The 124,867-nt window shown below is 39.6% G+C and overlaps 1 protein-coding gene across 2 annotated transcripts; it reads left to right on the top strand.

The window, feature by feature from the left end:
- The first annotated feature begins 9,878 nt into the window (after positions 1–9,878).
- On the top strand, positions 9,879–59,089 carry LRIG3 (leucine rich repeats and immunoglobulin like domains 3). Of its 2 annotated transcripts, XM_049625873.1 has the most exons (19): positions 9,879–10,382; positions 15,970–16,041; positions 16,252–16,326; positions 39,843–39,974; positions 40,762–40,905; positions 41,927–42,070; positions 42,372–42,515; positions 42,909–43,052; positions 43,978–44,058; positions 44,958–45,029; positions 47,425–47,496; positions 47,995–48,158; positions 50,467–50,787; positions 52,326–52,607; positions 53,581–54,033; positions 54,796–54,954; positions 56,775–56,918; positions 57,012–57,287; positions 58,510–59,089. In XM_049625873.1, the coding sequence occupies exons 1-19, from the start codon at positions 10,138–10,140 to the stop codon at positions 58,752–58,754; spliced, it is 3,369 nt and encodes a 1,122-aa protein (XP_049481830.1). In that variant the 5' UTR covers positions 9,879–10,137; the 3' UTR covers positions 58,755–59,089. The 2 variants fall into 2 exon arrangements, with proteins under 2 accessions (XP_049481830.1, XP_049481831.1); XM_049625874.1 differs by lacking the exon at positions 57,012–57,287.
- The last annotated feature ends 65,778 nt before the right edge of the window (positions 59,090–124,867 follow it).

Here is a 124,867-nt window from a genome sequence, read left to right as displayed (position 1 = left end):
CACACACACACACACACACACACACACACACACACACACACACACACCTGACAAGTGTTGTTACAGAAATATACTCAGGAACTTCCTGATCTCTAGATTTTCCGTAACTTTTATTTAAGTCCTTCTTCTTTAGCCTTTAGCATAAATAGATCACTGAATAGTGTGGCCTGTTGAGATACATGATATTTCAGTGTTAGCTGATTGTACAAATTGGTCTGTACAGCAGCATATTATGTATCATTACATAGCATACAAAGATCTATTGCCTGGCACCATAGAATGTATCCTTGTCCATGTAAAACGTATGGGAAAGTATGCCTCTTTTTTGCCAAATTTCCATAGTGGTCCTAGGCAACCATGATTATTCAAGATAGAATCATGGTATCCTTTTCCATACTCCGTAAGTTTCAATTACGTATTTGACAGAACAGGGTAGAAAGAGAGAGGAGTTTCATGAATTCATGGTAAGGGTTTCATCACCCATGTAATGAAACTATAAAAAGGCTACATGGTAATAGGAGAATTGGTCCCCCACAATTCCAGAGTAGCAACTTGCAGATTCCCAAACTTTGGAGGGTGTGTTAAAATGTAGATCCTCAGAACCCATCGATAGAATTTCTGATTCAGTTAAGTTGAGAAAAGGGCCAAATAGTCTTTTTGTTTATTGAGCCTTCCTTCCCTGGGTCTGATGCTAAAGTTATAATGATCATCCTTGGAGAAACACTACCATCTATCAGTACTTTTGTTTTATCCTGTGCCTTCTAATAGTACACAGAGGAATCATATTCAGTATAAAGTTTTAGAACAAAGGATGACAAAAATACAAGATATTTTAAAGATTCTCTGACCTAAACCCTTTATTTTTTTTTTACATATCAGTTTTAAGAAACAGATTGCTCTTAATTTCAGATCTAGTCACACATAAAACACATCTTAAAGAACTGTAGTTACCAAATATGGATTGCCTTAGGATAATTTAGTTATTTTTAATGGAAGCAAGCATGCTACATTTGAGTGATTTTATAAAAGCTGATTTAAAATTTTTTTTGCCTATGGCAAAAATTTTAGAAAGAGCTTTTGTGACTGCAATCAGTATGTTCAAATTATGCATAATTTTGTTTCTAACATTCTCGTATTGGATCACAAGAAGTCAAGTATAATTACTAACAAGATGGAGAATTCTACCCTCACCTTGAGACATTTAGCATGTACTCTCATTAAAACTATAGGAAAAGATCCAAAGTTACAAGGAAAAAAATATAGTACATTTTATTGTTCCCTTTACAAGCATATCAATTTCAATGAATAATCACAAACTTCAGGAAAATGCTCATCAACTTCTAATGCTATGAATCCTTTTGGGACAGATCCATCAGCATTTACTGTAATTAATTATTCATGCTTTCATTAACTTCCTATGGTATACTCTCATTAGCTGAAATAAAGATTATACCCAAATTCCTGTTTTTAAGATAGGTCTTGGCTTTTCCAAATTTTACCACTGCATTAAATGATTTAATGTTCTCGGAAAAACTGTTGAAATAAGTTTTATTTTCCTAACATATTTAAGAAATACCTGGAAAAAATCAATATACTTTTATATGAATTAGTTTTGTGTACAAACTCATAAAATAGTAGATGAGAGCTCTTAATATTAGATGATAATAAAAATTAAAAAATGAATTCACAATTTTTAACCCAGGGGAACTTGTGTCGCTAGCACTTTTGCTTACAATATTAGAAAAATATAGATTTTTAATCAAAACTCCAGTAAGTTCATTTTCACGTTGTCTACTCTATTACTCATAATAGAAACTATTCATCATGGTGATAGATGGCTTAATAAGTGTAAATGAAGATAGTAAGAATTACTATCTCATAACTTGAGTTGTATCTCTGAATGTGAGAAAGACTGTGAGAACTTGAGCACAGTCCCCTATAGCCTCTGAGATGTTTCTGGGACAACGGACTTAAAGGGCAGCCTTTAAAACAAAACTGCTTGGGAAACTAGAATTCAAAATCAGCCAATTTGGGGGACACATTAAGAACAATTCTCCTGTATAAGAGGTAGAAAAGCATAAAAATGAGCATTAGCTAATAAACCAAAAGCTAAAAGAAAATTCTGCTACCACATGAAAACCATCTCAACAGCTGAAATATAATCTCTAGTATTAATATTTCCTTTCTCTGGGCTTCTTGGACAAATGTATCCCATTCATGGTTCCCCTAATTAGGTGCAGTCCTAGACAAAATTGTAAAGAAAGCCAAACCTGTCTCCCCTTCCACATTTTTTCTTTCTTCTGATTACCAACCACCTAGGTTCTCCTGCAAGTCATAAGTACTTTCCTACAACACTGACTCTAAAATGCCAATGACACCTGATGCAACACTCCTGGAGGTGAGGGGATAGTGACATTGCAGAGGAGAACTTTAGGGGGACAGTCCTGCCTCAGCACATATGGTTAATCTGTAATGGTTACATTTGAAGGAGTACTCTGAAACTAGGGTAGGGATATTAACCTTTATGATCAGAATATGAGGTGACTTATTCATACATCTGCATAAGACAATTTTCCCCCTAAACTTGGATCAATGAAGAAAGCAAGGAAGAAGGAGGGAAGGAAAGGAGAAACAATGACTGCAGTCAAGCATCCTCAAGAATTACCAGGCAAATGCTAGGCATGCTTCCCGTCTTGATCCCAATCTACCAATTGGAAACCCCTTCTCTGGAGCATTTCGGAAACTTGCTTCTTCTGACTCTAGTGGAAAGCAGTGTAGCATAGTGGTTAGGAGAGTACACTGTGGAGTTAAGATTAACTGGGTTGGAATCCCAATTCCGACATAGGCAAATTCCTTAGCATCTCCATACCTCGGTTTCCTTATCTGCCACATGGGGATGACATCATACATGGTGGTGGTAAGTAATAAATGAGTTAATACACAGTAAATGTTTAGAAAATTGTAAGAATGGCAAAAGCTTGACAAAGGTTGAATAGCCTCACTTGTGGAGTCCCAGGAGTCTCCTACTTCTATTTTGCCATACTCACCTACGCAAAGCAACCAAAAAACAGACATTTTTGATCCTCATGAGGGTGTTAGATAGAGGAAAGGTACTGCTTGTGAGAAAGAGTTAGAAAGAATTGTAATTATTTAATGTGCAAAGAGGAAAACTAAGGAATATTTCTGGGAATAGCTTCTATTTTGCCCAGAAGAAACAGAAAAGCTCAAATGACAGCAAGAGACCAGGAGGAATTTATTTGTGTGGGCTTTAAAGATGAAGGCTCTGACTGAAAAAGGTGTTCAAGTCTGAAATAATTGCCATGGGAGTGGAGGAGGCTGCCTGCCGCAGACATGGTTGTGCCCGGGGCAAGCCAATAAGCAAGGTGCCCTTGAAAGCGTCTTCAAGCTCCATGTCAATGTTTCTGAGGGAATCTTTCTTTATGTATGTATAAACAACAGAAATGTGTAAAGCTTTGGGCTAAAAACTTAAGATTTTAGCAGGAAAGTACTTGTTCTGTCTTTACTATGACAGGAGCATGATGCCGTGTTGAAACCGACCCCATACAACCAAAATTCTTCTTCATTCTCTATTTGAAATACTTATGAGTGATGATACAGTAAACACTGTAGCTTGATAGGGATCCTTAAAGAATAGAAACAGAGTTTTTTGTTTGTTTGTTTGTTTGTTTGTTTTTTAACGTTTTTATTTTTGAGACAGAGAGACAAAGCATGAACGGAGGAGGGTCAGAGAGAGGGAGACACAGAATCTGAAACAGGCTCCAGGCTCTGAGCTGTCAGCACAGAGCCCAACGCGGGGCTCGAACTCACGGACCGCGAGATCATGACCTGAGCCGAAGTCAGCCACTTAACCAACTGAGCCACCCAGGCGCCCCGAAACAGAGTTTTTAATAATGTAGGGGACTTGATTTTTGAGAATGTTCATGGCACACTCACCTTAATAATTTGATAGACTTGAGTAAACAACGAATGTGTAAGAGGATGAAACCATAAATAAAAGCAATAATAACTCATTTATGAGTGCTCTCATGTTTTGGAAATGCATATTAATTCTTAGAATAGTGTATACGCCAACTGTTCACGCAAGAAGTAGAAGAAAAATATTCTATAGAAAAGTTTCCAGGAGGTATATATGAATCTTTTTAGTAAATATGCCTAATGATTCTCTTTGACCTCACAAGATAAATCATAACAAATTGAGTCATGCAGTAACTTTTTGATATGCCATAATAAAAGACCTATTAAAAATATCAGGATATGTATAGTATGCTGTCATACACATAGATTAAGGATCTTCTATTAAGGTTATAAAATGTTTTTGTCGTTGTTCTCCATCTTAAAGTTAAATATTACTTTTCTCAGGACAAATAGTTGCCGGTTTCCTTAATTCCAACAGTCCATTGTCAAAAACCCCAGCAGGGGAATGTTTCTATAGTGAATTCACTTTATTTCCCTGAAATATCATTAGAAAATAGCAACCTGGGGGGCGCCTGGGTGGCTCAGTCGGTTAAGCGTCCGACTTCAGCTCAGGTCACGATCTTGCGGTCCGTGAGTTCGAGCCCCGCATCGGGCTCTGGGCTGATGGCTCAGAGCCTGGAGCCTGCTTCCGATTCTGTGTCTCCCTCTCTCTCTGCCCCTCCCCCGTTCATGCTCTGTCTCTCTCTGTCGCAAAAATGAATAAACGTTAAAAAAAAAAAATTAAAAAAAAGAAAATAGCAACCTGGGAGTTAAGTCACAGGAACTAGAATCTATAAATGACTTTGTAGTAACAGAATACTACCGTACAGCAAATGTGTCATTCTTCACCTGTTTTACAGGCCAATGTGATGAGGTATGGTACGCCGAAGCTTCTGCGTGTATGACGTCCCTATCAGACTTCTACCTTGCATCCTCTATAACAATTTCTCAAGCGTTTGGAATTCTGCATTTCTGACAGGGTGGGTTATTTTTTATGCATCGAGATTCCCCATGGAGTTAGTATTACTGCTGGCTACAGAAAAAGAAGAGAACAGACATTGAAAGAAGAGAACCTATCTGGAAGTCCCTTAAAAAATGGAGAAACTGGAGACCACTGAAAGGATCTGTTGCTGGGAAAGGACACACCACTGAGGAGAATCTAGGGGAGATCACAGCCCTGAGCCTTCACGCATTCCCCACCCCTACCTCAAGGTTCCCAGCTCCCGATGGCTCCAGGCTACACCTAGGTGAGTTCCAGGGTATCCAGTTCTGTCCACGATATGAATTTTCCTCAGAGCACATATTATTCCTAGTGGGTGACCAGAGAAATGGGTAAAATAAAAGACAGCATATGTGTAATCTGGGGTTGGATGAATAGAATGTTCAGATAACATTGTTTGTTTTCAATTACAGTAATATCACATGGTTGGCCAGCTTGAGAGAAACAGATGGGTGGCTATCTTCATTTTTCTAAATATTTCCTGAAGAGTTAAGACATGTTCATAGCAGAGCTTTTATAAAGTTAAGACTCTAGTCTCCTGTTCTCTAAGTAAAACATTGCACTTTTTTTGTGAGAAAGGGGGGTTATCTATTTCTTCTAAAATGCCTTAATGAATGGGAAAAGATATGGTTAGGTTACAGAGTACAGCAACATTTGCTTTTGGCATCATTATCTGGGGATTTTTGTGCTTTTCTTCCTCCTTTGCCTTATCTCTTTTTCCTTTTCACAGTTCACACTTACACAAACTGTGCCATTCATTGTCATGATAAAGCAAGTACTGAGTGTTTAGCTTTCATTCTTGCCCTGGGATGTTAAAACTGACAGCTTAGCACCTCTATTACTTTTTATCGGTGAGTCATTGCCCTTGCCAACACTCAAGATAAGAAAGTCTCACACTTGCCAGAAGGAGAAAAGAAAGAAAGAAAAAAAAAAACACAGGAAAACTGAAAAGAGAACTGGGGCCGGGTTATACTAACCACAAAATGGGCAGCTGGAGGCTGTTTTAAAAACGGATGGGAATTGCCATTCACCAGGACAAAGTTATAAATGAGAAACTGTCTGGTGTGATTTAGGTCATTTCCAATAGAGTCAATTTTCAACTACCCAGTTAACCAGTGTAAACCTCTGAAGGAGTACAGAAATCCAACACTTGATCTCATCTTAATTCAAATGTTAAAAGACCTCCATTCAAAATGAATCTGGCTACTTCATACTAAATCTGTTTTTATGAGAGATTAGCCACAAGAATGGAGAATCAACATGTGATGCTACTGTATTTGTATGTGTGTGTGTACAGATAAACTACGTCATGAGACGATCAGAGAATTCAATGACACATTAAGATCGTTTCTGAATCACTGCTATTCGCTGATAAATTTGGGAAGATTAAACAAAGTTTTACGTTCCTTTTCCTCCTCTATTACAGACCATGTTTCCTGGCACTCTGCCTCCATTCCTACTGTCTGCCTACTTACAAAAGAAGCTGCACAGGGCTGTGAGGAACATTCTCATTCAGCAGAAACCCCATGGAAGTTCCGTCCTGTGGTTCATAAAGGGTTTGAGAAGTCTCTGAAAATATGACGGTGATTTAAAGTTCCCGTGTAGAACTAGTTCCTCTTTCTATCGACTGAATAGTGGAGGTCATATTGACACGGAGAATAGCCATATTTAATGTATGCTAAAACCTTTCCATGTCTTCACAGTTTGCTCAAAGACCATGTGAAGTTCTGAGCAAGCATAAGCCACATCCATAAAACATCCTCTGCTGATTGATTCCCAATTACAATTACTTTGAAGTGAAATAAGAACTTAAAGATGCTTACAAAGCAATCTGTGTGAAGAAATCTTCTAATCTATAATTTCTCCCCAGTTATTCAATTGTCTTGCCCATATCTAATCTGATGGCATTGTGTTTTAGCGATTACCTTTTAAGAATCTTCTCCAGTTTCAAATTCTTCATTAGATATCCAAATCAGTATTCATTATAAGGAATAAAGCTACTTTTTGATTGCACTCAAATTTATTTGGTTAACATAATATTTAATTCGCTTGTGTAATTATAGATATAAACAAGTCTGGAACTACTATGGATCCTACTGGTAGGAGCAAACATGCAAAGGGTGTACTAGGGAGGGGCTGGTAGCCTCTGGATTTCAGCTAGTCATGGCTATTAGTCCTTAAATAATATAGAGGGAATAGAGGGTGATAGCTAATACAGTGAACTTATACTGGAAGTCAAATTTAAAAAAATATATATATATATTGTATTCCCAACTCACAGATGGAGAAACTGAAATACTGAAATTTTAAGTAATTTAATTAATATTAAATTCTGGTAAAACCCTTGAAGAATGTACAGGAAAAATGATTATATGGAAAATTCTAAGCACTACCTAGGAAATAGCAGAGTAAAAATGGCCAATTACATTCCAGTGAAGAGTGGATATGCTGGAAGGATATGCTGGAAGTGGAGGGATAGGACTCAAGGAAGCCTTCTCCAAAAGAAGGGTGCATAAGTTGAAGTGCAAACCAACCAGACAGAAGAGCGACAGAGGCCCCAGGGTACGAAGGAGGGACAAGGGAAAGAGCACAGCATGGGAAGAGAATTGCCAGTAGTTCCTGGAGTAAAATGAACACGATTAAATGAAATGAGTTAAAGAGGTGAGTAGAGGCCAAATACAAAAAGAGACTATATTATGCTAGAGAATTTAAACTTTACTCTGAGGACAGCAGGAATTAGGCATTGGAATCACAGGCTCAGATATGATCTTTCGGCTTATCACTTGAGTGCACTGTGGAGAAAGGACTGGAATGCCAGATAGGAAGGAGGCTATAGCGGTAATCCAAGCAAGAGCTGATGGTGGTCTGAGTTTGCATAACACCTCTTGAGATGGAGCGGAGATATACGTTTAGTTGCTAGCTTCATCAGGACTTGCTAATTGATCAAATGCAGAGGTGGTGGTGAGAATGAGGACTATTAAGGGTGAATGAGGTTTCTGGAGTTGTAGTCATCTGGAAAGAGGGAGGTTTAATCATTCCTTGAGATGTCCAACTCATGAAGAAAAGGAGTAAGGTTCAGGGGTGATGAAATTTAATCTTAAACATGTTACATTTGAACGTCCAGTTTGAGAATACCTAAGAATGGTTGAATATGTAAGTCTCGAGTTTAAGAGAAAGATGTGGGCTGGAAATATGGATATGGTAAATGTCAGCACATAGGTGTAAGTGAAATGAACAGAAAATGAAATAAGGAGAGTAGAAAATGGAGAAAGAAAATGAGCCGAACTTCCCCCAAATGGTAGCCAATTTCTGACTGCTTCCATCACATGGGTGATAGGTCAATCAGCAAGCCACCACACTTATACATAAAGGCACATGTATAATGGCATACTTCTTTCTAAAAACTCCAAAGCACTAAGCTTGATTTTCCTTACATGAAATAGATGGGGGAGACTGAGCTGAACACAGCACGACTGGGGTGTTTCGTGACCACTCCAAGCAGGCAGAGTGATCATTCAAAACCGAGATGACATCGTTATAAATATTTCTTAATTGTACATCATCCAAAAAAGTGGTGGAGTTGACACTAACAGTAGTGAAAGGAAGAGGATGGGATATTATATCTAAAGTGTTCTTCAACTTCAAAGTGAGTCTTTACTCTCCCCCAAGAATGGGAGTGCTTATTAACAGGTGGTTTGCTGCAGTAGAAATCAAAGAGCACTGCAATTGGAGTTAAAGTCCCCACTGGACAAACTACGTCCACTCCTCAATAATGAACAGTTTAAGCGGTCCCTAAGGAATGCTTTGGCAGATGACCTGCAAGAAACAACGACTGCAGAAGTTGAAGTTTCAAATAAGCTTCCTTTTTTCACCACAAACAGATTAGTTACCTTCTCTGGGTATATATCCTCACCTAGAGGAGGAGGATGTTCACAGATTATCTCCGGGGTTTCCAACATCCTGTGGCCCCAACCACCTGCAGGAGTAAGTCAGGACACAGACTTCACTGGGGAAGTCCTACATGCCTGAATCCACCCCACTCCCCAACCCCCCGTCCCCACACACCCTACCTAAGCAGGTACACCAGTACTTTTAGCCTGATAGCATTCTCAATCATAATTTGTCATCACTCAAAGCCCAGGTGGACTATGGGGCCTATATTAACCTCTTCCTCCAAGGTCCTAGTTTTCATTTTGCCTTGAAATGACTGTTGACTATTTTTATTATTCCTAGCTATTGCATATGCTCTACGATTGCCATCAGAGTTTACTGGAAGGTCATTTCCCAGAATTTCCCCCCAGCTCGACCCAATGCACTAAGGCTGGCTATTTCCACGCCATATACCATTTCCAATGCCATGACTTTTACATTTTATTATTTTTATCTTTAGAGCTGACATATGTGTGAAAAAATCAACCATTATTAATGTTAAAGGAACCGTATTTTTACTGAAACCATCGTTTCATCTGTGGATAATTTCTAATTTTTTTTTTTTAATTTGGAATTGAAAACTTTCCTGATAACAGGACTAACTTTACTCCTCTCAAGTTTGCCAAAATACCTCCAACTCCGAGAGCTGGCCTAATGATGTGTTCAGTTGTTTGCACACTCCCTTTTTCTCTTCAACTCCATTTGATATATGTTTCCCAGGACGTAGTGGAGACTGCTGGCCGGAGAGGCTGGAAACTCTAACTCCAAATTTCCTACAATCTCAGCTCCACTTTCTCCCGCGCTCCCGCCCGGGGCTGGAGCCCTGTTGTTGTCACGTGGACTCGGGGCGACTGGGCCTGGCCGGCCAATGGGCGCTCGACGGCCCCGCACGCCCCGCCTCCCGACTCCACCGCGCCGGGACTTCACGCACCGCGGCGGGGAGGAGGCAAAAAGTTTCTTTGCGGGCGAGAGGGTCTTCGGCGCGCCGACGCTGCTGGGGCTGCAACGCCGTCGCAGCTGGCCGTCCTCTCCGGTTTTCCTCTCGCTGCTCCGGGGCATGAAAGGGATTCGCTGCGGGGCGTAAAATAAAGGAGTTTGTCGTGGAGCGCCGGACAGGGCGCGCATACGCGGCCCCGAGCGCGGGCAGCCACTCTCAGCTGCAAGTTTGTGCCGGGCCCCGAGCGCGCGCCGGCTGCGGAGCGCCGGGCCGAGCTAGAGGCCGCAAGAGTGCGATGGGCGCGCCGAGGCTCTGTGCGCCGGCGGTGGCGCTGGGACTGCTGCTGTGCGCGGTGCTGGGGCGGCTGGGCCCGGCCGAGGGCAGCGGTCGCGGCGGCTCGGGGACACTCGGGCAGCCTTCTGGGGTCGCCGCCGAGCGCCTGTGTCCCGCTCCCTGCCGCTGCCTCGGGGACCTCCTGGACTGCAGTCGCCAGCGGCTGGCGCGCCTTCCCGAGTCGCTCCCGCCGTGGGTCGCTCGGCTGTAAGTATTTTCGAGGGCACTGGGGGGAGCCGCTCGAGATTCGCAAGGGGCCTGGGGCTCGGCGCTCAGTTGGCCCTTCTGGGGCAGTTGCTCTTGGCCCAGGCCTCGAGCGGCGCTCCGTGGGGATGGAAAAGGAGCCGTCGAGGCCTCAGTCTCTCTACCCCGGTGTCTGGCTGCAGGTGGGCGGGGGAAGGGAGCTGCTGACAACTCCAAAGGGTAGAGCCTGGGTCCTGAGCCTTGAGCCTGCCGAGGGGATTCCACTGCGCTCCCCTGCGAGGGCGGGACGGGAGAGGTGGCAACCTACGTGTTACCGGCGTTCTCAGTTCTCCCTGAGTGTGTGATCCTGTGGCTCAACTACAGTTCTAACTGGTTCTGGCCCCCTATACTGTTCCTAACCAGTAACTGAGTGAGCCTTTATTTGAGAAGTCCCCCTCGCCAGAGTTCCATGCAAGCTGTAGTAGACATCCTTTTGTTGTTCTTCCCCTGTGCTTAATTTCGCTTATAAGAAATTCCGTAAAGCCTCCACCAAATTGTAACGCATCCTGGTTCCGGTAAGAAGTCGGCGAGACTGATGAGTAGATACGGAAAGGAAGGAACTCGTTTTCAGAACGAAGGGCGTGATTTCTGTAGCTTCTCAGCAAACAGTTTAGGACAGAGGACTGGACGCTGTTATGCAAGTTTTTGGAAGCTAGCTGTGAAGTCTGAAAACTTGAAATCACTGCCAACTGCGTGGAAGAACAAGGAAGAAAATGTAGTTTAGTTGGAAAGGCTGATTCTTTCCAAATGTCCTCTCCTTAGGCTCTCCAGGCCCCAGTCTTTTGTTAAAATTGGCGGACTTGTGTAAAATGTAAATAATCAAAACTTGTGTTTCTCAAAAAAAATTAAAAAGTTATCTTGTCTAAAAAAGTTGAAATACAGTCCATCCTTAATCCTTAGGTTTGGGCCTAGCAGAATTGCAACGCTAATTCTGCCTTCATCCTGGTAATAGTAGTAGAAAGTTTAGTCTGGTAGTTTAAGAAATTGTGTTTTTAAATCATTGCGCTAATCAAAATCTTTATTTGTGAATTGTGGGACTGTTGGCCCCAAAAGCACATTATTTGTGTTAATAAACCTTACTTTAACAGAAAAGTAGAATTAAAGGTTTAGATGATTTAATCTCTTATGATGTTTTAATAGTGTCTTTTTTTTTTTTTTTTTTTTTTTTTTACAATTGAAAGGAGATAAGGGCTTTAACCCGAAGCAGGAAGACTTTCAATTAGTTGTGGCTAATTCTGTTCAATTGCTTCTTGTGGAGGTCATGCTGCCTTATTCATGAAATGTGAATGGCTCTATTGACAACATATGGAACTGAACATTTGAATGACTGGAGGTGAACATGTATGAATAATAGAGAGATGAGAAAAAGAAAATGAATAGTCCTTCCAGGGGTGTGTTTAGAAATGCTTGAATCATTCGCCAAACTTATATTAGTAGTTTCTCATTGCCAAGTAGTCTATTGGGTCATGCCAGTGTGCAGTATATATTTTTGGTGTGAATTTGGATGTCTTAAAAAAAAAAATAACTGTACTGGTCTTGATTAGAAGTTGAGTTAAACCAAAAGGGGTTTGATATCTATTGAAACGTTGTCTTAAAAGTAGCTGACCTAATTAGGATTTTGTTTTGCAGATAATTTGGTGGCACACTAAAAACAAATTACAGTTTATTTGGTTAGCACAATCTTTAATTACATTTCCGCCAGCAGTAAATTGTCTCAGTGCAAGTACACATTCCTTAAATATATGTGAAAATAAGTTCCACTTGTATAAATAAGCACTAGGTCTGTTGTCAGAAGCCCCACTGTGATCACTCATTGGACAGTTCTGTCATCCTTGTACTTGTGTGACTTTTAACCAACTTTGTAGTTGTCACCAAGCCATGCGGTCTAAATTCTTTATTATAAATGTTTCTTTTGTTCCTAAAGCTCTAGAGGTCTCCTAGCTCCACCTTTGAAAGGAGCAGAAAAACACGTGGAATTGGGCTTTACTTCCCTGTTACTTGGTGTTTGGAACAGGAGGCATAAGATCACCGTTTCTTAAATTTTACACAATTATAAAAGCGTTTAAGTAGACTGTTTCAGAGTTGAGAACTAAACAGAAGAGTACGTATCATTCTTTCCCGTATCTTAACTTTTTCTCGGGTAATTAAGAGAGTAAACATTTGTCTTAGGACTAATTGATGAGAGCACCATTCAGGAAAACTTTGTGTTTTGTGTCTTTTGTTGAATTTACGAGTTAAAATCCAATGTACGTGCGTATGTACTTTGTTCACTTTATTCGGTTGTAATGTATTGCCTTAAGAATCTCGTGTGTGAAAAATTGAATAGTTTGAGCTGTAAAATAATAATACTGTAGTTCTCTTTTCCAAAAGTAACTTGTACTTTACTGAAAGTGGCTTTTAAAACAGTAACTACTGGAAGTCTTTGCTTACAAACTGCCTTTAAAGGCAGACTTGAGTTTACATCTTTTGAGTTTGCACTTACAGAGTTCTGAACCCAAAGAGGAGTGCTTGTTGGAATATGTTACTTTAGCCAAAAGAGAGAGAAGTTGCTCAATTGCCAGTGAGAGCTAAACGTATTAAAATCTCAATGGAGTTTCAGAATTATCTTATCACACAGAGATGTTTGAGTTAGCTGGGCTGAGGCGAAAGTCCGAAAGGTACTTTCTGCTGGTGTGGCTTTAGTGTTCTCCTGTTAGAAATCGTCTGCTCGGTACCAGAATTGGGGCTGGAGTGGGGGTAATGGGCCTTATGGTTTTCACAGCTGTTTTTCTGTATTTCCAGACTAAAACTTGAACATAACAGGCTGATTTATGAGTCACTTTGGATCAGTGTCTTAAAACAGCTACAGCCTGGCTTTTTGTTTTTCAGCTTTCCAGATTTCTGCTGAATTTGCAGCTCTGCAGGCCCCAGTGGGATTGATTAAGAAGCTGAGCTGGATTTGCATTTTAAAATTTGACTTGGAAGTCAGATTTCCAAATGCTAAAAGGAACAAAATGATGGCCGGAACCAAATGTTGTAAATGAATTATTTTCATGTATATTTATTTGCTTGCTAACGTGCAGGAAGACTTTTCTCTACCATGTAGCGTTTAATTTTCAAGCATTTGGCCGGCTGAGTTCTAGGTAAATAGTTCACACCTCCTTGCCTCGCCACTTTTCACATTTATTAACCTCACTCTACAGAGTTTTTTAGTAAGGTTTCGTGGGGAAGGTGTTCATTAATGGAACCCTAAAAATGAAGAATCTGCTTTTCTCCCTGAATGTTCTTGCGGGTTTAAGAAAATATCGACATTGTATGACTTGTGTTTGTTTTTAATGTGGTTTAGCCATAAAAACAATATAGGGAAGACTGAGGAAAATGTGACATCCTTTAACTGGAAAGTAATCATTTCTGAAACATAAACTGTATTAAATCTAAATTTAGATGCATTCAAAGATTCATGGCTTTAAGTATTTAGTAGTAAAAGTCACTTAAGAGGTGATTTTTTTTTCCTCCCACATATAATGTGGTTTTAATAGTACACAAAACTCAGGAATGGAAGTGTGTTGCAATAACTGAAATATTTAAGGTTGCCAGTTCCCGCTTCTGGATCAGAAATGAGTGGTCCCCAGCATGTGCATAGTTCTTGGAAGGCAGTTTCTCATTTTAAAGGTCTTTTGTTGGAGATCTCATCCCATTACTGGTTGAAAAAAAGCTCAACACTCGCTCTCTTTTCTCACAGGATTGCCCTATGAAATAATGTTTAAAACGAAGCGAAGAGTGTAGTTTTAGTTTTTTCTAATTAAAAAGAAAACCACCTGTATTAAATGGCAATGCCAGATTGGCTCCCCTTTTCCTTTTAAAAATTGAAACAATCAGGGACGCAGTTTTATGCTGGTTCAATGTTCTTTAGTTAAGTGGATCCAAATGAGACTCTCTGTTGATTCAGGCTACCTCCCAGGTGAAGGACTCTTTTCGCTGGTTGTTTTTGAAACCCTGTGGGAAATCCGTGACTGTCTGTGGTGCTAAAAGCACACAGGTTTTGTTTGAATCCTAACGTGAGTTGTTGGGCCCACGGGTTCCTTGATGAACTCCAGACGGACGTGAGCTGGGCAGTGAGGGAAAGTGTCTGGCTCCAGCGTGGTGAGCATGCACAGCAGTGGTTGTAATTGCAGGATTTTTATAGTTTAAAGACTGTGCCAGATTTTTTTTCATGTTATAACTCTACCAGAACAAATCTACTCATGTCTGTTACTGTCTGGTAGGTCTTTAAGCAAACATGTTTCAAATAAAACCTTTGCAGATTTTTTTTTTTTTCTATTTAGGTGAAATAGAGAAATCCAGGTTTATTCTCAAAATAAAAATTCAAAGACTTGAAAGGATTGCTGGTTTCTAATTGTTAGCTTAATAGATGTGCACCAAGTTACACTGTGTTTTTCTGGATGTGATTCTTCGGCCCTTTATTTTTGGTTCATGCTTTTCTCCAGTCAAGTTTGGTTACCTAAAACTTAGGTTAGTTACAAGTCTTCATTTTTAAACACTGAAAGAATTAATTTGGTAAGGGTTGGTAAGCTTCCTTCAGTGGGAGAGCTTTAAGCCATACTGCTTGTAAGCCTGATTTTCGATGGCTGTTCCAACCATTTCGTTTTCATTATACCACGTGGAAGGCGCACATTCAGTTTATTAACACATAAAGGGAATGCCATCAAATATTTACTGGGTTTCTTTAAAATTCTTGAATCTTAAATGCTCAGATGATGTCCTGGCCTAGAATATTGTATAAGTAGAAGTTTTGTTTTGCTTTCTTAAAAATAATGCTGTCTTATGGAAATTGTTACTCAGGTTAAGTCTTTGAGTAACAAGCAGATGTATTTAATGATTGAAAAAAATCTGATCATAGGTTTCTATACAGCCTACTTTGTAGGTGGTTTATGTGGTTTAAATTACACATTACATTATCAGATACTGAGATTTGGGAAATTCAGGAAAGTAGAATTCAGGTGGCTTCCTACTCTCTCACACACAGACACACACACACACAAAATGGTACTTGAAATAATTTGGTGCCTAAACCCAGAGAAATAAATATGTATAAAAAGCAATTTCTATTTTGTTTGTAATAAAGACACTGATGCTTAATTTTATGATAATAATAAAAAGGTTTCTTTAGAGATTTGAGTTTCAGCAGCCTGCCTAATTAGCCACTTTTCATAGGCCATGACTTCATCATATCAGGTTGGAAGCGAGGAGATGGTAGGGGATGGGGAGGGTGAAGCAAAACAACCAGTTCACAAAAGATCTGTTCACCTTGTGCCAAAAAACATCTCCTAAAAATTTGTAGGCTCAAAGCACTTGAATCTGCCAGCCTCCTAAACTAATTTTGTCCTCAGAATTTGTATTTTTGATTTTGGCAGTTTGGTTACCATCTAGTTTGGGGAAAGGATGAACCAGTTATTTCTTATGTTGTCACTAGTGTTGATAGAGATATTTCATAACTGTCTTGCACTTTGTTAAAGACCGTTAGTGATTTGTTTTTGAAACTACCTATAACTTTATTTTTGTTTTCTCATAGGGACTTGAGTCACAACAGATTGTCTTTAATCAAGGCAAATTCCATGAGCCACCTTCAGAGCCTTCGAGAAGTGTGAGTCTTATTTTACTTTCTATTTGAGGTTGAATAAAATATACCACTTAACTGTAAAGAACATTTAGATAACAGTAAATTATTAAAAACTTTTAATTTGGGAGGTATCTTTAATTTTATAAAGTTTTTACCTCTGTGAATTACAGATTATCTAATCAGCATTCTTTTTGTCTTTTTTTCTCCCCCCCCCCTTTTTTTTGGCACCTAAAGGAAACTGAACAACAATGAATTGGAGACCATTCCAAATCTAGGACCAGTCTCAGCAAATATTACACTTCTCTCCTTGTAAGTGAACGTTAGGATTTTGTGTGTATGTTTGCAAGGACCATGGGTAGTAGCAGTTCCGCATGGGCTAGAGTAAAGGTCTTACAAGCAAAATACGAATGTTTCTATAGATAACGTAGAAGCATTTTTTAAATTGGTTGACTTGTTTTCCAGCCGTTCTCTCCCAAATTTGAAATACCATTGTAACAACACACTTTATGTGTTGCTCTCATTGCTGAACTGGTCTCCAAGATTCAGAGGAGCTGCTTTCACCTCATAGAGACAGGTGTTGGATGATGTCCTGTAGACTAGGACTAATTCTGGTTATTGCTCAGTGGTCTGCATGGGATCTGTGGGTTAGGTATTACATAGTTCCTAGTGGAGGGTGATTGGAGTTGTTTTGTGAGAAGTGGGAGTTGGTAATAAGACACTGAAGTATTCTCTTTTAAGTGTGGTACCTGTAGTAGAAACCGAGGTTCAGAGACAATAAATCAAAATATCAGCTTTATACAGTTAAAATTAAGTACGTGATTGAAGTTATAAACACCACTGCATGTTACTTTGCGAAGATGAGTTTTCAAATAAAATTAAAATTGTGCTAAATTTCCTGTATTTTTAGGACAAATAACATGTTTATACTCATGCTTTGGAGAGGTTCTGGCATAATTTTGACTTTTGGCACTTAAGGGTAGCATGTAGGATGTGCAACATTAAATTTCTAAAATTTAAGTAGCTTGCCACCATGATCTTGAATAATCTAAAAATATATTTAAGCCATTGAGCTTAAAATGTTTTCCTTCCTAATACAACTTAAGAAAAAACCACCGTTGTTGCTTGCTTCTAGGAAAGGTGTTGTGAGGGTTGAAATTATACAGTAAATTTCAGGAAAGCTGTTCAATTAATTAAAGTGATCACTACCCAATTGCTTACATCTGGTGATTTATAGAGGTTGGGTTTTACTGAGGGCCCAGGTCACCTAAGTCACGAGTGCAGCCGCTGTGTCTGCTTTCCTCTGTTTGAATAAGAACTAAGTGACATTTGATACTGATGTGGTTTTTCCAAAGATCAGAAACAGAAAGGAATGAAAGAAAAAGGAGTTGGTATTTGACAAATAAACACTGAATTTAAGAAACATTTTTATGCTAGCATTAATACCTGTTTTCTTTGTCTTTCATAATTGCTTAAGAATTTGGTGTCAAATGGAGTACTGGTTTTGGTATCTTAAACAGCTTTAGCTATTCGCATTGGACCAGTGGGGCCTTTCTAAATCCCAGGGAATGCCTCTTCCCCCTGCTGTTCTCGTCCTGTGTATTGGCAGGTTCTGTCAGCATGTTCAAGAGAGTCTTGAGTTGAGGGTCATTGGGTGCTTCATGGTTGAGAGGGTCCACCGTGGAGTTTTAGAATCTGGGTGGGGTGGGGAAAACAGTCTTCTCTTTGACTTGGTATAGAGTTGAAATCGTAAGAACTTGTAAGGAAATTAGAAACTTCTATTGGAAATAAACAACCTAGGTGATTTTAATTACACTTCAAGCTTTCCTTTATAATTTGAAAACTGAAAAAGAACTCTGGAAAGACAGAAGCCTTCGAAATTTGAACCGTCCTCCCTGTTTTCATTTGTGTTTTACTTTAGTGAGCGCTGAATAATCTTTTACTGAACTTGAAGACTCTCACTTTCTTTCCCGTTAATGTGTTGCAGCATGTCTTACCGGGGATTATTTTGTTCATTTTTATGTAATGAGAGATCCTATTTATTACCTAGATTACATAGCATCCGCAAAGGATTATTTATGTGATGGGGCTGCTAATTCAATATAGGTAGTGAAAAATTGTTTTCATGCCTATAAAATATGTTGAAAAATGTATTTCTCTGGCTGTTTTCTTTTACAAATGTGTTGTTTTCTCCTGTGGTCCTCTTTCGATATTGCAGTACACGGTCATTGTTTCTGAAGCACTGTTAATTTCTGTCTTGTGTTGTATAGGACAGAGCATTTTCTTTTATATAGAAGTACTTGAACATTAGGTCAGTACTTAAATTTCTGAAATTTCAAAAGAGATTGTTCAACCACATCCCATGGCTTAGATTAGAAGCTTGCCATGGCACCACAGTTAAGCACCATGTCTATCAAAGTAGGTCTCAGGACTGTTTGACTTCTTTTTGATCAAAGTGTTTGGTTTTTGTTTTTTCATAACATTTGTGGAGGAAAATAGGTTTTGGGGGGTCATTTGTGCAAGTTAAATCATTTGGAAACATATTAAAGGAAAGGAAAAATCAGTTGGGAGTCTTGAACAAAAAGATTTAAGGTTGGTTCTCCATATCTTTGCTGCTCTGTGCAGTGGGGACCCTTCCTAGCTGGAGGCAGAGAAGAGCACCTGGTGAGACCTTCACCTTCTCTCGTCTTCAGGAGCCAGGAGCAAACGGCATCCCAGGTCCAGAGATGAATTCGTTTAGGGACCACTTCTGATAATGTCAGGGAAGCCTGGTAAAATACCAGGGTCTTTGGGATGGTGGTTGGATGAGCATTGAACTTTCCCTTAACAAAGTTCATCTCTAACCTTTTTAGGGGTCTGTCAGAATGTAAAAGACCTGAATAGACTTGCTTTTCTTTGAATCCCACCCAGAGCACAGAAGTCATTTGACATGCTAGAGGCAGCACATGGTTTGTGTGATTTTTTTTTTCTTTTTTTCTGTTTTGTAGCCGTGGCAGGATGCTATACGTTAAGGGAAGAAATGCAATAATGTTTGGAATGAACATACATTAAAACTGTTGCCCTGATAAGGCACCTTGGTGGCTCAGTTAAGTGCCCAACTCTTGGTTTCAGCTCAGGTCATGATCTCATAGTTCATGAGATGGAGTCCCACGTCAGCTTTGTGCTGATAGCGCGAAGCCTGCTTGGGATTCTCTCCCTCTTTCTCTCTCTGCCCCTCCTCTGCTTATGCTCGCTCGCTCTCTCTCTCTTTCTCCTTCTCTTCTCTCCTCTCCCTCTCCCTTTCAAAATAAACAAACTTAAAAAAATAAAACTGTTGACCTGGCATAAATAAGTTAATTTCACCAGACATGGTAGTTCTGACCTCCTGTGAGGCAGCATGAGCCACTCAAACATTGGACATCTGTAAAAATTCTGGCTTGAGTTCGGGCAGTTTTGAGTTAGAGCATTTTTGCTGAATTATATAACATTATTGATACATAACATTATTATTGAACAAAAGAGTTCTCACTGGTCATTAAATAAAGTTGGTTAGATCTTGGCCTTGACACTGGTGGTTTTATATAGCATTGCTCAACATGTAAGTACTTGCCTATGTGTTAGAGTTGAAAAGACTTAGGTCCCTGAATGTCAAAGGAATACCCAGAGTACTTGTTAAAAAATGTCGATTTCCTGACCCTCTCCCTAGAGATTCTGAATTAATGGGATTGGGTGGGGCCCAGGAATATCCATTTTAACACATCTACCTAGTTGGTTCTGATTAGATATTCAGTAAGTATTTCTGGAACCGCTGATGGAATCCAGTTATAATCAAATAAGCCTTTTCTCGTTATTTCTTATCTCAAGGGTAGAGCATTTCTCCCAAGCCCATCATGTTCTTTATAGCCTGTAATTTTTCTAGAAATGATAATGTCATCCTTCGAGGGTGGTTATTATAAACATTGCTGGTGGGACCTCAAAATGTGTACTCTACCAATGGACATCCAGTGGAGAGATTTAAGGCAGAATGAGGTGATGAGTTTCGCTATCTGAAGGTGTCATTTTGTCTTTAGTGTGGAGGATGTCCTGAAGGTGGCCGGAGGGTGGTGTAGAGGGGACAGATGATGGGGGAACTAGCCCAAGAGTGATGCCAGTACTGTGTCACAGCAGCAGAACAGTGATTAAAGCAAAGCTTAAGTTGGAATTATTTGCTGGTTCTTCCATCTACTAGGTTTGAGATCTTGGGCAAGTCTCTGTCTATGTTTCCTCATCTACAAAATGAGAATCATAACAGTGCCCACCTCCTAGGGTTGTGAGGATCTGAAAAGAGAATACAGACAGAACCATCTGGCATATGCTGAGTGCTCAGTGAATATGATGAGCTGTGATCATGATGATGATGATCATTCACTCAAGTGAAATTCGTGGAATAAATACACAGTGCCAGACTCTGTTTTAAGTGCTGGGGACACAGCAGTGAACAAAACAGACAAGTCACTGCTGTGAAGTTTCCATTTCTAGTGAGGAGTAAGAGGACACTAAGTAACAATTTTTTTTGTTTAAAGATTACTTCAGTTTCTTGATAAATGCTGTTCTGGCATTTATCTCGTGGGAAAGCAAGAACAGAGAAGAGCCCTGGCGGATGCCCTTTAATATGTTCAAGGAAGGCTACTGAATATTTGCCAAATCCTGCTATGTGCTGGGTACCGTCTCAGGTTGAGATTACTGTTTTGACCAAACAGACAAAATTCCTGCCCTCACAGAGCTGACCTTCTCACGGAAGAGGACAAAAAAGTAAAATAAAAAATGTGCTCAGAAGGTAGTGAGGGCTAGGAAGAAAAAAGAGCTGAGGTAATAGGGGTTTGTGGCAAGAGGGGGTTTACAGTTTTATTTTATTTTATTTTTTTACTTTAATGTTTATTATTTTTGAGAGAGTGCAAGTGGGGGAGGGGCAGAGAGAGAGAATCTGAAGCAGGCTCCAGGCTCCGAGCTGTCAGCATAGAGCCTGACATGGGGCTTGAACTCAGGGAACATGAGAACTCAGGGAACCTGAGCCAAAATCGAATGTTCAACCAACTGAGCCACCCAGGAGCCCAAAGCCACCCCAAACACTTTAAATGGGGATGAAGGGAGAGGTCTGCTGAGAAGATGACACTTGAATCATGGCCTGAAGGTGAGGGAAGGGTCATCTCCTTAAGCCTCCCCTAATCTATCCAGGCCCTCCCGCCTTGTATGTCAACTCCTACATGGTAATGAAATGATTTTTTTCATACTTTTCTCCCGTAGTATACTTTGGGGCCTGTGGGCCTGCTCTTAGTTTCCCCAGCACTTGGCAGATGAATAGCATGTAGTCGGTGCTTAATTAGGTATAAAAATTAAGGAGTATATATGGAAAGCCACATGCACTTAGCATTATTCAGGCGGATTTCCTGTTACTTAGTCTATACCAGTGCCTAAAAACTTACAGTGAAGACCAAGCATATGTATGTTTTACTTAATGTGTCTTCAACTCTGCGTGTTTGGTAAATAATAATAAATTATAACAACAGCAATAGTAATAAGTAAAAGAAAGAACAAGAGAAGTAATTTAAGTAGTGAAAGGATTCAGCTCCCCGCCCTAGCCAGTGAGTGCACGCCCTGCAGTGTGTTTGAGATGGGACTGTGTGGGAAATAAAAGCCCCCCTTCATTATTTGCCTTTCTCAGTTTGAATATCTCAGCCCACCCGGGATGACTTTGGTCTTCAGGTTTTGGGCCCAGCATGCATGTGAACTACTTCATCAGGTCCTGAACTGAAAATTCAAAATAAGAAACAATAACAAAATACGTAATCGATCTGTTCCAACACTTAAGGCAAAACTGGTCATATAGGACTCAGGGAGGGAGAATATGCCTGCATAAGAACACTTCGCTGTTGTCTTAAAGGGATCTTCAAGGGTGTGTTATTGATAGATGTTTTCCCCTCGTGTGCTGACATTAGAGCCTGACGTGGTGTGACGTGGGGCCCATCACATCACGTGCCCTCCTGTACCGGGGATGCTCTGGGATGTGGGGAAGTACAGGGGTTACGTCCTTTCCTGAGGTCTAATGTGATTTACCCGCTGCAAGGAACAGTCCTGGGCATCTGAGGATGCTGGCAACTTGTGTGGCCTGCATGATATTATGGAATTCTGAGAAGAATGGTGGCTTTTTCCCTTCAGTTTTGAAACTCCCTCAGATTCTCCAATGGCATTTGTCACATGTCTCATTCCAGGGTAGGATTCATGTCCTACTGAGCTGTTAGTCCCTCAGCAGCCCAGCCCAGAATCTGGCACGCAGGAGGTGCTCGTTAAATATCTGAGTCCGGAGAGAGACCGTGGGGCCGTTGTACAACAGTGGAGAGACCTGAACTGGGAACGGGGCGCACACGTTGTTGTCTTGTCTCACACCAGTGACTTGCCCGACCTCAGGCCGACTTCGTCACCTCTTCTTTATCTGTAAACACGGTGTGAGATGTCTGCCCCTCCATCTCCTGTGGTTCCGGTGCAGGATCAAATGGCAGAGTGAACAGAAGGAGACGGCTCTGAAAGGTGCGAGCAGCAGCACTTGCAGCAGGGCCAGAGTGGATTCTGGAGCCAGAGGGTCACAGGGGGAAGGCAGGATTGAGAAACATCCTGGCCACATAGTTGAGGGAGGGAGGGAGGTAGAACTTTATGTTTGCATTTGGAGTGGTTTATGTGGAAAACTTTTGCTCTCTTCCAGTAGTTCAAAGAATTGGTGAAAACTCAGTTGTAATGACTGAACAGCATTTCTACCCTGAGGGCTTGTGTGTCTGTAGGTGGATTTTGAGCTGCTCGGGGTGCCCAGCAACACCACCTATGTGCTCAGTGCTAGGGAACAAAGAAAAATGGGATTTGGCCTCTGCACTCAAGGGACTTTAAATAAGGAATAACGGGGGAAGACAGACAATAAGGGCATGCTGCGAGTAGGGTGATGCCCTGGATGGAGAGATGCCTAGGGCTGTCCCAGTGCGGAAGAGAGCTGTAGTTTCAGTGTGTGTGGAACGTGAGGTTGAGTGAGGTCCACAGAAGGAAAGGAGACATGGGTAAGTTGGTAGTGATGCACCTAAGTGTTTTACAGGTCTGGAGGAGGAAATGACGTTTTTGTTAATCAGGAGAATGAGGTGACTACATTTCATTGAAGCGCAGAATCTTCTTTCCTTTTTTTCAAGTCACTAAACCATGTTAATTTTCAAAATCAAATGCCATGAAGATAAATAATGTGCTGTTGATCATTAACAGTTACGATTTGCCAAATACCTGCTATCCATCCATCCTTAGAACTATCCTGTGCTCTGGCCCTTGCTGTCTGTTAGGGCCACATCTCTCTTTCCCACAAAAGGAAATTGACCACAGGGTGGGCATCATATAAATATTGACTTCTGTATGATGAAAAGGGTGGAGTTGAACTAGTGATTAGAAATCAGGTCTGCAGGGGCGCCTGGGTGGCTCAGTCAGTTAAGCATTGACTTCAGCTCAGGTCATGATCTCATGGTCCGTGAGTTCGAGTCCCACATCGGCCTCTGTGCTGACAGCTCAGAGTCTGGAGTCTACTTTGGATTGTGTCACCTTCTCTTTCTGCCCTTCCCCTGTGTATGCTCTCTCTCTCTTTCTCAAAAATAAAAAAAATTAAAAATCAGATTTGCAGTATTCTGATATGTATATATGTATATACATATCAAAATATATATATACATATCAGAATATATATACATATATATATACATATCAGAATATATGTACCAATATACATACATACATATCAGAATATATATATCACAATATGTATATACATATATCAGAATACATATATATCAGAATATATATATATACATATATATATATATATACACACACAGATCTAGAAGCCAACACCATACTGAGTGGGAATTTCATCCATAAGCATGCATTTTTTGTTACATTTCAAAAATCAGACTAATAAAATCATCTTGGGAGATGGTGACTCAAGAGACCATTGCTTGGTTATATGGCACAGAGTTGATTTAAATAATTCCTCAAACTCAATTTGTGATTTTAAAGCGCGTTGATATTTGAATAGTTTATAACTCAGATAAAGCTGCATAAAAGGAAGGCAAGCATTACATACGTTTTCACATACGATGATTGATGTAATTTCAAGTGATGATGTAACTAAGCAACTGTGTAACTGTGGTAAAGCTCAAATAGTTTGTTTTTAAACCAAACCTATGTAAGTCAGCATCTGAAAGAAGGTTACCAATGTGTCATGTTAATTAGGGAAATGGGGAGAAGCTTTAGCCAAAATTAGAATCTTAAGTTTCTGGGGAATCTGGGAGCTTTGTTCTGATTAAGTGGACATAAACCATATCATCTTTACCCGTTTGTGGGTGTAGATGAGCCCATAGAATTTGACCACCTTAACTGAAGAACTCATCCCTAAATGTCTGCTCTAGTGATGTGGATGAATGGACTAGTGTCTTTGTATTTAAAGGACATTGCATCTGAAGGCTATAGCCTTTACCAGTGTAAATAACCCAGACGTTATTGTGTTTAATGGAAATAAGCTCATAAAGCTGAAGTCTTACAAAATAAACACATAAGCATCTTAATATGATAAGTTGTATTCTTTTATTGGATTTTTAAATGTTTATATGTGATTTGCACATAAGAGAGTTTATTGTACACAAAGATGTGTTTGTTACACTCTACGTTTATCTTTACAATTAATCATAAACCAGTCCCCACAATACAGGTTTGCTAGGTGTTTGAATTCTCAATTTAGATATGAAACATTTGTGATCATGCCGTGGCTCTTTAAACCCTTCAGGAATTCCCCACTCCTCTTAGGTCAAGAGCAGAATCTTTCACAAGACCTACAAGGCGCTTGCCCGATCTGAATCTTCTCCTGCTGAGCCCTCTCCAGACTCAGCTCTTGCTTTTAGGAGTGTGCCAGCTTGTTCTGCGTCACTTCCCTTTGGATACTTTCCTCTCTGCCCACAGTACTCACCCTTTTCCTAACTCTTGCTAAGTCAGACTTAGGTTTCACGTGACACATTTTCCTATCACCTTTATTTACAGTGTCTATGATGCTGTCATACCTGCAGTCACATTTGTCAGTTGTGTATTTGTGATTTTTTTTTTACATTTATTTATTTTTGAGAGACAGAGACAGAGCATGAGCAGGGGAGGGGCAGAGAGAGAGGGAGACACAGAATCCAAAGCAGGCTCCGGGCTCTGAGGCGTCAGCACAGAGCTCGACGCGGGGCTTGAACTCACAGACCATGAGATCATGACCTGAGCCGAAGTCAGACACTCAACCCACTGAGTCACTCAGGCACCCTGTATGTGTGATTTTTTTAATGTCCATTTTCCCCACCAGAATGGAACTTCATAAAAGCTGAGAGCGTGTGTGTTTTCATCCCAGTTATAACTCTAGCGTGAGTGCCTGGCCCCTGGTAGACAGTGCATGGTTGTTGAATGAATGACCAAATGGATAGCCCTAATTAATATCGTATACAGTTAATGGTAGAAGACACTGTTCAGTTAACCTTTCTGTTCACGCCTCTCCATATACACTTAGAACTGTTTTCACTATTAACACTTGCTTTTTCCAAGGTAACAACAGTCTCAGATTTGATATAGTGACCCAGTGGACATCTTTCTTCAGTGGTGGTACTCGGAGCCCATAGAAATGACTCGCCGCTCCCTTGAACTTGTCCTTCCAGCATAGCTTGCCCCCAAAACTCCTGTGTTACCGATGTTTACCTGAACCTGCAGCATTTTCTCATCTCCCTTCAACTTCATGCTAGCCATTTCGATTGCTGCTTTGAAGTATCAAGTGCGACTTCTGCCAGAGACGTTTCTGTGCTGAATGAGGCTTGTGCTGCCAAGACAGACAAGACAATAAAGTCACAGCCAGTTGCTTTTCATGATGGGGTGGCAAGAGTGAACATGTCTCTCTCCTGGCCTAGTTGCTTTTCCTCCTTCTCATCCTCATTTTAGTATCGCTGCCATCTTCCACAGATGAGAGGCTCAAGGCTCTAGTTGTATAGAGAGACCAAAACAGTGAAACAGGGCTCTAACCTGTACCACTGCTTCTTCCCTTGGCTGAAAGTTGCATAAGTACTAAATTCGAAACATGAAAGGAGAGGCAATTATAAATGTAAAATCACCTGCCTGAGAGTCTCCCTTCCTCCCTGTGAAGCTTTAGCCAGTAGATAGACCAGTCTCTAGAATGAGATTGAAGGCAAAATGAAATATTAAGGTAACGTTCATGCTGCAGGTACCCTACAACACAGGATAAACATGGTGTGTATTCTTGGACGGTCAGTTTTACTGTGCATGAGCGATTTTAAATGTTTTTATTCCAAAACAAACATTGGAATAGAATCAAAACGAACATTTTTTTTTTAGAAAAAAAAAAAAAACAAGACGCTTTTTGAAGTTAGTCACTAATTGCCATGTAATCCTGAACAAGGTACTGGCCTAGGAATAGAGGCAGTACTCTTTAAAGATGAATAGATGTTTGCAGAATCAGGAAAGTAGTCAATTGTATAAATCCTTCTTTTTTTCTCCTCCTCCTGTCTTCAGTTCCTCACCATCATCCCCATTTAAGTGTCCACTAAAGGATGAGGGGAATTAAAAACAGTTCAGTAGATTGTATAACTGGTCACAACCCATTTTTTCTTGGTTTTGACTATCTGCGTGCAATCCTAGTAACTTAGAATGGGAAGACACATTTCTCTCTATGGAGAGATCTCTGGAAAAAGAGGTTATCCAGCCTCCCTTTGAGCACTTCCAGGGACAAAGCCTCACTTCTTGGTGACAAGCCATTCCCTGTGAATAGTCGTAGTTACTAGGATGTTTTATTTGTTAAGCTGAGCTCTTCCCCTACCTTTACCTATAGCCTTAGTTCTCTGTAGTGGGAAAAACAACTTTGTTCTATTTTCTGCATAATAATACCTACAGGTCATAAAACATAAGGTTTTCTTAAAGCCTTCTCTTTTACTGGCTCAAATTCCAATTATCCTTTCCTATATGACATGGAGTCTAGACCAATGGTATTCAGTGGCCCTTTCTGCATTGATGGAAATGCTCTGAATCTGTGCTGTCCCCTGTGGTAGCTACTAGACACATGCATATTGAACACTTGAAATGTGGCTAGTATACTGAAAAGTTCCATTTTTAATTTTATTTAATTTAAAATTAAATAGCTACACATGGCCGGTGGCTGTTGTCCAGGACAGTACAGGTCTAGATTCTTAAAGTTGCCCTATTCATACGTCATTAACCGTGACGGTGTAAAATGTGCCCAGACAAGATATTTGAGGTAAGTCCAACACAAAATACGGTGGGATCATGCCCATTGACCAGATTACTGGACATTAATGAAGCTTAAAATTGTGTTGACTTTTTAAGGACTGTGTTGTATTTTTGGCTAATATTGAGTTGTGGTCATCCAAGCTCCCCAGGTTTATTGTCATTTTCATGAGAATTTCTTTCACATAGGCCTTTTAAAAATGATTAATTAAAAATTCAAAACACTTATCCCAACTTAATTTCTCTAATTGCTTCTAGACCATCATTTTAGTACATTGAGAGTTGTGGGATCATGATTCATCTAATAGATGAGGTATACGTTTAATTCTAGGACATTCACATTTGATCATTCCTACCTCTGTCCATGCTCATACGAATGTTGAGAGCACAAGGGCCACAGACCCAATTGCAGCCACTGGCAGCTTCCCTTTTTCGTTGTTAATTTTGATTCCATTGTAGTTAAGTACAGTGTTATATTAGCTTCAGGTGTATAATACAGTGATTCAGCAGTTCCATGTATTCCGCAGTTCTCATCAAGTTAACTGTACTCATAATTCCCATGACCTATTTCACCCAACCCCCCACCCATCTCCCCTCTGGTGACCATCAATTTGTACTCTAAAGAGTGTTTTTGGGTTTGTCTCTCTTTTTTCCCCTATTTGTTTTACTTCTTAAATACTACATATGAGTGAAATCATGAGGTATTTTTCTTTCTCTGATTGGCTTATATTGCTTAGCATTACACTCTCTAGCTCCATCCATGTCATTCATTGCGAATGGCAGTATTTCATTCTTATGTATAGTGGGGTAATATTCCATTGTGTGTATATGTGTGTCAGCTCTTTTTATCCATTCCTCTATCAGTGGACCCTGAACTGCTTCCTTAATTTGGCTATTGTAAATACTACTGCAATAAACATAGGGGTGTTTTCATATTCTTTGGGTAAACGTTCAGTAGCACAATTAATTATTGGATCGTAGGGTAGTTCTATTTTTAACTTTTTAAGAACTTCCATACAGTTTTCCAGAGTAACTGCACCGGTTTGCATTCCCACCAACAGTATAAGAGGGTTTCTTTTTCTCCACATCCTCGCCAACACTTTTCTTTTCGTTTCTCATGTTTTTGCTTTTAGCCAGGTGTGAGGTGATATCTCCCTGGTGGTTTTGATTTGCATTTCTCTGATAATGAGTGATGTTGGGCATCTTTTCATGTGTGCTGGCCATCTGGATGTCTCCTTCAAGAAATGTCTGTTCATGCCTTCTGCCCATTTTTAATTGGATTATTTAGGTTTTAGGCGTTGAACTGTAGAAGTTGTTAATGTATTTTAGATACTAACCCTTTATAAGATATGTCATTCGCAAATATCTTCTCCCATTTGGTAGGTTGTCTTTTAGTTTTGTTGATTGTTTCCTTCCCTGTGTAGAAGGTTTTTACTTTGATGTAGATCCAATAAGTTTATTTTTGCTATTGCTTCTTCCCATGCCTCAGAAGGCATATCTAGAAGGTGTTGTTACAGGCAGTGTCAGAGAAATAACTTCCTGTGCTCTCTTCTAGAATTTTTATGGTTTCAGACGTCACATTTAGGTCTTTATTACATTTTGAACTTATTTTTTGTATGGTGTAAGAATGTGGTCCAGTTTCCTTGTTTTGCATGTAGCTGTCCAGTTTTCCCAACACCATTTGTTGAAGAGACTGTCTTTTCCCCATTGCATATACTTGTTAAAGATCAGTTGACCATATAATTGGGGTTTTATTTCTGGGCTTTCTTTTCTTTGATCTTTGTGTGTTTTTTTGCGGCCAGTACTATATTGTTTTTATTACTACAGCTTTGTAGTATATTTTGAATTCTGGGCTTGTGATCCCCCAGTTTTGTTTTTCTTTTTTAAGATTGCTTTGGCAGTTTGGGGTTCCATACAAATTTTAGGATTGTTTGTTCTAGTTCTATGAAACATGCTGTTGGTGTTTTGATATGGTTTGTATTAAACCTATGGATTGCTTTCAGTAGTATAGATATTTTAACAATATTTGTTTTTCCAGTCCATGAGCATGGAATGTGTTTACATTTCTTTGAGTTGTCTCCAGTTGCTTTCATCAGTGTTCTATTGTTTTCAGAGTATAGCTCTTTCACCTCTTTGGTTAAGTTTATTCCTAACTATTTTATTATTTTTGGTGCATTTGTAAATGGGATTGTTCTCTGAATTTTTCTTTCTGCTCCTTCATTATTAGTGTATAGAAATCCACCAGATTTAGGTGCATTGATTTTGTATCTAGCAGCTTCCTTTAAAGGTTCATGTCAGTCTGTGAACAAAAGTTAAGGGATGTGAGCTCAATTGCCTGTATGATCATCATCACCACATTTTCTGTGTCTTATTCACAAGGACAGTTTGTTTATTTTTAAATTATTTAAGTAAACTCTAGACTGAACATGGGGCTCAAACTCATGACCCCAAGATCAAGAGTCACATGCTCTGCCGAAGGAGCCAATCAGGTGCCGTGCCCCACAAGGACAGTTTAAATACTTGGTTAAATCAAGATATTTGGTGCCTGAGATGTTCTTAGTCCATTCGTCTGTGAACCATATCAGTAAATAAAATAACATTAATTTAGCCTGATGTTTTTGTACAGAATTAATTTTCTGTATGAGAACTGTTTGTTAATTTGAGGTTCAAAATAATGTGTTTTCTGCTTTGTAGCATCATCTTAAATGAAAATCCTTTATATAGGCTAACTTTTCATTAAAATATACAAATCTAAGTTGGATGATTTTTTTCCAGCAAAAAATTACAGTAGCTTTTTTGACGGAAGGTTTTGTGATTTATTTTGGGGTTTTTAGAGAAAATCCATTTTTCTTCATTAAGAGTTCTGTTGAAGACTCTTATCAAGCATGGTGGACTAAATGAATTCATTTCACCCTGCACCTTAAAACTCCCTTAAAAGGGAAGTAAAGGTCTAAAAAGAAAATGCACACAGATAGGAACAAAGATAAAACAGGAAAGGAGACCGTCCACATGAGAGATGTCATAAAAATTTTGCACGCAAATGGACAAATTGTAACTGACTTTGAGAAAATGGAGTGGAGTCCAAAAGCAGCAGACTTCTTTTCTGCAGAACCATTCTGAGTTCAGAAATTCAAAGACTATAAGGGTTTGGGTGCAGAGGAGGACTGAAAATGGGGGAAAGGCTAAAACTCTTATAAGAAGGAGTGAGACCTCCAGCTTCCTCCTCCAAACTCAAAGCCCGGTGATACCACTGACATGGACAGAACCGGAAGTTATCCTCTGGAGAGTTGAAACAGTGAGTCTCTAGAATTTAAGAGGCAAGACCTACTGGGCAGAGAAGAAGTGGGGATTCAGGGCAGCATCAGGGCAATTAAATCTAATCTGAACACTGAGGAGGACACTGCCTCACCTCAGCTTATGTACCTGTTAGCCCTTCCAAAGGCTAGCAATCATGCTTAGACTTACCAGACTGGAGGTTGGAGGATCAGAGCAGTAAGACATGTAAGAGATCCCATCATGAAATAGGTCGCCACTCTGCCTGCCACCTGTGGCTGGGACTCACCAGGCAACAAGTCTGTTCCACACACAGCCCGCAGTAAGTTGTTTTTGTTGTTTTGTTTTGGTTTGGTTTTTTGTTTGTTTGTTTTGAGGGAGAGCAAGCAGAGAGAGAGAGGGAAGGAGAAAGAAGATCAGAAGCAGGCTGTGCACACTGTCAGCACGTAGCCCAGTGTGGGGCTTAATCTCACAAATCATGAGATCATGACCCGAACTGAAATCAAGAGTCCTTCGCTTAACCGATTGAGCCACTCGGGTGCCCCACCCTCAGTAAGCTTTTGAGTGTTTTTTTGTTAAATATAAATGGATAGCCCGGTGGTTGCCAGACTTTTGTAGAAGTTTCTAATAATAAAATCAGTGTTTGACTGGAATAAATGGAAAAAGAGAGCCAGAGACAGTGGAAGGAAAAGGGAATCTCAAAACAACCTAATATGTGTGGAAAGAAAAGAGGTGTTACATCCACAAAATAAGTAAAGAATGGTAAATAATTAGTACATGACAATAAAGAATATTGGGACAATAAGGAGGAAGTCTTAGAAATTAAAAATATAACAGACACTTTAAAAAGGCAATAGAAGTATTGGAAGAAAGCTGAAAACTCTCTCAAAAGGAAGAACCAAAAGACAAAGGATGGAAAATGGGAGAGGAAAAAATGAGAAAATAGGAATATCAGACCGAAATCTAAAACCTGTCTAATCGGAATTCCACAGAGACATCTGTGGACATAGAAGGGATGAAATTATCAGAGATACAAAAACATTTCCCAGAACTGAGAAACACACATTTCTAGGTTGAAAGGCCCTACTGAGCGCCAGCAATTGAAAAAAGACCTATGCTAGAGACATTACTGTGCAGTTTCAGTATGCCAGGAGTAAAGAAGCTCTGAGAGGAGGGGAGAAAACACAGAACAGGTCACCTGTAAGGGTTGACAGTAGCTCTTCTAGTGTGCTGCCAGCAGCATCAGCATCAACTTGGTAGAAATGCAGATTCTCAGGTCCCACCTAGACCTGCTGGAAGAGAAGCCATGCCCCCACCCCCACCCCCCAGTTCTGATGCCTGCCAAAGTTTGAGAAACCCTGGGATAGAGAATCAGAATGGCCTCCAGCTCCTCTGAGTACTTGCATGAGTGCTGTGGATATAGAGTAAAACAATGTCTTCAAAATCCCAAGGGAGAATGACTTCTAAATTCTGTGTACACCTAAACTATCAATCCTGTTAAGTCATCTCCAAACATGGGGGCTGAGGGAAGCACCTCTGTGCATGGTTTCTTGTAAAGCTGGTGGAGGATATGCCCCAGGAAAATGAACAAGTAAACCAAGGATGAAGACTGGGCAGCCAGGCAGTGAGACTCCCCCGCAGAGGAAGGAGGTGAAATCCCTCCAGAGCGAGGCCGGATTCTGTAAGGCTTCATTTTCTAATAATGGTTCTGTGAAGCCTTCGTGGCAAATCTGATCTTCTGCAGAGTTCATCATCCAAATCCAGAATCACAGCCTCTTAGACATGGATGAAATCGTTCCATTCAATGTCCTCTTGATTAACAGGTGAGAAAATCAAGGTCCACAAAGTGTAGTAAATCAAAAGAGAGCCAGGAAGAGAATCAAAATCTTGCTAGGGAACTGTGATTTCAATTACTGTGTCAAGGAGATCCTACTTTTAACAGGTTGGTTAGCATATGGAATGGCAGTTTTACTTTTTTTGGCTGGTAGCTGTAATGGTCATAGTATTTTCTGATGTACTTATGTGTCTTGAACCATAGTTGAGATAAATCCTTACCAGCCAATCTGAAGCTTGATCTAGAATTTCTAGGTGAAGCACTGGTCACTCTAGGTCTCAAACCCATTCATTTAATCCTAAATTCTGGGGAACCAAAGATGAGTTAGCCTCTCTACTCACAAGTAAGTCCCAAGGTAAGGGGAAACTCAAACTCAAAGCTGAACTCTAACAGTGGTCTGGCATATGAAACTCTCTTATGGAAAGCCTCTGCCTCACAAGAGAGGTAGAGAAAATTGTTAAATTTTAGAAATTAAATTTTTTTATACGTAACTAAATTGTTTGAGATTCAGATAATTGTTCAGTAAGTATCTTTGACATTTAACATTAGCGGGTTCACCCTGAAATCTCTGTTTACATAAAGGACTCAATGGAATTCACACATCGGTCACCCAGGTCACTCAATTGGTTAAGCGTCTGTCTCTTGGTTTCAGGTCAGGTCATGGTCTCACGGTTTTTGAGTTCCAGCCCTGCATCGGGCTCTGTTCTTGCAGTGTGGAGCCTGCTTGGGATTCTCTCTCCCCCCCTCTCTCTCTGCCCCTCCCCCACTCACACTGTCTCTGTCTCTCTCAAAATAAAAAAGATTAAGTTGAATTCACACTTGGGGATCAAAACAGGTGGTTTCATATGTAGTGAAAATGGGTTTTTGACCCCTATTTCTTTTTTTCATTTTTAACATGTATTATAAATACATGTATTTATATTGGCAAATAACATGTATTATATTGGCACATGAAGAAGGCCCTGATTATTGTAGAACCTCTATATTAAAATATGGCCATCTTCATTCATGTTTTGATCCAAAAGACAATTATACTTTATGTTGACCTGGCTTTTAGCTGAAAGAACACTTTGCTCCTTACAGTAGTTCATTTGCTGCTTAGTATCATTAGTTCTTAATCAAGAATCTTTCTCCTTGCAAAAGTTTCTTCAGTTGGCTTTATTCTTTGATGCCACAGTACCAGCAGACCAGTCTGAACATGTGTTCTTTTAATGAAACTTCTTAATTATCTTTTTAGAAAAAAAGATGAGCAGAGACAGTTTATTTTTATCTGCTTGGGAGAGGCTCTCTGTTTGCCAAGACTCTCTGTTAAAAGAAGCCTAATATTATGGAGTGTTAGTTATTTCAGCCAAGGTAGTTTTCAAGGAAGCATTTTCTTGGGGAGAGAAGGTCATCATTGGAAGTGTAAGTGACCTTTAATGTATTTGCAAAATGTAACGTTTTCTTTAACAACTTGTAATTCTTTCATAAATGGGTGCTAAACTGGTTGTTTGCAAATTATATATAGAAATCAGTATTTCCTTGGGCCAGGCCAACCCCCACTGTATTGGTCCCCATCAATACAGTTAATACGCTTGTCCTGTGGTTGTATAGAAAGACCACAGATTCGGCAATTTGTTAGCTGCTGTCACTGAATTGGACATAAGTGATGTGGTTAGAGTAATGCATTCTAAGAAAAGGGGTCATTGCAACATATACGGTTCAGAGTAAACTTTACTGCTCACACCTTTTCTAAAAGGTAAATGCCACATGCATATAACGTTCTCTGAATAGCCAAGATTGCACGTCTTTACACATCACAGTTGAGAAACTTTAAGCTGCCTGTTACCTTTTGCAGTATGTAGGAGACAGTTGAAACTATTGACAGATATTTCTTATTCATCAAGACGCTACAGTTTAATTAGTTCAGGAATTCCAGTGTGAAAAAAAAACTGATACTCTGGTTCCTCACAAGGAATATTCCACTCTCAGACTCTGGAAATAAACAGATACCATTTATATCCACTTAAGAGTCCATGAAATTTTCCTGAGACTCTTACACTTTGTGGAGATAGTAGTGAGTCAGAAGGTAAATCATCATACCAAGTGATCATGTCACTAGCCTCGAAAGTTATATTTTACTGTTAATAATTTAGTCTGGGTTTACATTCAGTGCAGGTGTTGAGAGTATCGGAACAAATTGGGACATTCTTATAGATGGGAATAACACATTTGTCCATTTTCCAAGCGGTTACAGACATTAAAATGCCAGTACAGGGCTGTTCTGCTCAGTAGCATCTCAGACCTGAGCGAGACGCAATCCTAGTCTGTGTCCCATGCTTTACAAGGCCTTCCATGTCAGCAGCACAACACACGAGTGGTAGTGGCGAGTGGTGCTGAATTGGGTTCCAGTGTCCAGAGGCTGCAGAACTGGAAACCTGAGTCAGGGGAGGAGAAAAGCACAGCCTGTGTCCTGGGGAACCAGATGAAGAATGGTGCTTCATCCCCAAAGTTGATTGCTAGGCAGAAGTCACTGTTATCCCGACACACCGCCATTGGTCCTCTGCACCCCCTGGTGCTCCTGCACCTGGTCTTACCTGCCCTCACCAGTGTTTCTACCCACCACTGCCAGAGCAGCCTTTCTAGAATGCACACCTGATATTGCCACCCCACATTCAAAGTCCTCTGCCCTCCTCCCCCAGCTGATTGAGACAAAGTTCCAGTGCCTACAGTGGTTTACAGGGTCCCACTTGACCTGCACTCCTCTTCTCCCAGCTACCTCACTCTTGGATTCATCTCTCCCCAGTCTTGACCCAGGAACTCCCTACTCCAGCCATCAAGGCTTTCTTTCTTTCATTTCTTCCAAGGGAAGCCCTGCCTTACTCATACTCGGTTCTGCTTGGAGTGCTAGCCCCGTCTCCTTGCTCTGGGAAGTTCTGCTGACCATTGCCCCCCCTTTTACTCCTAAAAAGTAAAAAGCTGGTCGTTCTTCTCCCACTGCAGTCTTATCACAGCAGTTATCACTCTGGTGACTGGTTTCATCTGCCTGCGTCTTTGCCCCACCAGAACGTAAGCTCCGTGAGGTCAGGGACCATATCCATCTTGTTCCTTGTTAGATCTTCAGCACTCACAGAGCAAATATCCCATAAGCAAATGGTAAGCTTTATTTGCCTCGGCATTCTAAAGGTATTGGGCAAAGTGGGCCGGAAGTGGGAAACTAGCAACAAAGTGAAACCAGCATGGTTGGTCCTGAGAAGCCAAGGCTATACCTGGGACTCCTGTTTTTCCTGTGGCTTCTTGGAAGCCTCAGGGAACCATCTGCATTCCGACAGCCCAAGCCCCCAGATCTGTGTGTGTCCACAAGGGACTAATTATACTTGACCTCAGCAGTGATTTGACCATGGAACACCTTGTACTGTCAACAGACACAGATGACCAAAATGTTCACAGTCCTTTTTAGGTGGATTTGCACAAGGTTAAAATGCCTTCTAGTACTTACACGACATACGTGTTGTCAGTTTTGAACAATGCAGTGATGGCATTTCCACATCAAGTCGTGGAAAAAGGCATTCACACTGTTTTGTTTTCGTTAAACCATTGCACATATCCTGCCAAAAATATTAACTGCAGTGCTTTCAGTGTGTTCATCAATTTTGGCATTTATCCGTATTTGGAGAAAAATTAAAGCTGGAGTTGAATTGAATCTTTGTCTTTTAGAAGCGGCTATTTGTGACCAACTCTATTAGAATTATGTTTATTTTGAGGGTTTTAGGTGATTAGAAAGGTTTTTCAATCTAGTTTTTAATGGAGCTGTCTCTTTTTTTAAAAACTCTTGCATGATATAAAGCAAGTTTGTTTTGTTTAAACTGGTACATATCAGGTGGTTATTTGTCAGTTAGTCTGAGAGCTAATACGAAACTGGTATTTGGATTTAATTCAGTTCCATGAGAACAGAGTTAAAATTCTGTGATACAGGGACTATTATCCTGGCAGTTGTAAGGGATTTTTGTGCGAGGAAGCAGGGCTGACAAAGAGGGCACTGTGCGCACTCCGTCTGTAACTGAGCACTTTCACACTGCAATTTAGGAAGTGTGCAGTTCAGGAAATTGCTGGCTTTGGCTGGAGCATACTTTAACTGCAAGGAAAATTTTATTCGTCACTCAAGTAATTGGCAGTTTTAATACCTTGTTCATAATTACTTAATAAACAAACGAACATATAAACCAAAGATTGTATGGCCTGTTATCTAACCTGTAGCCTTATTTGACCAACGTGATAGACACCTGTAGGCCTCCCTCTCCTTCCCACAAAAAAACCAGGTTGTTCCGTTTATTGCAAAAATCTATAGCTGAGCGTTTTCTTTGTGTTGTTAAACGTTAAGTGTAGCTGTACCAGCGTCAGACAGCCTGGGGGCCAAAACCAGATGCAGAGTTTGATGGGAGGTAGCGACTAGGGACAGGGAGGGGGGTGGAGACAGAGGGGCATTTCAGGGTTACTCTACTGTTTGTGGGAGGACATCCTGGTAATGCAAACATTTGGGTTATGTGTTTAAGAGAACATTTTTGTCCCCTAAAGTGTGGTTTTGTTTAACCCACACACCCTGACCCTAAGGCCCTGTGGCTTTTCTCTTGGACTAAATCCATCTCCGGGACCTAGAAATTGACTAATTGTCTCTGTTGCATTACCCTATACCTCACAACTAGATCAAGGAGTTTAAACACTGGCAAATCCAGATGTGGGAAATGGTCAAAATCAGAGGTCATGGCTGACTTGACTCTAAACAAAGTCTGTAAGACTTTATGGGAGTCTAAGGGGCTTGATATTTGTTACTTGTAAATAGGACTGTTAATCCTTTATTTTTTTTAACCTTACTATTATCTCAGACAAATTCAGTTCTTAAGATACACATCACCTATGCCTGTTACCTTGTATAGGATTATTTCAAAACATAGATTCCCAGATGACTTAGATCAAGACATGAATCCCTGCAGCCCTTAAAAGTAACATATGGAGGGTTTTATATTTTGACAAGTTTTGTTTGTTTATTTTTATTTTTATTTATTTTTAAATTTTCTTACTGTTTATTCTTGAGAGAGAGAGAAAGAGAGAGACAGAACGTGAGTGGGGGAGGGGCAGAGAGAGAGGGAGACACAGAATCCCAAGCTGGCTCCAGGCTCCGAGCTGTCAGCACAGAGCCCAGTGCAGGCTCGAACTCACTAACCGTGAGATGACCTGAGCCGAAGTTGGACTCCCAGCCGACTGAGCCACCCAGGTGCCCCTAGTTTGTCGTTTAAATAGAAAGCATCCAACCTGTTTTCTCCCCTTATTATCCTTTCTGGCAGGGAAATCAGCACCCGACATTGGCGCCTATTCAGGAAGTCGGTCTTCTAGAAGCTCTGGTGTATGGCAAATACATGCAAACCCCTGGGTTATCTTCCTGGGGTACAAGCAAGACTGGGGAGACCCTGTTTCCAGGGCATCCTTACTGTTGGCATGGTGATGGCTCTGTGAGCCGGTGTTGATTCCCACATTAGTTTGAAACAAGAAGTTAAACGTGTCTGCAAGAGTGGGAAGTAGTGGCCCTTTCTGGACGTGCATCTCCATGTAAGAATTGAATTGCCAGAATAAATCTGACACTGTGTTTTATGAAATAAGCCTTGCTTTGGGACCAGTATGGCTTTGTTAGGTTAAAAGCTCTAGTTTCTTAATTTTGCAATTATCTATAATATCTACACTAGAGAAATGCTATTAGGATTAAATGGCACGACATATGAAAAATGCTTAGCCTTGGCTTGACATGTGAGATGTTCTCAACATCATTAGATTTCATATACAATCCAAGACTGGGGTAGACACCTATCCCTACTTTCGCTACAGTTTGGCAGAGAAGATCAGCAGTGTAAAAGTGCAATGTCAGAACACAGTGTAGGATCTTGTGAAAATACATACGAGGTGCTCCTAACTCAGGGACCTTCTGAGATGGTGAGAGGCCTGTGAGTTATAATAATGCAAAAGAGCTTAATAAACTGAAAGCACTATAGAAATAAGTTATTGGAGAAAGATACACATATGAGCTGTATTTCCTAAGTTTTCTCATTAAATGAGGCTTAACCGTAGACTGTGTATAAAAACGTCAGCATGTGACATTCACAGAGTTCTGCCCAGAGCCTTCAGATTGTTTCCCTGTTCCTTGGATTGTAAAGAGACTTTTTTTTTTACAGGTGGACTCTGTTTTCATCCTGTTTCTGAGTTCTGCCCAGAGCCTTCAGGTTGTTTCACTGTTCCTTGGATTGTAAAGAGACTTTTTTTGCAGGTGGACTCTGTTTTCATCCTGGCCTTCCTACGCTTCCTACCTTGACATGTTGTTTTCCCCCGCCAAATGATGGTTTAAGAAGTCCACACTTCCTGATCTAATATGACAAATAAGATGGCTCGCACATCAGTTTGATTCCTGTTCTCTAACAAGATTGTCATTTAATGCTGACTTTCCCCTTGAAAGCTGTTGTGTTAATGACCTTTTAAGAGATTGACTTGGCCTCTTTTTTTGTTTTGTTTTTCATTTGTGATCTAGTGTAGGGCTCACCAGTGGAACTTTCAGTGATGAAATATTCTGTATGTGCACTGACCCATTTGACAGCCACCAAGCACATGTGGCTGTCGAGGACCTGAAATGTGGCTACTGTGACTAAGGAACTGAGTTTTAACATTTAAATTTAATTTAAAGTGCTTCATATGGCTACCTACCATATTGGTCATCATGGTCAGGTGTTTAAGGCTGTTAAGGTCAAACTTTATTAATCTGGTTCTCTAGGAATTCTTTAGACTGGTGTGCTTTTTATGTAATACTTCTATAATATTCAAAGCCCTGGAGCACATCCACTGCTTTTGAAGACTTGTATAGCAATACATTGAAACTTGCTGTCTCTTAAAGAAAAAGAGGGCTCTCTAGCGTGGCTTTAAAAAATAACCCCAATCTGATGATTATTTTAAGGTTATTGGTACCTATAGTGTGGGTACTCTCCAGGAGAAGAATTAGAAATAGATTAGGAATCAAGAAAAAGAATAGGGAACTAACACACCGGTACCTAGAATGCCAACTCGGTGCTAGTCATTTTACATAACATATAATAAAATGGTAAGGAAGAAGGACTGGTAATAAAATAACATAAAGAAAAATCAGTTTAAGTGCATAGCACCTAGGTAACCACAACTGGTAAACACATTCAGATTTACATAGGAATGTTTTTCATACATTCTAATATTATGATTTACTGTTTAAGGCAAAATTGAAGTGACTTAAGAGTTGCTGTTTAACTTTTAAAAGTACAGTTTAGAGCAATCAATTTTCCATAATTCTGAAGAACAAATTAGGGATGGCCTTTCAGATTGTTGTACTATTAACCTTGTCATCTGTGTTATCCTTAAATTCCAGAGCTGGAAACAAGATTGTTGAAGTATTACCTGAACATCTGAAACAGTTTCAATCCCTCGAAACTTTGGACCTGAGCAGCAATAATATTTCAGAGCTTAAAATTCCCCTTCCACCCCTACAACTCAAATACCTGTAAGTCAGTTCTTCTTTAACAAAAATATTCACCTATGATGAAAATATCATTGTAATAATAACAAAAAATCAACTTTAGGATATAATAAAATCTGCCTTTTTTTTAAATTGCTGGTGTATCAGCCATTTAACTTTTATTGATGTGTAATTTGCTGTAAGCCCAAATAACCACAATCTTTATTTTGTTGCTGTACTTTTGGATTACAAAAAATTAGACATCCGGGCACCTGGGTGGCTCAGTCGGTTGGGTGTCTGACTTCAGCTCAGGTCATGCTCTCACAGCTCGTAAGTTCGAGCCCCACGGCAGGGTCTGTGCTGACAGCTCGGAGCCTGGAGTCTACTTTGGATTCTGTCTCCCGCTCTCTCTGCCCCTCCCCCACTCGTGTGCCCCCATGCTCGCTCGCTCTCATAGAAATAAACATTTAAAAAAAAATGTAAACAAAAAAAATTAGACATCCTTTGAGTGTTAGAAAAAGTAGGTGGAGTTAAAAGTGCTCCTTTGAAAAAATTAAACCACTGCTTGTTTCATTAATAAGTGAATTTTATAAAAATTGGATAAGCATCTCTAACAAACTTGTATAACCTTCAGATATTCCAGTCACTCTTTCCTGAGCAGTACGTGTGAACCCTAGTTTAGCGTTGGTCCACAAGGACCTGAATACTTAATTTTTAAAGTGTCCATTGTTACAGATGATAGTTAGGTTCTCTGGACATTATAACAGAGAATGTTTGTGCTTTAACTTTCCAAAGAACCGGAAAGAGCAGCTCATCTTCAAACTTTTAACAGGTATATCAACAGCAACCGGGTCACTTCGATGGAACCTGGGTATTTTGACAGCTTGGCCAACACGCTCCTGGTGTTGAAGCTGAACAGGAACCGAATCCCAGCTATCCCACCCAAGATGTTTAAACTGTCCCAACTACAACACCTGTAAGTAAAATGTTCTCTTAGATATTGTTTCCTCAGCTCCTCCTAACCCTTGGCATCTGTTGCCCAAAATCCACAGCATGGCCAAAGGAGTTTAGAAGCAAGGATGTGGCTGTCTTTCCATCGAGAGCTGGAGTGGTAGAATTTCTGAATTGGAAAGAGCCTTCACAGTCACCTAGTGCAGACTCCTGCCTGACAGGGCAGGTTAGATTGTTACTGAAGGAATGCACAGTGTAATCATTGAACAATCTCCACACAAAGGCGTCATTGTGGCACAGAAGACATCGTGGGTGACTCTCAACAGCTGTGGTTTATGAGAATAATACCGACAACTCCAGGAGGCTCTGATAGCTTAAGTGGCTGCAGAGAACTGTCTCGTTAATAGCAGTGGAATGATCTGTGAACAGGCTCCTGCAACACAGTGGTTTTCAACCTTGGCTGCACATTATAGACACTGGGGAGCTTTTAAAAATCCCAATGTCCAGGCCACACCCTAGACCAATTATATTAGAACCTCTGGGGGTAAGATCCAGGCTTCGGTAATTTTTAAAACTCCCCGGGTGATTCCAGTGTTGCAACCAAGGTTGAAAAGGACTGCCTTAAAGAGAAAGCATTAAACATAAAAAGAATCGTCAAAGAGAGTAACCAACCAACTTTTGTAAGCAGGCTAAGCTTGACGGCCCTGCCCCCGAAATAGACCTCATGTTTTAACATCATATTCGGTATTCTCACTCTGGATAATTTACTGGATAATTTACAGACAAATATACTGAGTAGATGACCATTTAGAAATTAAAGTGTAGTCTAGTTTCAGTATTTCATTCTAAAAATACATCACACGTTTCAGAAGGAAATGCCCTCACTGCTAATAAATCAAACTTCTTCTCACTGAAAATGTTTAGTAATTTAAAACATTCCATGTAATTTAACACCGGCTGGTTTAACTATATTATAGTAATGTTGCATTTTATTACTACAGAATTTGTCATATAAGCTAACTGTTTAACTGTTATATCCAATGCAGTGAACTGAACCGAAACAAGATTAGAAACGTAGATGGGCTCACATTCCAAGGGCTTGGTGCTCTGAAGTCTCTGAAAATGCAAAGAAATGGAGTAACAAAACTTATGGATGGAGCTTTTTGGGGGCTGAGCAACATGGAAATCTTGTAAGTATGGCTTATCCTACAGTTCCTGCTTAGGTAGTACGACCATGGGCCACGCAGTGAACATGCAGTAGCTTTATTTGAAATCCTATGTTACAGTCTCCTCATTTAATACCCAGTTTTGTTTCAGGTAATGTGACTGAAATTTAGAAGCACATGGTACTTTGGGCTGATGCCTTTATATCACAAAAGCTAAACATCTTGTAACAATAGGAATATGTAATAGGTTGTAATCATATGTCTCCTTTGAAAAGACTAGATAATGAACTTTTGATCCTGCTTTTGATTCTTATTGTAAATGTAGGCAGCTGGACCATAACAACCTAACAGAGATTACCAAAGGCTGGCTTTACGGCTTGCTGATGCTGCAGGAACTTCATCTCAGCCAAAATGCCATCAACAGGATCAGCCCTGATGCCTGGGAGTTCTGCCAGAAACTCAGTGAGCTGTGAGTTGCCTTTTATTCTCCCCAGGTTTGAGAGCAAGGATCATGCCAGAGCATGAGCTTCTTACCACTGATCTGTGAAATTTTCATAACAAAGTTTCCAAGGTGACAGCTTTTTTCACAAGCAACCTAGTCATATTTTTGTTGTGATAAGTTGAAGCCAACTCTGCTATTTGACTTCTGGGGCACATGGGCTAAATCAGTGATGGTTATTTTCAAATAAAGAGAATTTTTTTAATTACTAGGATTAGAAATAATGTTTACCTGAGTATTATTAAGAAGGCAGAGTGTCAAAATAAGAATTATTGTGGTTACATATATCACCTGTTGTTTAGAAAAGAAATCGTTGTGTTGAATTGGAAAATAAAAGCTGTTGTTTGTTTTTTGTTTTTACAGGGACCTAACTTTCAATCACTTATCGAGGTTGGATGATTCAAGCTTCCTGGGCCTAAGCTTACTAAATACACTGCACATTGGGAATAACAAAGTCAGCTACATTGCTGATTGTGCCTTCCGGGGGCTTTCCAGTTTAAAGACTTTGTAAGTTACACATTTTGCTCTCCGTACATGAACCTAATTGGTTCCTAAATGTGCCCACTTTTCTCCAAGCAGATTTCCTTTGTTGTGAAGGAAATATCTACAGCCTCAGAAGTTGTGTCTTAATCTTTCCCAGATCAGTTTGATTAAAATAGGTCCATTTCATCCATATGTATTTCTTAGAGGGATTAAAAAGGACAATGATCAGATTGGTTTGGTGATTACACTTAGCCTTCTCAGGATCTCCAGGAAGTTGGTAACTGCTCAAAGGGGAAACGATTGTAAATCCACTGATTTTTCTTTATAAAAATGCAGATTAGAAATTACCCAGAGCGAAAAGATCTACAAAGGGCAGCAAAGGAAGATGTCTGTTTATCATACAAGTTATATCCAGATTTAATCCATCTCCTAAGAGAAAAGAAAATTTTGGATTAATTGACCTTTGAAATATCTCTGAAATGTTCATTTTAATGTTGTGCAGTGGGTTTTTGGTTTTTGCACTGTCAGAAATTTTTGCTCCATTCACTATTTGAAGCATGACATAATTGAAAGACATGCTGTGTGCTTTGGCCAACTCCTGCTAATGTGGTTGGAACCGTGGTTTTAAAGTTTAATGTATTTTTCAGAATGTTCAGGTCTTTCAGAATTGAGTCATCTTGATAGAGGAATTAATAGGACAGGTTCAACTGTCTTGATTTTTGGGCAGCAATACTTAAAATGTTGTTGAGGGAGGAGGGCAGGGAGAGAGAAAATTTTGTATTGTTTTGAAAGGGGTAGAGATGATGTGAGGGATCATGAAGAATTCGTTACAAATTATATGCCATCTGGGCGGTGATCTTAGCTTTTTGAGCATATCTCTAAGGGGAGTGTTTGTATCTTGTGTTAAATATCTGGTACCGGTTTCAGTAACGTTTCTTTTAATAATTAGGGATCTGAAGAACAATGAAATTTCCTGGACTATTGAAGACATGAACGGTGCTTTCTCTGGGCTTGACAAACTGAGGCGGCTGTGAGTGGGATTTGCTTCATGTTTGTCTCACTCTCTGACCTACACGTTCACTGGAGGTCCAGTCTACAGGTTCACATTCGGAAGAGTTTAGAACTAGAGGCTTTATATCTGGTTGTTTCCCTTGGACATTTTCCCAAATGAGTATTGTTACACAAGATGGGTATTAATTAGCTTTTCTTCCTTGGGATGGTGGTTTTGTTCAACACTTTGGTGAGTTGTAACTTATTTTAATATCTAGATAAGAGTGTTAAATTGTTTTGAGTGCTTAGGCTCTTGGGATTATCATCGTATAAAAATTAACATGCTTACTAAGTCCGCCATTTTGAACCTTTCAGAGTTGTATTCTGCTCACAGTTTTTAAGTGGAGTGACCCAGTGTCCACTGACAGTACTGCAGGAGGTTCCAAGCCCTAGAGGAGGAAAACCTGCTTCTATTTAGCCTTAAAGTGGCCTTGTAAGGTGGCCAGATTCTGGGTTTTAAGTTTTCAGGTTGAGTTTCATATAGCCCTAAGCTTCTGTGGATGATGAAAGTGTCCATGGGGAGGAAGGGTAAAGAGAAGATCTCCACTATATCTTCTTTACTGATTATAGTTTTTGAGACCATTTACTTGGAAGAAAGTTTCTGCCTCTTCCTAAAAAGACTTTCAAAATCACTGCTTTAATTTAGCTGCCAGAGTAACTTACTGAATACCTACTTTTGCTGAGTTCTCTGCTGAATGCTTTGAGACCCTGCTGAACTGTATTACGGATATAGATGGCATGGATAACATTTTTACAGGATACATTATTTAATTGAAGAGAATAGAATTATTCACAAATGATTTTAAAAGCAATTTTTTTCATGAGAATTCCATCCCCAATTGGCTTTAACTGTTCCAATGTAATTTTTTTTTTCCCCAGAATACTCCAGGGGAACCGGATTCGATCTATTACCAAAAAAGCCTTTACTGGTTTGGACGCATTAGAACATCTGTGAGTGACTGGAATTTAGTTACCCTAAAGGAATCTGAGATGGTTATCTACTTATGTGTCATGAAAGATGAAGTAGAATGTAATTTTGTTGGCATCCTTTCTGTACCATAAAGTATATTTACACATCTGCTTATCCTGTACCTATTTGTCTACCTATCTATATCTTCATGGCAGTATATAGGTATGTATTTTCCTTTGCATTTGAGGACATTGCTGCACGTTATTGGGTTTTCTTTTAGTTATTTTTCTCAAGCGGTGACATATTTAGTTTTCAAAAACCTACCATTTATTGTATATACATGTCAGGCATTGTGCCAGGTATTTATATACAGTCTCATTTAATCCTCATGAGAAAACTATTCAGGGGCACCTGGGTGGCCCAGTTGGTTGAGTGTCTGACTCTTGATTTTGGCTCAGGTGATCTCTGGGTCATGGGATCGAGCCCCACATGGGGCTCAGCGCTGAGCGTGGAGCCTGCTTTAACATTCTGTCTCTGCCTGTGCCCCTCTCCCTTGCTTGCACTCCATCTCTAAAAAAGGAAAAACTATTCAATAGCTATTACTACCTTTATTTTGAAGTGAAGAAATGGAAGTCCAGAGTGTCCATTGATTCCATCGAACAGTTAAGATGGTGACTTGAATTTTAAAGATACAAAGACCACTCCCCGCAGTCGTCAGGCATAACATTAGGAGACTAGTAGCACTACTGGGAGGCTTTTAGTAGTTTGTTGTTGTGGTTAATTGTAAAGCAGACAGTCCATTTTCCACCTTTGTTCTTTCTCTTTTTCCATTTTGCTACCAGTCCATCGGCTAGCAATTGACAGAAGTAGGACTCAAACCGGGGCTGCCTCTGCCGTAGGCGTCCCTGTGCCGAGCAGCTCTCACCTCCACGAGCTCTGCACCACCCCCTCTTAGCAACTCCTGGCACACAGTTTTGAAATGACATTCAGGGACTCGGATATTTCCAGCCACTAGGAGGGCAAGCTAGCCAACCTTGGTAGGAGTCAAAACCTGCATGAGCTTGAACCGACCAGCTTCTTACAACTGGATCTGTGTTTTATACTTGTCCAGCAAAAGTACAAAGTGATACTAAATGTCTCCACTCTGTTAGGGAATGTTTGTAGCCAAAAGTTTTAATAACTATTAACTTCGACAAAAGATGGTCTGATTTACAATACACATTTGGTTGTACCTGTGTTTGCACTGCGTATCAAGAGGGAAGATTTCACCATTATCCACGACCACCTTGTTGTCTTTTGACTCACTTGTTAGTTTGAGGGAGGTTTGGATGGCTAGCCACACCAACAGAAACAGTTCGGGCTGGAGGAGGGTGATTCTGCATTGCAGAATTTGGAAGGGCAGGCCAGTGTTGCTGGACTTCTTGAAACAAATTACTTTCAGAGGGAAACTAGCCAAAAGGGTTTGTCATCTGACCCATTCCATTTCTGGGAAAGTGGAATTAGTGGATCAGTGGAGTATTGACCTCGGCTTTAGCTTTCTAAACCTTGACTCTCCCAGCCTCTTTCTCTGCCCATGTTTGGTACCTTCACTCTGTCCTCTCTTGCCCCTCATCTCATTCAAAATCCTTTTTGTACACTCTGACCTGTAAAGAAAACCAGAGTAGTAATCATTGTGGAGAGTGCTTTAATTCAGACTGCTTGTAGGTACTAGTTACAAATAAAGTCAGCCTCGAATATTCTCTGGTTTTACTAATGCATTTCCCAGAGTGTGTTACGGCAAGTACATCTCGTCTGAACACCGTACTGTCTTTAGCAGTGACATACATGTGTGTTGCAGAATGGGCTACTAAGAGCATAGGTTTTGAAATTGAAACTAATGGAGTTTGCATCTTAGCTGTGCCTGTCATGCTGAACAAGGTAGTAAAACCATCTTCTTTTGGGTTGCTGTGAGGAGTAAATGTTAAATCATTTAACCCAGTGCATGTCATAGAAAGGATTTGATGCATGATGGGTTTTTTAAAAAGGATAACTATGAAGAATTTTAGTTCTGTATTTAAAAGTTACTCTCAGTAACTTCTGAAGTTCTAACTTCTCAAGTTACTAACTTGAATAATGAGAAACAATAAAGTATCACAGCAGAACAAGCCATATAACTATTTAAAAAAATACAGTAGAACAGCTTAGGCCCTTAGGAGTCAAATAACCTGTACATAATGATATAAAGCAAATCTCTTTTACTATAACAGAACCTACCTCTGATACAAATAGATATTCTTGTTCTTTGATCTAAGTTTCTTGTGTTCTTCTGGAGTTGCATGGTTTATATATTTTAGCGCATGGAGTAGTTCGGTGAATGGGGTGAGGAGTGTGGGCCCAGCCTTTCCCTGAGGCATGCAGTGACCATAATTCGCTCTAATGTATTTGATTTGTTTTCAGAGATTTGAGTGACAACGCAATCATGTCGTTACAAGGCAATGCATTTTCACAGATGAAGAAACTTCAGCAATTGTAAGCTTTTCTTTTTTCTTCCAAGGGTTTCAAATAAAACATGGTGGGGGGAGCTCTCATGAGGTATGTCATCCTAGATCACGTGTCTATGAAAAGTGTCTAGCACGTTCTCAGCATTACTTAATTTTTATACCAGAAAGCAAAGGGAATTGGTTATTTGTTCCTTTGGTCAAAAAGAGGAGTATCTTTTTGTTTCTGTTAGGAATTTACAATTTACATTTTTGGGACCTAATGCAGGGCAATGAATATCCCAGTAACAGGTCTTCAGTAGTGAGAGATTTTTGATATATCATCAGCCCCTCTCCCTCAGCAGGTCGGTAAGAACAAACAATATGGTGCTAATACATTTCTTACATTTTAAGGTGGACTAGAGAATATTTATTTCATAGGGTGTATTTGGTTTCCACATTCATTGCTTTGTTACTATTTACTTGAGTTAGTTTACTTGTAGAATCTGCATTTCATATAAAACAAATTGAACATAATTACTCTCCTCAGGCATTTAAATACATCAAGCCTTTTGTGCGATTGCCAGCTAAAATGGCTCCCACAGTGGGTGGCAGAAAACAACTTTCAGAGCTTTGTAAATGCCAGTTGTGCCCATCCTCAGCTGCTCAAAGGAAGAAGTATTTTCGCTGTTAGCCCAGATGGCTTTGTGTGTGGTGAGTGTACCTGTTGCCTCTGCATTCCTTCTTTTTCCCTCCAGCTAATGGTTTTGAATAAGCTTATGTTCCCTCTTTTTTTTAATGTTTATTTATTTTGAGAAAGAGTGCAAGTGGGGGAGGGGCAGAGAGAAAGAGGAAGACACTGAATCTGAAGCAGACTCTAGGCTCTGAGCTGTCAGCACAGAGCCCGACGCAGGGCTCAAACTCATGAACTGTGAGATCATGACCTGAGCTGAAGTCAGATGCTTAACAGACTGGGCCATCCCTAATGGCGCCCCCTAAGCTTCTGTTCTCTTAATGAAGCTTCCGTGTCTGCTGAGGTAGATGTAAATGGATCTATAGTGATGATTTTAATGTTACAGATGAGAGTTTTCCAAAATGTCATTGTTTTGACATCAGGGTGGTTTGATGGGAAGAGTAGGACATTGGATCTTGGGAGAATTGAAGGACAGGGGCAGTCCTCCTGCTTCCCTAAATCTCAATCTCTGTGTCCGTGAAATGGGAACTCTGTGGACTTCCCTTCCCAACCGTGGGGTTGTTGAGAGGCTGAACTAACCCCTGTGTAAATGCTGTGTATTAAGAGTAGAAAGAGAAAAATTATCTGCTTATGATTGATGGGCCGTTAACAATTTTGCTCCTGGTGGGTAAAACACTATAAGGAGTAGAAAGTTTGAATTGATTATAAATAAATGTAAGGTCCATTGTCATAGCATCTAAGAATCTCAGTGTCAGAAATCTCACACTTCACATTGCTAGTCAGCAGATCGGATCAAAACCCAGGTTCTCATCTCCCTGGTGCAGGCTTCTGTCTACCACACCACACTGCTGTTTACTATTCACCACCATGGAGACCTTTGTAAAAATAAATGTGCACATAGAACACGAAATCGACTTGTGCTTAAATTTTAGCATGTGTGTTAAGATATTACAGAACCTAATTTTACATTGGCCTTTAAAAATTTATTTGAAACTGCTTTGCCTACGATTGTTTAGTCAAGTACAAGAAAAATATATTTTTTTAGGTTGCAGCATTAAACAGTGCCAACGGTTTCTGGAAATAAAATGTCTGATGTAGCTTTTGGATCTAAATAAGCTTTTGGCACTCATCTAGAAGGGCCTGAGCCATACCTTTCCCATGGTGCTTATTTCACAGTTCTCTAGTCTCAAGATAGGAACGCGATTACTTTGAGATGTACATATGGTGTCCTTAGATTTTTCTGTCACTCCTTCCATTGTGGATCTAAACATTGATATACCAGATGAGAATTTTAGAATAATTCCACGGAAGAAGAAACCATCCTGATTACAGCATGGTATTGGAAGTGTGCAGCATTGGAGTTATCAGAACATTCCCACACCCCATTCACGCACGTGCAGACACAGAGGCACACATAATCATTCTCTCTCTCTCTCTCTCTCTCTCTCTCTCTCTCTCTCTCTCACACACACACACACACACACTCACACTCTCACACACACACACACACACACACACACACACACACACACGAGTTGTTTTTCTAGAGCACCCAAATAATACATTTCAGTATTTCTAAGCTGTTTTCCTTCTGGGTCTAGACCATCTCCAAGAAACTGCAGTTCAAGAAGGTAACTTTTCCAAAAAGTAACAGAGAACTAAAAATAGCTGTTTGGAATGAAAGAGTTGCTCAGCTCTAATTATAATGTAGCTCCAACAGTGTAGCACAGCGGCCTGATTGATTGTCCACCCGAAACCCCAGGCTGAAGCCAGGGTCTCACAGGAAGTTTGAAAGATGCTTTTTCTTTCACTGCAGGATTATCTTTTTCTGCTGTATCTAAAAATTACTGCTTTTTAATATGGGTTCTGTCTTTGGTAAATGGGGTGTTAATTGCTCTTTAGTGATAGTGATTTCTTAATTTCCCTGCTGCTTACTCATGGGTAACATGGAAAAAAATCACACTTCCCCAAAACAAGTAGCATTTAAGTATGATCTCTGAGCCTGGAAGTTCCATAACTGATTTCTTCTTGTATCTGTATGAAAAAAGCATAAGGGGCCTAGGATAACCTATCTTCCAAAATAGCAGTCTCCTCTCAGTTAGTGACTGATAAATAAGTTTGTCTCTCTTTGAAGTGAACAAATTAGTTGATAAACACTCTCCCAGGCCATCATTTCAACACTAGGACTGTTAGTCCATTTGTGAAACATACACAAAGGGTAAAACCTAAGCCCTCATTTGTTTTAGGTTTCTTGGTATTAAAAAGTGAGTAGCTTTTGGACTCTCAAGCCTTAAAATTGTTTTGTTTTCTCCTCTCCATTTTGAACAGATGATTTTCCTAAACCCCAGATCACGGTTCAGCCAGAAACACAGTCGGCAATAAAAGGTTCCAATTTGAGTTTTATCTGCTCGGCTGCCAGCAGCAGTGATTCCCCGATGACTTTTGCTTGGAAAAAAGACAATGAACTACTGCATGATGCTGAAATGGAAAATTACGCACACCTGCGGGCCCAAGGCGGCGAGGTGATGGAGTACACCACCATTCTCCGGCTGCGCAGCGTGGAATTCACCAGTGAGGGGAGATATCAGTGTGTCATCTCCAATCACTTTGGCTCATCCTACTCTGTCAAAGCCAAGCTCACAGTAAATAGTATGTGATCTGACTTTTCCTTTTGCATTTAAAGACGCCTTTTAGATTTGGTTTTCTCTTACTCCTGACCCTGTCTTCTGCTCAGTTTCCCACCTAACCCTTCCCTTCTCTGCCTCTCTACAAAATTAAGAGATTTTTCTGCTGCATCTACACAAGCAGTTATTGTGTCGAGGACCCCATTGTGGTGGGTAACACAGGAGTGAATCAGACACTCTTTGCTCTCCTGGGAGTTCACAATGTATTAGTCTTTTTTTTTTTAATTTTTTGCAATGTTTATTTATTTTTGAAAGAGAGAGAGACACAGAGTGCGAGCGGGGTGGGGGGGGGGGGGGGGGGGAGAGGGAGACACAGAATCCGAAGCAGGCTCCAGGCTCTGAGCTGTTAGCACAGAGCCCAATACAGGGCCTGAACTCACAAACCATGAGATCATGGCCTGAGCCAAAGTTCAATGCTTAACTGAGCCACCCAGGCACCCCATTTTTTTTCATTTTTAATTTTTGGAGAGTGTGCGTGCAAGCAGAGGAGGGGCAGAGGGAGAGAGAGAATCCCAAGCAGGCTCCATGCTGACCCTGATGTGGATCTCAATCCTACGACCCTGGAATCATGGCCTGAGCCAAAATCAAGAGTCAGACACTCAACCACCTGAGCCACTCAGACACCCCAACAATGTATTAGTCTGATGCGGGGAGGCCATGATGTATGCTGTTAGAGCACACCGCCTTTAATTCTGAGGTCTGGGTTGGAATCCTGCAACTCGTGCTTATAGCTGTGTAACCCTTAGCAAGTTACTTAACCTTTCTGTGCCTCCATTTCCACATCTTTTCCCCCCCACATCTTTCAATTAGGAATAATGGTACCTACCTTACAGAGAGGTGTGATCTTCATTAAATAAAATAATTGGTACAGAGAACTTAGCAGAATACCTAGAATACAGTGAATGCTCACTGAAGGCAGTAAGTATTAGCTAGTGTTAGTAAAAATATATAATTACTTTGTGTGGCTGGTATACATTTTTATGACTGGAGTCTTACCACTTTATCTTTAATCATTTGTACTTTCCGTGGTAGGAGATTTTCTTGCATGATACATTAATGTATCCATTCTACAAATGGTTGCTGAGGCCTGACACATACAATTTTGAGTTTAAAATTGTAGGACAAAACACATATCTAAAGTCATAGAATGTTGGAGCCAGGAGAGAGTGGTCAGCGTACAAAGAGATTAATTGATTTGCCCAAGATCTCACAGATGATTACTGAGGGAACTGAGAAGTATCTTGAAAATAGCAGAAAGACCTTCACTCTGAACATCAGGTGACCTGTGTTGTTTCAGCCTGACTTCATCATTTCTGTGTCTGTGTAACCTTGAGGGCATCTCTTCGTCTCAGCTTTACATTCCTTATCTTGCAATCAGAAATAACACCAGCCTTAACTATGTCAGGGGCATTGGTAGGTATGTACTTAAAAAAAAAAACCAGGATGGAAATGAACCGCTAAAACTCCATAGCACTGATGCCCATATTCTTTATCTGATTTCAGTGCTTCCTTCCTTCACCAAGACCCCCATGGACCTTACCATCCGGGCTGGGGCAATGGCGCGTCTGGAGTGTGCCGCCCTGGGGCATCCAGCCCCACAGATAGCCTGGCAGAAGGACGGGGGCACAGACTTCCCTGCTGCGAGGGAGAGACGCATGCATGTTATGCCTGAGGACGATGTGTTCTTTATTGTGGATGTGAAGATAGAGGACATCGGGGTTTATAGCTGCACAGCTCAGAACAGTGCAGGAAGCATTTCTGCAAATGCGACTCTGACTGTCCTAGGTAGGTGGCTGTTGTCAGGTTCCGTGATGTAAGTTAATCTTAAAGATAACTAGCTCCCCCAGAGGCCCTAAGTGTCCCAAGTTGTGAGGGTGAGAGGTAATCCATAAGACACTGCCTTCCCTTGGAGAGGGCAGATGGCTTCTTGGGAGCTCGACGTGGGGAGTGCGTTACATCTTCTAGCCTGAGGCCAGTGAGATGAATCTGCTTCTTCTGTTCCGAGGGCAGGGGAAAAGTAAATGCTTTGAAGCTTCCCCTTTTTGGAGTCACCTTTTCCTCTGCCCTCCTCTTCCCATTGCCCAGTCTCTACCAATAATCCTAACACTATAAAAACTATGTAAGGAAAAAAAAAACATGTGAGCAGATTGGGAAGGACCTGTTCTCTTTATGTGGCCTGCCCTGCCATTCTGGAAATCAGGAGTTTGTCTTTTACCTTTTGCCTCAACGGGAGCTTTTTAAGCATTTGAATATGTTAATCATCTGCGTATCTTTGAAAGAGTTGAGCAAAGTAACCTATGAATACCAGAAAATAAAAATACTTTCATAATTTAAATATAGGTTTGGACATCTAGCACTAGAAAGTTTCCCTTTAAAACATTTAAACATTCTGAAATCTTTCTTCCATCAACACATCCCCCTGCTTAAAATTATTTTTATATATCTTCTGTTTCTAAGAAATGTCTAAAATGTTTCACATTGCCCCTCTTCCACAATTCCCAATCTTGCCAAGAGTGAGAGAGGCTGAGATTTGAAAAATAGTAAATATTATCCTTAACAGGTGTCACAATAAATGACAGCCAAATAATGAAATGAAATCCCAAATGTTGTATACACATTTAGGCTCTTAAAGAAGTGTACACATTAAGACGTGGAAGAATACATTGTTAGGTGCCAGTTTTAGTAAATTGAACTAGTGGGTCTTATGATATGCAGAACCTAATTTCATTTAGATTAAAAGCATAACTTGTCATTTCAGAGACACCATCCTTTCTGCGTCCCCTGTTGGACCGAACTGTAACCAAGGGAGAAACGGCCGTCCTGCAGTGCATTGCTGGAGGTAGCCCTCCTCCCAGACTGAACTGGACCAAGGATGACAGCCCCTTGGTGGTCACCGAAAGGCACTTTTTTGCAGCAGGCAATCAGCTGCTGATCATTGTGGACTCTGATGTCAGCGATGCTGGGAAGTACACGTGTGAAATGTCTAATACCCTTGGCACTGAGAGAGGCAACGTGCGCCTCAGTGTGATCCCCACTCCCACCTGCGACTCCCCTCAGATGACCGCTTCGTCGTTAGACGACGACGGATGGGCCACCGTGGGCGTTGTGATCATAGCAGTGGTTTGCTGTGTGGTGGGCACGTCGCTCGTGTGGGTGGTCATCATATACCACACAAGGCGGAGGAACGAAGATTGCAGCATTACCAACACAGGTGTGTAAACAGAAGCTTGGCACAGGGGGCCGTCGTCATGTGTGTTTGTGGTCCCATGGTAATTTTCGTCTAGAATGTGTGTCTCACATCCTGAGGCCATGGCAGAGGGGTGACTCACTTGTTGCAAGCTGCAGAAATACGGTTAGCTAAAAATAACACCTCAGCCCCAAAGAAAGCTGACATTTAAAGATTAATCCTTTTTGTTAAAACCTCATCAGAATATCCTGTTGGCTGTGAGATACAGCCCAAATCACAGAGTAAAACAGACTCACTCTTTCACACGGTGGTGATGGAGAACAGGAGCAGCCCTTCAGGTGTGAGCTTTACACGCTGACGTAGTTCTTTGTCTTGTCATGTGCGTGCAGCCATCTGGGGAGGATCCTGTTATTAGTGGGAGGGGGCTGTCACTTGACTAATACGTGCAGACTCCTCTGCTGGTAAATATTAAGTTGGAAAAATGGCAGAAATCAAGCTTAATTCAAGAGCTTAGATACATCCCATGAAAATTCCTAAGCCTTTATTTTTTGAAATTTGGGAGGGGTATTCTGTAGAAGATCAGTAGAAAATGGGCTTGTGCTTGCCGAGCAGCAGACAGAAAGCCCTAATCTTCCTTACCTAAATACTATACAATCAAGATGGGTTTTCAGGAGGAGGTTTACTTGATTTGTACAGAAACCCAAACAGTATTTACTGTTCATCAAGGAAGGCTGTGGGGTATGTACGGTCATCCTGGGTTAACAGAGTGCTGTTGTTGGATTGTAGATGAGACCAACTTGCCAGCAGATATCCCTAGTTATTTGTCATCTCAGGGAACCTTAGCCGACAGGCAGGATGGGTACATCTCCTCAGAAAGTGGAAGCCACCACCAGTTCGTCACTTCTTCAGGAGGAGGATTTTTCTTACCGCAACACGACAGTAACGGTAAGTGTTTAAAATGAACACGGGCTGTAGTTGTTTTGAAATAATTTGATGGAAGGCTGAAGTACAGTTCAAGAAATCGATACACTCATATATTCAGGAACTGGCCTAGCATCACTAGCAAAGCTTGAAACTAAATACTTTTATGCTGTTCTCTTAAATACTGGAAAAATCTTTGTTTCTGATAATAATAGAAGACCAGTGGAAGAACTAAAGTTTAATTTCCCCATGCAACACAGTATTTTCTTTACACCGTAAATGCTCTTTGGCCCCGAACGTTCTCCTTTTTTAAATGACGTTAACTGGTTTCATGTATGGTCTTAAAAGTCAAATGAGAGGAATCAAATTCTGACTCTTTAAGAATGTATGGTTTTGGGGCACCTGGGTGGCTCAGTCGGCTTCCAACTTCGGCTTCCAACTTCCAACTTCAGCTCAGGTCATGATCTCACAGTTCCTGGGTTCGAGCCCTGCATTGGGTTCTGTGGTGACAGCTCAGAGCTTGGAACCTGCTTTGGATTCTGTGTCTCCTCTCTCTCTGCCCCTTCCCCACTCACATTCTGTCTTTCTGTCAAAAATAAGCATTAAAAAAAGAACTGTGTGGTTTTAAGAATAACCATGGAGGCAGCATAAGACAAGCACGCAGGCTTGGTTCAAGACCCACTTCTGACACTTACTCCCTGTGTATCCTTGGGCATTTCTATAGTACTTATTAGGTTGTTGTGAAATTAAAATGATACTGGAAAACTGCATAGTGCTTGGCACATACTAAAGGGCTCAAAAAGTGAAAGCTATTGACATTCTTTTCAAACATTTTACCATCTTGTCCCACAAGCATTTATTGAATATCTGCTCTGTGGTGGGCTCTGTAGTCAAGAGGGAAGATACTTGTTTTCAGTCTCATAGTGTAGTCAGTGATGAGACAAAAATTTCAACAAATAATCACAAAGTGCTTGGCAAGGCAGCGGTCTAGAGATAGAAGATTTGCACACCCAAGTGGGTGTTCTGGTTGGGCTCATTTGGTTGCAAAGGGCAGAAGCCCAAGCTTGTTCAAATGTAGCAGGGTTTACCCGAGACATTTATGAAAGTTTAAAGCAACAGAACTGGAACGCAATAATGCTGTGTCACGTGGGCGCCGGAGCTGGAGATTGGTGCTGTCAGCAGCTCCAGAGGCCACCAGCATCACTGATCACATTCTGCACAGTCTCTTCTCTCGAAGACTGCCCGGTTCCTACTTCTCAGGCACATGGCCTATCATGGCATCTCTCACCTGCACCACATCTCTTGTCCTCCTTCTACTGTGGCCACTGCTAACTGGCATATCATTTCTGGGTTTTTTGGCTCAGATACTCACAGTAGGGATTTTTTTTTTTTTTTTTTTTTTTTGGCCGAGCTCATCTTTGAGCTGGGCATTCAGAGATCATTTGCTGAAGGCCCCTTCCTCATCCTGCTCACCTGTGACATTATGGAGGAAGGGGGCAGTGCTGATGCCATCATGTGTTTCAGACCATGGCTGCTTTAGGTGCTGTACGCAGACACACGGATCAGTTTCTCTCGTAAGCCGGGCGGGGAGGCTCACCCAGGTGAACACGTCCGTATGATGGTTAATCAAGTGACTCTTTCTGTAAGATGGCACAGATTTAGTTAGTTACTAATCCATAGGCCTCAGTAAATTTCCTGCTATAAATTTCTGCAATTTATTTCTTTTATATGTCATTCTATCCAAAATTTTTATCTCTAAATAATGGAAAAATACCAAAACTGGAGACAGTGTTGAAGGATACTTGAATCAAATTCATTTGGTGACCGAGATGTCTGTTTTAAAGGAACGTGCAATATCGACAATAGCAGTGAAGCCGATGTGGAAGTTTCCACGGATCCATTCCTTTGTCCCTTTTTGGGATCCTCAGGCCCTGTGTATTTGAAGGGGAATGTATGTGGCTCCGATCCTTTTGAAGCCTATCATACAGGTATGTGGCTTTCTTATCTGAGTTCTGTTTCCTGGAGAGATTTTCAGAAGCACTAACTCTGGCTCTTTCTGATAATGTCCCCAAATTCGAAAGGCTGTGGCCCTGACCTGAGAACAGCTTTAATGGACCACTGTGAGCCCAGTCACATAAAGAAAAAGGAGTGCTACCCATGTCCTTATCCTTCAGAAGAATCCTGTGAACAGAATGGCAGTGATGTAGGATGGCCTTCACATGTGAGGAAATTAATCAACTCCACTTACTCTCAGAATGAAGGACCCGGAATGAAAAGTTTGTGTCTAAACAAGTCCTCTTTAGATTTCAGTCTAAGTCCAGAGCCAGCATCAGTTGCTTCAAGTAATTCTTTCATGGGTGAGTTTATTAACTTAGTAGACCCCTTAACTCAGGACTCACATTCCATGTTGTATGTGGGAGAGCAGCGAGCGCCTCAGATGCCAAACTTGTGAAGAGTGTTTTGTCGTTGTTGTTGTTGTTGAAATGGTGTTGTCATGACATCCTGTGAGTTAGTACACGTGTTTCTAAAGGCGGAGTCAGCCACGGGGGATTTTCCTTGATTATATATGTAATCCGTAAGTAAGCCCTAGGAGCTTTCTGGTTAACACTGTGTGTGGCATCATCTAGAAGACAAGAATTTGGGGAGTGACTTAGGAGCTCCATTTGTCAGCCATGTGGAAAAAGTGGTTTTGGGCTACGGCAGCTTTTGGGGTGGAGTTGTGCGCGCTGCATGATTGTGGTTTGGGCTGTCTGGTGGTGCTCACACTTGGACCACGGTCGGAGGGTGGACAGCGTCCTGCTTGGCAACATCTGCCCGTCTGCCAAGCCGGACTGCTTTGGTGGAGGAGCCCGTCAGAGCCTTAAAGCCCAAGTTGGTGGTGGTAGACACTGGCTAGTGCCAAGACTCATTTGTGAGTTTTTTGGTCTAGTGCTTCAGACAAGCAACGGATAGAACTGAGGCCATCTTTTCACTGAGTGAGGATATGGGAAAATGAACCACAAATTATCTTGTTTTTAAAAAATGGAATTTTAAAACCGTTTACCAGCTTTTAAGAAATTTTGTTTTGTCACAGTGTAACTACTTATATTCCTTCTTTTAACAATGAAAATATCTTTTATATGACTGCGACAAGAATTTGAGTCAAATAATATTTTGTTAGTGAAGAAGAAAGGGCAAGGCATAAGGATGATTTTGAGAGAAAGTTTCTGTATCTAGGCACAATTTACTTGTAACCAACAATCCATATCTCCTTCATGGAGAATTGTGGACCCTTCAGTAACAAAGCTAGGATTTGGAAGAACTTACATTGGGGAACTTCATTGCACAGTGATTAATATTACTGTAGGTTATGAAATGCAATGATTGGACATATGTGTTCATTCCTCAGCTCCGTTCCGTAAGTTCTCTCTCCATAACACAGATGCACATATACCTGAAACCATAAGTGACTTGTACAAAACACTTATTTGTGCTCACGGGGTAAGATGCTCCTTCATTTAAAATGTTTTAATATCCATACTAGCCAAAGGACCCATATGTTAAGGGGTCTTTTTTGTTTTGTTTTTTGTTTTCTTTCAGGAACATTTGGAAAGCCTCTGAAGAGAGCTCACCTGGATGCTTTTTCAAGCTTTGGACAGCCATCAGATTGTCAGCCAAGAGCATTTCACCTAAAAGCTCGTTCTTCCCCAGACTTGGACTCTGAGTCAGAGGAATATGGGAAAGAAAGGACAGATTTTCAGCAAGAAAATCACACGTGTACCTATCAACAGACCTTAGAAAACCATAGGACTCCAAATTTTCAGTCTTATGACTTGGACACCTAGACTGAGTAGGAGCAAAGAAGAGCTCTAACATACTACCTCAAGCAGACTTTTATTTAAAAGAGAGAGAATCCTATGTTTTTAAATGGAGTTACGAATTTTAAAAGGATAAAATGTCTTATTTATACAGATGGACCAAAATTACAAAAAGTTATAAAAAATTTTATACTGGGAGTAACTTTCATATAAGGATACCTTTTTAAACTATTTTAACTTTGTTTTATGTGAAAAAAAAAATCTTAATGTAAATTAATGGTATGAATCCATGACTATTTTATGTATTTTTATAATGCCAGATTTCTTTTTATTGAAAATGAGTACTAAAACATTTTAATTAATACCTGTCTTGTACCTTTTTTGAATAGAGGTCACTTCATTTTATTTTGCACATTGCATTTAATAAAATGTGTCATTTTGATCCTAAGCCCCATCTATACAATTACAGTTTTTGTTGTTCTCAACACATTTTAGGCTTAATAATTTCATATTATCACGTCCAAATTGAAGGAAATTCTACTTAGCACATTAAAATATGAGCAAAAACTGACCATTCTGCCTATCACACAGAGTTGAGGTAATGCAAACTCAAATCAGATTAGTGTATATAAAAGCACATTGTAAACGAAAAAGAGCTACAAAGATTCGAGTGTATTAATTTATTTCTAACTTTACAAACATTTGTTGGTATAGTCTGGTATAATGTAGTGCAACCACCATTGCTTAAATCACTGCTCAAGCCATGTTTCTTTAATTATAATAATGCCTTACGTGGCCTGATGCCTTGTGCTTTTCCAAATAGTTTCACATTTACCATCCCTTTAATTATAACAAGAGCATGGTTTACTGCACATTTCTGTAGTTAAAGTGGCTATAACAGAGGTGATTTTCATTTACTGTTCCAGGTTATAGTGGGATGCTGATAGAAATCTTGGCTATTTTTTACTGATTTTGTGTTGGATGAGCAGTTCTTATAAAAAAGGTACTTTTAAGCTATTCTAAAGAATTAAAATATTTTCCTAATTTGGTTGTCCTGCTTTTGGTAAAAACTGAGTATCAAATCTGTTACTTAAACTATTTAAAATATTTGTTTTAAATAGTATTTAAGTGAAAATGTCGTTACATGGTGCGTATATACACACAAAACATGAATATAGTCATCTTTAAAATTGACATTATTTCAATTACTTGAAGTAAACTTAAGTCTACTAATTCAGGTGATGAAATTGGATTTTTTAAAGGCAATTCTTGTTTACGTCTATAGTTTAAAGACCAATCCTCTTGCCCAAGAATAGTTAAATATATATGGGAAGAGTTAATGCATAGCACATTAAGCTTTAAAATCCAACCTGATGAAGGTGTGAATTTATGCCATTGTCAGTCCTTTGAACTAAAGTGTGTTTGAACTAAAGTGTTAGAAAAGCAGATTCTTCTCGGAGGATATGTTGGGGGGGTGGTGACGTTTTCCTGCTTAGGGAGTGTCCGGTTTTGCTGTCTGTGAGCCAGAAACGACCCCAGACTGTAGTTAAGATTTTCTTCTTTTAATGTAGACACCAGAGTCTAGGACAGGAAGTTGATCCTTCCTTGGAACACCAGTGACTATGTGCAGAGAAGTGATTTTGTATGCTTTGGCTTTATCATATTGCCAGACTTTCAAAATCTTACTAACTTGTCTTCATTATTGCCAGATGTGTTGCAAGCATTGATGGGGGCCTATTCAATGATTAAGAACTTCTTTTAACAGATTTCATTTTTCCGGACTTAGCCACAAAGGTTTAAATCATTAACACTTGAAATTCAAAAATTATATTCACTCTACTTTAATATGATTTTTCCCTTTTACTCTATGTGTATATATGGATTACAGATAATTTTAGCTGTGTGGAAAAACAGGAGCTCAATTTCTCTTTGACATTTGCAGGAAAAGAACGTATATAATCACAAAATGAATCTAGTAAGTATTAATATATCCTAGAATAATACAGACTTCAGAAAAAGATAAATACCAAATCATTTAGTTTATGAAAAATAATGCCTAAAATTTTTCAATTTAATCTTTCTGTGCTTTCTGATAAAGACTAATTCACATACAACATGTCTTAATAGATGTTCACGCCACTTTCATAGTGTTTTCTTCATTACCAGTGCTAATGATAACATCGTTACTGTGTGTAATCTCAACCTGTTTTTTAAGATATTCGGAGATAAAGGTTATATAACTGTGGCAGGCAACATTAAAAAAAATTTTTTAATGTTTATTTTTGTGAGAGACCGAGTATGAGCAGGGGAGGAGCAGAGAGAGAGGGAGACACAGAATCCGAAGCAGGCTCCAGGCCCTGAGCTGTCACCACAGAGCCCGACTCAGGGCTCGAACCCAGGAACCGTGAGTTCATGACCTGAGCCAAAGTCGGACACTTACCCAACAGCCACCCAGGTGCCCCAGCAATATTTCGTAATGTCTAGTCTGTGGAACGTTTACAACTCACTTTCACAGTCCTCTTAACAGAAGCCAGAAATTACTTCTCAGAATAAAGCCAATGGTACTATTTTTAAAAACTTGATGTCAAAAAGGAAAGTGAATTGCTATTTGTACACACCTGAAGGGTGTTAGTCCTTTTGATTTAATGTGATAGGAAGTAAGTTATAACCAACATTACAATAGATGTGCTACAGGGGTATTTTTCAAGAAGGAGAACTAAATGTCACCACAGAGAGCCTGCTATGTGCCTCCCACTCTCGGAATCTGCAGTGGTTGGACTTGTGTAATAGGATAATTTAGAACTCACTATTTTTTAAGACTGCATTCCATGAACACATTGAATAGCTCAGCGTCCTGCCAAAAAAACTATTAGAGTCTTCAAAGAGGGGTACGGTTTCTTCATGAATTGGAATTATTTCAATATTTGAGAAATATCCAGTTACCAGAACTTACCTTTTCCATGAGGCACTTTTTAAACTAATGTATAAAAAGAAAGTCTTTTAACAGAGAAATATTGATCCCAATATTTGGGACCATTTGGTTTGTTTTTGTTTTTGTTTTTTTTGAGAAATCTGATAATTGGTGTCTTTTAATAAAGATGTTTGATTTAACTTGAGATGTATTACTGAGATTAAAAAACATGAAAATCTATATTATAGATTGAAATGTATACAGTTTCCCCAAATCTCTCTATTGTAAAAATTTCAAGATAATTATCATTTCTACCGGTTTTAGTGTCTAGGGTCCGAATTCTGTATCCTCCCATATGTTGATTGATATCCATGAGCATAAGAAATTATAATCAGTATTTGCATGTAGCCTTTTATTAGAATTACATGTTTTAAAGAATTTTTAAGAATACATCTTAATAAGGCAAAGCAATCCACAATTGTTACAATTTCACTCTCGGATTTCTATAATTTTCATGTATCTCTGTTGGGTTTTATGGTTGATTTTAGCTTTTAACAAGTAAACTTTTTTTTTTAATCCTGTTTAAACATAACACCTAATGCCTTCATGAGATTGTCATTGTTTTGGTAGTTACTGTGATATTTCTGCATATGGTTTTGTTTTGATCTATCTACAGCTCAGAGTGGAAATTTGATAACACACTCTCAGCTGTCAGACATTTCTTATATACTTAGTTGTATGTATATTTTGAATCAGTGATAGAGAAATGAGTAAAATGATCCTTGTCCTAATTAATCAGAGGGACAGGAAGCAGGTTCATAAATACTTATAATACCTTGCATTAAATAGCTTTGGCCCCTGTAGCTATTTTTTAACTAACTTTGTAATTTTAATGGAACTATCTACAAGTGTTAAATGCACTTCACTCAGCGTGTCCTAGAACAAGTTGATTATCCAGGTTTCCCACCTGCATCCCAGAACAATTTCATTTCTGGTACTCCTTTCCATGTTTAATCATCAGTAATCACCACTCCTATTGATTTTGCACCTGAATGTCCTCAAGATGGTTTATGCCTTCCCTCTTAGCCCATTGCCACTGCCAAGTTCAGACCCTCATCTGTCTTTTGTCCTTTGTCTCTCTCCTACCCGATTCATTGTTTCACAAAATTAGTTTTCTAAACTAGATCTGAATTGGTCACTTTCCTGTTTAAAAACCATTGATGGCTAAGCTTTAAATCCCATTTATGGTGTATAAGATCTTTCACTCATAGATCCAGCCGACCCTTCAAACCGTACCCGCTTTGCAACCCCCTACTCCCAGCTTTTCAGAGAACAGTACAGTACCCCTGACCAACCCCTATGCACCTCTGTGGTTTATATTGACACATGTACAGCCTAAAGTTGAAATTTGACAACAACACTCTTGTCCTTGTGTGTATTTTCTCATTTTTTTTGCAAACTTTTTTTTGAGTACTCTTAGGTGCTATCTTAGATGCTTGGGCTATTAAATATTAAATATTTTAAATACTCATATTTTTCCCCAAAGAAACTCCTAGACATACGAAAAGATTATTGTCCTGAAATGTTTATTTTTCTTCTGTTCGAATCCAGAGGCTCCTTGAAAAGCAAGCTTTTTCTTTTTGCCCCACACGTAGCAATGTTTTCCCATAGAACTTCATATGAACTGTCATGAGAGTAACACAGGAAGCTGTTAGTTACAAAGCCAGCTGTGATGTCATTGTATGAAAAATACTAAGAACAGTTAACCTGTGTGTCAGTAGGACGCCTTCTAGAAAGAACTAAAGGAAGTCAAAAGATCTTTGTTTCTTTTTCAAACAATCACCAGATGATTTGGTCCAGCAGTCAGCAGGAAAATAATTTCCTGTTCAGTTTACTAAAAGTAAACAGGTGGCCAGGTGTGTCAACAGATTTTTATTTGGGTAGGAACTGCACATATGGCTGCCCAGCTACTATATATTTCTCAGTCACCTTGCATTTAGGTGTGTCTATCGCTGTGTGACTTTTCCCCCCAGTGGAATGTGAACAGAAGTAGAAAGCCTGGACACACAACCTTTACTTACAAGCACCCATCCATGTCCTTTTCCTGCAGCTGTCTGATTGGAAAGCCATAGCCGAGAGCTGCTCTTCCTTGACTTCACCTGTAGGAGAGACTGGGTCTCTGAATGGCTGAATGGAATACGGTCTCCCCACCAACCTGGGATATTTGCTTTGAAGACTAGCAACATAAGTGAGGAAAAAAGTGCTTATTGCACTTGAACATGGCATTTGGGGTGTATTTATAACAGCTTGTCCTGCCCCTGCTTAAAATCATATTTTAATATGAAGAACAGCCCAAGATGCTCATTGACTTTGTTCTTCATTAATTTATCAAGCTCCCTTTTAAAAATGAACAGCTTGGCCTCAATGACCAGCCCTAACATAGATGCCAGGACTTGGGTTCTGTTGTGGCAGGTCACTAAGTCCTCGACCCTGCTAGCGTTTACTGAGCATCCTCTTGCAGTGGTACCTCCCACCACTGTTACAATGTCCTCTCTTTCCACCTCAACCATGGATATACTTTTAAAGGAGGCTTATTGAGTGTATTTGGTCATACAGATTTTTGCAACTGTGTTTCAAGGTCTCTTAACAACACGTCTTAACAACACGTGAGTACCAGCAATGTGACAGACTCTTGGGATATCAAAAGTCAATGAGACATGGCCTGGATCACTGAAGGACTCTTCTTTTCAGGAGGTCACACCCTGATAAAACAGTGATGATTTTCTTATGGTAAAATTCTCAATAAAAGTAGATATTAATATAATCAATAGTGGATGTGATTTGCCTTTCTCGGAACACAAGTAGTTATAAGCTTATCACAACCAGGAGAAGAAGAAAAAACCTGTTGCCTACACAGTGTAGCTCCTTTTGAATGGCTTTATAATTCACATATCATATTACGTGGATGCTAATACCCAAGAAGCTCTATGCGAATAATAACAGCTATATAGGGAAGGAGAAGCCATTAAATCTATGCAAAATATCATGGTGATAAAAAGTTAGAATTTAATCAGTAATGACTAAATTTTATGGCTATGCATGTATAACTTTAAAAACTTCACTGTTGATATTTATTTTTTTAATCTGAAATCTCCCAGCTCCTAGCTTCCCATTCTTTTCCTCATTGAAACATGATTGTTCAAACAGTCATTTTCAGACATTAGACATTGGGAATCACAAGGCAATGATCCCCAAGGAAATAAAAATTAATAAGGTGAGCCCTCTAATACCAGGCTATGGCATTGGAAGAGGGGACCAACTGGAGTCCAACCATCTATCTGAGTGAAAGAGAGTTGGGAGTGTAGGGTACTACATAGGAGAAAACTACACAGACAATTTCAGAGATCTGCACAGGTTCCCCTTGAGTCTTTAGTTGGATACCCATTAGCACATGTGTGTGAGGCAACAACCCAAGGCCAGGAAAAGAATTAGAAGGAACATTTCCGAAGTTCCCACAGGGGCAGTAGTTGGTCCTACTAACTGGAGTGTAAAACTTCATAATTCAGTGGGCATCAGGTAGACTACCCAGGACATTGCCTTAGTAATGGGGCAAAATTAGCCCTAAAGACTGCTCTGGTCCCACCTAAAAACTATGAAGATTCAAAAGAGTCAAGCTATTTCAAAGTTACTTATATGTCTTTGAAAACAAAGCTCAAGAATATTTATAGAAATACCAAAACACACAGCACTCAAGTTTAAATTCATAATATTTGATACAATAATACAAAAATTACCAGGTCTGTAAAGAAGCAGGAAAATATGACTTATACTAAGGAGGAGAAATCCATGGCTAGACTCATACCTAGAAATGGCATATATAATTCCATGTATAAATAACATTTATCTTGTTACAGAAGAACAGACTTATTTACAAACCCAATGAATACAATGGATCGAGGGTTTGGTTCTCCTGGGAGAGTCAGAGAGGATTTAACAAAGGAGGGCATATTTGAGCTAAATCTAAAGGGATGAGTAAGAAGTGGCAAAAAAGGGAAAGGAAATTTTAGTCCCTGGAAACAGTACCGATATCAAAGTACAGGTGAAGGTACAGGGCTGTTCAGGGACCAGTGAGTGGCCCTGTGTTAAAGGAAATGTATGTGAGATGTAGCTGGAGAGAAATGTTGCCACCCCTCTGGCTTAATCTCTTTGCTCTCAATATATAAAAATGGTTATATGTGTCCTGTAAAGCAATATTTATATTCCCTTAGCCTCACCTGTACGTTATCTTCTCACCCATTTTTTCTCAAACTTCTCAAAAGCACAATTCCTCTTCAATCTGAGAGACAGGAATTTGCTCAAATTCAACTGAAATTGCTTTGGCCAAGATCACCAATAGAGATAATCAGTACTCTGAACTTCTACATTTGCTCATGTGTTTAGGTCCTTATTTGACTGAACTAATATATTGTTGCATAATCTTTACTTTCTGAATCTCTACATTCTTCTTATTCTGCTCATGATTCTCCCATTCATTTTTTTTCTTGGTCTCCTCCATTGATTCTTCTTCTACGCCCCACTCCTTAAAAAGCAGTGTTGCTCTGAGCATAAGCTGATTGGAGTGGCTAATGTTTATTCTACACCAATTAATTTTCTATTTGCTTTATGTCTCTTTTCCAATTCTGTTATTTTCCATCTTTTTGTGTGATTTATAAAGTATAATTCCAGGGAGCCTGGGGTGGCTCAGTCGGTTCAGTGTCCGACTTCAGCTCAGGTCATGATCTCACATTTCGTGAGTTCGAGCCCTGCATAGGGCTCTGTGCTGACAGCTCAGAGCCTGGAGCCTGCTTTAGATTCATATTCTCTCTCTCTTTCTCTCTCTCTCTCTCTCTCTCTCTCTCAAAGATAAACATTAAAACAATTTGTTAAATAAAAATAAAAAGTATAATTTCACTTATCTGAAGTATCTAAAGTAATCAAATTCATAGAAACAGAAAGTGGAATGATGGTTACCAGGGCTAGGGGAAAGGGGGACTCTATTATGGAGAGTTTCAGATTTACAAGATGAAAAAGCTCTGGAGATCTGTTCCATAACAATGTGAATGCACTTAACCCTATTGAGCGGTGCCCTTAAAAATGGTTAAGATGCTAAATTGTGTTGTCTTTTTTACCACAATAAAAAAAAATGTCCTTTATAATCAGAATGTACCTGAAAATTTCCCCCAATGTGGTTTTTAGTTTTTAATAGAGGAGTTCAAGCTATTACCATTTGACTTTGCTAATATATTTGGATTTTACCATTTTGTTTTCTTCTGTTTCCCATCCTTTTTCTATGCTTTCTTCATTTTCCCCTTTCCTTTTTTAATTTTTTATTTATTTTTAATTCTTTTAATGTTTATTTTTGAGGGAGAGAGAGACACACACACACAGAGCAAGAGTGGGGAGGGGCAGGAAGAGAAAGAGGATCTGAAGCCGGCTACAGGCTCCAAGCTGTCAGCACAGAGCAAGGCTTGAACCCACAAACTGTGAGATCATGACCTGAGCTCAAGTCTCACTCTCAACAAACTGACCACCCAGGTACCCATTTTTTTCCCTTTCCTGACTTCTGTTAGATTGCTGAAAATTTTCTTGTTCACTCTTCTTTTACCTTGCTAGTTTGGAACCTGTTGTTTGCATTTTTATTCTTTAGGAATTTACTACTAAAATGTTAACATGCATTTTTCTGTTTTGTTTTTTTTTTTCTAGCAAGAGGGAAATCTTCTCTGTCCTTCTCTTAATGAATGACTTTAACACATTCTTCCTGAGTTCCTACCACTTCCTACCACCTCCACTCTCTCCAATGATGTTTCTAGAATTTTCTTGCAGATGGCTTTATAGATTGCCAACATATTTTACCATTACTTCGATCATTTTTGTTTTCCTATTTAATTTCATTTGGTTCATTTTTCTTATTGATGAACTCTATCCCTTAAGAGTTATTTTAACTTGTGGAAAAGTACATTTTCATGGCCTTTGTGAGTCTTTATCGGTTCCTCACTCTTGAATCATGGTTTAGCTTGATATAAAGTGTTAAAACGATGGTAGTTTTCTCTTGGCATTTCAGAGATACTACTCTGTTGTCTTCCAGAATCATTAGTTGAAATCAGTTTTAAGTATAATCGTCATTCTTTTGTTGCTAATCCATCTTTTCTCTCATAACTTTTGAGACTTTTACTCTATCTTTTATGCCTTTCAATTTCACTGCGATGGGTGTGAATGTGGGTTTATTTTTATTGACCATACCTGCAACTAAGGATGCACTTTTGATATGAAAACTCATAACCTGAAGTCTGGAAAATTATTTTCTAGAGAAGGGTTGATTTGTTTTTGAAGTCTCACATCCCTTTTAAGATGTAATTTGGAACCTCAAATTATCTTTTACATTTTTAATTTACTCTTCTTCTGTGTTTGTTGTAGGCAAATGCCCAGTAGTGTCTGAATTCTCTAATTCTTTGACTACATTGTAGAAGGTCCTCCTTTTTTTAAAGTCAAGGACGCTGTCTATATACACACAATTGCTAGCTGTATCTGTTTTTAACCATTTCTGAATTATATCTTCTAGTTGGTATTTCACAACTTTTCCCTGGGTCATAGCTTTTGTGTGTCTCTGAGAATCTTAAATAAAAAGGTTTCAAAATCATGTATAGATTGTTCCATTATTTGTATTTTTTTCGAGACTGACACCATCTCCCACTTGTCAATATTATTGACTGTCTCTTTTAGTTGTGTGCTTTGGAATTTTGGCTTGCAGGTTGATCATTTTTCTTTTCTCCCTGTAGGACCACTTTTGTTTTTCTCTACAGTGTTTTTTATGATAGCCTTGGGGGCATAGCTAGACCGCTCGCCAAGAAGTAGGTTTCATAGTAGAAACTACGGATGATATGCAGCACTTGTCCCATTCAGTCAGAGGAGTAGCAGACAGCGTGGTTCAAGTCCAGCCTGTCTTAAGTGCTGCAAGTGGACAGATTGAAAACCTTCACCCTGGTCAGTAGCCACTGCTTTTTGCACTGCATTCCACAGGTAGAGAGCCTCTTGCAGTGCCCAATCTCATGCGGTAAGCCTGGCTTCATTCCCTTTGATGCCTGAGGAACTTTTGGCTGTTGGTCAAACTTCTAGTTCCATCAGGTTTTTGAATTAGAACTTAATAGGACTGTGACTTTAGCTTCTCATATTGCTGTGTGCTGTGTGCGTGTGTGTGTCTTATGTACATACATCCATAGATGCATACATGGATGTTATATTTACTAGGTAAAGATTGAAATAAGAAATCAAAATTTGTCATCCTGACCAAAAAGAGGTCTTCGAATAGAAATTGGAGGTAACTATCATGGAGGGGCACCTGGGAGGCTCAGTCGGATGGGCATCCGACTTCAGCTCAGGTCATGGTCCGGTTTTCAGGTTCGAGCCCCACGTTGGGGTCTGTGCTGACAGCTCAGAGCCTGGAGCCTGTTTCGGATTCTGTGTCTTTCTCTCTCTCTGCCCCTCTCCCACTCACACACACTCTCTCTCTCTCAAAAATAAATAAACATTTAAAAAATGTTTTTTTTTTAAAAAAAAAAAGAAGTAACTATCATGGAGAAACTGAAGAAGATACCAAAATTCTAATTTTTGTGATTAGACTCTAGCACCATTAACTGAGATATAGAACATGACAAATTTGGAGAAAGAAAGCAATGAATTTTATTTCATACAATTTGAGGACCGTATTAGAAAACCAAGAGGAAATTTCAGTGGGCTGTCAGAGAGTAGAAAGGTCAGGAGAGTGAAAAATGCTCTTGATGAAGAGATGTGAGTGATTAGCATGTAAGTTAGTCTAAGTCCTGAGAGGTATGAGATGAGGAGTTTGTACAGTGAATAGATAAAAGAGTCAAAAGCGTACAGGACAATGAAACTTCAAAAGAGTTTTCAGAAAGGTTAAAGAAAAAACAGAGAGCAAAAGGGACATTTAAAATGTAGTAACTGCCTAATATTCAATCATTTGGCAAACATGTCTTGAGCACCGTTTGCATGTCAAGCATTGTTCCACTTGTAGGGAATACAAAGACTAAATAAAAGTTGCTGCCCTCATTGAACTCACTGTGCAAGACAGACAATACGCAAAATGAATGAGTTAAAATACAGGGTATGTTACAGAGTGGCAAATGCTAAGAAAAACAAAGCAAAGAAATGTGCTTTGCAGTAAGGCAAAATTCAGGATCATTTGAGCGAAGCGCTGAAAAGAAGTGAGGAATTCAGCGTTGTTGACGTCTGGGGACAGAGCTCTCCACATGGAGTCAAGAAACTCCAAGTGCAAAGGCACTGAAGCAGGGGCATGCAGCCAGAAGGGGGCGGCCTGGAGAGAAAAGAGTGAGGGGATAACACCAGAGAGGTAACACACAGGGTCAGACTGTGGGTCCTTCGGAGTCACTGCAGGGACTTCGGCCTTTCCCAGCGGAGTGGACACAGACTTCGAAGAGTTTTCACCAGAGAAAAGACTTACATGTTAACAGGTTCATCTAGTGCCTATGTTGATAACAGAGTAAAGAGGACAAGTTTGGAAGCGAAGAGATTAATTATGTGATGATTTTAATAACCCAGGAAAGATGTCATTTGGACTAGAGCTATAGCAATGAAGGTGGTGAGGATTATATTGTTTACATATTTTGACTATAGAGTCTGCAGGGTTTGATGATGGGTTGGGTGTGGGGTAGGAGAGAAAAAGTAGAGTCAGGGTGACCATCAGTTTTGGTCTGAGCAACCTGAGCCCTGGAATTGTGTAATCTCCACTGGGGAAGAAGGCAGGAAGGTCAGGTTAGAAGAGAATGTCAGCTCAGTTTGGGACACAGGCATCAATTCAAAGTGGTAATGTCGAGCAGGTAGATGAACATATGGGGCTGGGAAGAATTGATAAATTCAGGATTCATTAGCATAGAGATAGTTTTTAAAGTATTCACTTCAACATTCTGCGACACAAAGTCTGTTACTATGTATACCATAGGTATACTGATTTTGAGTACCTGCCTATCTTACTGGCTCTGTGACGCCTCTGTTACTTGGCTTCTGGAATCCCACTTGTCTCTCCACCTCCAGTGAGAACACTTCACGCCAGGGGGTTATTTACAGTTACTGTTACTTTGTAAACAGAAGTCACATTATAACCTCATCAATGCTGTGACCCACATGAGCCATGACTCAGGCACCCAGATACCCAGTGGTGAGTGACCATCATTGTGTAGTGGCCTGGGCACGCTAGGCACTTTGTGAGCCAAGAACATAGAGACAGAAGCCCACAATGACCAAGGGCTACTGTGACCCATCTACATAGACAAAGGCACAAGACAGCAAGCATACTTGTGGCCAAGATATACTATGACCAAAGCACACTAGTGCCACAAAAAAGGTATACCATGTTAGAGGGTCTCTATGGCCAATATTTTGGGACCAAGGCATTTGGGAACCAAGGAACACTATGGCACAAGCCTGGTGTGACCAAGGTGCATTCTGACCGAGGTGTGTCAAGTCTAGGGAGTGTAACTGAAGCAAGTTGTGATCAAGGCACATGGTGCCCGACCAGCACGTGACACGAGCATGCTACAAACAAAGTATACTATAATCCAGGCATGGGGAGATGAAGGCATACTGTAACCCAGGTCTGCTGTGGCCTAGGAGCTCTGTCAGCCAGGCACACCGTGTCCAGCACCTGCCACCAGGACCTCTGCTGACCAGCCAGTAGTTCTCTGCGGGCAGTAGAAAGAGGCAGGCCTTTCCTAAAGTTACTCTCAGCTGTGGTTGCCCCATAGCCCGAAGCCTAGACAAACCTAAGGAACTCCTTTCTTCCATGAGAAAGCTTTGCATTCCCCACACTCACACCCTGCCCATTTCCCATCATCCTTCATCCCTGCCCTGTATCTCCTGCAGAAGCTTCATGATGACAGTGTGTGAATCATTGCAGATTCACGTACATCAGAGACCAGGCCCGTCCGTGATCTAAATGTGTGCTGTGATCCAGACATGATACGTTAGGGAGTGGCAGGGACTGTGACGTCCATCAAGGATGCTAACATCTAAAATCATGTTGGCCAAGACACTCCGGGAGCACCATTGTTTGAAAGCTCTTGTGCAAACCATTTGTCTCCAAGAACCCATGTTGTAGTGAACGAGCGTCTTGGGCCTTTTCACCATGGTCCCTTTTGCTGATTTCTCCAGGGTCCCTCAGCTTGGACCCAACCTCAGTCCAGGTGTTTCTGAATGAACAATATAGGTAGATGTAGGTTTCTAATCCAGGAGGTGGGGAATCTAAGTGTAAAAAAGAGCTATGAGAGCTAACTACTATTTTTGTAAATGAAGGCTGACAGAGGAAAACATTTTGAAGTTGTTTCTGGGTTTCTTTACCCACAACCCCCAACCCCTGCCCTCCGGGGAAACATGCAGCTCACCTTTTAGGGCCGCGTGTTCTTTATAGTTAAGTGACAGCCTGGCAGGGAGACGCTAGGCTCCCCGAAACTTTCCCAAGGTAGTAAAAGTTTATACTGGCTGTGTTAACATCTGTAATGTTAAACATCTTGCCTAAAAACAAAACAAAAGGAAAACACAGTATCTCTGTTCAATTCTGTTTGCAAATCTCTCGTGTCCATAGGAGACCCAGCAATGGGGTAGTCTGAAGTCGGCCCAGGCTCACCCCCATCCTCACTCCACCTCGTTCCTACAGATGCTAATATAAATCAATTAGGGGCTGACACAGCAATTGGCTGCCTGACAAATGTTCCATAATAATACAGCTCAGGAGAATGTGGAATTTCTGAGGTGCTGGTTATAACGCTTTCAATATAGTTGTAAATCCCGTGCCATGTCAGCACAGGTGGAAAGCTGAGTCGTAAATAAAATGTTTCCCCAATTCCTAAAGAGCTCCCTAGATGATTGACCAAAGCAAGTTGTGATTTAATTTAACCACTTAAACTTTCAGGGAGTAGAAACCAGACTTTCATCAAATTCAGACCAAAAACGGGGGAGGGAGGGGAGACTCTGTGTGTGTGTGTGTGTGTGTGTGTGTGTGTGTGTGTGTGTGTAGAGAATAGAGGGAAGAAAGAAAGAGAAAGAACACTGGCAGCCAACCATTAAAATGAGCAAGGGCTGCTCGAACTGAAGCAATTAGAGTACTCATTATTTGGAAAATAGTAAAAGAAAAGACCATGGCTAGACATGTGCTCAGTTCTGTGGGAGTAATTAAAGGAGGCACACCACTTCTCCCCCTCTGTGGACCACAGCATGCCGTGCATGTGGTGACTTAAATTTTCCACTGTATTTTAATGGCTGATGATGGAAGCATTCATGATTCATGTGGTTCTACCAGACCCTTCTTTCGCTTGGAGAAGCCTCATGGACTTGAGCCAATTACCTTATTTGAGTGAGGGATGAAAGGAGAACTGTGGTTCTCGTGAGTTTTCTCTGGGAGTCTTCCCAAGGGCAGGTACTTCTTTGAGTATTCTCCATAGCTTTTAACATAACTCTGAGAACACTGTAGACACGTCCACACGACAGTGAAGAATGAATAAAATCAAAGGGGTGTCCTCAGTGATGCCTGATCTCAGAACACACAAGGTAAGTAGGACACTATTAGTATGTTTAATTGAAGACTTAAATTTTGAATAAACCCCAAGTGAGACTTTTAGAAAAATGGAGTCTCATTACTGTGTCGTATTTGGTCTTAATTCTCTATAGTTTAAGATGTCATCATGTCCAAGTGTCTTTTGATTATTTGTGGGAAGGGTAAAACCTCCTAGAGATGTAAGTATTGGAACATATTACTCTCTGAATTGTTGCTAATGCATCCTCTTATTTTCAGAGAAATTCCAAGCAGAGTGAAAGAACTCTTATTGCCAAGATGGTAATTTGTTTTATTTTTACATTCTTCCATTTCACATTTTATCTAGCTTCTCTGCCAAAGTTACGAATATCTATGTATGTGCATAGATGTGTGTTTGTGTAATTCTGAGTGTGATCTTAGGACACTTTTACTAAGGATACTAAGTATCATAAGTATATCATTAAATTCCTCTCTGATGTAATAGCTACAAAGATATTACAGAGGAGTTGAAGATAATGTAGTCTATTATTTGCAAAATGATTAATACTTTTCGTATTTGAGAATTGCAGCTATGCTTACTTTTCTGCTCGTGGGACTAACTGTGACTTTCATTAGGGACACCAGGAATTCCCAGTGTATCTGAATTTCACAAGTATGTATAAATTTCTTAACACTTGACTTGCACTTCAATAATCTTAATTCACCAAGTTCTTTTTAAAAATTTTTTGATGTCTATTTGTGTGTGTGAGAGTGTGTGTGTGTGTGTGTGTGTGTGTATGTGTATGAGAGAGAGAGAGAGAGAGAGAGAGCAGGGGAGGGACAGAGAGAGAGGGAGACACAGAATTTGAAGCAGGCTCCAGGCTCCGAGCTGTCAGCACAGAGCCCAATGCAGATCTCGAACTCAGGAACCGCAAGATCATGACCTGAGCTGAAGTCAGACGCTTAACCGACTGAGCCACCCAGGCACCCCAATTCATCAAGTATTTTATTATCACTGTTAAGAAGACCAAACCCCTATGAAATAAAAGACCTGAAAAGCAAATCTTCCACCCATCTGTTTTTTTACAAATTCAAGTCCTACACTTTGCTCGTTGTGCACTGCGATCGGCAATATTTACATGTGTTATGCTTTTTCTAGTCCCTAGGTCTTATCACATACTATATTCCCTTTTCCAGAAGGTAAGTCCCCTGTCCATTTGACTAACTCCAGCTCATTCTTAAGGTCTCAGCTCCCAGATCCCTTTCTCCAGGAAGCTTTTGCAGACTTGCTAGACAAGATGAGTGCTTTCAGACTCCCCGGTCTTTTTACTCCTTCCACTCTCCTGAATAATCATTTTAGCCTCCCCTCTCCAAGAGCCTCTCCGACTTCGTCAATCCCCTGTCCTCACTCAACTGATTTTATTGAGAAAATAGAAGCAAACGGAAGAGAATTTTCACAAACTCCCCCACCACCCACCTATATGCATCTATGCTCAAATAACTTCCTGTCTTTCTTGTTACTTTGGACGAGCTGTCAGTTCTCCAGTCCTAAGTCCGAGCCTTCTGTTCTATTGCCAGTGTCTGCATCACCTCAGATCAGTGCACTGACCAGCGCTTCTCTGCCACGAGCAACCTAACAGTCTCTTGCCTCCTACGCTGGGTTTTCAGAAGGGAGGTGTGAACTGTTGAACAAATTCTGCACTGTTTGGGAACTTCTCTAATTTCTCTGGTATGGCGTCTCAGAAGATGTCCTGCAGGACTGGGCAATCAGTTTGCCACCAAGCTGTGGTCAGATCGGTAATATTCTCCTAGGTTTGCTTACTTTCCTTCCCCACCACTCTCCCTTTACCTTCATTTCTGCCTCCTTGTGATTTTACCTTCCCAATCAAAATGTTAACGTATGAAGCATTGTTGTTCTAGAGAACCACACTGAGACACTAGGGCTTTTCTCTTGCCTCCTCAAGGGAGGCAGTAATTTCTCCTCTCCTGCAGGCATCATCGATTTTTCTCTCTATTCTGGATTCCTGAAATTAGGATCCAGACCAATGTTATTTCTCTCTCTTAATAAAAATAAAAATCTGGATGCCATCTGGACACCGTTTCTTACTCCATATGCTTCATTTTGCCTCCCTTTTTTCCCTTTTGCTATTTTTTTTTTATTTTTTATTTTTAACGTTTATTTATTTTTGAGACAGAGGGAGACAGAGCATGAACGGGGGAGGGTCAGAGAGAGGGAGACACAGAATCCGAAACAGGCTCCAGGCTCTGAGCGGTCAGCACAGAGCAGGACGCGGGGCTTGAACTCACTGACCGTGAGATCATGACCTGAGCCAAAGTCGGCTGCTCAACCGACTGAGCCACCCAGGCGCCCCCCTTTTGCTATTTTTTTAAACCACAGAACTCTTGGAACAGTTGCATCTAACTCCTCACCTTCTACCCTTTCGTGGGCCCACCCCCTTGATGTTTCTGTACCCAGCTCTTCTCTAAAATTGTATTTGTTACAGTTTATGGTCACCTATGACTTCCATGTTTCCAAATCCGGTGGCCACTTCTTAGTCCTACCAATACTTGACCTCCCAGCAGCATTTGACAGTTGATCTATCCCATCTCTTTAAGCATTTTCTTCTCCTGGCCTCTGGGATGTTTTCCTTCTATCCCAAGGGCTGCTCCTTCCTACCCTCCTTTGGTGACTCCACCTCACATTCCCAGTCTCTTAACATCAGAGTCTGAACTGCTTCTCATCTCTGTCTACACCCAGTCTTCTGAACACTGTCCTATCTCATTCACTTTGAACACCATCTAAATGCTGATAATGCTCACGTGTGTACCCCAGCCCTAATCTCTTCCCTGAACTCCTATTCCTCTGCCTCCCTGACATCTCTATTTAGACGGCTTGCAGGCATCTCAGCCTTCAATGCTAAGCACTGAACTCCTTATCTGCCACCCTCAAAAGTTGCTCCTCCTATCATCTTCTTCATTTTATTTAATGGCAACTCCATTCTTTCCTTGCTCATGTTTTAAAAAAATAATAATCACTTTTAACTTCCTTCTTCCTGTGATACCCTATTTCCAATCCGTCAGCAAATTCTGGTGACTCAGCTTTCAAAATATATCCAGAATCCAGCAACTTCTCACCTTATCCCTTGCCTCCAGTCTGCTCCAAGCTACTTCCATCCTCACTTAAATTATTGCAAAATACTCATAATTGGTATCCTTGCTGTCGTAAGAAAACAACAGAGTGATCCTCTGTTAATGTCATTTTTTTTAACGACATACAGGGCATGACCTACGGGGGGTGGGGCCCTTCCTATGCTCAAAACACTGCAGTGACTTGACAGGAAAAGGTAAGGACCTCTGCATTTGTCTCCAAGACCATGTAGGGTCTAGATTACCACCCTTACCTATCTGACACCATCTACTATATTCTCTCCTCTCTCAGTACCTCCAACCACACGCACAACTTAAGAGTTCTAAGAAAGCACCACCCTGCTCTCTTTTCAGAGCCTTTGCCCTTGCTGGGGACCCTCAGCTTCTACTTGACTCTCCTTCCTCTTCCTTTCCCTCTTCCAAAATGATCCTACCCTAAATATTCATATGGCTCATTCCTTCCACTCCATTGGGTCTTCAGTCAAATATTATTTTCTCTGGCAGGTTCCCTTTATTCTTTATCTAGTGACAATTGCTCCCCCATATTTTTTCCTGCTCTATGTTTTCTTTACAACTTCCCACCATCTTACCTACACTGTTATTTTTTTTCTTTTAATTTTCTCTCTTTTTCACTAGAACGTAAGCCCTACAAAGGCAGGGATCAGTAGTCTCATGGCTGTATCCTCAGTGTATGTGGCAGCACCTTGCACATAGTAGACACTTTGTAAATACCTAGTGAGTAGCAACGTGTGGCCCTTCCCTCATCATAACAGCTGCCATACTCTACGACCAATGGTTGCTAAGTGTCTCTCTCCTTCACCTGAGGGAACGGTTTACTAGAGCAGGTCAGAGCATTTATTCTTTTCTGCAGTCTCCCCAAGGCCTAGCAAAGCACTGGCATTGAATTAAATGTTCAATAACTGTTTGTCAGAAAACTGAATGCAATTTTTCTTTTAAAAAAAAATTTTTTAATGCTTATTTCTTTTTGAGAGAGAAACAGAGAAAGAGAGACAGAGCACAAGCGGGGGAGGGGCAGAGAGGAAGGGAGACACAATCTGAAGCAGGCTCCAGGCTCTGAGCTGTCAGCACAGAGCCCGATGCAAGACTCGAACTCACAAGCCATGAGATCATGACCAGACCCAAAGTCAGACTCTTAACCAACTGAGCCACCCAGGCCCCCCTCGAATGCAATTTTTCTATTAACCACAAGAGTTACTAATACATATGCATGTAGGTGGGTAATTTGCCAAAGTTTAAATGATGTTAATGGGAAAGTCAAGAGGTTGGTTTTTGTCTTAGCTCAGGACATTCACACCCTCTGCCTTGGTTTTAAGAACCATTCAATCTAGTTAGTTACAAACACATGAGCAAGAGCTGGGTTGGCACTCATCGTTTGGATGAGGTACAGCCTTAGGGGTAATGCTCCCATTTATCATGTTAGCGTTTGGACCACATGGGTATCTGAAACCAACTTCCTCTGCACGCTTATTGCATTCCCCACTTCTTCTTTGTCTTTTTAAGGAAAACAACAGCAATGCACTTATTATGAAAGTAATCACTGTAAAGTTTTAAAGACAATGGTTAAGAAAGAAAATTCAAATAATTTGTCATCCCCCTGTTCAGTGATAAACCTGTGTGTCCATCATATTCATGTATTATCTACATGGAATCTGATCATACTTTTGTGCCTTATTTTCCACATAGAACACCATATATACAAATTATATATATAGCATTAAATATAATGTTTGTGTATATATTCATACATATATTATGTGTATATATTCATATATATATTTCATGTATATATTTAACACAGTCATACTTTTAAAGAATATAACTAAATTTACTATAATGAGCATTTTACAATATATACAAATATCAAGTCATAATATTATATACCTGAAACTAATATGATGTTATGTGTCAATTATACCTCAATAAAAGAGAACATATGTGTATCATAATTTATTAAATCATTTTCATATTGTTGAACATTTAAGTTACTTAATTTTTTCCTAATAAAAAAACACATTAACAAACATTACTCATTTTCTCAGAATAAATATCTAGAAGAAGAAATATTAGAGCAAAGGAGTTATACATTTTAAAGCTTGATATTTTTGTTCTTTTGAAAGAGTTCATCAATTTATACCCATTAGCAGTGCATATGAGGGACTAGTTTCCCAGTCCTTATCAAAAGTATTATGATGTCTACACATTTTTTGACAATCCAAAAGTGAAAAATGGATTCTTGTTGATAGTTTAATTTACACAAAAATTCCCGGTGTTTGTTGTAAAAAAAAAAAAAAAAAAAACCAACAAAACAAAACACTTTTTAGAGCACTTAGGATGAATTACATTATCTGATCCTCGTATTAATCCTATCAAGTAGATACTATGAGGTATGTCCAATTAATATCATCACAATACAGGCAAGGAAAATGAGGCACACAAAAGTTAATTTCTTCTTCATAGGTTAAAAGGTTAAACTAAATAATTTATCCTGAGTAAAAAAAGAAAAAAAAAAAATGTTTAGCTTTGCAAGCCTGGATTTGAACACACACAGTCCAACTCTGAGCTTAGTCAATCCCTGTGACAGTGAGATTGAATTTTTTAATGTATTTATTGGTTCTTTCTCTTAGTTTTATGGATTTACTATTCAAAACATTTTCTCATTGTTCTTTTAGGGTGTTCACCTTTTATTGATACATAAGAAATATTTATATACCAACCATAAAATATTTTGTGATATAGTTTGTAGATGTTTCTCTGGTGAGTCGTTTGTATTAATTCTGGATATGGTAATTTGGCTTAAAGAAGTTTTATATTTTATGTAATCAAATATATCTCTTTGTGTGTTTGTGTGTGTGTGTGCGTGTGTGTATCTCTTTACTATCATCACTTGCTTCTTTCATGGCTTTTCTTTGCTTTAATATTTAGTAAGTGATCTTCATACTAGAGCTACAAAAAAGCCACCTATCTTTTCTTCCAGTTCTTTCATTGAAAGAACTTTTTTATATTGAAATTGTCAGTCCATCTGGAATTTATGTGGATGCTGATGTGAGGAAGGGACCTTTTTTCCCAGATGATTTAACAGGGTTCAAAGACTATTCATAAACTATGCATTCCTTTTTTGCTGATGCAAAATGCTTCCTTTTTTTAAAGTTTTTTTAAATTTATTTTGAGGGAGAGAGAGAGCACGTGGGGGGAGGAGCAGAGAGAGAGGGAGAGAGAGAATCCCAAGCAGGCCCCGTGCTGTCAGCACAGAGCCCGATACATAGCTCAGTCTCAAGAACCGTGCAATCATGACCTGAGATGACATCAGGAGTCAGACGCTTACCCGACTGAGCCATCCAGGTGTCCCAATCTGCTTCCTTTATCATATACTAAATCCTTACATCTACTCAGATCGGTTTCTTGATTTTTAACCTCCCTTAATTTTGTAAAGGCATATTTCAAAGTATCACTTTATGGGTTCCTTAGTGTTATGGTTTGGAAAGAATGTGGGTTTTGGACCAACTCGATATGTAATTCCAGCCAAGCAATTTCTTCATTCTCTTTCTTTTGTTTTGGTTATTATTATTGTGTTTACCATACAAGATTATTATAATATTACTAACTATATTCCCTATACTGCACTTTTCATCCTCTTTCTTTTGTAAAACAAGAAGGAAGCATAATATTTGCCCAACATATAGCTAAGATCATTTGTGCAACAGAAACAAATTTTTATGAAAAAATTTTTAATTAACCAAAAACCGGTATGCAGATGTTTTTCAGTTGCCATAGTATCTGACAGGCATTGAATCATCACTTTAAAACAGTAATTGTGGGAAAAGATTCCTCTACGTATGTTAACTGAATAAAAGAGAAATTATTTTGTACATTCACATTCAATTTATGGTGCTCCTTCTGAAACATCAATATTTTCATTCTGTGAAGGAGCAAAGACTCTTTTGACACATGGGCAGATCTTCCCTGTGTCCATTCAAAACCCAGTTATCCCCATTCCCTCTCTACAATAATAAACGTATTCTTTGAAAAGTCAGTGGAGTACTTTTCTTCTGAATATGAAAGCTGACGTAACCATTTTCCCTAACAGGTAGGTACAGATACCAGAAGGTCACTAGCAGCCCTGAGAGGCACATGGGCAGACCCTCCTTTCTTGTGATCTGAGGACCCTATGGGCTTACCCACGTGCATGACTCAGAAGCAGACAGGTCTGCTCAAGTGTGTAATCCACCGTTTACAGGGAGCAGAGGTAAGGATTCCTAGTGCTCCAATGAGTCCCGTCAGACAGAGTGGTTGTCACCTGATGAGAAAGATATCAGGTATCTCAGAGATAGACCTCACCTTAAATATCTCCTCCATTTGGGGGTCATAGAGCCTGAAATTGCACCACTTCTTGCGTCTGGACAGCTCTTCTTTGGTTTTGTGAGGAACCTTTGGAAGAGTTCTCACATTCAAGTGGTGGTGCCATCTTGGGCACGAAGACAAAACAAGCATAGGATATACATGTGCTGATACCTTCGGCCGGATACAAATGCTTCCTTCGCCGAATCCCATCTTGCCCGAAACCTCTCTTACACAGATAAGGCTCTGCCTCCCTAGATTAGAGTCATTTGTGTTCCAGGTCTCTATCTTCCCAGAGTAAGCTCTCAAATGTAGGTTTGTTACCAGGACCCGTGCCTTTCAGAGCAGTTACCCAGGATAGGTGAGTTGGTTGGTATACAAGTCAGTATTTGGAAAAGCTATTAAAGACAATAGGAAAACCAACTTTCCAGGCACAAAAAGGAAAATAAAAAAATACATATGTTGTTACCCTTTTGTTTTTGTCTTGCAGAATCCATTAAAGAAGCTAAATATTTATTATTACTCAGGGTTTTCCACAGTCATGGCCCAAACCATCTTCTGGTGGTTGTCTCCTATTATTCCAGAACAACTTCTACACCCTTTCCAGCACAGTAGAAGTAGAAGCCTATCACTGACTCTCAATACAGCCTCCCTCTCTCTCCTCCATGCATCAAATGTTGCCCATTTTTAAAGAGCCACCTCAAAATAGATTTCTTCTAAGCCATAAGTTCTTCCTTATACAGCTGTCCACATCTACAGCCTTCCGTGCTCTTTGTTACTCATGTAACCTAATTTACTGAATGGCACTGTCAGTTACTTTTTACATGTTCATGTTCTGTCTGTATAGCTGGACGTTCATTCTTTGAGGGAGCATACTATGTCTGGGTCTTTTAAAATCATCTTTTTAAACCATCCCCATGCTTCAGTTAATAGTAAATACATATTCGCTAAACTAAATTGCCTTTCTAGCACACCCAGTAGGTCTAAGAGTCTTGATGGTCAGCTTAAACACTCTCTCTGGAACCTGCCCTTCACTTTCTCATTCATTTCTCCTTCCTCTTCTCCCTGTTATAGCCCATTGTACCCAGGGGCTGCTCAACAAATGTTAATGACCATGATCTTTTCAATCAGCAATTTGTAAAGTGGGTGATTATTGTCTATAAGTGACAAGGGAAACACTATTTTCTATTCACGCTAATAAAAGACTTGACTTATGAAGACAATATCTACAAACAGTGAATGACAAAGCTAAACTCCTCAGCTCTTCCAAAGCAAATAGGGCTCAGATTCAGGAGGAAGAGTGACACCTATTGTTCAAGAGATGTTCGTTGGTGTTTCCTGTTGCTCCCACCTGCGCGGATTCATTCCTATGCCAACAATATGAGCTATAAATAATAGCGTGTCTAATGCAAAGTGGTACTTGCTAGCTCTTTGTAACATTGGACATCTGATACCAGCAGCATTTGGTTTGTGAAGTTTATTGGCAGTTCACACATTCAGCAACAGTTGTATTTTAATCCATGCCCGTTTAAATAGCAAGTCATTAAAGATGGGAGAAGGCCTATAGAAAAACACAATTAAGGCATGTTTTTAAAGTAGTAAGGAAAATCATGAATTATAATTAAATACTTCCATGAAGGCTGCCTGGTGAAATATGACTGCTTGGGATGAAATTATAGTTCTGTAATCCTAAAGAAAAAAATGAAAGCTTTAAGTTTTATGTTACATATGACCTATATAAAAAATAACTCCTCCTAAAAGGTCATTGTCAACAGCCAAGAGGACACTGACTTTTATGGTCAATTTGTATTTTTTTGAAGATGGAGAAAGGCCCAGTGGGGATAGTCTGTCATCTAGTCTCAATTTCAACACCTCCAGTGGCAGGAGTTTCACTATGACTTGAGGAAGATATAACATTATAACCTGGCAATGCGTGCCTTAGCTTTGCTGTAGCGCAGATGACCATATCTAATGGTAAAGTGTATATGAAAACATTTTGAAATGTGTGTAATACTCCTACAAGGCATAATGAATATGACAAAAGCCAAGTCTATCCAGAATTCTAGAGGAATTAGTTAATCCGTATAACAGAATCAGACTATCCCTTTAAATATTACACGATATGTATTGCAAACTCTGCTGGAGATTGGTATTTCTAAAGCATGTAATCCATCTTTAGAGTTATTTTTAAAAAATGCCCCAAAGTTAATTTAAATTTCTATAAATGGCTTACCATCAGCATTTTATTTTATTTTATTTTATTTATTATAAAATAATAGCCCAGGGGAGAGAGGCAGAGGGAGAGAGAGAGAGAGAGAGAGAGAGAGAGAGAGAGAGAGAGAGAAAATCTTGAGCAGGCTCCACACTCAGCGTGAAGCCTGATGCTGAGCTTGATCCCACCAACCTGGGATCATGACCTAAGAGGCTCAACCTCTGAAACACCCAGGCGCCCCTCACCATCCGCATTTTAAATGAGACTCTCATTTATATATGTTTTATACATTACAAAACTATATTATTCACATTTAACACAAAGCATTTGCTACATTCTAGATTAGTATAACTAGTGACACAAATGCCATACCCTCAAAACAGTCTCAAAATCATTTGGTTTTAAAGCAATGTGGAATAAGCAAATTGGAGAACACAAAATGAAACATTTAGGCCTAATGTTGCATAAGATATAATGGAAAGATCCGGGAGGAATTGATAACATTGAATGTTCAGGTGTCAGTCACGTGAAAATGCAAGGTGCAGGATGAAGGGACGAGGAAAGGAATTCTGAGCAAGGAAAGAGCACGTGCGGAGGCACAGAGAATAACCTATTTCACCAGGATTGGCTGAAGAGGGAAGGAGAGAAACACAGCTGAAACTATGGTCAGTGGATGTGTTCTTATTTGCTTTATCATGGTTCAAGGCTAAGCGGGAGTATCTGGGGAAGATCCAATGGTGTAGAAAACGCACAGACAGTATACTAGAGGAAATGGAGAGAATCAAGGTAGTAGAAGGAATGAAATCAAGTCAAGATAAAGAGTTTGGTCTTAAATATGAGAAGGGACACCTTATGGTCTGAGGGAAGGAGGGAAGAACAGATAAAGGTATGTTTGTGGAAAAACAAAATTCAAGGAAGTTCATATCTGATCAACTCTTAGAATATTTGCCATTTCTTTTTTCACCATTTCTTTTTTCATTTGGTCAGCTTTGTGAAGCATAATTTACACAGAGTAAACTTCACTAACTTATCGATGTAAGTGTATAATTTGATGAAGTTTTACTAATGTACACAGTAGCATAATCATTACCACAATCATGACATAGAACATATTCATCACCCCCCCAAAATCCTACCTATGCAAAGACTTGCAGCCAATCCTTTTCCTCTACAAACTAGTCCCCCAGAAACCACTAATCTGATTTCTGTTGCTATATTTTTGCTTTTTCTAAAATTTCTTATACATGGAATCATACAGTCTTTCATATCTGGCTTTTTCACTTGAGATTCAACTGTGTTGTGTATTTCAGCAGCTCAGTACTGTGGAGTAGTATCCCTTGCATAAACACACCACAATTTCTCAATTCACTTCTTGATGGACATTTAGGTTCTTTCAGATTTTAGGCTCTTACAAATAAAGTTTTGAGAAATAATCAAATACAAGTATTTTGCTGACATAGACTTTTCTGTTTCTTGTATAAATACCTAAGAGTAGACTTGCTGGATCATATCAGGTTTCATTTATTTTTTTTTATTTTTGGAGGAACCCACATAGTGTTTTCCAGAGTGGCTGTACCAATTTACATCGCAACCAATAGTGCACAAGGGTTCTCTTTTTTCCATATCCTCACCAATGCTCGTTATCTTTTGTCTTTTTGATGATAGCCATCCGAATAGGCATGAAGTGATACTTCATTATGGTTTGATTTGCATCTCCCTGATGATTAGTGATGCTGAGCGCTTTTTCAAGTACTTGCCGATCATCTGTATGTCTTTTTTTGGAAAAAAATGTCTACTCAGGTCCTTTGCCCATTTTATAATCAGATTATTTATTTATTTATTTATTTGCCATTGCGTTGCATGAGTTCCTATAAATTTTGGAAAAGTGAGGTTAGACGGGGTGAAAGACCTCTGCTTACTTTGATAGTCTGAGAAAATAGTGCTGTTATTTCATCACTGTTTATTTTTTATCAGACAAACAAGAGGATTGAGTGGAAACTCTATTAACTGGTACTAAATTCTCTCTTCCAACCCTAACTGATCCAGATATCTTATAGACATGTTTGTAACAAAATTATTGTTTATTATAATAATTCTTATTAACTTAAATTCATATCAATGATTTATTTCTTTTTGTTGATCTTGAATGTCTCTGAATATTTATCATAGGGTAGCTCTCTGGTCGGATAGAACAGACTTGGTAATTTGACTATCACTTGTAAGCTGTGTGGCCTTGACCACCTTACTTACTCTAAAAACTTTTGTTTGGGGTGGCTCGGTCAGTTACGCATCTGACTTCAGCTTAGCTCATGATCTCATGGTTCATGAGTTTGGGCCCCATATCAGGCCTCAGCTTCTTCCATCTTTCTCTCTCCCTGCCTCTCTCTCTCTCTCTCTCTCTCTCTTTCTCTCTCTCTCTCTTTCTTTCTCTACCAAAATAAATAAATATTAAAAAAACATCTTTGGTTTATTTTTCTGTAAGATAATGGTACTAATGTAATATGATATAACAATGGTAGGGCTATTGTCAAGCTTAAACGAATTTGTGTATTTAATCCCAAATAGAGATTAAGAATGTACTATTGCAACTGCTGTTCTTTTACTGCCCAAATCAGTCTGAGGAATAGATAAAGTCAGTACATAGTGGAATAATAGGGGAAAAAAGGGAAATATTTTCATGTAAGCATATAACATAGTTCTTTAACTGTCATTTACTACGTACTTCAGAATCCCTCTTAAAAGTGTGTGTCTATTTATCCTCTTGAAACAAAAAGAGGCTTTATAAAAGATTAAACAGATAAAATAGAGCAATAGAAATAATGACATCCAAATTTTTCTGTGTGTATCAGGAATTTCACCATTATTTCATGATTTTTGCACCTAGTAGCATGAACGGTTTGCACCTAACAAAATTAAGAGTGCCTTCAGAACTATGACAATTACATACTAGAAGAGAATTTACCAGCAAGAATTTTATTATGAAATGGACTTATACTGCAAAAGAACTTGTTTCAACTACAAATGGGAAAATAGCTTCAATTAGTTCTCTGAGGAACCTTGATTTATGTAGATTAGGTGGTGAATCAAAGGAGTTTAAGTTACTGGATTTACTAAATTCAATTTAAGATGCTACTTTGGGACAGGGCATAAAATGCTTCACTCAGTATTTATTAGTAAGACAAAATGAAATAATCACTTTATGCTTCTAGAAACTATCATGATTTTATACCATTACCTGGAGAAAAAAATAAAATATTTAAACCCTATATATGCATAATATGAATTGAAATCCATAACTGTGTTAAAAATTTATAGAAACTAAAAAACCTGATACATTTGATGTTTGCATTTAAATGCTATCTGTCTTTTAATCCTCAAGAAAGCAATTTAGAGACATCTTAAAGAGTCCAGACATATTTCCATACTTCTAAAGCAAGAATTTCTTTCTGCAGCACTAATGTTCTAGAAGCTTCCAACAAACAAAAGGACCCAAGTAGTTGCTGGCACAGGCATGATGCTGCAGTTCTGAAAAGGACTTGACTCATCATAAATGGCCTCCCTTCCTTATTTTTTTTTATTTTTGACGTTTATTTATTTTTGAGACAGAGAGAGACACAGCATGAACGGGGGAGGAGCAGAGAGAGAAGGAGACACAGAATTGGAAGCAGGCTCCAGGCTCCGAACCATCAGCCCAGAGCCCCACGCGGGGCTCAAACTAACAGACTGCGAGATCGTGACCTGAGTCGAAGTCGGAGGCTTAACCAACTGAGCCACCCAGGTGCCCCTGGCCTCCTTTCCTTAAAAGGTGGATATGTGGGGCGCCTGGGTGGCTCAGTCGGTTAAGTGTCCAACTTCCGCTCAGGTCATGATCTCACGTCTGTGAGTTCGAGTCCGGCATCGGGCTCTGTGCTGACAGCTCAGAGCCTGGAGCCTGTTTCAGATTCTGTGTCTCCCTCTCTCTCTGTCCCTCCCCTGTTCACGCTCTGTCTCTCTCTGTCTCAAAAATAAATAAAGGTTAAAAAAAAATTTTTTTAAAAAGGTGGATATGTAACTAGAGTATCACAGTCCTCAAGAGAGTATGGAAAAGAAAATAAAAACAGAAGCGATTAACAATAAAACATCATTTATAGTAACATCATTTATTTACAATTAATATTTAATGTAATATATATTATTTGTATATAATCAAATATATATTTATAATTTATATAATATTTAGTTGGAATATAAATTAATATGAACATTAATATCGATTTAGTTTGGTTGTTTTTCTCTTCAAACTCTGATGAGAGGTATGTGATGTCATGGCCATAAATGTAGGAAAAAGTCATGAGAAATAGGGAGTGGGTTTCTACTTCAAGATTGTAAACTGAGCGTAAGTGTGTGTCTCCTCCCTTCCTCTCCCACTCTTGATACTATACTAAAATGAAAATAATGGAATGTTATAAATGTTATAAATTCTCAACAGTGAAGAGAATGGAGAGAATCTCTAGCAGATAAACACATAAACAAATTTCTGGAAAGTGCATTAAAAAGTATGCACTGATGAAGCAGCATAGAAGAAACTAGAATTATCTCAACATGTGAAAAAAAGGGGGCTGGAGGTAAGGAAGGTGCCTGTGTTTCCAGTATAACCTTGGAGAGGCTTTGCAGTTAGCATAGTGGGACAGTGGGTATAATGAAGACCAGAAGCAATAAGGGGGGTTGAGAACAAGGGAACAGAATAAATATGTATGCCGAAACTTGACTCTTCTTGAGTCCCTTTAATCATCTCTGTGTTCATAATGACTAAGCACTTAGCTGAGGCAAAATATTAGAGGATTCATCTCTGAAAGAAACCTTCTTCTAGTCTGTTCACCATAAGGTAGAGCTCTGTCATCAATATTCTTCCCTTGTACACAAAGTTCTATCACTCCATTCATTCATTCACTTACTCATTCAATTAATTTAAGAATTACGGACAGTTTAATAAGCAGTGGAAAAACAACAAAGTCTCTGTTCTCATTTAACTTATAATATTAAAAGGATTACCAGATATGTGAGAAAAACTGTGACATGAAAGAGAAAGACCAAAAATTTTAATAATTTAAAATAAAATGGACCTTGACTAGGTTCTCTACTCAGGGTATCACATGACTTGGGATCAATGTGTTGAGCACGTTGAGCTCTCATCTGGAAAGTTCTTGGGAAGAGTTTGCTTCCAAGCTCATTCTTGTTGGCAGAATTCAGTTTCTTGTAGGGTCTCCATTTCCTTGCTGTCAGCTGGGGCCACTCCCACATCTACAGGCCACCTTCATTCTTTGCCAAGTGACCCCCTCCACCTTCAAGCCAGCAATGGTGCCTTGAATCATTTTTGTGTTTCCAATTCCTGGCTTCCTTTTCTGTGACCACCAAAAAAGCTCTTTGTTTCTAAAGGACTCATGTAATTAATTCAAGTCCCCAGTAGTCTCCCTATCTTAAGGTCAACTGTGCCAGTTAATGGGAATAAAACTCATCACATTCACAGACCCCGGGATTATCTAGGGCATGTAGATCAGAGAGGTGGAAAATCTTGGGAGATATCTTATAATTCTGCCTTCACTAGACCTTTCATACAAAATTTCAAAACACCAAAGCAATTAAAAGATTCCAGAACAGAAAAAGCATGTCACGTACCACGGAATGAGAAAAAAACCAGTACTGGGGGTGCCTGGTGGCTCAGTCGGTTAAGCATCCGACTTTCGGCTCAGGTCATGATCTCACAGTTTGTGAGTTCAAGCCCCGCATTGGGCTCTGTGCTGACAGCTCAGAGCCTGGAGCCTGCTTCAGATTCTGTGTCCACCCCCCCCCCTTTCTGCCCCTCCCCCACTCATGCCCTGTCTCCCTCTCTCAAAAATAAAGAAATGTTAAAAAAGAAAATTTTAAAGAAAAAGACCAGTATCGACTTATCATCAGCAACAATGGCTTTTAGAAGGTATTAAAACAGTGCTTTTGAATTTCTAAGGGAATTCTTTTTCTCAATTCAAAATTGTATTTCTAGCCAAAGGATCACTCAAGCATATGAGTGGAATAGAGATATTTTTGGATATGCAAGGAGTCATAATACTTTTACTTCCCATGTGGCCTTTCTTAAAAAAGTAAAAGGAGATAGAAAATCAAGAAAGAGGATGATGTCAGATCCAGCATGCAGTAGATCCCACACAGGAGGGCAGTGAAGGGAGCTCCCAAGATGAAAGCTGGCTGGCACGTTCAGATAATCGCAGTCTAGACTGGAGTAAGGGAAAAAACAAAAAAAAAGCTTCAATTGAAGCCTTAATTTCTGCCACCCCAAAATGACCACAATAATAGTACCTATTTCATGAAGTGATTACAAAGACTAAATAAGTTAACATTGGTAAAATGCTTTGAACAGTGTCTTACATTTATAAATACTTCAGAAGTCTTTGTGGAATAGATTTGGAAGAAAATTTAAGGAAAGTTCAAACAGAAGTGTGGTTCATGGGAGGTGGACCAGAGGTTTTGCTTTTTATTTTTTCTATTCCACATACTTTTATTTTAAAAAAATGTTTAAATGTTTATTTTTGCGAGACAGACAGCGAGTGCTAGCGGGGGAGGAGCAGAGAGAGAAAGGGACAGAAGATCCAAAGCAGGCTCCAAGCTGTCAGCACAGAGCCCGACGCAGGGCTCGGGCTCACCAACCGTGAGATCATGACCTGAGCCGAAGTCGGATGCTCAACTGACTGAGCCACCCAGGTGCTTCTTGTAATTTTAAAAAGTGGTCCTGGTAAATCATATCCAACACTTCAGATACATAAAATAAGAGAAGGTCTAAGATGTATCCACTGTATGAAGTAGTAAAGAGGTTGTTGGCACTTCTGGCTATGGCAGTTTCAGAAAAATGATATGAGTCGAATCGAGAAAATTGATCTAGTTCAGGGTAATAGAAGGTGGTAAGTAATATGAGTGCTTCTTCCAAAATTTGACTGTGAACAGAAGGCACAAAATTGGATGGTGGCAAGAGAAGGAAGTGAAGTTGAAGGACATGTTTCTCAAAAAACTGAAGAGCAAGAAGAGACTTAGTAGCTTGACCCCAGTCATTTCCCTCAGTTCTCTCAAGTGAGCCCCAAATAAAAATAAGGAGGACATCCTAGTTTGAAACAGACAATGCATATATTTTTAAATGTTTATTTATTTATTTTGAGATGGGGAGGAGGGGCAGAGAGTGAGGGAGAGAGGAGTGAGGGAGAGAGAGGATCTCAAGCTGACCATGAGGTCAGCACAGAGCCCTGCACGGGGGCTTGATCCTATGAACCACAAGATTATGACCTGGCTGAAAACAAGAGTCAGATGCTGAACGGACTGAGCCACCCAGGCGCCCCGATGCATACATTATTTTAAACGTTGCATAAAGATGTAAAGCTGCCTTCAGAAAAATTGCTATTTATATTGATCTCTCACATACAAACCAAGTAAAGGCAAAGTGCTTGCCAGAAAGCACAGCTGTCAGACAGGGTCCGCCCTGTGGTCCGCAAGTTCTGGGCATTCGCTGGTGAGAGTGCAGGGATGCAAGACCCATGGAGGTGAGTGCAAAGCCGACTTCGTTCCCTGCCCCTTTTGGGCTCCATTTCACCCGGGCACAAGAGAAACGGTAGCCACCCATAGACGTGCAGATCAGTTGTCACGAAAACAAGCGTGGGCTCTGATCCTACCTTTGCACCAAGTAGTGCCCAAATGTTGAAATCTCCTGGAAAGATTCCTTGGAAGAAGGTCCAGGTGAAGACAGAATGACCGACTGTGAGCAGTCTCGGTTCATGGTTCTGTTCATGAGGAAACTAGTAGCTGGTAGGAGTTTTCCATATAATGCTTACGGCTTGGGGACCATTATGTAGATACTCATTGAACCAGTACTTCAGCACAATGCTATTCAAAGTGTGGATTAGGGCCAATGTGGGCCGAGGGACTATTTGTTACCAGTCTGTAATGGTAATTGAAGGTAGCAATTTGACAGAGTAACTTTACACCTTTCGAACCTAATCCTAAAATATTTGAGTCTGTATGCTACATCTTCTCGGTGTTTTTTAAAAAAATCTCACCTTCCTAGTAACTTTTTTTTAACTAATGCATCATCACAAAAGTAACAAATTGGAATTTTAGAAACACCTTTCACCACGGGTAATTTGAGGAGCACCACCTAAGAGCACCTTCTACGGGAGTCCTGACTCTGAGAGGACTTAGTCCTAATTCCCCTTTTGATGGCCAGAGACCTTGGATAAGCCATTTGGCTTCTCTTAAGACTTCACGACCTCATCTTTCACATGAGGGCAATAATTCCTGCCTCAGAGAGCTGCTGTGGGGGTGAAATAAAATAAACAATTGGACGTTGGTTAGTGCTGGTAAAGAGGGAACAATTCCGGGGGGACCAGAGCACCATGGCTGTCTGGTACGCGGTTCGAGAAAGGGTTTCTACAATTTCTATGGGAAGTGGTAGTTGTAAACACGTTCTGTGTCTTCACTCATTTGAGGGTCCTTTGGCAAAGAATTTCAGTGTGATGTGGTTTGTATTGAGCTGTGCAGTGATGGGTTTCTTTTTAGAGTGATTAGCAAGTGAGTAGCTCTGCTCAGGCTTTTCTCTCCTTCACATTGTCTTGCTGCTTGTTGGCAGCATTAATTTAGGCCATCATTAATTTACCGGGTAATGAATGAAATATGGTTGGCAAACCCTATAATGTTGAATTATAACGTCATTAATCTTTCATATCCCTTCCGTAGGTTCCGCTGATCTTAAGCAAACCGAGCGGACCTGGCTTACCCCCAGAGACTCATCAAACTACCTGCAGGAACGCAATTCTTTTAAGCTCTCTTTTCCGTTTCATTTTTATATAATCATGCATTTTAGTAACTGACTGAGTTGGGATCCATGCATGAGAGAGGTTTGCAGAATTTGTATCCACTTAGCAAGGACTACTTTATAGTCTGTAGTTATAGATGCATTTTTTTAAAAAAAAGAAACTGTCAACTATAATTTTTTTGAACATTTATTCATTGGTGATAGAGAGAGACAGAGTGCGAGCAGGGAAGGGGCAGAGAGAGGGAGACACAGAATCTGAAGCAGCCTCCGAGCTCTGAGCTGTCAGCAACGGGGGCTTGAACCTACCAACGTGAGATCATGACCTGAGCTGAAGTGGGTTGCTTAACCAACTGAGCCATCCAGGCTCCCCAAAAAACTGTCAACTATAAGTTTGCATGACTTCATTCATTCTTAACTCTTTTTAGACTTTGTGTTCGGGATAGAAATTGCCCTTTTTAAGAAGTTTTACCTAGCTGGGTGTAAATCTGTACTATCTTGGCAGTAAAATAGCCCCAGAGGAATAATTTTGTACAACCATTTCAATCTTTATACCAATTAAATTGGTATGATCTATCTCACGATCGTCACACAACACAGGTTTCTAGGCCATCTCACCACCTCTTGCTCAGAAAAAGCCATCAGGTTTATTTGGTCTTACTCAGATTTAAGATCATATATCTTTGTTTTTTTCAGAGCTTTATGGCTTCTACTAACAACAAAAAGGTCTGAAACAAACCTATTTTCGTGGCTGCCTTTCAATCAGTATGGAGCACACTTTCCGTTTTGTCTTTACTAGAAATAAATTGTACTTTAAATCTCAGCTCTCCTTGAATATGTCAAATATGTGGGATATGATATCATCTCTAAAGTGGAGGCTTCTTGAGATGGCATTGTTAGGAAGGCTTAGAAAAAGTACTTTGCAAGCCCATAACATCATTCTGGAACAGGTTTTATTGCTTTAGAAGATACTGGCATCCTCTTGAGATTAAGAAACTACAATAATTGCAGTGTGAAAGAGCAGGTAGAGAGAGATGGTTTTTGCTGATAAACTTTAAGGTGCTTTAGCAATGAGAGACAGAGTAGCTTTAAGTAAATAACCTCTTTTCTTCACTCCTAATTGCCCAAAGCCTATTCCTCTACACCGTTGCACCTCGTTCCCCCTACTAATGGCTTCACTTCGGGTCAGCTCTTTGTGACATAGCTTTAATAATATTCATGCAGCTGAGTCACTGGGAGAGACACCTCCTACATTCACAAGGAAACGAGCATCCTAAACAGGGCTGAATTTATTGATTTGGAACGCCGCTGGGGTTTGTAATGTCAATGTCTAGGGACGAAGGAAACATGAGGTGTGGCTATAATTTATGCCATGCTTTATATTCCCTACTCCACACTTAATGCTTAATTGCTTTTATCAGTTATACTCATCGGCAGCATTTTACCTTTTTTAATAACTGCCCCTTTCCCCTACCCTTCCCCTAGTTTTCTTTAGCACTCTCTAAAGGGGACTATTCTTATGTGATACATGGACATACCCTTTTAAGAAGGTGATCTAGTCATTACCATCCATGTACACAGACTTTTCTTGCTAAGAAAACACCTCAGGTAAGGACATAAGAGCAGTCTGGCTTTTGAGAGAAACCAAATCTCAGAAGTAGAAATGGAAAAATGATTTTCATTAGAATTATTTGTGAGGGACAAGGATATAGAAGCAGAAGGCAGGTCATGGAACAAATATTTTCCACTATGACCTTTCAGAGTCTGGAAGTTGTAGCTGGTGGTGGCAGAATGGGGGAGAGGAGTCAGGGATGTGGCAATGGGTTCTGGAAGTACTGGATTGCCACAAACAGAGCTCTCATTTATTTCTCTCTCCACTGGACATGGCTACTTCTAATTGAAAACTGACCAATGTCAACTTGCCTTATGGACCAGGCATGTCCTATGTTCGTTCCTTCCTCTTGTTCCAGGTTACACCTTATCCCTTCTCTCTTTGAAAGGAAGCAGATGGTACATCCTCAGTGTCACGAAAGACACCATTAAACATGTTCACACAAACAGTAATGATCGCTTTGGTGTATATCCACTTCTATATTTCTGGCAATCCATTCTGAGTCATTAGGTATGCATTCATCCCTTTATTGTAGAAATATTTATTGAGTGGCTACTATGTGCCACAGACTGAATTAGGTGCTGGAGAAAGCTCCATGCCTGATCTCAGAAAATTTACAATCTAGGGGTGCCTGGGTGGCTCAGTCGGTTGAGCGTCCGACTTCTGCTCAGGTCATGATCACATGGTTCATGAGTTCAAGCTCCATATCGGGCTCTCTGCTGTGAACACGAGCCCATTTCAGATCCTCTGTTCCTCCCTCTCTCTCTGCACCTCCCCCACTCATGCTCTCTCTCTCAAAAATAAATAAACATTAAAAAAAAAGAAAGTTTACAATCTAGTGTGAGAAACTTAGACATTAAATGAGAAGGTAATTAAAACTTAAAATGTGAACCAGAATCACAGAAATAAATTAATGCACCTTATAGTAAGCCTCTGCTCTGGGACAGTGTGTTTTCCTTCGAAGCACTTTTCTTTCATAATGTTGTTGTTGTTGTTTTTCTGTCAACACAAAAGTGAAGTTTTCAATCTTGCAGGTAATGATACTAAAGTACAAATGACTTGGGTGATATCCCAAAGTCTCACTTGTACATACTCCTTGTTCTCTGTCCTTAAGGCGCATATGTTTTTTTATTGTCACTTTACATAGTAATTTGTTGATGTTAAATTAAATAATTAATTCCTACTTTCTACTTTGTAATTCATAGTGGAATTCTGTTTCTTACCATTCAGATCTACCACTATGCGGATATGATGTTTTAAAAAAATTTTAATGTAACTTTTTCACAGACTATTTCAAAAATATAAAAATATGAGGATTTCTGAGTAGCACAGTATAGAATATGGAATATAGAAATCCAGAAAACAGGTTAATTAGGGTTATCGGTAATTAAGCAATTAAGGTGGAAGAAAAGAGGAGGTAAGATTTTCTAGTTAGAGTAGTGGAATTTGGAAAACAGCTCAGAGATGATTTGGTCTGCAATCACATAAGTGATCCTTTAAAATGCCTCCAAACCATAGCAAATTTCCAATTGTATAACAACTGCCGTACAAATTTCCTAAAAGTTTAACAACAGGTTATAAGCTTATAAGCCCTGGCTCTGGCATGCCTCTGCATGGCAGGGATATATATTCTGTTAGTGAAACCTTTTAATACCTTTTTTCATTTTGTATTTCATAAGGGGAAAAAAATCAATGAAGGTTGTTTAATGACAAATATTAGCGTTATTTCATTGTTAGTGAAGATTCATTATCACTTGTGATGATTACTGATCTTGATACATTTTTTGTCAGTTTTCCTTAACCAAATATTAGGTCATGTCTCTCTCCCTGTCTCTTTCTCTCTCTCTCTCCCTCATTTGTATCTGAAGATTAAGAAATCTCAGACGATCATTGCAATATATACCATATTTGTAGGATATTTGAATTTATAAACTTAGAGTTCGTTCTCAGGGCCAGGTGTAGTGGTGTACAGACAGATGTGGACTGAGATGTCAGCTCTACCAATTAACAGATGATTAAATTTGAGGTACTTTATTAACTTCTCTGAGGCTCAGTTTCCTCATCTGCAAAACAGAATCCATGATGTTTACTTCATAGGATTGTGAAGGTGTTTTAGGAGATTTAAGGATTCTTTTGGTGGTGGAACACAAGCCAATGACTCGCAGATAGGTGAGAGACAGAGCTCCAAGTTCCTTACAACCCCTCAAGGGAGCACAGTGGGTTGTTCCTGGGGAGGAAGGGAATAGAGGGCATATGTGTATGGGAACCCAGATGGGGTGGGGTTCACAGGCTGTCTGTGGATTGGCTAATTTGAATAATTTTTCATGGACTTCAGGTCATGGGGATTGTCCCTTGTTGTGTGCTATCTGGCACCAGGGAATGAGGACCAAAACATAGCGAGCTGCAGTGTGTGAGCTTAATGGAAGTGGTTGGGGTGTGGACTAAATCGTCTGCTCAGGACTGACTGAACCTCTTGCCATGGGCTCACAACTGAGTCATGACAGCATTGAATACATACATACGGAGAGAAAGAAAGAGAATGACTGATAACGCATGTGAAGTGCTCTCAGGGTACCTGGCCCGAAGCTTACTTCTCTTCCTCCTTTAAAAGTCTCTCACAGGGGCGCCTGGGTGGCTCAGTCGGTTAAGCAGCCGACTTCAGCTCAGGTCATGATCTCGCGGTCCGTGAGTTCGAGCCCCGTGTCGGGCTCTGTGCTGACAGCTCAGAGCCTGGAGCCTGTTTCAGATTCTGTGTCTCCCTCTCTCTCTGACCCTCCCCCGTTCATGCTCTGTCTCTCTCTGTCTCAAAAATAAAAAATAAACGTTAAAAAAAAATTAAAAAAAAAAAGTCACAGAACATTTCATCTATAAATTGAATGTTGGGGTAACAGCGGTTCTTCACATTCTGGAGTCAAAGGCTCATGGAGAATCCTCTGAAAGCTATTGACAGTCTCCTCTGAAGTGTTGTAAGACTTATTCACAGAAAATTTTGCCACGAGTTTTATTTTGTTGCGTCAGAACCTGCACTTTACAGAAGGATTTATTTTGATATTTGGCAGCTCAGAGCACTCTCCCTCCAGTTTTCTTTGCTGTTGGAGCATCTTGGTCAAAGATTAGAGGCCTTCTGTCGAAGCACGTTAGTTAACTGCAGGGCATTGAAACCGAAAGTTAACCAGGTTAACATAGTGAAAATTATCCACCAAACGATCCAGGTCAGTAATGAGCCCCTCCTTGTCAAAGTGCTTCACATAGGCTTTCTTTAATCCTCAATAAAAGTGTAACTTCTTCCTCAGGATCAATGAAAACCTGTGAGATTTGTCTTCTGGAAAATCATAGACTTTTGCACATAATGAAAAAAGAAATTCATTATTAGTTCTAATTCTTAGAAACCATTTGAAGAAACATAATAGCAAGTGACAACATCATAGCAGTAGACAAGGCTTATTTTGAGATAATTGAAAAAAAATCTTTGATGTCAATACATCCTGATATATTGGTAATAATTTGGCAAATATTTATGAAGTACCAGCTACAGCTACACATCAGGATGTCTATTAGATTGTGAGACATGGCAGGGAATAGTTAGATAATTATTGCAATGACCATGATTATGTGTAGAGCTTGTATCTTTGGCCAAAAAAAAAAAAAAAAAAAAAAAAAAAACAAACCCGGATGTGCCACCAAAAATTTCAAACACTACCTAACCATAAAGTCCCAGCATTTTTCTTTCCGTCCAAGACACTGTGTTTTTCATTTTAACAATTCAGAGACATCAATTTCCTTGAAGTTTCCAGATCAGACATAAAATACAAATGCATTTTTGGTGGCATCATAATTTACATATTCAACAAATATATGGAGTACCTACCCTATGCTGCTCATTGTGGGTGCAACAGTGAACAGTATAGACCTGATCCCATGCCTTCTCGTAAGCTGTGAAGGAAGAAAGCTAGGAACTATCTGCACTTGGATGCGTCAGTCATTCCATCCAGTTTATGCTGAAGGAAAATGGCACATCTGCCAATTCCTCTAAGACCTCCTTCAAAATATGGAGTGAAATATCTGTATTTCTGGAGTGGATAATGTCGACAGAGGCACAAACCACAAACCAAGGCACAAACTGCTTCTCGTGTTTCTAAAGCATGATTCCTTGAAGCCTTTCCAGGTTATGTCACATCTTTACTTGGCAGTACAAGAAAACAAATTCGCAGAGAACTTTAGTTTTTGGGTTGGGATATAGAGTGAGCATTTATAGGTTGGTCTGTCTACCACACCTTTCTAAAAATTCTTTGTTCCTGTAAACATATAAATTGTACAGGGCCTACCATTGATTCTGTAAAATGATCCTATTCAATGGCCACAACCATTGAACTGAGGGGTGGAGCCCTGATCCAGACTGGACAAGGAAATCTTTTCCGTAATCAAGAACTCAAGAAAAGCATACATTTAAGAAAGGGATATCAGAACTACCTATGAGAGTCTATTATCTTTGGTCTAAAAATATCAACCAGAACCTATTTCTCCAGTGATTAAAATCACACAACGATTGCCATTGCTCTTAAAATGTAAGCCAATTCTGCATCCGTGTCTTTATGGCTCTCGAGGATAGCGTCTGCCTACCTTCTTGGCTTTATTTATTTATTTATTTATGAGAGGGTGCACGCCCATGCATGTGGGGGGAGGAGCAGAGAGAGAGAGAGAGAGAGAGAGAGAGAGAGAATCCTAAGCAGGATCCATGCTCCACATGGAGCCAGACACGGCGCCCAATCTCATAACTTTGAGATCATGACCTGAGCTGAAATCAAGAGGCAACTGAGCCACCAGGTGCCTCATGTTTTTTTAGCAGTCTACTCCTCATCCAGCGCCACTAATCCTTCTGTCTCTGAAATATGGCATGTATTATTTGACTTGCATATTCTTTTCCTTTTCTTTAGTATCCCTATTACTACCTAATATTATATTGTTTTGGTGGTTTTTGTTTGTGTGTTTTTTACTTCTCACCTCCTTTCCCCTTAGTTGGAATATACTTTTCCAGAGGATTTGTCTGGCCAGTTCAGATAAATAGCCCCAGGGCCTATGAGAGTACCTGCCGCACTGTGACAATCAATAATCAGTATCAGTAAATATTTGCTGAACAAATGAAGGATTGGACTATCCTGTAACATGTGACACATAGGGACTGCTGTCATCTGTATTTCCTGGCAGTTGGACCCAAGAAGCAGAGGAAGGTGCAGAGATGGAAGGGAAATGAAGGAGATGTGCTAAGATCAGCTTTAGTGGGAGACTGAATCCTGAGAGCACTTAAATTTCTGGTCCCAGCTCATTTCTTACACTCACATGCATTCCACTTGTCTTCCCCAAACCCTCACAGATCCCTGTAATCAATTCCTTTATTTTTTGCTGTACCTAATTTGAGTGAGATTTATGTTACCTCTACTGGAAAAACTAGTTTTTTGTCTTAAACTGAAGTGTGATTTACATATAGTAAGATGCACAGACCTTAAGTGTTCAGTTTGATAAATTTTCACGTGTGTAAGCATCAATGTAACAACTACCCAAAACAAAATTTTTGGTTTGCAACCTTAGGGTTCCCTGGGTAAACTGGTGCCCATACAAAGAAGTCAAAGAGAGACCAAAGAAAGAGGCAGGTCATACCAGACTGGTAGGTGGCAGGTTTAATAAGCAAGGGAACTTACACAGGAGACTTGCCTTGGGCAACTACAAGATGAGTAGAGTCCACACCTACCCTCCAGAATTTTTAAAGTTTACATAAAGGCTTTAACTGGATTCAATCATGTTATACCATACAGGTCATCTCAACAACACATCACTCTCTGAAGGCTATGTCCTTGGAATAATTCACAATGTGGGAACAGTGGGCAGAACATACATTCCAAGGCCACAGGAAGGCATGAGGAGCCTCCAATTGCCCTGGTCCAGCTCTTGGGTCAGGGGGCAGTCACATCCTCTTGATGGCCTCCTCCAACAAAGACATTTTGCTGGATATTTGCTTGTGTCCCTTTTCAGAAAGTTCTCTACTTCCCACTCAGAGACAATCACCTCTGGTTTCTATTACCATAGATTAGTTTTGCCTGATCTTGTAATTAATATAAATGAAGTCAGACTACATGCCTTGCCACGTCTTGCACCTGTCATTCAGGATAATGTTTTGACATCCATACTTTTGCATCACTGAGTCAAGGCTTCATTAAGGTGCTTCCTTTTTATTGCCAAATAGTATTACATGGCATGGATGTGCACAACTTGGTTTTCCAAGGAAGGAGTGTAAGGGCAGACATTGCACACTGACTGAATGAAGGTAGGGTGGGATGGCGAGAATCCCTTCCCTGGGACCAGGAGAAGAATTGACATAGCATAGCAGTTGGTTATCTTCTTTTGTATCTTGTATCCAGGATGTTTAGGGGAGTTGGCGACAAGTGTCAGAATATTTTAATATGTTGGCTACTTCATTCAGACTTTATTAGGGTTTTTTCACAAAAGAATAATATTCAGTTTGAGGTGGCTCAAATGAAAGCAGCTCAAAGACAATAGGACATATTTATTACTTTAATATTTTATTTATTTATTTCTTTTGAGAGAGAGTGTGTGCATACACACACGAGTGTGGGAGAGGCAGAGACAGAGAGGGAGAGAGAGAGAATCCCAAGCAGGCTGTGTGCTGTCAGCACAATAGTACATATTTATAACTTTTGCCTTTGACCAGCTAGGGATCAATTGTTTACCTTGCTGAACTGCAAACACCAAATCCTCTGTTGCACTCTATTCTGAAATTAAAACAAATAAATTCCATTCTAGAAATTGGAATAGGAATATCTGGGCGGTCCCAGAGAACTTAAGGTGCTCCTCCAAAGCACCCATAGTACAGGGGTGGACACATTGATGACCCTCTCTTTGTAAAGTATATTTAGCTAGAGTTGGAATACAGCTGGGGGCTGAGGACTCAGTACAGAATAAAGGCACAAACTTCCTTGTCCCAACCTATTATTTTTCATTCATGCAAAAGATTTTTCAACTGAGAAAGAAAGGGAAGAGAAGAGTCCTAAAGACTGATGCTCTAAAGTGAATCCAAGAAGACAAGACCATTTCAGGCTAGAGGGTCAATTCAACACATCTCTTTCACTGGTTATTTAAAAATAGAATTCTCGCCGATGAAATTGACAGATAATGGAACAACATTTTTTAGAAGTTGCATTCACAGGAAACCCAGTAAAGCAAGGCCCACATACAGGTACTGGTAAAAAGAGAATTACAGAGGTGATGTAGGAGAGATCCTCCCCAATTCCAATGTCAAATGCAATTCTTGAGGAACACCCATCATAGGACAACTCCTGAAGAACACCCATTGGAGGAAACCCTCCCAATCAGTGGATAGAATAATCAAAGCATCCACTTGACTTCTAGAGAAGAGAGTTAACAAGCGTATGTCCAAGATATTTGCTCATTTTATTATTCACCTTATATCCCTTTACATCAGGATATGTTAAGGATCACTGGCCAATATACACTGCAACTTTTTCATTCTTTTAACCAAATAAAATTTTTGTTATAATTATATTGCTTTTCTTCCCCACCATTGTATTGGGTATATTACATGTTATAAAGAACTATATAAATAAGTAATTGAAACTGAATACAGTAGGGCTGAGCTGCACTCATAAAGCCTGGCCACAGAGAATCATTGCCCCGGTCATTATATCAGAATGCAGGGTAAGTATAATTTGGGGCCAAAACCAAAGTTCACCTGGGAAAGGCAGAAAACTTTCAGCAGGACACTTTTGACATCTACACTGGGGGATCAAGGGTGTACAGTATATTTCTATGCATTAAAGCCAAGTAATACCAATTCTTTTCTAAGAGGTTACATTACACCTTTCATCCACTGGTGACAGGAAGAACAGCTATGTTCCTATAATGTTAACCCTGGCCAGAGTTGATCAGCCTGTGTTTATACACCTGCCCCATGCTAGGTGAAATAGATCCCTGCCTGGGAATTTTTGGACTGGTATTGTACCAAAAAAGAGCAGATCTTTTCTAGGTTTCTTAACGTATTAATATTATGGAAAATATAGGTATGTTGGAGCCCATATATTCCTATCATGTAGACCATACCCCAGAAAAATGGTGGAAGCCGAACTGCAATGAAGTAGAATAAAGTAAATGGACAGAAATGAACACAATAAGGAAAAAACAGGAGTTCAAATAGAGTTAATGTCTCCTGTTCTAGTTGCTTTCTGGGGGCCAGGTAACTCTTGATTTAAGTTCACTGAGATAACCTAATATTATTTTTGTGTGTGGGTGCTTGGATTAATTTGAGTTAAGTTTTGGATGGTTGTAAATGAAAAAAAGTGTACAAGTTCCAGATTTTTAAAATTAAGCTTTCTCCTCCTGAAACCCACATTGTTTAGTATGCATCGAAAACATGCTTGGTTGACTTTATGCTTCTTTTGGCAAGAGCACAACTACTCAAGAAGACTGTTTCTGTCCCCTAATTTTTGCAATGAAAATAAAACCAAAGGATCTGTAAGTTTCATTGTACCATTTTTTTCTCTGACGTTTTCTAACTTGAGCTGTGCCTTATATTATAAGTTTGTAATGAGATATTTATAGTCATACTGGTAGGATACATTTTTTTCCTAGGGTTTATAAAAAAAATCATTCTGGACATCATAACTTGGCAACCATGAGAAGCATATGCCATTTCACTGTCCATAGTAACTCTTCAATCCACTGTAGAGTTGCCTCAATAAATACTTTAATAATTGGACCTTAATAACTTGACAACAGTTTGTCCAAAGGACCAATTTCAATGCAGTAAAAACAAACTGAAAGAAAATTCATTTAGAATAACCTGAATCCTATCCTTAGACCTCCTGTGAGGCCCATGTTCCAGGATCGTAGAGGATGTATTTTTCTTTCATTACCCAAGCATTCATTTTAGATACCTACTCCTTCCCAGCCCAGAAATTGGCTTGGTTCTCCAAGGCAGACAGAGTGGTCTCCCACTGATCTGGAATATTTGTAAGAACCGAGGTCTGTGGGATGAACGAAAGTGTTCGCCTTGTGAGTCACATTCTCCCTCTCTGAGTCCCAGATCCACAGGAACCATAGGATACAGCTGGTATCAGGATTTCTACCACCCCTAAAGCTGTGGGTTTGGTTCTTTCTCTAGCCCTACATATTAGTTTCACTACGTTCCAAAGTTTCATTTTTAAATGCATGGCTGCTTATTCCCACCTAAGGTATGGGGAAAAAGCAACTCCAGATTTTCATGTGTGATTCTCCATACCCCCAAGTGCATTAATGATGGCACCCTTAATTTCTGCCTTCCTTTTTCTCAGTTCATTTGTGTTTAATCTAAAACATAACAAATTGTCATGGAGTATTAAAGGTAGCATAGTCCTCACTGCTTGTCAAACACCTTCCATCATTTTTTAGACCACGTGACTAAATTTCAGAGAGGTGAATGACTTTTCCAAGGGTACACAGTTAGCTACCAATGGAAGTGGGGTCTTGTGCCCAGGACACCTGACTCTAAAATTGTTGCTTTTTAATGAAACCAGGTTTACTGCAGATAGTGCAGGGGGAAAGATTTCCAAGTTTCTTTATAGTGTCAGAAGTCAGCTATGTAATATTTTTCTAGACAGCAAGCTTTTATCCATTGCTTCTTTTCTGAAATGTTGAAGTAATTCTCATGAATTATTCTAAGCACATGGATATCAGGCATCAAAGGAGAAAAGCAGGAATAATAGAACACAAAGCTGTAAGCAGGTGCCTCTTCTTTATATAGGGAATATTTATTTAATTTCCAATTACTGGTCTGCAAGAAGATATCCAAAATGTCTCAACTAGTTACCATCCAATATGAAATCCTCCCTGCTGCTTCTGCTGTTCAACATTTTATTTCTTCTTATAACCACCTCTGCATTTGTTTAAAAAAAATCCAGGGAGATAATCCTTGTCTTGATACTCACTTCTCGGTATTGTTACATTGAGCAAAAATGTGTATCCTGTCCCTGGAACATTATTTCCTTGCTTGTACTCTTTTTCATTTTTTTGGCTTGAGTTGAGGCATTGGGAATTTCAATCACTGTAAAATGGGAGGTAAACGCTGTTCTCATGCTAAAAAAAGATAGAAACATGAAGTAGATCCCTGAGGCTAGATTAGAAAGCCCCAAATGAACAGAATATTATACACTTATCTGATGTTTTTAGAACGATACCATTTTTCCATCTTCTAAAAATTAGACTTGGATACTTCCTATTTGCTCCAAAGGGCTCGTATTAATAAACAACATTGTCCTGATAAATTCCTGGTACTAATCTGCTACATATTTCAGTGTTGACAGAAGATGCAAAATGACACTTGAAGTTAAATGCTTGTGGAAGTAAAGCTGTTGAGTTCATCAAGTGTAATCAGCTTTATCCATCAACCTTGAGGTTTGGAGTCAGGGAGGGTAACTCTAGGACCTCCCTACAAGTGTCCCTTGCTAGCATCATCAGAAAGTGAGGACTAGGCTGAAGGGATCTTAAGGCCTGTCAACATGGCTTTCTCACATATACGTTGTCATTTTCCATTTTAATAAAGTTTTGTTACTTCACTGGGGAACAGTAGTGAATGCACTTCTTGCTAATAGGAATTTGTGTGCCCTACCAAATTATTTTTGGATTTGCATGATCCATCTCAGCTCACCCCAAAACTAAGGCAATACAAACCTTCTTTGTATCAATTAATCTGTATCTTAATCCCTGAAAATAATCCATAGAAAGAAGAAGCAACCAGCAACTATGATATGGTGATGGGGCAGATAAAAAGAGATGTGACTAAAGCAGCAAAAAAACTCTCAAAAATAGACTTATTTCTAACTTAAATGTTGCCAGAGAAGCAGATTCCTCGATGTGTCTTGGGGCCTACAGCTGCCAGAAATGTTTTCTGGGTGGTCACAGAGCTCATTAATCACTTCTCTGTATTCACTCGTCTGGTGGCACATTGATGTGCAGAAGCCTGAAGGAGTGGTTTAACCTGGCAGATCTCATCATTTCATTGGATTGCCTAAATCCCTTCAAAGCCCCAGCTCGTCTGCATGGCATATGAAGCATTTCCTGATGTAACTCTAAACCTCTGTTCCATACCACCTCCGATTATTCCTTTTGTCCTATTCTAAGCTTTCGGTTATGCTTCTATACGTTTGTAAATTCTGCTTCCTTGGTTACAATACCCCACATTCCCTTGTCAACCTGGTGAACCACACAGCTTTCAAAACTCAGCTCAACCTTCACTCCCCACAGGCAGCTGATGACTTCCTTGTTATATCCTTCACGCAGAGTCTGTAACTTGTTTACTGTTACAACCATGGCTGCTATTGTAACCACTGTTGCCTCTTGCAAGTATTGTTTACTAGTGTAAGTATTCTGAAAGCACAGGAACCAGCTCATTCATGGTTTTATCTCAGCACACAGCAAGATGCCTGGCATGTGACCAGTGCTTAGTGAATGGTGAATAACTGAGTGCATGGTCCAGCCAAAGGACGTCTACATTGTGACCAACAATGCCAAAGCTAATCATACTTTTGTTGTAGAATCAAACCATCTGCCAAATTCAGTGTTCTCAGTTCTAAGTGTCTAGAATCTAGTTTTAGAAATAAGGTTAAGTCAGATCCAAAACCGAAGCTAAGCATGGCATTCCAAACCAGAGGCTGGCTTTTCCAGATATTGAGAGAGAGAGAGAGACAGAGAGAGAGAGAGAGAGAGAGACAGAGAGAGAGAGAGAAACACAAATCTGAAGTCAGAACTGAAAATGGTAGAGTAGCTCAAAAAGAGTGGAAAGAAGACGACGATCATGGACAACAAATGATCCAAATTATGTTCAGGTCCCAAGCATCTGACAATGCAGAGCAGAGTTAGAGAAAACACTATGGACTGAGGAACAGAAAATTCAGTCATGGAGGGCAAAATAGGAATCCAGTCTATCGATATTTTAGGAACAAGGAAGAAAGTCTAAGAACTAAGGAATACATCCATAAGAATGTCTCATGCCAAGATATTTATTTGCTTGTTTCTACTTATATATATTTTTTTTCTGCTGTGAACAAGCCCCCATCACAGAATTTCTAGAAGGACTATCCATACCTACAGCGTGGTGAGAGTTGTGTTTAATAGTTACGCTATGGAGTCAGACTGCCTGGTCTAAAAGCCCAAGTTCTTCACGTTCTAGCTGGGAGGCATTAGTCAATTCCTTCACTTCCGTGCTGAAAATACAATAGGACTGAAAATAGCTATTTCAAAGAGCTGTTGGAGGGATTGAATGAGTGAGTCCCTGGAAAGAACTTAAGTCAGACACTGGAAGATTCAGAGTGGGGAGCCAGGCAGTTAATTATACTTTTAGGGAGGTTCAGAGTAAGAAACTCATATTTTACTTTCCATGTAGAAGTATAGTGAGTTCTCTTTCTATTTATTTGCTTTTATCAAATAATAATCGCCATGTCCTTTAGAAGGAAAAAAAAAATCCACCAACTTAAAAAGATAGCCTTTTGAGTGAAGAACACAGAAATATATAGCCAATCTGAAATTATACAAAAGTAGTAGAGTGTTATTTCCTAGTTGATGTATTAGTTCAAATAAAGGTTTGGCTACAGTTATTTCTTAAGGGAGTTACATAAAAAACACATCAATATAAAATCTCATATAATTTTGCGTATATAGGCAATTAAGAGTTGGACCTATCACTCTGTAGTCCTCTGAACCCCAGTCTGCCTCCAGTTTTTTTGTTCCACCATCCTTAAAGGGAGCCATCATGGTCCTTAGAAGTCAAGATGGAGCTCTGGTCATCAGATATGCATTCCCAGGAGCAAAACAAGAGGAAGAAAGAGACACACTTTCCCTTTAAGAACGCATCACAGAAATTGCCACACCCCTTCTCTCCCCTTGTTATTGGCCACAGCTTACTTTCCCACAACCAGTAAAGAGGAAACTGAGAAATAAAATGCGTTCAGGTGATGACATATCCAATAAAAATTAGGGATTTTATTACTGTAGGAACATAGGAACTACTGGGGGTGACTAACAGCCTTGCCAGAGCTGGCTTTCCTGTTCTGCATGTGGACTGGGGTGTTAGCCTCATAACTCAACTACGATGCATTTGCACAAAAGGAATTTGTTTGACTGTTAGTAACTCATTAAAACTGGACTTTCATATGTTTTTCCATTGTACTTTGTTTCAAGGTAATAGATATTTGTCAGCTATTTCTGACTAAAATGACTTTTTCTTATTATGGAGCTATTTTTCAGGTTAAAAGTCCAATTTCTAGATCAGAAGCAACGGTTAGGAGGTGTTTACTCCTAGACTGAAGTCAAGGAATCGGAAGTATTTAAAACTGCATAATAGGTGTATTTTTTCCTGATCAATGGCTTTTTATCCATGCTAACCCCATTGTCTGCAATTACCTCCTTTCCATCTAGCAAACTCACTCATTCTTCAAAACCCATCTTATACTCTCCATTTTTGTGAAGTCTCCTCTAACTCTCCTGGGCATATTTAGCTTTGCCTTCTCTGTGCTCCTACAACACATTGTATTTTTATGTCTGGTGTCGTGCTTGGCATGTTGTATTGTGACTGTTTGCATTCTTGCCCTCTTGGGTCAGCTGTTAGTTTGAGGAGTCACACAGGCACTCAGAAATATTTGGTTGATGAATGAATAACCACATTGACAACAGTCCTGGTGGCAATGGTAGCTACTACTATTTTTCTTGAGTATGATAAGAGTGACAGAGTAAACATCAATAATCATCAGAAAAATGCAAATTACAACCACAGTAAGATATCACCTTGTGCCTGTTAGAAAGGCTAATATCAAAAAGATAAGAAATAACAGGTATTGGCTAGGATATGGAGAAAAGGGAGCCCTCATACACTGCTGGCAGGAATGCAAATTGGTGTAGCCACTGTGGAAAACAGTATGTAACTTCCTCAGAAAATTAATAGACATACCATATGATCCAGTAATTCTACCCCTGGGTATTCACCCAAAGAAACAAAAATGAATGCTAATTTGAAAAGATATACGCATCCCTGTATTTATTGCATTACTATTTACAATAGCCAAGATATAGAAAAAAAACTAAGTGTCCCTTGAGAGATGAATGAATAAAGAGGATGTGGTATGTATGTCTATACACACACACACACACACACACACACACACACACACACACACTGGAATATATTACACAGCCACAGCAAAGAATGAGATGTTGCCATTTGTGACAACATGGATGGACCTAAATGGTATAATGCTAAGTGAAATAAGTAGACACTGAAGGATAAATACCATATGATTTCACTTACATATGGAATCTAAAAAACAAAAACAGAAACGGAAACAGACTCATAAGTACAGAGAATAAACAGGTGGTTGCCAGAGAAGAGGAGGGTATGGTGATGGGGGAAATAGATAAAGGGGATTGAGAGGAACACACTTTCAGTTATAAAATGCATAAATCACAGGGATGAAAAGTACAGCATAGGAAATTTAGTTAGTAGTATCGTAATAACATTGTGTGGTGACAGATAGCGACTGGTGAACACTGAGTAATGTATAGAATTGTTGAATCGCCATGTTGTATACTTGAAACTAATATAACATTGTGTGTCAGCTATACTTCAATAAAAAGAAGAAGAGCGACTGTCAGGAACTTGTGATATATCATGTCAAATCTCTATACAACCTTTTAAATTCAGTGTCTACATTTTGCAGGTGGGGAAGTTGAGGCCCAGATAAACTGCATAGTTTGCAAGTGATAGGACTGTTTACCCCAAACTCTGCTTGGAACTACATTTCTTTATTAGTACTTCACTCTTCTGGGTTAGGCAGAGAGCACTACCCTCTTTGGACATCTTCTTTTTAGTGTTTATTTTGGAGAGAGAGACAAAGTGTGAGTAGGGGAGGGGCAGAGAAAGAGGAAGACACAGAATCCGAAGCAGGCTCCAAGCTCTGAGCTGTCAGCACAGAGCCTGATGCGGGGCTTGAACCCACAAACCGTTGATAGGATGACCTGGGTCGAAGTTGGACACTTCCGACTGAGCTACCCAGGTGCCCCTGACCTCTTCTTTTTAAATGCAAACTGTCCTGAGAGGTACTATCACTCAAGTCCCTGGCTGATAAGTGAACTTCCTTTATTAGACTCCGTTCATTATGATCAAAGAGGAGACGCATAAAAACTCTGAAGAAGGAGAAACAGTTAGAAATGAGAGTGGAATGGCCTATATTCCTGTTTCACAGTCTAGCCTGAGATTAACTTTCTCCAAAGGATTAGGCGATGTCACTGAACTATTTTATTCATTTCCTCCTGTGCTGGCTCACCTGAGGTCCTACCAACAACTGCTTTACTTGTGTGACCTCTTCATTGGCATTCTATGTACACACTCACATACAGGCCCATGTACCTCTTTTCCACCTTTACCACAAAATAAAACCAACAGACCAAAAAAGACTTCACTTTCTTGCCAACAGATCTACAATCCCTTCTGCAGCCTACGTCTCATCTCTTCTGCTTCCGTTCCTTCTCATGGCAGGTCAGGAGCTAACTCTCCATTTGCGTTAGAGCTCACACATCCCACACACTTTTTCTAGAACCTCACACTATTTGTTGTTGTTGTTGTTATTTCTTGTTCTTTCTTTCTATTGCACCCTTCCCATCACCATTTAAACAAATGTAATTCCCTTTCATATTAAAAGGAAATCACCATCCTTGGACTCTACTTTCCTTTTGACGGTTGCTGTATTTTTCCTTCCTTTACAAAGCCTTAAAAAATTGTCTGTATCACTGATCACTGATCCTCACCTCACTTCAGTCTGTGCTTCTCTCTCACTCCTTCATCACTAAGCTAGTGGACATTTTTCTATTTTCCTGTTATTTGACCCCCTCAGCAGCATTTAAAATGTGTAGAGTGCTCTGTCCTTTTTGAAACACTCTATCCTGGGCTTCTGTATCACCAGACTCCCTCCATTCTCTTTTACCTCTGGAACTAACTCCTCTCAATGTCCTTTGCTATATTGCTGTCCATCACTTGGCTTTTAATCTTGAGTTATTCAAGGCTTTGAATTTGTTCCTTTCCTCATCTTATTTTATATTTTCTCCCTCATGGTTTTGTCCACACCCGTATCTTTAAAGGCTTTCAAGTGAGTGTCTCCATTCCAAACTTCCCTCTGAGCTCCATCACACCCAACAAAGTGCCAGCTCAATATCTCCAGCTGGCAGTCTCAAATTAACCACAAACTTAACCAACTTACCCATACCCATAACTGAACTCATGTTCTCTTTCCTCACACTGTCTTTTACCAGTGTTCTCTTGCTTACTAAATCACACTACTATCTATCCAGTTGCTCAAAGTGGAAACTCAGAAGTTATTTTCTCTCAAGAGAAGAATATGGTTCTGTGTGGCTTGACTTCCTCTCAACCTAAGGTGACATTGGCATGTTGTGGTAGGCAGCATCTGAGTTGGCCATCAATGATCCTGCCCCTGGTATTCATTCTCTCATGAATGCCTGCCTGTTGGGAGTGGGTTGGACTTACTTGTTCACTTCTAATAAATAGAATACGGCAGAAGGAATGGGATGTCCTTCTAAGACAAAAAGACTGTCTTACATCTTGGGTCTCTCTCTCTCTCACACCACTTGTACTTCAAAAAGCTAACTGCCATTTCAGAGATTATTCAGATAACCCAGGAGAGAGGCTCCGGAATCAAGGAACCAAAAGCTTCCTTGCAAATGGTATGTGAGGAAGGAAACGACAACCCCATTATTGTTTTAATTTGAATTTCTCTGTTGAAATACAACATGGAGCATCTTTTCATATGTTTATTCGTATACTTATTCATATGCTATATATCTTTTTGTTGAGGTATCTGGGGAGGTCTTTGGTCTATTTTTAAATTGAGTTGTTTGTTTCCTCAATGTTGAGTTTTAAGAGTTTATATATTTTGGATAACATCCTTTATCAGATATGTCTTTTGTGAATATTTTCTCCTAGTCCGTGGCTTGTCTTTTCATTCACTGGGCAGGTCTTTCACAGAACCCTGCTAATAACCCTATGAGCGAAATTCAAAGTAGAGTCTTCAGTCTTAAGCCTTGAGATGACTGTAAACCTGATGGCTTGGCTGCAACCACATTGAGAAACTATAAACCAGCTAAATCTTTCTTTTAATTGGCTAAGTCTGGATAATTTGAAATATAGCAGAAGATAACTACTATACGTTTGAGGAAAAAGAATATGCTCTTGTGAACTTAGAGAAACCAGATGGCTCCCTAACTGTGATAACTCTATCATTTGGTAGAGATTGCAAAATAGACTTACACTTAAAGGATTGCATAGGTATTAACCAATTAAAACCAATTAATTTACGTTTTTCTATAAAATAACTAATAGTAAAAAGTTGGTTTTAGGGTGTTTTTAAAAAAATTTTTAGAGCAATTTTAGGTTCATAGTAAAATCTTCTGTTAACTCAAGTTATCTGATTTTTAAAATTTGTTTAATGTTTATTTATTTTTGAGAAAGAGAGAGAGAGAGAGACAGAGTGTAGGCCAGGGAGGAGCAGAGAGGAGACACAGAATCCAGAACAGGCTCCAGGTTCTGAGCTGTCAGCACAGAGCCCGACACGGGGCTCAAACTCACGACCCGTGAGATCATGACCTGAGCCAAAGTCAGATGTTCAACCGACTGAGCCACCCAGGCACCCAGTCAAGTTATCTGATTTTTTTAAATAGCTATTGAGTGGGTAAAAAAGGTACAGAAATAATGACAATGAATATATTAGTCAAGCGTTGCTGGAGAGAGTATTATTTAGGAGAAATCATTAAAGCAAATGAAAAAAAACTTTCCTAATACAACTAGGTGATTCAATGTAAAATTTTGGCAGTTACTACTCTTCACCATTCATTTTTTGTATGAGCTCATGGACCTTGTGAATGTGGTACATGATGGGAAACAGATCACAGCAGATCTTTTTTTGAAACAGCACCAGAAGGGTGCCTGGGTGGCTCAGTTGGTTAAGCGTCTGACTTTGGCTCAGGTCATGATCTTGCGGTCTGTGAGTTCGAGCCCTGTGTCAGGCTCTGTGCTGACTGCCTGGAGCCTGGAGCCTGCTTTGGATTCTGTGTTTCCCTCTCTCTCCACCCCTCCCCTGCTCATGCTCTGTCTCTCTCTCTCTCAAAAGTAAATAAAACATTTAAAAAACATTTTTTTTTAAACATCACCAGAAATCTTTCACTTTGAAACTAATCCATCAGTTACCATACTGCTGATAGATGCCTGGTTACATACATCCTTCTAATCAATGAGAAAGCAACCTTTTATTCATTACCTTTTCTTGATACGTGCACACACACACACACACACACACATCCCACACATGCACACAGTGCCATTGGTATCTTTGCTCATTTAGCTTCGTAGTCAGCTAATGACTGGACTGAGATTTTTTTAAATGCATGGAACCATAAGTCTCACAGCCTTTGAGGAATTGTCCGCTGTAGGTTTGGGGGCTCGCTTTATATGCTCAGGCAGGCAGTTAACCACTCTGTCTTAGTCTTCACTTCCTGAATGCACTTGGCTGCAAAGTCAGCCAGAGGTGAGATATTAGGACTTTTTCAGGTCTTTCCTGGGCGTGTACAGAGCCCAACTCATGAATGTTGCTTTCATTCTCAGGGATATATCCAAACTTTTTAAAACCTCCTCTGGATATTTCCTTCCCCCAGGTGTTCCACTAGTGTATTGTTTCAGGAGTTATTTGCCCAAATGGCTAGCACTGCTTCAAGCAGTTGTGATGTTAAACAATTGTTGCTGATTGTTTTTGACAAATGCCCCAGGGAAAACATCCGTTCACCCTGAGAGAGCTCTGAGTCAGCTCAAATAAAGACAAGTTTTGTGAAAGGAATTTTTAGGGAACTGCCAAAGTCCAAATGACAATTATCTAGGAGGGAGGCTGTGGAGGAGCTCCAACCCATTTTTTTCCCTCCAGTGTCTTTTAGGCTGCTGCCTTTCACCATGATTGCAGGGTTGTGGGCTAAGACTCTTAAGGAACTGGGGAAGGTGAGTGAGACTAGGACAAGGTAAGTGCCACAAAGGTTTTCTTACTGAGATTTAGCCATCTTTCCTAAATACAGGCTCCCCAGATTGTTGCAAGCCTTTGATTAATTTTCAGAGTTCTTTAAAAGTTAATTTGGACCAGTGAGTCTGGGTGGCTCAGTCAGTTAAGCATCTGACTTTGGCTCAGGTCATGATCTCACGATTCATGGGTTCGAACCCCACATAGGTCTCTGTGCTGACAGCTCAGAGCCTGGAGCCTGCTTTGGATTCTGTGCCTCCCTCTCTTCTGCCTCTCCCCTGCTTACACTCTGTCCCTCTCTCCTTCAAAAATAAATGAACATTAAAAAAACACATTTAAAAGTTAATTTGGACCTTTTTTTGGCTAGTATTCTTACTGCTTTTATGAAAGAGAGGATTTTTAGAGGTTTTTACTCTGCCATTCCCATCATGATTCAGCATCAACTCTTAAGATGATATTTTTCTTTTTCATTTCCAACTGAAACAAGTTACAGTCAGTGGATATATAATGTACTAAATATTTTTTACAGCAAACTTATAGTAGCTTCCTTATTCCTAAGGCAAATATTTTGAAATTAAAAAAATTTTTAAATAAAACTTTAAACATGTTAATAGAATTCATATGAGCGTAACAACTTTTAGATATGTTATCTTGGCACACACAGGTCTCCAAATGATGAACTGGCTTGAAAACCATTAGGCTGAAAAGAGAATGATAATCAGAGGCAGCAACAATTGTTATTCTTATGATTATATTTGTATTGATTATAACAACGATATATTGAGGTTTTGCTATGTATTTTGTGGGGAGAAACACAAAGCAAATAAAACTATATTTACAATTTAATACAACAAATTCCATTACATTATTCATCATTATAGTAATCAATTACCAGTGTTTAAACATGAGATTTATTACTACAGATAAGTCAGTAAATCTGGTGTCTATTTTTCTTTTTTGCTTAAAGTAGTAAAAAAAAAAAAAAAAGAGATACGACAGATCTTTAATGATTAAGAAACATTTTCTGCATTATAGCTTTCATTTTTTAATATAGTGTATATAATTTTTATAATAGCAAAAGAAATGTAACCTTTCCACTGATGTTTATTTACTGCTTTTATTTATTTCCATACTTTCTAGCATTTCTTTATGAATACAAATAGCACAATTTTTTTGACTAATATGTTCATAATTTTATGTTGTGGGTAGAAAACAGTATTCAAACCAAACATAAGCAAGAAAGCATTTGCTGATTCCCTTAATACACAGACTATCAGATGGCAATTAGTTTGGTGATTCTTTCCATTACAGTTGTGTGTGTGTGGGCAAGAATGCAGTCCAAGTTTTCATTCCTTTTTCTGTTTCTTGTCATGCTGGTTTTAGACTCCTGCTATTGGATCCAGCTGAAACTCTCTCACAGTGGGTGGCCCTGGAGATATTTTCTCCCGATCCCCTTTTCAATTCCATTCCCCCATTGGTGGTAGGCATCTTTATTTTCACCCAACTAAGAATCTATTTGCTTTCTGGCTTTTATTGCAAGATGAATATTTGGCCCTTAAAAATTAAAAAAGTAAATGCTTTTATATCTAGAGAGATTTTGATGTGAGATCCACTGGATAGACTTACTGTAATCCTTTCAAAACGTTTTATGCAGTATTAGGTTTGAACACTCTGTGTTTTCTCTTCCCAGCCATAAATGGGCAATACTCAAAGAAATAAAGTAGAATCTCAAATTTGAGTGCTAGTCCAAACTATTTAGAGTCCTTAAGACTGAATTGAACAAAATACTAAGAGCGTTCTTTCTTGATGATTCTGAAAATTACCTCTGTTGCAGGTAAGAAGGTTTTGAGGGAAAACACACAGTCCTATAGAACTATAACTACCATGATAAAGCTGTTTAAAGAAGAAAAGAATGACAGATATGTTTCCAATCTTAATTTAGCCAGTAAAAAGTCATCACATTTACGTCCTAGATCTAGAAAATAGGGGCAAATGGACTAGCCAACTTGCTGTTTATTTCTTTTTACTTCCCTTGTTCTTGGGTATAAGTGCTGAAAAGAGGAGCCATGTTTAAGGAAAAAGACCTAAACTAAGTGTCAGAAGACTGAAGTTCCAGATTTGCATTCCTAATCTAATCGTTTTCATGTTACCAACTTCAGTGAATAGCTGTTCTTTTAAATAAAGATAATACTACCTCTCCCTCAGACTTCAGAGAGATGGGGGGTGGGGGTGGGGGGGACGGGAATGAAGATCCCAGTGTCTCCACAACAAAGTTTTATGGCAGATATTTGGTTGTGAAGAAGAGAACTGGGCAAATGTTAAAACTCTGCTAGAGGCAGAGAACAAGGAAACCAACTCGTCTAACACATCTCTCTAAGTATATTGGGAGTGAGTCTGAAGTGTGGGCATCCTTTACTCCATATTCCAACCTGCGATTTTCATAGATTCATCTGACACCAGTCATTTCCACTACTATCCCAATTGCTTGAATAAGGAAGATTTAAGAAAGTCCCGTATTTGTGTGGTGCCATTGGTACCAGATAGTTCTAAGCATTTACCAGACTAGTTTCCTTTCCTCTTGGGTACACAGTTATACCACAGTTCCCAGCTGCCTTGTAATTAGCTGGTGCACGTGACCTAACTCCAGACAGTAGAATGTGTGCACAAGTGATGTAATGCCTTTCCAGGTCTGGACTTTAAAATGCTCCCATGCATAATTCTTGTGCTCTTTCCTTACCTTCCAGTTAGATACAGAGGAGCCCATGGACCCAGAAAAGGAAGAGCTTAAGAAGACAGGAGCTTGGGTCCTTTTCTTTTCACTGTGCTAAGTTACTGAGATTTGGGGATTGTGGTATCAGTTAGCCTATTTTCACTAATGCATTATCATAGGATTTTATAGTCAATTTAATTTAAAATTCTGGCTATATACATTATGAAAAAACTGTCCATGTAGTCAATTTGAAGCGACTATGTGCCATGATTATTTGACAGACTGTGAACTAAGCAACTAGTTAGTTGATCAAATCTCTAAAAATTAGCTTGCTGTTTGAGTACTGTGTTTGTAAACATAGCCATAGTGCCTGCTCTCTGAGAGTTCAACACAGTTTCCATATTGGTACCTGCATGAGATGTCCTTTATGCAACAGACTTCTAAGCCTTGTGGGGGAATGACAACTGGATATACTGCCAGCATTGTCTCTAAGCCTTTCAAGGATGGGGAATAATTGAAGAACAATTCAAAGATTGGCTGACATATTTAGTGGGGAAAATGAGTTGAATAGAATTTCTACCACTTTGGACAAATGTTGACTTGGACGTTAAACAAAAAGAAAGCAAAAAGATAAGTTGGGCTTAAATGTTGAAAATATTAGTTGAAACTTTCTTGAAGTGAAGAGATAGGCTTTGAGGCTGCAGTCTGTAATGAAGCATACCTTATCCACCCCCCACAACGAGCCCAAAGTAGGATGATGACTACCAAGCAGTTTGAAAGAGGGAAGATGTTAAGCCTGCTACTATGAAGTCAAAGATCACTCATGAGCAAAAAGAAGTCCCACTGTCATCAGTCAAGTGCTTTTTTTAATCATAAAATTATCTGTTACAATCATAACACCATGGCTGTAATCACGAACTTGGGGCATTGGAGTTGCTGAATATTATAGGTGAAAAATCCCTATACAAATGGCTATAGAGAAATTAAGTGAATACTGTGCCACCATTCAATATTCTAGTAGATACAAAGAAAAATATTCACAAAAGTTCTCTGAGTCTTGAATGTGAAAACAGACAGAAGTTCAAACATCACAGGATATGTAGCAATATGGAAGCATTCAGCAGGTGCATGAAAATTTAGATCTTTAAAATGAAAGAGACCATCATGGGAGCACGTGAGTGGCTCAGTCGGTTAAGCATCTGACTTCTGTTCAGGTCATGATCTCATGGTTCCTGAGCCCAAGCCCCCAACAGACTCTCTGCTGTCAGTGCAGGGCTCCCTTTGGATCCTGTCCCCCCTCTCTCTGCCCCTGCTCCATCTCTCTCCCTCTCTCTCATTCTCTCTCTCCCTCTCTCTCCCCAAAATAAATAAACATTTAAAAGTTAATGAAAGAGGCCGTCAGAAGGACAGATCCTTTAGTCTGGTGAGACTCCAGTCTAAATTACATAATTATGGCATGCTTAATAAAGTCTGAAGATACAGTGTGTGGAGAATAGCAAGGTGTATTTGCAACAACATGGATGACAGAGTATAATGCTCAGCAAAGTAAATTAGAGAAAGGCAAACACCATATGATTTCGCTCATATGTGGAATTTAAGAACAAAACAAATGACAAAGGTTTGAAAAAAGGGGAGAGAGAGAAAGAGAAAGAGAAACCAGGAAACAGACTCTTAACCTGAGAGAACAAACTGATGGTTACAAGAGGGGAGTGGAGTGGGGGGATGGGTGAAATAGGTGATGGGGATGAAGGAGTCCACTTGTGATGAGCACCGCATGTTGTATGCAAGTGTTGAATCCCTATATTGCACACCTGAAATAATATAACACTGTCTGCTAACTACACTGGAATTTTAAAACAGAGTAAGCAGCAACTAAAAATAAATAAAAATTTAAAACTGTATTGTTAATAAAAAGAATAGTTAGGGTGGGATTTCTTAGTCTTAGAGAAAACAGAGAGACATCTTTCTACAATGTTACAACTTCATAAGGATTGCACATGCTTAGTTTCACGCTATTGTCCATGAAATCAGTGATGGCTCTGAAGGGCCCGAGATTGATATGCTTAATTTAGTAGTTAGAGAAGGTCAATTTGAGTAAGGGAGTAAAGGTCCTAAAACTTAGTGATTTCATCCTGTCACTAAAGAGAGGCGATTTTAGTCTGAAAATCTTGGATCCTTTTCCCTGTGATATTCCCATTGTTCAGAAGCCTTGGCTTTTTGGAAATGGTAAGCGTTACATACATTAGGGCCTTTTCAAAACTGATTTTCACTGAGGTCACTGCCAGTTAGTATTCACATACAGAGACAAAGATATGGATATTTTAGGCTCATGAGGAACTACCCAGTTTGTTGACCTAAATAATTAAGATTCGCTAGTTAAAAGAAGTAGTGAATAACATCTTACAAATAATAGCTTTCAATAAACATGTACATTTTGAAGCAACTAAAATACCAAGTCTTTACTTTGCAAAATAGGGTAAAAATAAGAGGCAGTTGGCTAGATAATTCAAGCAAATTGATATATAGACATTTAGATATATTAGATTGAGACATAATAGACATATAGACATATAGATTGAGAATTACTTATGAAATACAGTATAGGAGCTTTGGGAGAAATCCAAAATAGATAAGACATTAATTTCATTATTTGTCTTGTCAATGACACAGGGACCCTTATGATAATATTTTCCCAGAAAATATTCCAATATCCATTTATTAATACCTGGAAATAGTTCTTGAAACAAGCTATCTTTTATTATTCACATCTCTCTTTTTAAAAAAAGAGAACTTATATCAGGTTTTAAAACACCTGATATGAGAAAATGGTGTTTTTACTTCCAAAGTCTCCCCATTGTTCCCAGATTTTATTCAAATGGTCTTCAGGAAATAATGGTACCTGAAAAAGGATTAGAGCGGGAAGAAAAATCAGATGAAGCTTGCTAAAGGGGTGTGACAGTAATACACAGCAGGTGTTTGTAATTTGCTTTTGGCAAATTCACAAATTCCCAAACAAAAGTCTACTGTCCCTCTTCTCAGAGTCCTTGTTGTTCTTACTTGTGTTTTAGATGTAATTACCTGTACGCTGGTCTTCTACAGCAATAAGGAAGAGGTTCGTCTTGGTTTCCTTTATTTCCTTCAGTTTCTTGAGCCAAAGGCAAACGTCCACATTCAAGTGTAGTGAATAACAGCACAGGCAGAGATCCACGGTGCTAAAGGGAAGCTTCCTATGAGAGAGAGTGTTTGTCTTGTTAGCACGGGGTGGTTGGGGCTTCCACCTTGCTTATATGTCTGTGGCCAGGTCTGGAAGATACCTTACATTCTTATTCTTGGCGAGTTTCTTTAAAAACATTTAATTAAAAACACGAGAAGGCGTAAGAATTTCATGTTATTTATCTTTATTTTTTAAAATTTTTAATGCTTATTTTTGAGAAAGAGAGGGACAGAGCATGAGTTTCTTTTGAGAAAGAGAGGGGGACACAGAATCCAAAGCAGGTTCCAGGCTCTGAGCTGTCAGCACAGAGCCCAAGGCGGGGCTTGAACTCATGAACTGTGAGATCATGACCTGAACTGAAGGCGGACGTTTAACCGACTGAGCCACCCAGGTGCCTTATGTTATTTTTCTATATAGTTGAGCATGAATACATTTTTCTCTACCTATCACAAAGCTGCCTGGGTCCATGTGTTTTCTCCACAATTTACTAGCTTCATAGGCAAATCATTTAATCTCTCTATGCCTTAACTTTATTCTTCATAAAATGAAGATAAAAGTCCTACCGATCACTTAAAGTGAGGATTGTATGAAACGGTGCTTGGAAAGCAGTCGGTACATTGGATGACACATCACAAACATTCAATAACTGTTGATCAGAATAAACTACACATTCGTGACTAGGTGGTTTTGGTATTAACCTAGGCCCTGATGAAGCTCTGCCCCCGATGCAGCTAAAGAATTTCATTCCACATCATCTTTTCTTTCTTTTTTTTTTAATTTTTTAACGCTTCTCCATTTTTGAGAGATGGACAGAGACAGAGCATGAGTGGGAGAGGGGCAGAGAGAGAGGGAGACACAGAATCGGAAGCAGGCTCCAGGGTCTGAGCTGTCAGCACAGAGCCCCACCCAAGGCTCGAACCCATGGACCCTGAGATCATGACCTGAGGCAAAGTTGGACGCTTAACTAACTGATTGAGCCATCCAACCGCCCCCCACATCATCTTTTGTAAGAACTTCCCTGCATAGTCCACCGTCTTTATGCTCTTTTAAGTCCGTGCTTGTCTTTGTCAACCAGTTGTTTCCTTGCTGTAGGATGTTTCATATGACCTGTTCAAAATTTCTAAAACTGCTTAGAGATTACACTTGCAAGTCCTCATCACGTATATTTCTAAGGAGCATTGGTTTTTCTTCAATATGCTAGATAAAATAATGAAGCCAATTTCTTGTTAAATAAAAAAGACCTTGCTCTGCCAGCACAGTTCTTTCTTCCCCAGATAGCCTTATTGCTCCCTCTCACCTGCTTCCAATTTTGCTTAAATTAATCCTCTCTGAAAGGACTTTCCAGACCTGCCATTTTAAAATCATAATATCCAGGGTGCCTGGGTGGCCCAGTCGGTTAAGCGTCCAACTTCGACTCAGGTCATGATCTCGTGGTTCGTGGGTCTGAACTCCCCCACTGGGCTCTGTGTTGACAGCTTGGAGCCTAGATCCTGCTTCTGATTCTGTGTTTCCTTCTCTCTCTGCCCCCCCACCCCAAAATAAATAAATATTTTAAAAAATTAAAAGAAATTTTTTTGAAGTTTTTGTTTATTTTTGAGAGACAGAGTGCAAGTTGGGGAGGGGCAGGGAGAGCGGGAGACACAGAACCCGTTAGATTTTGTATTTGGGATTTTTCTTGTTTCTTGAGATAGGCCTGGATTGCAATGTATTTTCCTCTCAGGACTGCCTTCGCTGCATCCCAAAGCGTTTGGATTGTTGTATTTTCATTTTCGTTTGTTTCCATATATTTTTTAATTTCTTCTCTAATTGCCTGGTTGGCCCCCTCATTCTTTAGTAGGGTGTTCTTTAACCTGCATGCTTTTGGAGGTTTTCCAGACTTTTTCCTGTGGTTGATTTCAAGCTTCATAGCATTGTGGTCTGAAAGTATGTATGGTATGATCTCAATTCTTGTATACTTATGAAGGGCTGTTTTGTGACCCAGTATGTGATCTATCTTGGAGAATGTTCCATGTGCCCTCGAGAAGAAAGTATATTCTGTTGCTTTGGGATGCAGAGTTCTAAATATATCTGTCAAGTCCATCTGATCCAATGTATCATTCAGGGCCCTTGTTTCTTTATGACCGTGTGTCCAGATGATCTATCCATTTCTGTGAGTGGGGTGTTAAAGTCCCCAGCAATTACCACATTCTTATCAATAAGGTTGCTTATGTTTGTGATTAATTGTTTTATATATTTGGGGGCTCCTGTATTCAGCGCATAGACATTTATAATTGTTAGATCTTCCTGATGGATAGACCCTGTGATTATTAGACCCTTCTTCATCTCTTGTTACAGCCTTTAATTTAAAGTCTAGTTTGTCTGATATAAGTCTGGCTACTCAGCTTTCTTTTGACTTCCAGTGGCATGATAAATAGTTCTCCATCCCCTCACTCTCAATCTGAAGATGTCCTCAGGTCTAAAATGAGTCTCTTGTAGACAGCAAATAGATGGGTCTTGTTTTTTATCCATTCTGATACTCTTTGTCTTTTGGTTGGTGCATTTAGTCCATTCACATTCAGTGTTATTATAGAAAGATATGGGTTTAGAGTCATTGTGATGTCCGTAGGTTTCATGCTTGTAGCGATGTCTCTGGTACTTTGTCTCACAGGATCCCCCTTAGGATCTCTTGTAGAGCTGGTTTAGTGGTGATGAATTCCTTCAGTTTTTGTTTGTTTGGGAAGACCTTTATCTCTCCTTCTATTCTAAATGACAGACTTGCTGGATAAAGGATTCTCGGCTGCATATTTTTTTTCTGTTCATCACATTGAAGATCTCCTGCCATTCCTTTCTGGCCTGCCAAGTTTCAGTAGAGCGATCGGTCACGAGTCTTATAGGGGGAGACACAGAACCCGAAGCAGGCTCCAAGCTCTGAGCCAACAGCACAGAGCCCGACACGGGGCTTGAACTCAAGAACTGCGAGATCATGACCGGAGCTGAAGTCAGACACTTAACTGACTGAGCCACCCAGGCATCCCTATATTAAAAAAAATTTGTAAATCATAACATCCAACTTTTCTCCAACTCCCCAATCTCTAGCCTTACTTTTCTGAATAATTTTTTGTCTATAGCATTTGTCATATTCTGATGGTCTGTTTTGTTTATTTTTGTTTGTTAATTTTTATTATCTTCTACAAGAATGTAAAATGCAAGTAGACAGAAATATTTTATATTTTTCATCCACTTCTCTATTATAAGAGAATAGAACAGCACTTGGCACGTGGTAGGCACTCAATATTTGATATGCGTATAAATGAATGAGTGAATGAATGAACAACCAAATGGAGTTTTTGTCTCTTTCCTTCTCTCTCTCTCTAACCCAAAGTTTGCTTTACTAGTTACATCTTCTTACTTCTTGTGCCTCTGTTTGCCTGTAATGTGTGGGGTGTGGTTTCAAAACTCAAATTTTTTAGAGGCATAAGTCATTTCCAAAATTTGTTTGAACAAAAGAATCCACCCCAATGTGACAGTCATGGTTATCTTTAGCTCACCAGTGTAACATCATGAGCTATCTCCTCTGGTTGTCATCAGTTTAGAATTTTAGTTGTTCTGTTACCCCATCATGTTACCCACCTAAACTCTGAGTGAAGTCCCAGTGGATCAATAGCAACTCTGTTTAAATAGACGATGATCTGAGTTTGATGATGTGTCTGGGAAAAATAACCTTCTGTGAATGCTCTACGAAGGTCATATCAAAGAAGTGAAAGTTCCTGAGGTGTAGATTAACGTTTGTTAAACTATCAGGCTACTGTATTTCACCCTGGGGCGCCTGGGTGGCTTAGTCATTTAAACATCCAACTCTTGATTTTGGTTCAGGTCGTGATCTCATGGTTTGTGAGTTCCAGCCCGGCCTCGGGTTCTGCTGTCAGCACAGAGCCTGCTTTGGATCTTCTGTCTCCCTGTCTCTCTGCTCTGCACTCATGTGTGCTCTTTCTCTCTCTCTCAAAAGTAAACACTAAAAAAAAAAAAAAAAGAAAGAAAGAAATACTTCCTTTTAAATGAATTTCCCAAGCTTCTTCTGCAGTAGACAAATTACATTGCCCTGCTAAATAAATCAGCTTTAGAATCTTCAAAATCTCTCTAGCTGGTCAGTACACTTGTGTTAGCTGGCGTATATATTCCAAATGAATTAAATGACTGTCTAGTCATTAAGGTGAAAGCAGCTCCATCAACATTCATTTGTTTATTTACTATGTATTTACTGACTCCTCAGTATGTTCCAGACATAGCTGCTGCGTTACTGGGGTTTGTTCCTAAGTCAGTTGTCAAAGATTGCAAGCTTTCTGGTTAAGGCCACTACACCACTCTACTTTCATGCAAACTTGACTTCTGTCTGCAAACAAAAGATAAAGCTCATGTTAAAGGTAAATCATAATACCTTCCTGAGATAAAATATGATAACTTATTTGTAGACAAAATGTTTCATCCCAGTAGAGCACTTGGAAAATTCCAGAGGGTTATTAAGGGTTTGAAAGATGTAAAAATGAGGGGAAATTAACAACCTTATGAAGATGACTTTCAGATTTGATGAGAACCCTGTCTGGTTTCCAGACATGACCTAATCAAGCCCTTCTACTATAAGTAATGAATTGTGTAAGGTTTCCCAAAACAATTCTATGTGGTTACTCTGTGGTTTTGAGAAGGCTGGAAATTCTCTGGAGTTCTAGGGCAGATATTAAATATAAACACTTTTGAGTAAATCACTTATTAAAAACAATAGACAAGCAAGGATTGGTACGTCTGATGTCCCTGCTGTGACTGGAGTCAAGTCAAAGTAACGATAAGGAAGATTTTTTCCTGCAATAATAATGCCAACTCATAGCCATAAAGGATGCAATTATATACTATTTTGGCTATCTTCAAAACACATTAAAATCCAAAATTAGTGGGGTTTGACTTATTGGAGGCTATTTAAATAACTCCCTTAAAAATTATCCTGAATATTTGCAGTTCTTTAAACACACCATTCTATCTTGCATGTCAACGTTTTTCGCTGTTCAATATTTTATACTTTCCTTTCCTGTTTATACTTTCCTTTTATACTCCCTGTTCAATGTATTCTCCCGAGTCCTACTTGTTTGTTAGGCCTTAGTATAGAGGCCACCCTTTCCTGCACTGTGATCCCTTTTTAAATGCATCCCCAGCCATCAGTTCTTAACCTTTATGATAGCGGTTGTCATAACCATCCAAAATTGCATGTATCCTCGTCTATTTCCTCTCTAGACTGAGAACTCTCTAAATACAGCAACTGTTTACTTATCACGAAAGTCTCTGACATCTCAGCAATTTACTTGCATAGCACGGGAGCCTAACAGATAATTCTTTAATGCTGATTATTATTGAATGAGGATAAAAGGAGTGGAGATTAACACGAATTCAATGTTTACTTTAAGTTCTCACTTCAAATTCAGCAGCCTAATCTTTGTTTTATTCTTTAATAGATTGCAGTAATAATGTCTCTGGCACTCCATGGTTAATTATAATATTTACTTCGGGTTTAAAAGAGATTTCTTCTCTATATTAAGAAGGGCCTTTCTCCTTCCCCACTTAAAAGAGTGTTTTAAAAAAAAAATAAGAAAGGAACATTGTGGTCATAAGTTATTCATACTTCTCTCATGTAAGTGTTTAAAAAGCCAATTTTTGGTATGTATTTTATTCACATGTAGGCTTGATTCGTTTGTTACTTTTACTTATTATTAGGTCTGGTTTCAGAGTACTGGAGGGACTGTCTCACTGTGTTGCACTCTACTTTGTTGACCCTAGAGTGTTTAAACGTGTGTTCTGTGAGGAAATAAAATGGAAGACCAAGATTATTTTCCAGATATTTGATATGCTATGGCTCACTCTCCTCATGGTTGTCTTTATATTTCAGAAATGCTTGTTTACCGTTTGAATTACCACATTTGGAAAATAGGTATATATTCCACTCTTCCTCATAGTTTTGGATTTTTTTAACCGAAAAATGCCTCACTTTTTTGCTGAACACATTATCTTATCCTGTGACAGATATTCCTGAGTTTCATTTCATGCCTAATCCTCCTCCTAATTAGAGGAAACTTATATCATGTATAAATACTTATTATAAACGCTTATACTTTATTAGTTTCTATTAGTTATTAGTTTTTATTTTTTAAATGCTTTATAAGAATGTATTAATAATCAGAAAAGTAAAATACTAATTTATAGTAAAACAAAACAAAAAAAAAGATTAAGCTGCCTTTGTGAACAGATTAAAATGAACTGGTGATTCTCCCATTGGATTGGTAACCTAGGAAAATGGTCAAGCATAGACAGGAGTCAAGGAAGCAAAGCAATTATAAGACACAAGTTGTAGTCTTACAACATTATCTTTTGCCTTTTTGCATAACCTGATTTCAGTTTTCTGCTATCCGCAAACAGCTTCTGAGTGGTTCTAACAT

Source organism: Panthera uncia, chromosome B4 (assembly GCF_023721935.1).
Source record: "Panthera uncia isolate 11264 chromosome B4, Puncia_PCG_1.0, whole genome shotgun sequence".
NCBI lineage: Eukaryota > Metazoa > Chordata > Mammalia > Carnivora > Felidae > Panthera > Panthera uncia.
Note: the sequence above shows the minus strand (reverse complement) of the source record. Positions and strands in the feature narration are given on the sequence as shown.

Coding starts and splice junctions, on each gene's coding strand:
- LRIG3 (XM_049625873.1), top strand. CDS start 10,138: ATGGGCGCGCCGAGGCTCTGTGCGCCGGCGGTGGCGCTGGGACTGCTG. Junction 44,059..44,957: donor CTTGACAAACTGAGGCGGCT/GTGAGTGGGATT, acceptor TTTTTTCCCCAG/AATACTCCAGGGGAACCGGA. Junction 52,608..53,580: donor TGCGACTCTGACTGTCCTAG/GTAGGTGGCTGT, acceptor TTGTCATTTCAG/AGACACCATCCTTTCTGCGT.